We start from the raw sequence: 139182 nt of genomic DNA on the forward strand, positions 1-139182 counted from the left end.
GCCATTAAATATACCCAAATTTTTTGAGAAATGTCACAAAACAACTCATCAACTCTAATTATTTTAGACTTCAGGATAAGGATTATTTTAATTTAGATTTGAGGATGAGGATTATTGCATAAGTGAAAAGCATTAATTATTAAATTATCACATTAATTATCTCTCTGTCCTTGGAATGCCATGATTTCTAAGAGAGACCTGACAAGATTTCCTAAATTAATCCCAATATTCTGCATCCAACATTTCAGGCCAGCTGAAGGACAGTGTTTATATAAGGATCACTTCAGTCACCACTGAAATGCAGCTGCAGCTCAGCACCAGCCTATAACTGTGCAAATCAGATAAACTGGGAAGTGGAGATTTCCTTTAAAACCAAATTTTAATTAGCAGATTATTTAATTATTAAAGAGACAAGAACACATTGTCCTTATCAACTTCTGGGTGTTGACGTCTGACATTGCTCACAATAAAAACCCCTCAATAATCTGTATCTCACATGTGGTTTCAAAGGTTTTCTGAATAGGCCACTGGCTACATGTTACATATTTCTCTTTTAATTACTGTTCTACTGGGTAATGATTATCTTGCTATTTGTACTAATTAGTGCCACGCTCAGTGTTTCTCTTCTTTTGTGTTGGTGGTTTCTTGGGTCAGTGGTCCATGAGTTGGCAGCTGTGATGTCCCCCTGCCAGAATTACCCTTCACCAGCTGCAGGTGATTCAGCACAATTGCCAACTTGGGTTTATTAATTCGTTCCTCATCTTGCAGTTCTGCCAGATGTCTTCGTGGCCATCAGTTGTGCATTTCCAGTGTCCACCACCACCGGCACATCCTTCTCCCCAGGCTTTGTTAAACTTCCTCCAGGTCTGAGATCATGAGGCATGTCCAGGGCTAAACCTTAACAATAATTTGTTTCTCTAACACCTGGACATCACTTAGCTCTTGTGAGCTGCTATTTGTTCCACGGGTTAAACCTTAACAATAATTTGTTTCTCTAACACCTGGACATCACTTAGCTCCTGTGAGCTGCTATTTGTTCCACGGGTTAAACCTCCCTTCTTGCTGACGAGGCTTGGAAGCGCACACGCACCAAACATCACAGAACACATTCCGCATTTTGCAGCAGCACCAACAAAATCAAAAGAAAGCCAGTTAAAAAAAAAAACAAAAAATCAGTTAATTCAAAATGAATTCATTCACGAATGACGCAGCAGAGGTACAATAAGCCGAACAGGTGAGGTGGGCGCCGTGAGGGCGGCGCTGTGGCCCGGCCAGAGGAGCCAGGAGACCACCGAGCACCCGGCGGCGGCGGCACGGCCCCGGTAGCCAGGCCGCGCTATCGCCACGGCCCCGGTAGCCAGGCCGCGCTACCGCCACGCCCGTGTCCCGCCGGCAGCGCCGTGAGGGCGGCGGAGCTCCCGGAGCGCCCCCCCCGCCCCGGGGCGCCCCCGACCCCGCGGCCCCGCCGAGCCCCCGCCGCGCCTGCGCGGGCGCGCGCAGGCGTGCGGCGCATGCGCGCAGCGGCCCCGCGCTGGGCTGGTCGGGGCAGCTCCGGGAGCAGCGGCCGCGGCCTGGCGGGTCCGAGCCCCCCCCCCGCCGCTCTCGGGGAGCCGCCGGGCCCCCCCTCAGCCCCGCCCGCCGCGCCGCGGAGCCCCCCGGAGCCGCCGCCCCCGCGGAGCGCGGGGGAGGCTGAGAGGGAGTGACCCCCGGCCCCTCGCCCCGGGCTGGGACACTGAGGGGGGGCGCAACATGGCGGAGGCCAAGGAGGAGGGGCCCGGCCCCCGCGGCAGGGTGAGTGGGGGGCGCGGGGGGCGCGGGCGGGCGCGGGATGCGGCGGGCGAGGCGCGGCCCCGCCGGGGGTCCCGGGGGCACCGAGCCGCACGAGGTGCCCGGCCCGCAGGCCGGCAGCGCTGCCCCCTCGAGGCCCTTCGGCTTCCTCTCCCCCAGGGCAGTGTCCGAGCATCATCGCCACGAGCGTCTTGGCATCACTAAAATAATAAACTTGCAGCTAAGCAGGAGCTGTCGTCACCGTCCGTCTCCTTGTTTAAAGCACGATGTCCTTGCTGCTCCTTCTAATTTCAGTTGTCCGTGTCAGGCCAGAGTGAGGCAAGATGGCAGCAGCATCCAGTTCTTGGGTGCTCAGGCTGTAAGCATCGAATGGCTTCTGTTAGCCATGGCCATCCTAGGATTTGGCTGTAACCCTTGTGTGACTTCTGTTAGCCCCTTCCAGGACTTGGCTGTAACCCTTGTGCCAGTACCTTTAGCTGTGAACATCCCAGCTCTTGGTCCTTCGTTGTCACAGCTTGGGCCATCGTTGTCACCTCTTGGTCTGTAAGCACACTGTCCATTCTCATCTATTTGGTATCATAGAATCATTAAGGTTGGAAAACACCTCCAAGATGATCAAATCCAACTTTACTTGAAGAATTGCTTCATCTCTTAAACCAGTGGAAGGTTCTTTGTGGCCAACACTTCGTATCTTTAAGCAGTTCTGAAAATAATCTTGCCACGAGTCCAGTCCTCTTTCCTGCACACATGTAGCATTTAGTTGAAAGCTTTTTGCCAGGTATAAGGTTTAAATCATGATTCTAATTGTGTGGAAGACTTCATAGCCCACTACAAGACTGAGCTGTCCAGTTCCCTTTTCCCAAAGATGAAGAAGCTTTCCTATTCTTCAGCCTTGGGAAAGACAAGAGCAGAGGCTCAAGTTTTCCACTGATGCATGGAAGAGAAGTTTCAGTCGCTGAATTTGTACCAGGGAACTTGAAACTTGTGAAAGTAATTGTTGTTAAACATTGAAACTAATTGTTACCAAGCAGAACGTGACCTCTCAGGGTCTCACTGAGTGAGGTGTGTAGATGCCTGACTACTCTGCAGTTAGGCAGTGAGCATCATCTGTGAATTTCTTAAACCTGTGTCTTTCAAACACTTCACTTACAGGCTCCTGGAATTTTGTAGAATTGTTCACAGGTAGTAGATAAACATGCAGGTCTTTGGGGGAATCAAATATTGCCTAGCTGCAAGAAGTGTGAAGGGAAATGGCTGCATGTAGGACACTAGCTTGAGAAATCTTGAATTAAACTTCATTGCCAGTGATTGAAATATTAGTGGACATAAGGAGACACTTGTACACCATGAGGACAGTCAAGTGTTGGAGCAGGTTGCTCAGAGGTCATGCAGTCTGTCCTGGTGTCTCTGCTTTCTTTATGTTCATTGCCTTGACATGCTCCTTTTATCTGTAGAGTTACCTGCAGAAAAAGAGAAGGTTGCCTTTTTTCTTCCCAAGCTTGAGGAATAACAAATTTATCATCCAGTCAATGTCATCTTCATTGGTCTCAGGAAAAATCATTTCCCTCTCCACTGGCTCATTATTCCCTGGGTGCCAAGTCTGGAAGTCTCCATCAGTTACTGCTCCACATGTTCCTGTAGGTTATGGAAAGCTTCCCATGCTGTTGGCATTGACAGCATTCTCTGCTCCTGCTGAAGCAGAGGACTTCAGTAAAACTTAGGAAAGAACCAGGAAAGTGGTGTTGCCCTGGGCAAGGAAAGAGGAAACACAACTTGCCCATGAGGCATCGTCCCAAAGCTTGTTTTGCCACAAGATGTTCTTGAGGAACATGGGGAGAAATGAATCCTGGGCTGCTCCAAAAGCTGATGGAGCCTGTGAGGAGTGAGACTAGCAAACTGTAAATCCAGCACACAGAGATCTCCTAATAATTAATGAGGTCATGCAAGACCTGAATATCCCAGTTCTCTTCCCCATAGTGGCTCAGTTCCCATTCTACAGGAGGTCATGATTCTGGATTCTTCCAAGTCTTGTGCCTAAGGCATAACAAGCATTTCTTGTAAAAATTATTTTCCTTTGTGTGGAGAAAATAAAGAGTGATTTAATGATTTCTTCAGACAGGAGCTTAGCAGTTGGTGGTGTTTTCAGAATTGTTCTTTTCAGTTTTAGAATCTCTGCAATTATTCCAGAAGCACATACACTGAAACTAGCACGTTGCAAATCCCATGGATGAGCAGTCACCATCTTTTAACTCAATCCATGAATTAGCAACAAACTAAATAATAAAGTTTTTGCCAGTCTATGACTGACAGAAATTTATCTAATTTGATTTTTAATAGGGTTTGGTAGGTTTTTATGGCTAAATTGTTTTAAAGCAGGTTAATTTCTGCCCTAAATCAAACTGTTGTGTATGCTAAGGAAAACATTTACTAAGATTAATATTAACTTGAAAGATATCTGCTAGTATGTTTTTTTATGTAGTTTATAAAAATATTTTTTGGTAATTCAACTTTAATTTGTGTATAATATCATTGTTTTGAACAGTTAATTGTTTTGACTGGAATGTTCATTTATTTGCAACAGTTGTCTACAACCCTTTGGACTAGGCAAGACAGTTTGGGCTGTACTGAAATTTGACACTTTACTATTGGAAATTAATGTGGTGTGAACAGGTGAACACTTGGGTGTCCACATTAATAAAACAGATGTTTGCAAAAGATTTTTAATTTTGAATGACTGCAATTAAAAATTGAAAGAGATCATCTTATTTAGAAAGTTTTGTTGTTGAATTACTCCAGAATGGTACAAAGATGATGAAAATGTTTCTCTGCCAAGGCTTGTGTGCCTCTCAAAGAATATTTTAATGTCATAACCTTTGAATTCTCTTTCCAAAAATTAGCATAATGGATCCCAGGCATTAAAGTTAAGACTTTTCACATTGTGTAAAATATAGAAAGTTAAGCCAGCTCTTTGTGCCCAATTCAAGGCCTTTTGCATCTTTAGGATTGTGGAATTTAATTCTGAAATAATTGACAATGTTCTTGAAGTGGTTATCTGAACTTTTCTCTCATTAGGGGTTGGAACTGGATGATCGTTAAGGTCCCTTCCAACCCAAACCATCCTGTGATTCTATGATTGATGACTCTTGTACCCCATCATTCCTTCCAGAATGCCTTTCCTGAGCCAGTCTTACAGGAGGTTTTCTCTCACAAACTCCAAGGTTTTCTGTCAATGACTGACTCAGTTCAGATGATTTCCATCATCCATTCCATGAGTATGGTAAAGGCCTAAGAGCTCTTGGACCTCACTCATGCTGTTGCTTGTAACACTTGTTCTCTGGGATCCTCTAAACTCTCCAAAAGAAGGTTTTTGCAGCAGAGAATATTTCATTGAGGACATCTCAGCAGAACTGGGGGTGCTTGCAGTATCCATCCTCTTACCCTGTGTTCTGCCTGTAGTGTCATTCTCTTTTCCTCTGGAAGTGCTCCTCAGAAATTCCAAGGTAAATGAAAAGTGTAAGAGACTGCAATGTGCTTTACCAAACTGATATCTATCAAAAAAATATCTGTTGTATCTGTCCTTTCTGCAAATACTGATTGGAGAATGATGGTAATGTATTTAATTTTGGTTACCGTGTTTTCAACTGCTTTAGATAAATCTGTTTAATTTTAAAAGTAACTGGAAGTATTATAGAGGTTACCTCTACATGCAATAGTTTTAAAGTGTGTTGTGTCTAATGCCTTTGAATTTTTCAGTAAAAAAAGTGTGATGACCAATTGTTATCATAACCAAAGTTTAATACATCAGATTTTTGGTGACAAAGCCAAGACTTTAATTCTACATTTGGTCCTTTTCCCTTTTGATAGCTGGTCCACAGCTCCAGGGCAGGATAAATTGCTGTTGCCAGAATTCCTTAATGTCCTTCGGAAAGAGAGGAAATCTGAATCATTAGGCTAATAAACTAATATTTAGTTGTCTAAATTTAGGTGAGAAGAACTTGAAACAGAATTAGCACAACTATACAGAGTTATTCCCACAGGAGACATTTTGGAGTACTTTTTTTTTTTTTTTTTTTAATAATTTATTTGTGTACTTCTGTGAATCTTGATATTTCTTAAAAGACTTGAATGAACATGAAAAGATTTAATCTGTATTGAAATTCATCTTTATATGGTGCTGTTTGCTCAGAAAGCTTTATGAAGTACAGTTAATGCAGGCTATTAACAGGATTTTGTTGTGTTTAATCGTGGAAAAGGCAAAAAGGAAGCCAGAGTTAGGAAGGTACTTTGAAGAATGAAGTAGATATTTTGTCTCTTTAAGGACAGAAATACTGAAATAGAATTGGATGTACATCAAGGCTCTCCCATTTGTACCATCAATTGCTGTTGGCACTGAACTCTTAGGAGAAGGGAGAGGACTTGCAGTACCTGATGGAGCTGAGCCCGTCAGTTACCAGAGTGGGGCTGGGAACACAAACCAGCTTGGGCAGGAGATGGTCCTGCTGGGTTTGTCAAGCAAAAAATGCTACAGTTGTAGATTTTCCCTATTTGTTCACAAAACCACCTTGTGGGTTTCTTAATTGAGGACAGATTGTAATGAGGAGCAGAGTGCTTCAGGTTCAAACAGTTCACTCTCTTTAAAAATTAATTTACAGTGGGTTGGGTTTATTTTCTCTCCTATTAGTAATATAGCTAGTAGCCACTAATTACTAACATAGTTAATTGTATTTCTGGGAGAGACATTGAGTAGAATGATCTTCCTGAGGTTCTCGTGCTGCTGCTCCACCCTGGATTGTCACCCTTGGCAATTCTTAGTTGGATTCCATGGACTGGCTTTCCCTAAAGGACATGGTCATGCCTCTCTCTTAATGAGCTGTTCAGCTTCTGAGCTAAATGGAATTAAGGGGATTCCATGCTTTGCTTCTCACTAGCCATACTTTTGAAAGCTTTGGCCAAAAGCACACATTTGTGATCTGAACAGTGCTGGCTTGCTTGTGAAATAAGTTCCAATATGTAACTGAACTGAAACACTTGGTTTGGAGTAAGTAACTGCTGAGCATCACAGCATAAACATACATATTGTGACACAGACCCTGCTCTGATATTGGGGATTTTTACATCCTTGTAATTTCCATTCAGTTGTCCTGCCTTATGCTGTGAGAAACTGGAATTATTTTTATTTCAGCTCATTTACAGCCTTAGTGTAACCAAAACCCCAGCCTTAGTGGTTGATTGTATCTTACCAGCAGCAGAGAAGTTCAGCACAGAGCCAGGGGTGAGGTTTTGAGGGAAGAAATTCTTTGTTTAGAAACAAGTTTATCTTGTGGATTTGTTTGCTTGCTGTGTCGTTTGTGTCTATGTGTGTTTCTTAATTGAAAAGCCCAAAGCACATCAAAATCTGGTGTCTTTCCAAAGACCATTGCAATGAAATTTGTTATTAATAACAAATATTAGGGAGAAATTCATCCCTCTGAGGGTAGTGAATCGCTGGCACAGGTTTCCCAGAGGAGCTGTGGCTGCCCCATCCCTGGAAGTGTCCAGGACCAGGTTGGACACTGGGGCTTGGAGCAACCTGGGGTAGTGGAAGGTGTCCCTGCCCATGGCAGGTGGTGGAACAAGATGATCTTTAAGGTCCTTTCCAATCCAAACCAGTCTGGGATTCTGTGATTGCAAGGTGATTGCTTCCTTCTCAAATCCATGATTTTGTGTGTGAATGGGAGAAGAGCTTGGATCCTCCTATGGCTTTTGTAGGTATAGATTAAACCCACTGATATTCCAGAAAAAATAAGGCTCTCTATGACTTCTGTGTGTTTGACAAATTCATCTTGGCTCCATATATGTTGGTAACACATGCAGGTTCTGTGTGTTGGGTGGATATGGAAACTATAAGGTTTGTTTGGAATTGGCCTGTAAATATTCCAAAAGCTCAGGAATATCAGAAAAGCCTGGTGACAGAAAGGGACAATAAAATTCCATGCTGAACTGTTCCCTGTGATTTCTGTTGAACGATCCAGAATTCTTAAAATGCAGAAATGAAAGGGAGCAGCACATACCTAAATCTTCTGTCTTGCCACTTAAAAATTGAAGATGTGCAAGTGAGCTGCAAGGTAAACCTGTATTTGTTGAACAGAATTTCCCACCAGCAGCTGGGAAATGCTTGCTTTTTTACATGTTTGGCATTTGCCTTTAAAAACACCCATCGCCATCTCCACTGTATTACCCTCAGACCAGATTAAGAATATTTTCAAGTGTTCAGCCTGGCTCAGGGAAGCCTCAGAGACAGCCACCGTGCCGAGCTCACGCTGTCCCTGTCCCCAGGCAGGCAGGAAGGTGCCGGGGGTCCCTATGGCTGTGACCCCAGCAGGTTCTCTTCCTGCCACAGCCTTTCTGTTCCTGGCAGGTATCTGCAGCAGCCTGGCTCTTTGTTACCCTGTCTCTGCCCTCCCCAGGTGCTCCCAAGGTACAAATCCTTGGGGCTGGCTGTGTTTTGGTGGGAAGCAGCTCCGGCAGGACCCGCTGCGTAATCCTGTGTGTGCCGTGGAGTTTGGCAGTAGCAGAGGTGCAGCACCATTGGCTGCTTGCCTGGCATCCCTGCCTGGCATCCCTGCCTGGTATCCCTGCCTGGTATCCCTGCCTGGCATCCCTGCCTGGCATCCCTGCCTGGTTTCCCTCCCTGGTATCCCTGCCTGGTTTCCCTCCCTGGTATCCCTGTCTGGCATCCCTGCCTGGCATCCCTGCCTGGTATCCCTGCCTGGCATCCCTCCCTGGTTTCCCTCCCTGGTATCCCTGCCTGGCATCCCTGCCTGGTATCCCTGTCTGGCATCCCTGCCTGGTATCCCTACCAGGGCCGTGTCATGTGGAAAAGGTCAGGGGATGCTTCCTGAGCTCACCCCATGATTGAAATTTCAATTAATTTTAAATTTTTCTTTTTTGGTTTCCAACAGTGTCTTGTCAGTTGAATGAATTCTGGAGTGGGGGTTATGCTGTGCATAGAGGGACAAGGAAACTACAGGCAAACTGAGAATAATTTCTGACTATTTTTAATTGCAGTTCTCTTAACATCTGCTTCCTTTCCACAGTTTGCTTATGGGTGTATTAAAATCTAGGACCAAACTTTAGAAGCTTACTAGAAAGACATTCTGTGTGTGTAAAGTTACACTGTTTTGTTTATTTTTTAATGGAATTCTCTGTTTTGCATTCAAAGCAATACTGTAGCCATAGGCAGCTTCTCTCTTTATGTTGCACAAAAATAATCTATGAATTGTTTGATTTATGGATTTATGGATGCCATGGCAATGTTGAACACCGTGAAGGTATGGATCAGCTTTTTAGTTATTTCAAATTAGCACATTGTATTGAACTGTAAATATGTGTCCTTCTGTCCCCTGCTCCCAGCAAAGGCAGGTTAGTGCTGAAGATGTGACACTGCTCCCTTAGAGCAGAGTTTTATAAAAAAACAGTGACATATCTGCTGGGATTGTAATTTTTGTTATAAAAGCAATGCTGTCTTTTTTTTTTTTTTTTGAGTAGTTGATTTCTTTCAGAAATACCTCATTGTTTCATCACCATTTCTGTATTCTTGTTTCATTTCATTCATTAATTTATTTGTTTTTTACAGCCTGAGTAGGCAGAGCATCACTTTGTGTGCAATGCTAGCTAATGAGGCAGTCACTAAAAAGGTATAGCCTAAAACATTGAATTTCACTAATACCAAACTCAAACTGTTCTGTATTAAACTCTTACGGAGTTAAATGATTAAAAACACTAAAAATTATTATTCTCTGGCAAATATTTGCCAAGATGATTTAATGAAGATGGTTTAGAATATTGTATTACTGAGTTTTGTTTTACAATTGCAAGTGTGTTTTGAGGACTGAGTTGAAGAGTTGAAGCCTCAGTATTTGATCAGAAAACTCTTTTCCTGAGACTTTCCTTTGGTAGTTATCAAAGACTTAATGTGGGCTGTTGAGGTACCTTTCTCCTTAGATCTGGCAAAAGTGACCCAGAGGAAATGCCATCAGTTCCATGTTTGCCCCTCAAGTACTTTTGCTCCACTTCTCACTAAATCTTAAAAAAATCTGAACAGAAGAAATAAAAGGAATTAACAGTGATGAAAGGAGGAAGCATGAGGATTGGAAAGAGGGATTTGCCTTGCAGGAGTGTAATAGAATATCGAAATAGTAAGTTGGCTGTTGTTCACATTTCTGGGTCATACAAGGCTGTATCTAGTCAAAAGCTAATGTACATGATTTATTAAAGTGATACATTTTTGTAACTGGTGATACACAAAATTTCCTCCTGAGATGACATTAAGCAAGACTGTAGTGACACTGGGGAAGGGACTGAAAATGTGTAACTGAGAAAATACCCCACATTAATGCTGAAAAAAAAGCGCTCTAATTTCAGGGACAGTCCAGTTATAGACTTATAGAATGAGTAATTTGTTGGGTATATATATATATATTTATGTGTATGTAGATTCATATGTGTACACACACACGATCATCCCAACACTTTTCCTGGTTTTCTCCCTTTGAATTTACACTATGTGGGAGTTCTGATGCTGTTCACAGTCAGAAACTAGATGGTGGCTTTAGATAAAGCTGCTGGTATTGTCAGATGCTGGAGTTCTTGGTTTATAAATATTTCCAGGGAAAGCTTTTGACCACAGACACAGATTGTCCTCTGTACTCAAAAAACTTTTGGAAGAAGAAGATATCCAAGATGATCTCTCCTTTTCAAATCCTCACAAAATAATAAGTGAAGAAACAAAACAGGCTGGTTTTTTCCCTAGGATGACCTTGTGTTTGAGAAGTGTCTTGGGTTATTTCCAGGTAGATTGTAAATGTTTTCCAGCTTCTCCATAACGTTTATGGGAGTCCCTCATGCTCTTGCAGGTGGCCCCTTGTGCTGACTTGCCTGTTAGTGTTTCTTTGAATTAAACAGAGAGATACACACTGCAAAATGTATCCCTTGGCAATACAAGCATCCCCGGGGTTGTCAGCTGGTGGCAAAAGATTTGTTACCACCAGAAGGGGTGAAGGAATACCTAGGGTTTGGGTGTGTAAGGCAGCCAGGGTTGTGTAGGACCTGGAACACTTTCCCCCTGGTACTTTGTGTCTCAAAAGAGTTGAAGAACTACTTTGATACAAATCTACTCTGAGAAAAGGATGAGCTCATCTCAACTGAAAAATCCCTTCATCCTATCATCAAATTCTGTTGTGACATTTTTGAAGAGGACAGAGAATTCCTGACAGGAAGCAGAAAAGGATCAAAAAAGGTCAGTGTAGAGTCAAGGACCTGGGCTATTGTTTTTACCTCCAAAACCTTAATGCTCTGATATTATTATCAAATGGCAACAAGTTCCTTTCCATGTTCTTCTCTAAAAGCAGCCCACCCCTGCTGTCCCTGTCCTCAGCAGCTTTTGTGAGCACTTAATATATCCAGTATTTATGGGGATTAGTTTTACACCTGTATAAACTTAGTTGACTGTTAATGGGCTTCTAGATCAGCATTAAACTTCCCTCTTCCAGACACTCCTGAGGTCATTACAGCAGGAACAGAGCTCAGGCCTTGCAAACCTTCCTGGGAGGTGTTTCCTTACTCTTTCCCTGTAGATAATTACATGGAGAAGACTTGCATCGGCCTTGTGGAACTGTAACCTTTTCTTGTTTTGTTTTGGTTCTGTTTTACTTTTCCAGCCTCAAGTGTCTGCTCAGAGAAACTAGAAAGTTCTGGTACAGTATCCAACTGATTGATGCCATGCTGGACATGTCCTCACTATTCCATGTGTGTCCAGTTAAGCTGAAGGAGCTACCTTGTCTTTGCAGACCTGCAAGTGGTATTGGAAGGGACATTTTGCCATCAAATGACCTCTGGGACAATCTGTTGTCATCCTTTCCTAGAACTGGCTGCTACCAAACTGATAGCTCCCATCACAGTCCTGAGAAATACTGGATTTATCAACTAAACTACTTGAGTTAAATGAAATTAGGGCTCATCCTTTTGCTATCAAATCCCATTACTTTCCCTAAGATGGCTTAAGAATTGCAGTGTGAGCAGAATCTACCAGGAAAGAAGTGTAGAGCTGGCAACGCAGAGAAAGGAGAGAGGGCTTAAATGAATTACTGTTATCTCTTGGGCAGAAAAGAAGGCTGCTAATGAGTTGGACATTCTGAAGGAAACTTTAATTATCCTTCTCCAGGCAGCATTCGAGCATGCCAACAACTTCCACATCTGTCAGAGGATGTTTGATGCAGACAGATGTTTGTGCAGCACTCAGCATCTGGGTCTTCTGTGCTTACGCTCACGCTGACACTTGCTGTGTTGGGAGGTTAAACATTATATTTCCCTGTTCCTGGGAAGGGGAGAATTCCCTGTAAGAGAGGTGAAACCCTTGGGCCTGTGCAGCCCATGGCAGTGGGAGCTGCCTGTGCTCCTGGTTTTCATTTATGATGTTCAGAGGGAATGAAGGCTCATGGAGTATCAGAGCAGAATCTGTGGCCTTGACCTGGTACTGGTATCCCAGGTAGTAGAGAAAATTGACATTTCCTTTCCTTTCTCCTCTGGGAAGCAACACTATTTCTAAATTTTCCTTGTGTGCCTTTTCTATGTATTCTGAACTCATTAGGGTTAGTGTGGCTTCTCAGTGATATAAGTCTTAATTCATAAAAATTTGCTTGGGGCAAGGAAGGAAGGAGGAGGAGGAATTGTGATCCTTCTGCTTGGTTTTGATCAGATCCTTTTTAGCAAAGTACAAGGCAGCTGACCAAGAAATGACTGTGGTTTCCTTTTTTACAGTTTGAAGATAAATCTGATGCAGTATTTGATATTACAGAAAAATGTAAGTATTTCTGTTTATTCTCTAATGCCATAGTTTCACAAAGCCTTTCTTGGAAGTGTAATTGCTGCTGAACAAGACTATCTTGCCCTCATCCCAGCCCTTCCTGCTCATTCCCTCCTGCATTACCTTCTCCACAAGTGCTACAAGTGAGGTGAATGGAAATGAATGTTTTTTTCTTTCTTTGGTTAGTTTTACTCAATTCAACTTCTGCTTCAGAGTTGTGAGGGCGACTGAACCATTTCTATGTCAGCAATGTTTTCACAGTAATGTTGGCCCAAGAAGGCTGAGAATATTCAAGGAATTGCAGCATCAGCCAGATTAGGATACTCACTCTTCTCCTTTGTTACACGTGAAATTGGTCGATTTTCTGACAGTTCACTGGGATTTTTTTCCCCCTAGGTGGTGAAATTCTGGATGCAGAGATGTCTGAGGAGGCTGACCACAGCTTAACACCTGCCCTCGACAGCTTGTCTTTTGGAGTACCGAACCGAGCAGGACCTGAGAATTCACTGCAGGGTGATGATCATGATTATTTTCTGAACTCTGGGGATCTTGCAGGCATACCTGTTGTTGGGAGTGACAATGAAGATGATCAGAATTTCACTCCAAAAGACACTCTTTCTTCAGCAATTCATGATGAAGATCATCTGGAAGAGGGCAAGAGAATTCCAGATCATGAACTGGACAGTGAAAAAGAAATTCAGGTTCAGAATGCAATCCAGAAGGATCTCACTTCCCCCTTTGAGCAGGGCCCTGTATTTAAATCACTTCAAAAAGATTTTAGCGTAACACGAGATAATGGCAAAGAGACTTTTTCAGCAAAGGACAAGGATAGAGAAGGACATTTTCAAGAACGTGAGAAACGGTTGGAAAAAATCCCTAAAGATACGGATTCTAGATTGAAAAGCAGTTTTCTTGATAAAGCAGGTAACTGTTGACATCATAGACCTGGCTGCCCAGCAAAGAGGAAGAAAGAACTAGAGAGAAATCAGCAATAGGGCTAATTATTAAAAACATCACCTTGTTGAAGAGAACAGGCAGAGCTGTGTGTAGGGGAGCATTTTATGAAGAACCCTGAAATGCAATGATCTCTGTGTTAGGAGGAGGATTTGCAAAGGGCTTGGCAGTGTCAGGGAGTTCTCATCCTCCACAGCTTGTTACAGAGCCTCAACATATCCTTTGTTGTTGTGGTTTCCTAAACCAAGCTGGGTGACAATTCAAGCTTCCTTTTGGTTTTTCTCACTGTTTTTTATAGACCGTGGAGCTTCTTAAAAGAGAAGGTGATGAAATTTAGGTTAAGTTGATGGCCAGTAAAGATTTTTCAAGCAAAGCACCAATTTTTCACTAATGCCTAGGCATTTAAAGCAGTGTGGATTTGATAGTATCAGGGAAAGGCTTGCTAGAAAGGAGTTAGTGCCTGCAGGAACTAAGCCAGAACATAGCTTGAAATCTGCTTTTCCTGGAAGACTGCTCCCCTTCTTCCTCAAATACTTGTGTCTTGGACTTCATCCAGCCAACATGGAGAGAACCAAAGATGTCTAAAATCCCTTTCTCATTTGACAGTCTCTGTAATCTTGCTGCCCACACACTTATTTTTGTCTTCCCAAGCTCTGAAAGTTACAGCAGAACAGTGAATGAAGGGGTTAAGAATAACCAAGCAGGAACACATGGTTTAATCTTATTCAGCAGAGGGAGGGTGAGCCAGCACATGAGGGACTCCTGGCTGCTTGTTCACATGCACAGTTTACAGTTCTGAGGTTTAAACTTTATATATTCAGCAACAGCATCTTAAAATTGGTGCTTCCAGGTGGCACTGATGATAGAGAAGCAATAAAGGTATCTTTTAAAATAAAGAAAAATTACAGAAGTATCTCTACTTTTACCTTCAGCTAAAAATCAAGGGAAGAATGTTTCTGTAAATAAGATGTATTTCAGAAAGTTGTAAATACCTACAGTTAAAAGGTCAGTAAAATAGTCAGTAGTTGAAACCAGAATGATAAATGTTCATAATAGCATCCAGTATGTAGGCAAATCCAAAGTTTTTAATATATATATATTCTAAAAAAAACAGAAGATGCTATTTCCTGAGAAGAGAGGAAAAGCAAAATATCAAAACAGCAAAGAAAAGACTGGAAGATGTCGCTCTGAAAAGTATTTTTTGATTTAAATGTCAAAACAGGGGAGTTCAGAACCTGCTGAGGTGTGGAAAATCCTGAATGAAGAATTTGCGTCGGAAGTTTGCAACTGTTTTGCTGGAATGGGAAAATAATGATCCAATAGAATAATTTAAAAAGAATCAGTTCTCTCTAGGGATTACCACCTTACCTACAGGGAGGAGAGAGGGAGTAATTTAATAGTGGTGAGGTGCTGTCAGACACGGGTTGGGGAGCAGGATGAGACTCTGATAGTTGTAAAGGAAATGCATTGGAACCTGTATTCATTTCTATTTAATGTATATGTTTTCCTCAGTTCATAATCAAGTAGAAGAAACATTACGGACGCAGTTAGTGCCACAAACTCCAGAAACTAACTTCAGGGTAAGCTATAGATCTTTCAACCACTTTTGCAAGTGCAGCAATATGCTGGAATAATGCAAAATACTTATTTTGTATTTGAGTGTAAATTTGAGTGTTAAGGAAACTGATCTTCTGACTCTTAGACATCTTTGCTACTTAAACAGTACATATAATTTTGTAAAAATTTCCTGAGCCTCTCTTTGGATTGAGGATTCTTTTGGTAGCCACTTTCCTGTTCAGCATGGTTGGAGTGACCGGTGAGCCGAACCTACAGCTGGATGCATCCACCTGACCTGCTGCCTTTTTTCCACATGAGCCAGGGAACAGCTGTATCCACAAGAGACACTCCCAAACAACCAACTTACAGAGCTGGGTGTCTTCTGCTTTGGCCAGAGGAGTGGAAAGCATTGGGGGTGGGATGAGAGATGGGGCTGCAGGGAGGTTGAGGCAGCAGCTGCTGCCCAGCATTTCTCCCACCTTGGCAGGACCCAAATCTCTTGGTCTGCAACACAAACTCCCCTTGGCAGCAGCCCAACTCCTCATGGCAGATGCAGGAGGGTGAATTCTTTTTCATATTATTGTTTCAGGAGTCTAGCTACCTATTTTCTAGTAAGGAATCTATTGGACAAGAGCTGGGGAATTCCTTTGCACCAAATATTAGAATTAAGAAGGAGCCTTTGGATGACGAATATGCTAAAGCTATGGCCCCACAGCAGGGACTGTTAGACAAAATTAAAGATGAACCTGGTAATTCTGAGGTAAGTTTCCCATTGCATTTCTCATTTTGGTCTGACAGCTGACCGCTTAAGCTGAACAGAAATTCAGACATTTATTTGGTTTGTTGACCGAAATTTAACTTGAAGAACATAGTTTAGTAGAAGGATTTTTCCTTCTTACACTACTATGAAACCCATCTCCCCTCAACTTTTTGGTGTCTTGTTACCTTGTCTCTGAAAATGTTTTTCTTTTCAGTTAGAAACAAAGCCAAGTGCTCTAAAACTTCTGTAACTAAATCTGTGGCAACATAGACACTTTATCTAACTAGGAAATAAACTGTAAATCATAGTTTGTTAAATAACTTATACGTCATAATTAGAGATATGAATTAAAGCAGCTACTTCCTTCTTAAAAGCTGCCTTTGCAAGCACAGTAGTTTGTTCTTGTTTTAAATTAACACTTAAAGGACTTTGCAAAATATTTAAGTACTTACACATCAGTGAAGTCAATTTAAGTGTATATTTAAGTGACTTTCTCATTCAAGACTGACACTTTTTATGATGATGCAGGTAAAACTCAGTAACTCCAACCTGGAGAAGGTCTGACCTATGGATTAAGCAGTGCTGGAGCCAGGGTTGCTGAGCTCCAGCCAATCTCTGTGCCACTGCTTTGCTGTGTGACACCAGGGGAACGAGCTGTGCTGCAATTCCTGACTCCTCACTGCTCATATCCATGTTACATATCAGATTTTATATGTTAAAGGTGTGCAAGACTTCCCAAAATGATGCATCCCTTTGCACCAGCACGGGAGTGTTGGTTGGTGTTCTTGTGCAGGTGTTAGTTTTTAGCATCAGTCTTTGTCCTTCTGCTCCTCTGCTCTCCGGGCTTGTCTTCCCAGCACTTTTTCTTCTTTTCCCGTAATTCTCTCAATTTAATAAGTAAAATATTTGCAACTTCAGATTTTACTGTCCTTCTGATTTGTTCAGTCTCTGTGGGATTGTTTGGGTTTATTTTTCCTTGAACCTGTAGAATGTCAAACCACGTGTAGATTAGTTAAATCTGTCTCTTCTTTTGTCCTCCCAAGATGGCATCTGCTGTGTGGATTTGTGTGGAATGCAAGGCGAGATGTCTGTGGTTATCAAAGATCATATTAATAAGTAAAAATGAAGACTTGAAGAATTTAAATGTCAAATATCGTATGGTTCAAAAAATTCCTTCCTGGAGTAAAATCCTGTGATTATCAACTCTGCCTGATACTGGAAAAGTAGGAGAACTGAGTTAATTTTGTTTTGCTTTAGATTGGAATTACTATGGGGGGGGCTTTATGGATTTTTTTTAAATATTTCCTGAAAGATAAGAGCATTTCTTGCTGTAACCAATAGTTGGAGCTGAAGGTTTTTGGCTTTCAGCACTGTTACGCTGCTGTGAAACTGCTTGATCATGCACAGTTGATGTCAGGATTTGCCTCCATTTCTTTTCCTACTCTTGACTAATGATACAATTGCAGTTAAAGTGCTTAAAAAGAACTGTATGTCTGCAAATGATTTAATTTTTAAATAATAATAATAATAAAAATGGTGCTTAAGAATCTTATCATAGCATGCCCATACCCAGCTTCAAGCTTCTCTACCTGAGATTTGATTGTTTCAGTCTGATGGTTCACATGGTCAAGGAATACCACTGCCTGTCTCCTGGGAAACATGTTGAGAAATAGTTTGGTTGTCTAGTATAGAAACTTCCAATTTTCCCACAGGAGTGAGAGGAGTGCTCAGTTTGAGCACGTGCTCAGTGGAGGTTGTTGTGGGATTTTGGGAGCTGGCGGAAGCTGGGACAGCATCTCACTGCCACGGGGAAAGAGAGACCTTCCTTTTGCTTAGTGATTCTGAATTGGTTTCCCTGGCAGCCAGGCAGCAGCTGTGAATTTAGCTCAGTCATAACATGACATCATGCCTCACTACTCCCAAACGACTGTAAGTAGGCTAAATCTTATCATTTCTGTAGTTCCAAGAGATTATGCTATTCAGCCTATTAAGATTTACATGTGGAGTGTTCCAAGCTGCTTTCTGGCTCAGATTTCCAGGGAGAGCAGGAGCAGGAAGCGTGCTGTCAGTGTGAATAGCTGCTGGGGACTAAGCCAGTCATTTATAGCATGTCAGCTATTTCACCAGCAGCTGTCCAGGGATTTTCTCATCCCCTACCAAATGTGAGGTGATTCCCCTCGTGCTGAGACTGTGATAGTCTGGCCCTGGTGGTGCCAACCTTGGTCTGCTGCAAAGCTTCACCTTAGGCTGCTCCAAGGTCCTAACTCCTGGTTAATACAGAATGCTCCCCTACGAAGTCCCAGCTCTGTTTCATTGCTATCCTCCTTTATATGAAGATAAAACTTCTCTCCCAGAACAGGGGCAAGGGCTGCAAAAGCACTTCCAGCTGGAAAGTTTGAATGGAAAGCAGAAATTTCCTTAAGCTTTGGCTGAATTCTGAGGTGTCTTGGAGTGCAGCTGGAGAGGGGGATGCACCAGGCAGCCCCACCTGTCTAATTGTGTCCCCTCAGGTGTGGTTTGCTGTGGAGCTCTGGGCAGGAGCTGTGTGTGTGCTCACTTGTCACCCAGCCTTCGGAGCAGGCTTAGGAAACCCACTCTTCCCTGAGGTTCAATGCAGAATTGTGAAAAGAATGGAATCATGTTACCTGTTATTACATGTCTGTATTTGTTCTCCTTTTCCTTTCCCTTTGTTTTAGGAGTACGGCCAACAGCCAAAATCTCAGGAAGGGGAGCTGAAAATCAGTGCTGTATTTTCAGTCAGTGGCAATCCTCTTGGTAAGGAATAGGCAAGACAAATTTCATTTAAATCTGTAAAATGTGTCACCTTTGCAAATAGTCTTGCAGGTCACTCTGCATTTTGTTCGCTGTGTCTGATCCCAGTAGGAATGAAGAACTAGTTTGGTTTAGAAAGAATGAAATTGAGATTATAAAATAATTGTGGTTTTGAGGCATAGGAAAATTGAATGTGAAATGCATAGGAGAACTGAATGTGTTAAATAGTTATAAGATGAAGGAGGGCAGATTTAGATTAGGTCTCAGAAAACAAGTGTTCCCCTGTAAGGGTGGAGAGACCCTGGCACACTTTGCCCAGAGCAACTGTGGCTGCTTCTGGATCCCTGGAAGTGCCCAAGGCCAGGTTGGACATTGGGGCTTGGAGCAACCTGGGATAGTGGAAGGTGTCCCTGCTCATGGCAGGGAGTGGAATGGGATGATCTTTAAAGTCCTTCCCACCTAAACCGTTCTATGATTCCATGAAAGGGATGTTAAAAATGCATTGTCCATCTTCAGAGTAGTTATAAAAATCTGCTATGCAGAAAACCAGCACAGGGCATGTATTTGTGGAGAGTTCATCTGCTATTTGATTCTCCTCTAGACCCTGACAACCCAAATAAAGCCATGAGTCTTGTGCTTGCCCCTGCACACCAGTGAGTTCTTCGTAATGGATCTGTAACACTTACTCTGTGTTTTCTCTGTGTGGTTTTTTTTTAGTTCCACAGCTGTCATCAGGTTTCCAGCCTTCTGTGGCATCCTCTGGCATGAGTAAAATGCTACCCTCAGTTCCAAGCACAGCTGTTCGGGTTTCCTGTTCTGGCTGTAAAAAAATCCTGCAGAAGGGGCAAACTGCCTACCAGAGGAAAGGCTCAACCCAGCTCTTCTGCTCCACACTGTGCCTCACTGGATACACCATTCCAGCTTCTCGCCCACCAGCTTCTACCAAGAAAACCTGCTCAAGCTGCTCAAAGTAGGACAGTGCTTTCATTTGTTCTACTAATAATTGATATTCAAGCAGTTAATGAAAGGCTTCAGTTCTGTTCTTGTGCCCCTTGCTGTGTCGGAAGCCCTGCTCCTCTTATGCTTTCCTTCAAAAACTGGTGGCTGATGCTGTTCCTTGTTAATTGGTCTGTCTGCTTGCAGTTCCATTTCCTTAATTGGGTTTTATACACACATAGATTTAAAAGCCTCTGTGGTACAGAATGCGTTTTCTCTTTTTTTGATTTAAATGAGCCAAATATGAAAAACTGTATTTCAGAAGGTCCCACATCTTCCTGCCATTTCAAAATGTCATTGCACTCTCAAAATTACTAACTAGAGTACATTTTCAAAATGTATTTTATGCATTATTTTTTCTAAAGAAAAACAGATTTATGAATCCCTAAAATGAAGTAAAACATGGGTGAGTTAATGTATTCAAGGTTTTAATTAAATGGATCCAACCTCTCCTGGAGAATGTTTAGTCTCCAGAATAATGAACAGCAAGTTGACATGAAACCCACTTAATCCTTTATCTCTGTGTTTGTTTTTCTTTTTCCATAGAGAAATTCTAAACCCAAAGGATGTAATCACTGCCCAGTTTGATAACACAGACTCCAGTAAAGATTTCTGCAGCCAGTCTTGTCTGTCCACATATGAACTGAAAAGGAAACCCATTGTCACTATCCACACCAACAGCATTTCCAGCAAGTGCAGCATGTGCCAGAAGAACGCAGTGGTAATTTCCATTTTCCTCATTTGAATTTCTTTCATTCAGCACAACTTGCTGTCTCAGAGATGAACACACATATTCTTCCTGTCCTTGCTGTATATTCCTTTTCTTCCAGATCAGGCACGAGGTGAATTACCAGAACGTGGTGCACAAGCTCTGCAGCGACGCCTGTTTCTCCCAGTTCCGCTCAGCCAACAACCTGACCATGAACTGCTGTGAATATTGTGGAGGATACTGCTACAGTGGCTCTGGCCAATGTCACATCCTGCAGATAGAGGGACAGTCCAAAAAGTTCTGCAGTTCCATATGTATGACAGGTTACAAGCAGGTACATGTGATGGGACAAGGGGGAGTGGATTCCCACTGCCAGAGCGCAGGGTTAGATGGGCATTGGGAAGAAATTCTTCTCTATGAGGGTGGGCAGGCCCTGGCACAGGTTGCCCAGAGCAGCCCTGGATCCCTGGAAGTGCCCATGGCTGGGTTGGACAGGGCTTGGAACAACCTGGGGTAGTGGAAGGTGTCCCTGCCCATGGCAGGGAGTGGAACAGGGTGGGCTTTAAGGTCCCTTTCAACCCAAATCATTGTGGGATTCCATGATTCTGTATTTGGACAAAATACTAAAAATAGAATCCATCTAATTTTTTATTCGATTTTAGGTGTTTTAAGAAACACCCAATTTACTGGTTGATTATTTCAGTTGCTGTATTGGTTTAAAGTAACTGCTTTTGTCATTTCAAGAATAACAGAATCACTGAGGTTGGAAAAACCCTCCAAGTTCATCAAGTCTAACCTTTAACCAAATACCTAATGCCCACTAAACCATATCACAAAGTGTCACAGGTCAAAGTAGGTTTTGAGATATCATTCCAGGGATGATAATTTGCTGCCTAATCATTGCCCAAATGTGTTGCTCTGTTTTTTTTCTCACCACTGGACCAGCTACCAGAGAATTCCAGTGTGGGAGAAGACACAGTGGGACCCCTGCAAGCAGCAGCCTCCTGTGACTGTTTTCAGCCTTGAGATGCTCCCTAAAGAGTATTCTTTATTACATTGTAGCCTTTGAATTAAGTGGAAAGGAAAAGTAATAATTAGTTGATAATTATGATTTTAACTTTTAAACTTTTCGTATTTATTTTTTGATTATTGAAGACCTGAGCATTTAGGAGAACCTTAATTATTATAATAGCTCAGTTATGTTTGATTGATTTATTCTAATGCAATTACTTTAGTAAAAATTGCCCTCTGGTAAAAGAACTTCATTTCATGACTTGACTCTGCTGTCCCATTATCCAGGTTGCTTAGGTCAAGAAAGGCCTAATGAATTTAAAAAAAAAAATATGGTAAATGTATTTCATCCAGAAAATCACCTTCAGAATTAGTTGTCCTCTGAAACAAATCTGTAGATAAAATTAAATAAGCTGGAAACATTTTCATGCTGCTTTTATATGACACATCAAAACCTCATATGTGAGAGTTCTCTTGAAAATACAGTATGTTCAAAGCTTATAAGATTAAGTCAAGTCTATTTTTAATTGATTTTTAAACAGCATTCAGCTCAATTGCCAGGTACATTCTGATAGTTTCTGGAGATTTGTGGGTGTTTTAAAATCCCTAAAAGCTTGTATTCTGTTCTGTCCTGTGAAGAGCTGGAATAGCTAGTGATAGAAAAAAAGTGCATTTTTAAGGCTGTCATTCTGAAATAATCTGGTGCACTAATTCTCAAAGTTTTTTCTGACCTTAAAGACCTTAAAAAAACCTTAAACACAGAAAATGTGTCTATGAAAATCAGGCTTTTTCTGTGTCTTTCTTCAAAAGAGGTTTGTAGACCACACACTGAAAACTGATTATTTCTAGCAGATGGATCTCTTTCCCATTTTGCTATCAAACATCATCAGGGGACCTGCTTCTCCCTGTTCCTTGTTTGCTCATCTCTTCAGTGGGAATATTGTTTACCTACACAGCTGATGCATTAAAAACCATAAGCAAAAGTGTCAATCCCCTCAGCAAGATGTTGGAAGTTGTCTGATACAAGGTGCTGATCTGTGCTAGTACCTGTGCGAGTGTTTGCAGTCCCCAGGCAGCCTGCTGCTGGTTAAAGTGGCCTGGGAAGGTGCTCAAATTAATGAATCTGCACCATACATACCTCATAACTGTAAAACAAATAAACAAATGCTGTTTCGAGCACACCGCCACATTTCATATGTATTTTATATATTAGTGATGATTTCCAGGTTAATAAAAAATGTCAAGTTTCAAATGAATAAGCAATATCCCTGTTTCCACAGAAGTCAGCTAAAATTACACCCTGCACACTGTGTAAATCTCTGAGATCTTCAGCTGAGATGGTGGAGGGCACAAATAACTTGGGGAAGATGGAACTCTTTTGTTCTGTTAACTGTTTGTCAGCCTACAGAGTAAAAATGGTCACTTCTTCAGGTAAGCTTATCCTTTCACTTCTATAGAAATTTCATTTCCTGTGGCTCCTATCCCAACTTTATTTGTCTTGAAAGGCTGATATTCTTTTTTGGGAGGGTGGGAAGTGGCTTTTATTTTGAAGGGAAGTGCTGAGATGGGAATGAAAGGGCATTCTGTTGTAGATAAATGTAGCAGTCACAGTACAGCTATTTCAGTTTTGGTTTTAGGGAGCTCCACATGATAACTTATATTAAATCTATTTTTCTTTTTTGCTCTTGGAAGTGCAGCTGGTGGATTTCCCAGCTAGACAAACCTCCTGTGTGGACATGTGCCATACCATTGTTGGGACTCTCCTGGCCCTTGTTCCCTGGGGTGATCAGCTTTATTACCTCTGCCCAATGTTGCATGGAGCTAGGCAAACATTTTCAGCTATTTTTCATGTGGAAATAGAAAAATGCTTACTGACATCCTAGGGATACTGGGAGATTAATTAAATTTATGGCAAGCAACAGGCACAGCAGCTGCAGTGTCTGCTTCTGAATCTGTGGAAACGTCGTCTTGGGCTTCTGTCTGTGCCTTGGCTCATCATTCAGACTCTGTTTTTGTATGCACGGTGCAAAATTAGCTGCAATACAACTTGATGTTGCATAAATCACTTTTTCTTCTCTGTTTCACCCTCAGGTGTTCAAGTTCAGTGCAACAGCTGTAAAACCTCAGCAAACCCTCAGTATCACTTGGCTATGTCAGATGGGAGCATACGCAATTTTTGCAGCTACAATTGTGTAGTAGCTTTTCAGGTGTGACATCTAGGATTTCTTCTTAGCTGAATTAACAGAATGCTAAATTGATGGTGGAAATACCCAGATGCAAGATGTAACCCTGTAAAGTAAAGCCTGTCTATTTGCTTTCCCACAGAATCTCTTCAACAAGCCTGCAGGACTGAACTCCTCGGTGGTGCCCCTGTCTCAGGGCCAGGTCATTGTGAGCATCTCCTCGGGGACTGTGGTCTCAGCCACTGGCACCACCTCGACTGTGTCCCCCAGCTCCACGAGCACCCCAGCTGCAGCAGGGCTCCAGAGGTTGGCTGCCCAGTGCCAGCAGGTCACCTTTACCCGCTCTGTTGTGAAAATCAAGTGTCAGCACTGTAACAGATCATTTGCCACCAAACCAGAACTGCTTGATTATAAGGTAATAAAGATCAGGGCTTTCAAAGCTCTTTTTTCACAACAGAAACCCAAAAAAGTGTAGTTTATGTGCACTGGTCTGGTCTGTCAGTACTGCTTTGTTATTTGCAAAGACCTGCTATGAAGGGTTTTGAAGTTGATTTGGTTTAACCAATATCAAATTAATACTGATACTATCTCTGTGGTCTTAAAACCAAAAAAAAGGAACTTCAAAAAACCCCCAAACCAAACAATTGCCTGTCTAAATAAACACATCCCTGTCTCTTGGACCCAGGGATGTACCTTTTAATCCAAGGACAAAGCACATTGGTGAGGGCTTTCTGCAAGAAATTTTGCTTTATTATAAAACTAAATGGGGAGACTCATCTGCCAGTGCTCTGTTGCTGATTTCTAAGGGTATAAATACTCTTCTGCGTTTCTATTAACAATTTAAATGTATTATCTGGGATGTGACTCATTCAAACACTGAAACTAAAATATTCTGGCTGTTGTTGCAGGGTAAAATGTTCCAGTTCTGTGGGAAGACCTGCTGTGATGAGTATAAGAAGAAGAGCAATATGACAGCTTTATGTGAATACTGCAGGTTTGAGAAAATTATCAAGGAGACAGTGAGAGTCTCAGGCATAGATAAAACATTCTGTAGTGAAGGTAAGAAAGAGCAAAACCCTGTCTCAGTGAAATCAAGTCACAAGTGTTTTGCCTTAAAATTATCAGTAATACTAAAAGAAATCTATTATTTTAAATTTAGGAATCTGTTTTTTAGATTTAGGAACACAGAACCCTGTACACACTTTACATTTTAATGGTTTGTTTCAATGAATTATTACAGACATCACTTAGTACAGGAATGAGGAGTGCTTAGAGATTAACATATTGGTATTAAAGAATGTTTTTGCTGTTTTCTTTTAGTTTGTAAACTGCTCTATAAACACGATTTGTCTAAGCGCTGGGGAAACCACTGTAAAATGTGCAGTTACTGTTTACAAACTGCCCCCAAACTGGTCCGGAATCACTTTGGGGGGAAAACAGAGGAATTTTGCTCAGAGGAGTGCATGTCTAAATTCACTGTTTTGTTTTACCAGGTAAGCTATATTCTCACATCCTCCAGGTTTTTACGTCTATACCCCTTGTTAGTGTTTTCAAATATGTTCAATTTCTTCCTCACTGTTTTCCTAGATGGCAAAGTGTGATGGTTGTAAGAGGCAAGGTAAACTCAACGAGTCCATAAAATGGCAAGGGGAGATGAAGCATTTTTGCAATCTGCTCTGTATTCTGTTGTTCTGTAAACAGCAAGGTGCTCCTGAGCCTCCACTCCCAAACAACACAGGTAAAGCAGGCTGGGGATGGTGTTACCTTTTGATGTGTGGGGTAGTGAGATGGATGTTTATCTGCAAATTCACTTCTGTGAACTCTTTAAGATCTGTCTTCTCCTGGGGAGCCTGTCTGTTGCTGTTGAGTGGGCTCTGGTTTAGATCACTCTTACTTGAGATCATTTCAGACTTCTATAGGTATGAAATGCAGTTGCTTCATGTACCAAACAAATTTTAAAGAAGATTAAGCAAAAGCACTTGCTTTCAGTCACTTTCATGAAACAAAGGCCTGTTTCATTTGGGTAAAATGTACTGATATCTAGTGCAGACATGTTAAATATCTAGCCTGCCTTCATAACACCTAGAAAATAGGGTAGAATGTTAATATTCTTCTAAACAATCAAGTGGTGAAATTAGTAGACTAGTAGACTAAATTAGTAGACTAGGTTTTAAATACAGACTCCTGTATATGCACTTAAAACCAGCCACTTCTGTGCAGTCTGTAGGCATATGAAGACTTCCTATTTCTGTGTCATTAAGTGTTGATTCTTGGGAATTATCAATCTCAAGGTGTACAAGTGCTGTAGTTGTTTCCTTGTGCAGGTGGAATGGGAATGAGGGGTAGGAATGAAGCCCACAGGAATAGGAACTATGAGTTTCTGTAGGGAATGAGGCACAAAGAGCTGAAAGACCCTCAAAGACAGGAAGAGAAAGGGAAACAAAAGGCAGGGATAGCACTGATCCTAAAGAGGGGTATCATTTCCCACTGAGTGACTGCAAAAGTAGGTTACCAAAAACCAATAAAATATGAGCTGGAAGTTTTTAGTGTGCACCAGGCCATGTTCAGCTTGGTGCACATTGTTCAATTTGGTGCAATCTGCTGCTTACATTGGTGGGAGCTCTTTTCCTTTCTTGCTTGATTTGCTTGTGGAACTAGCTCCTGTTTAAACTGAAATGCTCCAACTTGACACCTACCTCCCCTTCTCACACAGCAGCCTCTTTCATCTGGAGACAGATCTGAAGGGTGGGTGTTGTTTCTGAAATGCTTTTTTTCTCAATTATCTTACTGCTTATTCTCATTTTCTTCTGTCCACTGTGTCCAGCAAACCTTTCCATGGCACCAGCCTCCTCCTCAGGCCCTCCTTCTTTAAGAAAGGACTCAACCCCTGTCATAGCAAACGTGGTGTCCCTTGCAAGCACCCCAGCTGCCCAGCCTACTGTTAACTCCAACAATGTTTTACAGGGTAAGGCAGCTGAATACGATGCCTGTACTTTTACATCTCTATTCCTGAACATTTCTATTTGCTCAGGGATTTTACTGAGAACAACGGCCACTTCTTCGTTACGCTTCACATCACTGCAGATGATTGCTTTTGTCCTTCCTTTATCTAGGTATAAATAATGACTTAAATTTATGTACATACATCAGGGAATGAGTTTTAATTGGAATTCTTTTTCTAGACCTTGGCAGAATATGGATTATGGTTCTGGATGATAAGTAGACATGTTATTGTATTGTTTTTTTCCTTCACAGGTGCAGTCCCTACTGTGACAGCAAAAACAATAGGAGATGTAAGTTTTACAAGAGACTTTTTTCAGTTTTGCCCAGGTTGTATCAATAAGAAGTATCCAAGAATTTGGCACTATCATTTTGTAACTAATTTTTGATGAAGATTTAAAATTCATCCAGCTTGCACATGCTTTTAAAAAATGGATAAAACTTAAGATACAAAAGTCTTGTGTCCACTGACAGATTGGATGTGTTAAGGCAAAAATTGTCAGATTGTAAGTCTTGAGGTGTTTTTGGTTACCAAGTAATTCATGTGTGGCTTCTGCACTTGAGGCTGCCTTTTGTGCCCAGAAGTGGAATAGGATAACAAAAGGACCAGCCTGGGAGGAGGGGACCAGCCTGTGCTGTGGGACTGACATGACCAAGCTCCTGCAGCTTCATTTTCCTTCCCCACTCCCTGTCAGTGTGGTAACAGAGCTGTGGGGAACCACTGTCACCACTTACCTGGGGATAATTCAGAGAGTTCCTATTCCTGAGCTCTTTGAGGTGTGTGGTGTAACATCTTGCAACTCTCCTGAAATACAGAGATGCTTTTATGTAGCTGTAGGTTCTGGAAGTCTGACAGCTTTGCTTTTAGCTGGAGTGTCAATTATGGATTAGAATATGAGTTTTCCCTCTTGAAATAGATCCTGTTATTTGAATGCACGACGGAAAATTGCAGTTAGCAGGACATTAGTACAAGCATGAATAGTCAGTCTGTGTGTATCAGGAAATGATACTGCTGCCGCCAGAATTGCTCTTCATTTTTTACATTTATTTGTTTTCAGTGGTTTCACATTATTGGTGTCTGTATCAGCCAGACTTTTAGTCATCAGAAGTATCTTAATATAATTCCTCTTTATATCTCTGCCATCAGTAAAATTCCAAGGTCAAAAGTTTATAGCAGTTATTTGATGACAGAAACCAAATATTCTTGCAGATTTGTTCACTGCACTGTTAACAAAATAAGCTTTATTAGCAAAATTAGCTTTAAACAACATTATTGTTGGATCAAAGTAAATTGAGATGGAGACCAGAAAGCACCAAATAAACAAGCTTATTTTGCAGTAGTTTTTAAATGATAATTTTTATCAGCAAACACAGTTTTAAATTGTTCAGCTTCCCCTAGTATAGAACAAACTGTAGTCTTATGTTATCTTTCAAACCAGTACTGACTCAACCCTCATTTGTGTTTTCCAAACAGGCAAGTACCCAGACAGATGCCCTAAAGCTCCCATCATCAAAACCACCCAGGCTTCTGAAAAACAAAGCTTTATTGTGTAAGCCAATCACCCAGACTAAGGCCACCTCGTGCAAACCTCACACACAAAACAAAGAATGCCAGACAGGTGGGTGTCTGATCTCCTACCCCTGTTGGAATTGTCTGTACTGCAGTTGAGAGAGTAATACATGATTTATGTAACAGAGAGTATTTTTGAATGTATTAGTAAACCTTAACTAGTTTTCAGATTGTTGTATGATATTTTCCAACAATTTTTGGTCTGTTCTGTTTTTGGTATAACAGAAGAAGAAGCACCTGCTCCACCCCAGATCATTGTGGTACCTGTTCCTGTACCAGTGTTTGTGCCAGTGCCCCTCCACCTCTACACCCAGTACACACCAGTTCCCCTGGGAATGCCAGTACCTGTAAGTTATGCTGCAGTTCACTACAGAAAGCAGTGGTTTACAGGCTTGTTTTGCATCCAGCACACCCAGCACTGTGTCACTGGCTGCTGTGTCTGCTCATGCAAGTGGTATTTGGAGTCCTTGATGCCATTTCCTTCCTTATTATATCATATTTGGTTAAACATTATCACACAAAGCTGCCAAAGTGTAGGGAGAGTACAGAGCTGTCCAGTCTGGAATTATTTTTAACTTCATTTTAGTAGTCCTAAAATATACATAAAGTTAAATGGGAGGGACCTCCCTAGTGTATTTGCTGTTTCCCTTCACCCCTAAGTATGTTCTGATATTTTCCACATGTTCCATAGGTACCAGTTCCCATGCTCATCCCAACTACCCCGGATAATGCTGATAAGATCATTGAAAATATTCAGGAAAACAAGGAAAAGATTTCCATTAATCCATTTGAAGCTGATCTCCTTCAGATGGCAGAAATGATTGCAGAAGATGCAGAGAGAGAAAAAACACACTCTCATGGTGGTAGGTGGTGGTTTTAAAAAGGATATGAAATGCAGTGAGGTGAAGGTCTTCTCACCACAGAAATTCCCCTGATTCTAGATGCTGATTTGACTTGTGGTGACAGGGACAGGTCCCAGAGGTAGAAACCTCCAGATAAGTACATCATGTGTTAGAAGGAAGAGTCAAAATCAGGAAGACAGAGCATCTGCCTTAAAAGAAAATTTTCCTATCAGGCTTTTTATGGAGGATTATTGAAGGGTAAGGCAGGTTAGAGTTTGTTGGAGAGTGACCAATCCATGTAATGAAAGTGAAACAAGCTGGAAAGGGATAAACAAAATATCCTACTGGTCTACAGATGACTCAAGTAACAAACAGGAAGGGATGGAAGCCTTTGGAAAAGCAAACCTATGTTAATTGTGATTTCTGTTTCCCTGCAATAGAATAACCAAAGTAGAAAGCTGCTAGGAGAACTCCAGTGGAAGAGAAGGCACAGCATGTGTGTTCATGCTATGACTAATACATAGGTTTTTGCTGTTCAAAGAATTTTGTATTGGTTGTGCAAACTGTCAGTCATGTGTAGATACAGATTTCCTTCTTTTTCTAAAGGATCTCAATCATCCGAGCACGAGCTCTTCCTGGACCCCAAGATATTTGAGAAAGGTCAGTCAGATTTCTTTATTGTACAAATGGATTTTGATCCTGCTGCATCTTTTCTTGCAAACTCCTGGTTCTGCCTTTCCTGTAGCACATGATCCTTGTGGTCCCTCTTGTTGCAGACCAGGGCAGCACGTACAGTGGAGATCTGGAATCAGAAGCAGTGTCCACTCCACACAGCTGGGAGGAGGAGTTGAATCACTACACCTTACGATCCAATGCCCTGCCAGAACCTGATCCAGAGCTCAAGCAGTTCTCCAAAGGTGATGTGGAACAGGATCTGGAGGCAGATTTCCCATCAGGTTGGTGTCATGTGGAGAAAAACTTGTTTTATAAAACCACACACAATTTTCTGCACAAACATTGTCCCAGCAGCCTGCTTATGTGTTTTCATGTAGTGACAGTGGATATTTAAAGCTGCAATAGTTGATCACATCTACAAAATATTACTATTTTTAGAATATTACTGCTGCCTTTAAAGACAGCACTCTGCAGAACCCCTGACAGGAGTAGCAGGAAGTTCTTGCTTACCTCCTTTGAATTCATCACTTCTGTATCCCTGGCTATAATCCATGTAGAGTGGCAACTAAGATCATATTTGCTGGAATAAATACACCCACTGTTTTTGTTTTTTTTAAATTCTACTGAGAATTTACTGTCTTTATACAGCAAGTGCACAGATTGCTAAATCAGTCAAATGTCAGGATTACTTGAATATACAGGTGTGACTGTCAGCTGTAAGGTGTTCCATAGGATCTCAGTGACAGTGACACTTCTACCTGGGCTGCTAAATCATGTGATTAAACTCTTCATGGTGTTGATTTGACTTCAGACTCATTTGACCCTCTCAGTAAAGGACCGGGTTTACATTCACGTTCACGGGCAAGACGGAGACACAGGGATGGCTTCCCACAGCCAAAAAGAAGGGTAAGGAAGTACTTCTGAAACACAATCCCTAACATTTTGAAGTAATCACACCCTAATCTAACCATCCATGGATGAGGAGCTGTTGAAATGCTGCTTTGTTTGGATTTCTTTGCTTGCCTGTAGGGACGGAAGAAGTCTGTAGTTGCTGTGGAGCCCCGGAATCTGATGCAGGGCTCCTACCCTGGCTGCTCTGTTTCTGGGATGACCCTAAAGTACATGTATGGGGTAAATGCCTGGAAAAACTGGGTCCAATGGAAAAATGCACAGGAGGAACAAGGGGACCTGAAGTTCTCAGGTAAATTTGTCTCTCAGTAGAAACAGAAATACTTAGTCGAAGAGCACTTGGCTTGATTCATTGTTCAAGTAAAAATTAGGTTTAAATACCACTGAGTTTTGCAATGCCCATTAGTAGAGAACAGATTTTATTTTCATCTTTCTATGAATTTGAAATTCATAGCTATTGCATTCTAAATTCATCTGTTTCCTTTAAAAAAAGTCTCTAAAGCATTAGAAATCTCCCCTTTGCCTTCCTTTGCATGCAGGAGTTCTTCATTTGTAGCACAGCTGCTTTATGCAGCTGCAGAGCTTTTCTGAGCTATTATAGAACCATGAAATTACAGATCTATCAGGCCATAATTCTAAGTTGACAACACCAGCTTGGCGCCCCATCCATTTTATCTGTAGCTGGCACATTCCCAAAGTATTTGTTGGTCAGCAGAAATGTGTGTTGTAAAAAAATTGTGTGATCCAATATCAAAATCTTAACACCTTATTTCTAAGCTTCACAGCTGGAAAGAAACATTTCAAAAGTCTGCCCATTCTGTGCTGCAACCTGCCTGAATCTAACTTGATTGCACCTTATATCTCACAGGGGTGATAGATAATGACCATTAAATACAATTTTGTTTATTTTTCCAATGATTAATTATTTTATGTTTTTTACAAAAACTCAGCAGAACTGGAATTTGGCAATGTATAACTCCCCTTTTCCCTGGTCTCAGATCTTACATCATTGCACTGGGTTTTGTGGGCAAATTTTCAGAGTCAAGCAGAGAATTTAAATTAGGAATAGAATTGAGCTCTTTGGGAATGGTGGGGAAGAGAGCAAACCATAATAAATACTTTTGCAATTTAAAGAACTAAGCATGGCAGGACTTAGATAAGAAAGACCCACAAAGGGAAAAATTCTAGTTAGGACGAGATCTGCTTTTTCATCTCTTACTTGGAATTTTTGTTGCCACTCCATGAGAACAGCTGGGGTTTATTTCCCAGAAGGGGAATATTCACATATGTTTTCTTCTTGAGGCCAAGGAAGTAAATATTACAATCATTTCAAGGAAACTGTGCCCAGAAAGAGTCCCTGCTTATTCCCAAGCAGGCATTTCTGAGGTGTGGACAGCCAAGCCTGGTAATTTCATTGCAGATCATTTGATCCATTAATTCCTGCTTGTGCTGCTTCCCTTTCCAAACCCCTGCATGTCCCACTGAACTCTTCCTTCCTTCTTCCTTTAAGAAGTGGGATATACTGCACTCAACTCATGGCCAGAAATGCTCAGGGTCTTTCTCTGACTCTGGTGAGTCTCTCACTGCCCTGAGTCCAGCTGGAGGGGTGAAACCCATTTATCAGCCCCAGGCTGCCTTAAGGTCATTGCATTGCTGTCCTAAATTTTGGGTTCAGCAGACTCACAAACATTTACACACCTGGGCTCTAAATTCCTGCAGCCTCAGTACTCATTGTAACATTTATACTGATTGCACATGCAACTGATCTGAGTTTTATTGATCAAATCATTCAGTTCTCAGCCAATAGATAGGAAGGGATTCACCATTTAGTCATACAGGGTAATTAATGTATGAGACAGAAAATGTAAGTGTTCTGCTTACATGAAATAATAAGGAATTTGGGAAGAGTTAATGTGCTCAATTTATTTTTCTAATCATTTCTTCAACCCCAGTTCATCCTGTGAAGCTCAAGGAGGACATTCTCTCATGCACATTTGCTGAGCTGAGTTTTGGCTTGTGCCAGTTTATTCAAGAGGTGCGGAGACCAAACGGAGAAAAATACGACCCTGACAGCATCTTATACTTGTGCCTTGGAATTCAGCAGGTAACTCTGGCACCTGGGGCACTGCTGAGAACATGCAGAACTTGCTCTGGTTACTTATGGGACATCCACAGTCCCACAGAGCAGCTTGGGCTTTATAGAGGAGGCAAGAATGTCTCTTTTTTGTGTTTCACTGTTTGCCTTAGTCCTATATATGACCCATTTTTGTGGACTTTCTTAAAGTCACAGTGACCAAGTTCTTTTATCCTTATGTTGGGGCCAAGTGTTTCTACCTAGACTCAAGTACTTGAATCTGGAACTTTTTTGATAATTTTTCATGTTTAGGAAAGATGGAAAAAGTGTTAGGAAAGCTTTAGAAAAGCTCCTCAGAAATCCTTGTTTTAAGATGGAGTGGTTTAGATCTAAAATAATTGCGCAGTGCTCTACCAATATATAACTTTATGTGGAATAGGTTGCCCAGGAAGGGCAGATACCTGTTGTGTTGGCAATATTTACAGGGAAAATACATTGGGAACAACTGCATCAGTAATTAGTGAATACTAAAAGTAATTGTTGAGTCCTTATTACCAGCCTTGCAACAGTAGCAGTACAAATCCTGAATAATGCTAATTTATGGTTAAAACTCAATGTTCAGTACATTTCTGTTTCCTTTAGAACAGTCTGCTTGGTCCTGTTCTGAAACAGTCATTTTGAGATAAAGATTCAAAAGCTATTTTGACATAAAACCTATTTAATTAGACATGGAATTATCTTAAAATTTTTTTCCTTCCTATGCTTGGACAAAGTGTAGAAAGAGTTAAAATTCAAAGTGCCATTGGGAATATCAGGGATTTTTGTGTCACAGTTTTGATTTATTGATACAAACTCCTGACTTTTAGAAAACTTTTTTAAACCGCTCCTTGAAAAGTTTAAGGAACTTTTCTTCCTTGGTGCTGCAAGTTGAGCAATTTCATCAGCCTGTGTCTCTTGTCAGGAGGTATTAACATGTAAAGATCTTCTCAACAGAAACATTTTCAATAACTATTCTGGATTTTATAGACAGACTCTTTCAAAAATATGAAGAGGAAGATGATTTTGCAGAAAACAGCTCTAGAGTTTGAAATATTAACCATAGTTCTTGCCTAGATCTCTCCTTTCATACTGGAGTCCCTGCAGGAAATTTGATGTTTTACTAGACATTTCACCAAAGTGCTTGGCCCTATAAGACACTGGGACATAAGAAAGGAAAATAATTTGATGTGCTCTATCTTCTCTACAATGTTATATAATCATAAACTCTTTGTCTTCCTGTTTTTTTCTCTTGTAGTACCTGTTTGAGAATGGTAGAATAGATAACATTTTCACCGAGCCCTATTCCAGGTTTATGATTGAACTTACAAAACTTTTGAAAATCTGGGAACCTACAATTCTTCCAAATGGTAGGACAGTTCTCTTGTTTTATGTAGCTGCATGACAAAGCTGTATCATAAGTTAATGTTTGCTCAGGGCCAGGAAGAGAATGGGATCTGAGGTTCTCACATTAGTCTCCCCTCTCTACAACATGGATTTTTTTTGTCTGTTTCTACCAGTTATGATTACACTTAAATGTATCTTTGCCTCTGATCAATCCTTGGAAAGAAAGGATTCCCATTCTGGCACTCAACACACTAGTTTTCTTCTTCCCTCAAATTTTAGCTCTTTTTTAAATAAAGTAACCAAAATTAATGCTGTATTTGAGATGAGGTACTGCAAAATCTGTGTACAGTTGCACTGGTATTTCCCTATTAGTGCTGGAAATACTCCTGGTGAGTTTGGGGATCACATTAGCAAGTCATTGGAATCTTGTCTCAACTCCAAATTAAGATTTCCCAAATTCTGCAGATACTTTTAATTGGTTTTCAAGCCTGATTATGTGGTTTATAGAGCTGGACACCAACCCTGTGAGCACACATCTTTAGAGTATCAGTGAAATTTGAATGATGTTGGCAACTCCACAACTGCCTTTTCATTTAGAAAAATTAACTTTTTATTTAATACAGAAATAATCCAATTACCTATAGTTTGCTGCACACAGTGATATTTTTTTACAACAAATTTCTTCTAAGCCCCCACATGTCCCTTTCCTGACTTAGGATAATCACAATGGGCTATTTATACATAAAATGGGACATTTTAAACTCATGCTTCACATTGTAGGAATTACACATTGTTGCAGTTGGCTGACTGTGGTTTAATACAGTGAAATTAGAACTTAGTGAGAACCTGCTGGTGTCTGCAGTTCGTTTTTATCCTTCTCTTTAGGTATTGGAAGATCATGCTGTTGCACAGCTTGGTTCTCCATGCTCCCTCTTATGTTTGCCCATGCACTCCTCTGGTTTTATTGGATTACACTTGATGATAGGTGTGAATTTGATTTGATATGTGGTTCATAAATAGAGGTTAGCTGAAAGAGTATTTATATGCATAAATAACTATTTTCTTTTTTCTTTGCCCATCCTTCATAGGTTATATGTTCTCAAGAATTGAAGAGGAACACTTGTGGGAATGTAAGCAGCTGGGTGCATATTCCCCCATCGTTTTGTTGAACACCCTTTTGTTCTTCAACACCAAATACTTCCAACTAAAGAATGTCAGTGAGCACCTGAAACTGTCCTTTGCCCATGTTATGAGGCGCACCCGAACTCTGAAGTATAATACTAAGATGACATATTTACGTTTTTTCCCACCCTTTCAAAAACAAGAGGTAGAATCAGGTGAGTGCTCTCTGATCTTTAGTGTTTGGGCAGTCACATTTGTGTGGTCTGAATTACAGAATCAGGGATTCTGTGATTTTGTATTTTCTGCTTTTTTTTTTTAAAAGGACTGGAGAGAAATATATTCTGCAGTAAACAGAGCTAAGCATATGCTGTTATCCTGAATACATTTGCAATATTTTTCACTGTTCTAAAGAGAAATACTGAATGAGCCAAGGCACCCAGGAAAACTTACAAAGGTGTCACAGATTTGGCTGCAAATTTGTTTAATAGTAGTTCATAACATCTTGCATAAAGCTCTGTTAATACTGCAAGAGTTAAAAGCCTTTCCTGAAGTCCTTTCCTCAGCACTTCGTAATCTTGGGTTTTGCAGGTCCAGACCTTTATGATACCTTTTTAATTCCTATATTTGTCCTGGGTCTGTGAGTAACAGACCAGCCAGCCCCAGTGGAGAACAACAGTATGGGGCTTGCACTTAGAGGCAAAGACACACAGATTTTATTCTCAGTTAATTTTGGCACTTGGGAAAGGGAAGTCTTTGATCCTTTTGTCTTCTTCAGTTTGTAGTTCCAGTGCATTACATGAATTTGTCTTTCATAAGTAAAATTATATCCTCCATATTTACTGCTAGTTCTTGTGGGTTTTCTACATGAGAAATGGGCTTTGGAGCTGGCCTGTAGGATGTGCAGTCCTTTGCCCACCCAGCAGATCACACCAGGTGACCATGTTTGGATGGTGACATGTGGCAGAACCAGTTCAAGGAGTGGGTTTGGGTGATGCAGTCACCACTGGGTGCTGGGCTGAGACACCAGGCCTTGTTTCTGAAGGTTCTGCTTTTCACTGAACGTCTGTGATACTATTTTTGTATATGCAGATAAATTATCAGTAGGCAAAAGGAAACGCAGTGAAGATGAGGAGGTTCCAACAGCAGTGGAAATGGCTGAAAACACAGATAATCCCCTCCGGTGTCCAGTCCGACTTTATGAATTTTACTTATCAAAATGGTAAGTGACAGAACTTGAGTTTTTGGTCTGTGTGTAGATGAGAACAGGCTTTTGAGCAAGGAGCCCACTCAGACCTCCTGTGCCTGTGCTGTGGTTGCTCTCCCCAGTTTCCAGTCTCTCAGTGGGAGCAGAACAGGAATTCCAACAGCAGCACTGCTGTGAGACCCCCAAACAGCTTTTTTCTTTTTGTTACTGGTGTTGAGTCCAGAACAGAGTTACAGAGAGAGGTATAGTCTTTACATAAATAAATTCTTTGATATAAATGTGAGACATTACTACAGTGCCCATGGGATTCTCATCTCCCTTAATTCCCATACACCATCCTTGTTGTGAGGAGATTATAACTAATACCTGAGGAACATCATGTTCCTTGTGAAAGAGTGTAGACAAGAGTGAATTAGGTAAAACTCCTGATAAATTTTGCCTGCTGAGATGTGAGATTAACTTGTGTTTAGGAGTTAGGAAGGAGACTATAGCAAGGACAGAGATATAAATAATTTTTCTCTACTGTTTCTATATAAACTTCAGTTAGATCCTTGAGCAGGAGGAAGATGATGTTCTTTTCAAAGGAAAAATACATGTAAAATGAAACAGCATCTCATTAGTGTCAGCTGAAACTCAAATAAATCGCCCTCAGAAATGTACCTACTGAGCTTACTACAAATATCCCATTACTGAGGCAGGGACAGGCATGCAGCTGTCCAGACTCTTTCTCCCCCTCTTCTTATCTTCCTTGTTGTCATTAGCACATTATTAGAAGCTTTTAGTTGTTCTTGGGCTGGGAAGGCATGATGCTCCCCATCATATTTCATAGCTGAGCCTCTACAGTGCTGCAGGCAGCAGGACAAATTCCCTTTGCTGTTTTGGTGTGATTATCCCAAAACCAAGCAGGAGGGATCCTCACTCTAGAGACTTAGAATCCTACCAGAGCCTGGGAGTCAGTCAGGCTTTCAAGCAGATGGGTTTAGCATTGCAGCATGGCCAGGCAAGCTGGGATTTAATTTTATTCACTCTTAAACAGCACCTTAAAATAATTTAGGTTCAAAAAGCCCGCTAAGCTCATCAAATTCAGCCCTTCCCCCAGCACAGCCAAGGGCACTACAACCCATGTCCCCAAGTGCCACATCCACATGGCTGTTAAATCCCTCCAGGGACAGGGACTCCACCCCTGCCCTGGGCAGCTGTGCCAGGGCTGGACAACCCTTTCAGTGAAGAAATTTTCACTAATATCCAGTCTAAGCCTTGAGGCCATTTCCACTTGTCCACATTATGCAGCAATTCTGGAATCCCAGAACCAGTTTCACTCAGAGATTACATGTGAAATGCATTTATCATTCTATCATTAATTGGATGACACTACAGAACTTCTGCTATGAAGAAGTTACTTTGATTTTTCTTTGTTTCTTTATAAGCAACTAATGCTGCGTGACCTAGAAACAACTTAACTGTTCCCTGCTAGGAAGAGGGAGACAGTGTTGCCATGCCAATGTAACTTTGATTTCTTTGCTGACTCTCTCTTAAACTTTTGGTAAGATTGTAAATGCAGCCCGATGTTCCTAAACCTTGTTTCCTTTGTGTTGGCAGTTCTGAAAGCGTGAAGCAGAGGAGTGATGTGTTCTACCTGCAGCCCGAACGCTCCTGTGTTCCCAACAGCCCCATATGGTATTCCACATTGCCAATAGACCCAGGAACCTTGGACATCATGTTAACAAGGATTCTTATGGTGAGGGAGGTACACGAAGAACTTGCCAAAGTCAAATCAGAGGACTCTGATATTGAGTTATCAGACTAACTGCAGTGGGGTATTTTCATTTGAATACACATCAGAAGCACCAAAATGTGAATACGTCCAAGCCTTTGGAAAATGTTTATCAAATAAGCCAAGATAACGTCACCTACAGGCAGATTTTGTACCACAGTGGATGTACAAACTGGAACTGGAAGGAAGCAAGCTGTGTAAGCTGCAAATCCCAACGTCCTGCGGCACCGATCAATGCTCAGAACAAATCCAAGTGGAACTCACCCATTGGATTGGTGCATAAATCCTTTATCTGTTTAGGATTTTTAAAAGTTGTGAGATATTTTTAAGGAAAATGGTTGTGTAAAATCTACCCTCACACTGGTGGGCATGCAGAGCTAGATTGTGGCTCAGGTGACTTCCCAGCCTGCTGGCTGGTAGCCCTTGCTACCAAGGAACACGTGGAGATCCTTGAGCTCTTCCAGAGGATACGAGAGAAAGGGGTGAGGTTTAGACAAACAGACACCTTCCGTTATAAATACACCTACACGTACACTTTTATCTTATTTTTTTTTGGAAACTGGGATCAAATGTTAGGAAGGCAGGAGCCACTGGCCATCCCAATGGACAACTCTGGCTGCTGTTCACTGGTCACACGAGGCCGGACTCCAGCTCCCGCTCCGGGCTCGCTCCAGCTCTGGCTGTGTTGGAAGAGGTGCTGTAGGTCAAACTTCCGAGTGACCTTTGGGGAATGTCCAGGAGGGGATGTCCTGGGCTCTGTGCAGAATTCCTTTCTCAGCCCAGTAACTCTGCAATCTGTCCATATAACCCAGCAAATACTGTGGTGCACGGAAAGTTTATTTCCCTTAAGGCAGCTTTCCTTTCTCCTCTTTCCCTACTCCTATGGTTTTGGTTATTTTTAAAGCAAATCTAGAGAGGGCTTTATCATTTCAAGCAGGAATACACACACACTCTTTCACTTTCCACCTTTGCAACATGGGCAGTGTTGTACAAAGGATGCAGTATTACTTCTGACAACAGAACTGTGGTAGAAAATGACCATGTGTGTTTTTATCCCACCCCACCCAAAGAGATTTAGTCATAGTGTTGGAAATTGAGAGCGATTTTTTTTTTTTTTTAAGGCTTGGCTGTTACTGAGTCTTTTGGAAGAGAAAAGTTCCCATGTGGTGTTTAGAGGACAGGACATTATCAGATACAGTCTGTATCTCTGTTTTCTCAAGCTCTAGGTGTGTGTTTCTGATGACCAGTGGTCACAAATTCATTGGAAACCCAAGCTATTTTTGAAGAGGAGAATTGTATTGTTTTTTATCTAGCTCTGGTCAGTTATCCATCTTCTGTAACAAGGGTCTGATATTTGATTTTGTCACTAAAATTTCAAGAGATGAAAATCAACAGCCTTGAATAATATTTCAGGTTTTTTGTTTTGTTTTGGTTGGTTGTTTTTTTTATTATTATTATTTTTTTAGCAGTTACAAAAGTAATTTAACAAAAATAAAATCAGAAAGTAGTCTATTGACGTTGTGTACTTGGTAGTCCTGTCCCTGCCTGTAACAGATTTCACTGATGTATTTTTTAATACAGAAAATTATGTGAAAAGTAAAACCTGCCCCTGATTCTGTCTGACCAAAGCCCATCTGTGTCTGTCATTTCTGAGCAAATGTTGTGCTTTCTCCATGGCCTGGCATTCCCAGGGGAGCTGCTTTGGCCACTCCTCAGCACAGGGATGCTTCTGCAGGCTCAATTCTTGCTCCGTGAACACCAACCTGCCCCTCCCCATTGTTACAGGGAATAGTGAAATTGCAGGCAGAGTGGATTGGATTGGGAAGGTTCAGGGAAAACAAAATCATGCTGGAAAGGTCAATTTGTAGGGGATTAATAATGTCTGAGGTGTGTCTGCTGCTCACAGGTGTGCCCAGAGCCTCGGTGGCCGTAGCACAGGGGAGGCTCCAGGAATTCCTGTGTCTCCTGGGCAGCTGCTGGGGGTTTTTCCTCCTTCCCTGACCCCCCTGGGAGTGAGCAAGGCAGCAGTGAGGACAGGCTGTGGGGAGGGCAGGATGGGGATGGTGTGAAAAATAATCCCAAAATTGAGTGTTCCTTAATAGCAGTAAACAAATATTCCCACAGAATAGCATAGGGTATTTGTACCTTATGAGAAACACTTTTCTTCCTCTGAACATCCTCAGTGTTTCTTGTTTGGGAACACTTTCATTGAGGTCAATTTTTTGCAGGCACTTAGAATGAAAGATACTCACTTTTCAGATTGTCTCAGCAAGGCAAGTGAAATCACTTTAACTTTCACTGGCTGAGAGCAGATTTGTTAAACATTGTGTAGACTCCTTTGGTGCTGTGGCTGTGACATGACAAACATTTCATTGCTGTTCCATGGTAATAATGAACACAGTAAGTAGCTTTAGTTTCTAATTCACACCTGCTTGGAGGCCCTTTGGCAATGGTCTGCTTTTCCCAGGGTCTGCCTGGAATGTTTTTGGCTCTTGAGGGATTTTTGTCAGCTTGAACTCAAGTCCACACTGATAACACAAGAAGGATTACCTTGAAGGATTGAAGTATATACAAATTATACACACAGGTTCAAAGTCCTGAACACAAACTTGTTTGTAATCAACATTTCTGACTGCTGAGCACACAATTTATTGAAATATTCTTTTAAACAAAAAAAAAAAAAAAAAAAATCATGCTGTGTCCTGTTGAATCCTATATTTAACTGGGCTGGAAAAGACCTTTGAGATCATCAAATCCATTCTGAGACCTAATACCAGTTTGTCAACCAGACCACGGCACTGAGTGCCACATCCGGTCTTTTCTTAAACTGTAGTTTCAGTGTGGGCAGAGAAGCAATAAAGATGGGTGTGAGAAAGAAAAAAGGAAAAAAGCTTCCTGCTAGCAGGGTTCCAGCAGCTCCCAGTGCAGGAGGTGCTCAGTGCAGAGCTGCTGCTCCATCCTGGCCTCAGTTCACTAAAGAAGGGAAAGCCACAGAACTAGGTGCAAAAGGAAGTTAAATTACCTTGGGAATTACTCTGCCAACTATTACTAAAAAAATCCCAGGATTTCTCTGGAATAGCTTCCAACTCCTCGGAGAATTTAAACAGCAGCAAAGTCAGGTGTCCCCAGCTGTGCTGCTGCTTCAGTGCCAGGGCTCACAGAGGTGACTCAGAGGAATGTGCAATAAAGTCACTGGGTTTTTGGTGACAATCTCAGTAACTCCCCAGTCCCCTGAGCAGCAATTTCACTGTTGCCTTAGCAACCAAAGAACCCAGAACAAATACTCGTGCACCCATTGCTTACTGTGCTCTTAACTCTGGCATGGCTGGAACTTTGCTCCCCTCAGCACAACAGGTTCCTCCCCACTCTACCTTGACCTATTGTCCTTTTTAAACTTTCCAGAGACAAAACAAAGATTTGCTGCTCTCATAAAAAGCTGCTCCCTAGCAGTACTTCCCCCTGTAGTATTTCTAACATGATATGTAAGAAATAAGTTTTGATCCCTTGAGCTCCCAAGCATTAACTGTTAGGTTGTTTTTTTTTCCTTTACCTGTGTATGAGCACCAAAAGTATGTAAAAATCAGGGACCATTGCTGAGGAGAAAGGCTAGAAAGAGTTTTGGGAGCACTGAAATGGCTGTTGTGCCTTTGAGAGCTGCAGGTCTTGTCTCGTGTTGCCAGAGCTTCTCACCTGCAATGGGTGATGTGACAGTGGAGTCCCCACTGGATCCCTTCCTTTGCCTTACAGGGAAATCCCTTTGGTCCAGCACCACAGAGCTGGGCACGTAGGTCTGACTCTGCCTTTGCATCTTCCCCAGTAGGAAATAATTGGTTTGGAAATGGTGCTTTTGCACAATATTACTGTGTTTGTTAGGAAGTTGACCCCAGCCCTTTTTTAGGTGGATTTTTTAAAATTAAGGAAAAAAAAAATCACTCAGTGTGACCACTGGCACCAACTCCTTCCAGCAGCAGGGCTGTAAGAACTTTCATTTTTATCTTCAGTTTCCCCACCACAATCACAAGGAGCATTCCAGAAGTTTTCTGTTGTGCTTTCAGAGGGAAAATGTTTGGACATGCCAGGAAGAGCAAGTGGCAGAAGAGCTATTGCAAGATGCTGGGAATTGTGCTTTGGGGAGCCAGTAATTGATGGTGCATGGCAAAACACTTATATAAATATTAAGTCCCTAAGATTCATGGTTTTATATTCCAGATATCTCACAGAAGAGGTCTTTGGTCCTCAGCCACTAGCACCAGTGCTGGCTGTGCTCCAAGGAGTGTCACACAGATGCAGAATGGTTTTTAAAGTTATAAAGGCTCAAAAGAACTTGGCCATCTTGGATTCCTCTAGCCACAGAATTGAAATGTCCACTGGACATCACATTGCCTAAGCTGATGGATTTTCAGTAGGCATTCAGCTTTTATTAAAGAAACAAGACCTGGGATACCTGACATTCACCTGCCAGGGGGAGAAGAGAATTTATGACAATGAAACAGTGAAGTTAGATAGAGCTTTACACCAAAAATCTTAAAATGAATCCAAATAACATAATTTTAATCATGGAAGATCCAAGTGGATGTGGGCAGCACAAGCCACACATCTCAGCTTTGTTGTGTTGATTCTTAGTCAGCCTTTGGATATGTCAACAGAGGGGCTTGGGCCTCTGAGTGCTGGACTTTTTATTCTCTCTTTTGCATATTTATGGCACAAACAGCCAGAACAATTTGCAAAGGTCTTTTTGACCTGCTGGGAGCCAGGCTGCAGCTTTGGAGAGAAGGGTGAGGGTGATGGCACCTGAACTTTCTCCCCAGCTAAGCCAGCATCACCGGCTCCAGCACACACTCCCTGTCACTGCTGAGGATCCATGACACCTCATGTCTTGTCCCTTCCAGTCTGTACCTTGGCTGTACCCTCTGTAAATTGGCCAGACTTTCCTACCTCGTTTGGGCATTATGAGGCAGAATTTGCAGCCCTGTGGTGAAAGGTGCTATAAAACTGCAAAGTGTTACGTCAGAAGATGTAACTAGGTCACCAGTGCAACATAACCTCTATTAAACAGACATTTTCTAATACAAGAATTTATAGAGTTCGATGTATGGTATTCATAAGTGAATTCTTGAGACCCTCAAAAAGAGTTTTTGTTTCAATCGTATCTGTACTCCGGAAAAGTGATTAAAAACCTTTAACCTTAATAAAAGAGTGCATCCCTCCTCCTTTCCTCTATGATGTTGGAATCTAAAACCAGTTTACAAACCAGTACACAGTTTAAAAGCAGAATCTCACAGATTTCATAAGGGAAGGGCTCACTAGTTGCTAAGCCAGTGTTAAAATTGCAGCTGATCACCTGCACAGCAACACTTGATGATTCCCACCTGGTGTTCCCGCTCACACTGGGTTTTGTTCCTCTGGCATGGGCTGTGACTACTCACCTGCCCCAAACTGGGTGCAGGGGAACTGGGGGCACCATCAGCAGGTCAGTCCTGGGGACTGAACGTCCCCTGTGCTCTGTCACCTCTAATGCCACCATCACCCAAGAGCTGCAGCCACACAGAAACGCCATCTCTGCTGCAAGCAAAGCACATTTATTGGCTTCAGGGAAATCGCTGCTCACAAGAATCCAAAGCTTTTAAAAGGGGAGGCAAAGCCCTGAGGGGTCTGCGGGGGTTTTCCAGCATCTGACATTGCGCAAGGCAACACCTTGGGATCAGGCACCTGCTTGGCTTCTCTTGTCTGGATTTGTCTCCTCCTCATATTTATCACCCATATCACCCAGGGGTTTTTTGGGTTTATCACCTGGATTTTTATCCTTTCTTTAGTTTGTCACTTGGAGGGTTTCTTTCACATGGACAGCAAGGCACCACTTGCTGCACCAACTGAGCTTAGGACAGAAGTCAGCCCAACTTTGACAACAAGAGAGAGGCCTGCAGCTCCTGCAAAGACAAATCAAGATGTGAACTCCCAGGATCATTGAGGCTCTGTGCTGAGGGACTGAGCACTGGGCACAGACAGCCAAGAACTCCCCCTGGGCAGGGAGAGCTCAGAGAGCCCAGGGAGGAGTTAAAGGGCTGCTTTGCCTCTAGAGCCAGCCCGTGCTCCCTGCCCTGGGGATGAAGCCCAGCTCCCCTGCCCTCCCCACTCACCGATCGACTGCAGCAAGGCCACGAGGCTGCCGGCGGCCACTCCGCCGCCGTTGGCGATGGCAGCTGCCGACATCATCTTGGCAGCCACGGAGCCAGCGGCGATGCCAGCCCCTGTGAACCCCAGAGCACCAATGCACACCGGGAGGCCAACCAGTGCCACTCCTGCAGGGAGGACAGAGCAGCGTTAGGGAGCTCCCTGTGACCCACATCTCCCCCTCGCACCAGCACCAGAACTGCCCTCCCAAAAGCACCCAGGGACCAGAGCGGGGAGTGAGGGCTGGGGGTGCAGGGATGGGGACACCCATGGGTGACAGGAGAGAAACAGTGTGCAGGGCGGCAGCAGTGGGGCAGGCAGAATTCCAGACAGTGGCCAGAGCTGCCCCTCCTCCTCCTCCCTCCTGCACCCCAATTCACCCCAGCCCTGGTACTTGCAGCCCCCAGCCCAGCCCAGTCCCCAGGACCAGGTGAGGCTGGGACCAAGCAGTGAACCCAAGCTGTTCATCCAGTGTCAGACCCTCACCTGCTCCCACTGCGGCTCCAGTGACACCTCCAATGACAATCTCAAAGATCCCTGAGAAAGAAAATGGCAGGAGGGCAGGAAGGACATGAGCATGGACAGCAAAGCTCCCCTGAGTAGTGCTGAGCGCTCTGTGCTAGGCAGAGCAGGATCCCAGAGCAAGCAGCAGCTCCTCCAGCCTCCCCCTGCCTTCATCTGCCTCTGGACCCTGAAGACCCCAGGGAAGTGGCCACTGGTGGGGTGGGTCCCACTGCCCCCCCAGGCTGGGGGAAAAGGGAGAAGGGGCAAACCCTGGAGTGCCTACCCACCCTGACCTGCCCTACCCACTGCACCCACCAAGCCCTGGAGCCCAGGTCCCTGTGCCAGGCAGGGCAGGGCAGGGCAGGGTCCCTCTGGCAGCAGCAGCTCCCCCAGCACCGCTCTCCTTCAGCCCTGGAGACACCCGGGAGGAGAGGGGAGAAGGGGCGAACCCCAGGCTCCCTGTGCCCCCCACATTGTCCCACTGCAGGTCCCGTGTCCCGACCCATCGAGCCACCCAACTTACCCATGGTGGGCTGGGCAGGAGCGAGAGCTGCGATCAGTCTGCTCTAATCCCGGTCCCTTGGGATGCAAGAACAAGATATTTTTTCGTAGTCTGCTGGTGGGGTCAGCAGGGCTTTGTTGCCCTGCACGGTCACCCCCAGCCGCCCCTCTCCCACCCAGAAGACCCCGGCCTCCTCCCCTCACAAGAAGAGCCCCCCCAGCCCCGGCTCCTGCCCGGCCAGATTTTGGTGGCTGCTTCACCTGCGCAGTGAGATGAGAAGCCCCCGTTAGTGTTCCCCCCTCAGGGAAAGGGAGCTCCAAATACCCACCGTGGGCAGCGGCACCTCACACCACCAAGCTCTGGTGAGTTTGTTGTGCTCTCAGGAACGGAGGGCGGCAGTAAAGATCGAGCTATGGGGTGTGGCCGATCAGCTGATTTCCGAGAAATTTCTGAAGCCGCTTTCTCAGTTTCGCTTTCTGGTTAACTCTTGATGTTGCTGCCTCTGCTAGCGCAGGGCTGGGGCTCTCCCATCCTCAGGGCCGCACCCTGGGGGTGTCCCCGCAGGGAGCCCTTTCCCCCCAACACCTCGGGCGGGAGCTGAGGGGAAGGACGCGCTGGGCTGGGCGCTCCCCAGGCCTGTGCCAGGGCTCCTGTGGCTCCACGGGGCTTTTCCCCAGCAGGTTTCGGACCGATGAAACTCCGCGGCTCTAAGGAGCACCCACAGCAGTCTGGAGAGCAGAGCCCGAAAAATACATACTTCTTAACATTCCATAGCACCGGCCGGCTCCATATGGGCATATGAAGAAGTATGTAGGGTTGGAAGGGAGAGACAGGCATGGCAGGGCTGGGGGCACGGGGCACAGGGCTGTCCCTCTGCTCCAGGGAGATCCTGGAAGGAGCCCGTGCCCACTGTGAGAAACTGCATTGACTTGTTTGTTCATCAAAAGTATGAAATTAGGATAAAAGGGGGGGAAGTCGGGACATGGAATTTGCAAGCTTGACTGGTAACTACAAACAAAGATTGTAAAAGATTTTGCAGGACTGGCTGGAACTGATAACCGCAGTGGAAACCCATTGTTGCTGAAAACTGATAAACCGAAGTAGAAGGAGACATACCACCCCACTTGTGAAATCCTTTGTTTTTGGGACTGATAACCACGGTGGAACGAAACTCACCACCCCCACTCATGCAAGATAAAAAGGGACTGAAGAGAAGGAAAGGTTGTCAGCTTTTGGCGGAGCCAGGCTCCCAGCTGAACCCAGCGCTGTTTTGCTTGCTATCGCTTGCTGTAATTAATAAAATTATTAATTGATCTTAAAAGGCTGAATCAAATTATTCGCCTCAACTTATAACACCCACGGTGAAACCCGAGACTGGGCAGGGGCTCTGGGGGCACCTTCTCCATGTGCTTGGAGGGCGAGGCAGTGCCGCTACCAACCCACGTGTGCCTCAGACCCAGAGGCCCTCGATGGCTGGAGAGTTCTCAGGCTGGTGTTTTGGGGGGTTTGGATGCCCTTTGAGGGTGAAGGGATGCAGCTGAGGCTCAGTGGTTTGGGCTGTGGGGGCAACTGTGAGGAGAAGAGGGCACAGCCAAGTGCCGTGTCCTGTGAGCCCACACGGGCCAGCACGGACGGAGGGCAGAGGTGGGTGCCTGTGCTTGGAGCCACTTCCACAGGGGAATCCTCCTCGGCCCCGGGTCTTGGCTTGGCAAGGGTCCCACTGCTGCTTCTGCTGTGCTGGAAACACTGCCTGCTGCAATCTCTTCCTGGAGCACAGCAAATCCCCAGGTGTGGGGCTGGTACCTGAGCCATGACACACACCAAGCACCTCAGTTGGGCATTTGAAGGCAGATTTCCACAGGGTGCTTTGCAGGTCCATGGTGAAAGGTGCTATAAACCTGGTTCCCCAAACTGGGTGCAGGGGAACTGGGGGCACCATCAGCAGGTCAGTCCTGGGGACTGAACGTCCCCTGTGCTCTGTCACCTCTAATGCCACCATCACCCAAGAGCTGCAGCCACACAGAAACGCCATCTCTGCTGCAAGCAAAGCACATTTATTGGCTTCAGGGAAATCGCTGCTCACAGGAATCCAAAGCTCTTAAAAGGGGAGGCAAAGCCCTGAGGGCTCTGTGGGGGTTTTCCATCAGCTGACATTGCGCAAGGCAACACCTTGGGATCAGGCATCTGCTTGGCTTCTCTTGTCTGGAGTTGTCTCCTCCTATTTATCATCCATATTTACCACCCAGGTTTTTGGGTTTGTTTTTTTTTTTGTTTATCACCTGGATTTTTATCCTTTTTTGGGTTTGTCACATGGATGTTTCTTCAGCTTGGACAACCAGGCACCACTTGCTGCACCAGCTGAGCTTAGGACAGAAGTCAGCCCAACTTTGGCACCAAGAGAGAGACCTGCAGCTCCTGCAAAGACAAATCAAGATGTGAACTCCCAGGATCATTGAGGCTCTCTGCTGAGGGACTGAGCACTGGGCACAGCCAGCCAAGAACTCCCCCCGGTCAGGGAGAGCCCAGAGAGCCCAGGGAGGAGTTAAAGGGCTGCTTTGCCTCTAGAGCCAGCCCGTGCTCCCTGCCCTGGGGATGAAGCCCAGCTCCCCTGCCCTCCCCACTCACCGATCGACTGCAGCACGGCCACGGCGCTGCCGGCGGCCACTCCGCCGCCGTTGGCGATGGCAGCTGCCGACATCATCTTGGCAGCCACGGAGCCAGCGGCGATGCCAGCCCCTGTGAACCCCAGAGCACCAATGCACACCGGGAGGCCAACCAGTGCCACTCCTGCAGGGAGGACAGAGCAGCGTTAGGGAGCTCCCTGTGACCCACATCTCCCCCTCACACCAGCACCAGAACCGCCCTCCCAAAAGCACCCAGGGACCAGAGCGGGGAGTGAGGGCTGGGGGTGCAGGGATGGGGACACCCATGGGTGACAGGAGAGGAACAATGTGCAGGGCGGCAGCAGTGGGGCAGGCAGAATTCCAGACAGTGGCCAGAGCTGCCCCTCCTCCTCCTCCCTCCTGCACCCCAATTCACGCCAGCCCTGGTACTTGCAGCCCCCAGCCCAGCCCAGTCCCCAGGACCAGGTGAGGCTGGGACCAAGCAGTGAACCCAAGCCGTTCATCCAGTGTCAGACCCTCACCTGCTCCCACTGTGGCTCCAATGACAGCTCCAATGGCATTCCTATTATTCCCTGAGGAAAAAAATGGCAGGAGGGCAGGAAGGACATGAGCATGGACAGCAAAGCTCCCCTGAGTAGTGCTGAGCGCTCTGTGCTAGGCAGAGCAGGATCCCAGAGCAAGCAGCAGCTCCTCCAGCCTCCCCCTGCCTTCATCTGCCTCTGGACCCTGAAGACCCCAGGGAAGTGGCCACTGGTGGGGCGGGTCCCACTGCCCCCCCAGGCTGGGGGAAAAAGGGAGAAGGGGCAAACCCTGGAGTGCCTACCCACCCTGACCTGCCCTACCCACTGCACCCAACAACCCAGAACAGCACGGGACACATGGCACGTGTCAGTCCAGTCCATCACCTTCCACCAGCACAAGATGAATCAAGCAGAGCTCATAACAACATAACAAACTCGCCCACTGACTTGCCAGCCCCTTCCTGAGCAGGGGCACAAGGAGCAGGGCTGGTGACACTGCCCACAGGAATCCCTTCCTGGAGCACAGCAAATCCCAGGGAACTTCGCAGGCCCCGACTGCACAGCCCCCACCACTACAGCCCCACCTGCAATGCACTTCTGCTTTTGGGGCACCCATTGCTCCAGCACATCCCCAGCCCTCCAGAGGGTGGCCAGTGGGTTTCCCAGTGCCTACCAGGCTGTCTGGCAGAGATCTTGGGATCAGGCATCTGCTTGCCTTCTCTTGGGAAGTCACAAAGAATCACAGAATGAACTAGGTTGGAAAAGACCTTTGACATGAAGTCTAACCTATGACCCAACACTCCCTCATCAACTAAACCATGGCACTGAGTGCCACGTTCAGTGTCTTTTTAAACATGTCCAGGGATGGTGACCCCATCACCTCCATGGGCAGACAATTCCAGTGCCCAATCAGTCTTTCAGTGAAGAATTTTTTCCTGATGTCTGACCCACACTTCCCCTGCACTTTACCTGGATTATCTCCATCCTTGGGATCATCTTCAGGATTATCCCCATCATTGAGTTCGTCACCATGATTTGTCCCATGCCTGGATTCCTCATCTGAATTTGTCTCCTTCTTGGGCTCATCACCAGGAGCTGTCTCCTCCCTAGATTTCTCATATATAATTATCGCCGCCTTGGGTTTCTCCTCTGGAGCTGGCTTCCTCTTGGGCATCTTGGCAGAGTCTCCTGGAGCGCGTGACAGCAGGATAGATGTCAGCCCAATTTTGGCATCAAGAGAGAAACCTGCAGCGCCAGGCCAGTGCTGTCCCTCCCTCACAGCAGCACCCTGAGTCTCTCAGGCCCCAGCACTCGCAGCCCCCAGCCTGGCAGTGAACCCAACTGCCAGACCTTTACCTGCTCAGGCCACTGCTCCAGTGGCAGCTCCTTTGTGTCTCACAGCTAAGAGGGAAAAAGGCAGGAGGGAAAGAGGGAGAAGAGGAAGAGAAAGAGGAAAACGAAGAGGACAGGGGAGATGGAAGAGGGAATGGAGCAGCACTGCCCATGCTGCCCACCTGCCCGCAGCATTGCTCACCTGCCCGCACTGCCCGGAGCACTGGATTGGTCTCGCGGTGCCCGATGGACTGGAACGGTCCCGATGCTCGCCCTGGGGCTGCCCTGTCCCAGTCATGCCCAGGAAGGAGGCAGGGGGCTGAGTGTGAGTCTATATTTGGGGGGTCCGATACAGCAAGGAGGGCACGGGACAGAGGTGGGGGTCCCAGCTGCGGTACCAGGGGGGTTCCAGAGTGTGGGTTCATGGCAGACAACTGTGAGGGTCTGTGGGTGCGACAGCCTGGTCAGAGAGCAAGAAAAGGAGGTTAGCTTTCCACAGTGGACTTGTGAGATGTTTTAGGGAGTTGTAGAAAAACAATAATAACATGTTATTATAAACAACCTGCAGGTGGTGTTTTCCTACTCTGTTTTTCTGTTCTTCTCAAGGATTGTTTGTGAGAAAGGGGTTTTTGTTAATTAGTCAGTTAGGAAGAATGTATCAGAACGGTCTATAAAAGAGAAGAGTCTTTCCATATTAAAGCTGCTGTTGTGCAAACCAGCCTACTCAGAGTCTGTGCCACTTTCTTACTGGAGAGCAACAGGGGTCCCGGTGTGTACCGGGGGTCACGGCATGGCAGCCAAACCTGGGCCATGTGTGACTGTTGTAGCTTAACTCCAGCCGGCCCCAAGCACCTCATCACCCCCACCCCTCCACCCCCACTGGGACAAGGGAGAGAGTGAAAGGGTAAAATAAACCTGCAGCCACCCCACAGCTCCTTGTGTTTGGAGCCATGGCCAACCCACGTGTGCCTCAGACACACAGCCCCTCAGTGGCTGGAGGATGCTCAGACTGGTGTTTTGGGGAGTGGCTGCCCTTTGTAAGTGATGGGATGCTCCAGGATACAGCTGAGGCTCAGAGGTTTTGGCTGTGCGGGCACCCAGAAGGCTGCATCCCAGTAAGGGTGTCCCCAGACTGTGCCAGAGGGTTGGCCTGCAGTGAGCTCTGCTCCCTGAGCACATCCAACCTCTTTCTGCTCTCCATTCCCACCTCTGACCAGTGCTGCCAGTGGACACAGGGGCTGTTGCCACAGAGCAGTCACCTCCCTGCACAGCCCCCGATGCCCTCAGCCCTAATTCCTACCCAGCAGGTCCTGGCTCTTCTCCCACAGTGGTTTTGATCCCTTTCCCACAGTTTGGCACTTTCAGACCAGTGATGGGTTCAAGGGCTGCTTTGGCTTCAGAGTAAGCCCAGGGTACAACCCCGTGTTCCCACCCAGCACAGCCCAGCCCAGCTGCCCTCCCACTCACCAATTCTGAGTCTGAAACCAAAATACTTGAAATTCATAGAGAAGTTGATGGTCTCACCTCTTGCCAATGCTGCAGGGAGGACAGAGCAGCATTAGGGAGCTCCCTGTGACCCACATCTCCCCCTCCCACCAGCACCAGAACTGCCCTCCCAAAAGCACCCAGGGACCAGAGCAGGGAGTGAGGGTTGGGGTGCAGGGATGGGGACACCCATGGGTGACAGGAGAGGAACAGTGTGCAGAGCTGCAGCAGTGGGGCAGGCAGAATTCCAGGCAGCAGCCAGAGCTGCCCCTTTCTTCTCAGCAGCACAACCAGCAAAGCTGAGCACTGTTCGTGCCAGACTCTCACCTACAAGTGCAGGTCTAATGAGGATTCCAACGAGGAATGCAGCGGCAAGTAGAAGAAAGTCTAAGAAGGAAAATGGCAGATGAGCAGGAGTTGGGCACTAAAGCTCCTCCAGGCTGGAGCCCGGGTCCCTGTGCCAGGCAGGGCAGGGCAGGGCAGGGCCCCTCTGGCAGCAGCAGCTCCCCCAGCACCGCCCTCCTTCAGCCCTGGAGACACCCGGGAGGAGAGGGGAGAAGGGGCGAACCCCAGGCTCCCTGTGCTCCCCACATTGTCCCACTGCAGGTCCCGTGTCCCAGACCCCTCGAGCCACCCAACTTACCCATGGTGGGCTGGGCAGGAGCAGGGGCTGCACTGGGTCCTCTGTGAGCCTGGGCCTTCGAGAAGCAAGAACAAGACGTATTTCCGTGAGCTGGGTGGGGCTGGCCGGGCTTTGGTGCCCTGTACAATCGTGCTCATCCACGCCCATCCCACCCAGGAGCCCCCAGTTCCCCACACAAGCACAGAACCCGCAGACACTGCCCAGGCTCCTGCCCAGCCCAGGGCATGGTGGTTGCTCCAGTGATACAGCGAGATGAGCAGCCCCCATTATTGCCCCCCAGAGAAAAGATGCTGTCCCCAAACACCCACTGTGGGACCACAGCACCAACCTGTCCTGTGTGTACTGTGCTCTGAGGGTCAAAGTGCCACAGGAAAGATCCCAACAGGTAATGTCACGACAGGTAATTTCCGAGAAATTGCTCAATCACCGAGTTTCAGTTTCATTCTCATCAACTCTTGGTGTTGCTGTCTCTGCTGGAGCAGGGCTGGGGTTCCCCCTTCTCCAGGACATGGGACCTTGGGGTTGTCCCTGCAGGGAGCCTGTGCCACGATGCAGACCAAGCACCACCACACACACCCACATCATCAATGCACTTTTATTAACGCTTTCTAAATTATTTATTGCTCAAGGCCATCCAAAACATTTGAAGGGGCAGCTGCAGTTCTATGGGGGTTTTCTTGTTCCAGCAGTTGGAAGATGCAAATCAGGCTTCTTGGAAGGAAGGAAATCTGCTTCTGTTCATTTGCCATGGTATTCAGGAGTTCTAATTCTGGTCAGCAAGGCATCAGCTGCTGCTCGGAGGCTTGGGCATTTCTTTCCCCCCTATAAAGACAGGACTGTCATGGCCCAGAAGCATTGAGGCTACCTGCTGATGGACAATCATGAGGCAGGGGCGGCCAAAACTGTCTCTCCAGTAAGGGTCTCCTCATTCTGTGCCAGAGAGTTGGCCTGTAGTGAGCTCTGCTCCCTGAGCACATCCAGCCTCTTTCTGCTCTCCATTCCCACCTCTGACCAGTGCTGCCAGTGGACACAGGGGCTGTTGCCACAGAGCAGTCACCTCCCTGCACAGCTCCTGATGCCCTCAGCCCTGACTCCTACCCCAGCAGGTCCTGGCTCTTCCCCCATATTGGGATTGATCCCTTTGCCAGATTTCAGCTGGGTTCAGACCAGTGATGGGTTCAAGGGCTGCTTTGGCTTCAGAGTAAGCCCAGGGTACAACCCCGTGTTCCCACCCAGCACAGCCCAGCTGCCCTCCCCACTCACCAATGTGAAAATTTGCTTCCTTGGTATGCACAGTCACCTGCACAGACTTCTTTGCCAATGCTTCAGGGAGGACAGAGCAGCGTTAGGGAGCTCCCTGTGACCCACATCTCCCCCTCCCACCAGCACCAGAACCGCCCTCCAAAAGCACCCAGGGAGCAGAGCGGGGAGCGAGGGTTGGGGTGCAGGGATGGGGACACCCATGGGTGACAGGAGAGGAACAGTGTGCAGGGCTGCAGCAGTGGGGCAGGCAGAATTCCAGGCAGTGGTCGGAGCTGCCCCTTTCTTCTCAGCAGCACCAACAGAAGCGAAGCTGGGCACTGCTCATCTCAGGCCAACATCTCACCTATAAGCAGAAGTCCCATGGCGAATCCCAGAAGGAATGCAGTGGCCCATGAATCAGAGACTAAGGAGGAAAATGGCAGATGAGCAGGAGTTGGGCACTAAAGCTCCTCCAGGCTGGAGACCAGGTCCCTGTGCCGGGCAGGGCAGGGCAGGGCAGGGTCCCTCTGGCAGCAGCAGCTCTCCCAGCACCGCCCTCCTTCAGCTCTTCAGACTCCCGGGAGGAGAGGGCAGAAGGGGCGAACCCCAGGCTCCCTGTTCCCCCACATCTGTCCCACTGCAGGATTCCTGTCCCCCGCCCCACAAGCCACCCAACTTACCCATGGTCATGGGAGCAAGAGCTGTGATGAGTTGGCTCTAATCCTGGCCCCTTGGGAAGCAAGAACAAGATGTTTTTCCATGGGCAGCTGGTGGGGTCAGCGGGGCTTTGTTGCCACCTTGCATCATCACGCCAAACCAGCCCGCTCCCACCCAGGTGACCCTGGCCACGCCATAAAAGCAGAGACCCCTCAATCCCCACCCAAGCTCCTGCCCGGCCCACAGCTACATCTGCTCTGCTGGTGTGTAAACAAAGGAGGCACAGACTCAGACCTGCAGGGATACTGTGATATTTTATGGGAGAAAGAAGCTGGTTTTATACCCTTCTTCAAGGTCCATTATTTCCTTGTATGTATTTTTTCACTAAGTGACCTATCATACGTTGCCACATCAGCAACATTCTTAACACTTTCTTAACGTCCTGCTGTGGGGTGATCTCGTGCTGTTCAGGTGTCTGGAAGATTCCGGCAGGCTCCTCTCCTTAGGGCGTTCACCAAGTGGCATTTCTTCCCAAGGTCAGCAGAGACAAGCTTCTCCATGCTGCCATGGCATTCTGCGGGCACATCCCGCAGCCTGTAAGTCAATTCTGTCTTATCTCCCTCTCTCCATTAGTGCAGTGAGGTGAGCAGCCCCCTGTTATTGCCCCCCCTGCACAAAGATGCTGTCCCCAAACATCCACCGTGGGGCCACAGCACCCGACAGCACCAACCTGTCCTGTGTGTACTGTGCTCTGAGGGTCAAAGTGCCGCAGGAAAGATCCCAACAGGTAATGTCACGACAGGTAATTTCTGAGAAATTGCTCAATCACCGAGTTTCAGTTTCATTCTCATCAAGTCTTGGTGTTGCTGTCTCTGCTGGAGCAGGGCTGGGGCTCCCCCTTCTCCAGGACATGGGACCTTGGGGCTGTCCCTGCAGGAAGCCTGTGGCTTCCCACTGTGGGGAACTGTGAGGAATCCTTTTAGAAATAGATGGTCTGGAACAAAATTAAGTCAACCGAGACAGCATTGTACCTGAGAACAGTTTATTGATAACAAAAAAACAAACTAAAAAATAAGTTACCCTACTATAAAGTGCTAGAAAAGACAGAAAAGCAGGAAGGAAAATGGAAAAGGAGTGGGGGGAGAGAGAAAGAGAGGAAGCCAGAGAGTAACAGCGCCGTGGATGCTCACAGCACGCAGGATGTGCAGCGGTGACGGGCGGCCGGACGCGCGGGGAGGGTCCGGAGTGGGGCTGCAGCAGGAGGAGCAGGAGCCGGGCACGGGAGCAGCCGGGATTGGGCGGCACTGTGAACGGGCCGGAGGAGGGCAGGGACAGAAGGAAGTGTGTCACCCTGATTCTTAAGGTTTTCTAATGCCTTCTGAGTTTACAATCTGGTAGAGAACTTTCTCACGCGAGTTTCTGTAAACAGCGTATTGTTTTGTGCTCTTTCATAGAGGCAGAGAAATTTGATGGACTGGGAGTTTGTCCAGTGTCGTTGGACAGGTGGCACGTTCACCCTCCAATCCGTTCACCCTCCAATCCACTGTCAGCTTTGGAAAAGTATAAATTCTGGAGTCAGAAAATAAACTTCCCTTTTTTACCTTTGCAATAGCAGTGGCTCGCGTCGTGCTTTCACGTGTCGCACAGTGCCACGGTGGCTCAGGCAGGGATACAGGGAGACGGGACGGCAGGATGAGTGAGAACCCTCCAGGAAAGAAGAGGCAAAAGGCAGGCTGGAGCCAGGGCAAAAAGGACAAAAAAGCAGCCTAGGGCCAGGGCAAAGAAGCACAGAAGTTCAGCAGGCTGCAGCCAAAGCAAAAATGCAAGACTGATTGGTCCTCAAACTCAAAAAGCCCCAGATTCACCAAGCCACAAAGAAAAAGCAGAAGAAAGCCACTCATTCAGCAACAGCAGGTCTCCAAAGCCCCAGAGCTTGTGGTGCAAGCCACGCTCCCCCCAGGATGCTCTGCCAGCACCCCAGGAGCTCCCCCATGGCTGGTCCCCAGGGATCTGGCCCTGAGGATCCCAGACACGGCTCCCAGGAGCCAAAACAAGTCCCCAGCCCAGCAGGAGCACTGGGGCACAGCGTGTCTGGCAGGACCAGCTCCCCTGTCCCAGCCCAAATCAGAGTGGGTGTCCTGAGCCCGAGGCTGCAGAGATGCACCCACTTCAGCCCTGGGGCTCTGCCGGCCCCGCAGTGCAGTGCCATGCTGCCCTGAGGATTTGCTGGAGCAGTGCCGGGGTGCCAGGGACTGCCAGGACTGCCAGGCTCAGTGGCAGCCAGCCCCTTGCTGTGCAGGGGGACAGGGAGCAAGGCTGCAAACACTGGCTGCTACAATCCCTTCCTGGAGCACGCCAAATCACCAGGGGTGGGGCAGGTACCTGAGCCACGATGCACACCAAGGACCACCACACACACCAATATCATCAATGCACTTTTATTCAGGCTTTCTGAAGTATTTATTGCTCAAGACGGTACAAGTCTGTTAAAGGGATAGCTGCTGGTCAGTGGGGGCTTCCCAGTTAATGCTGTGGGAAGACATGAAGCAGGCTACTTGGAAGGAAGGAAATCCATTTCTGCTCATTTGCCATGTTATTCAGGAGTTGTTCCTCTGATCCTCAAGGCAACAGCAGCAGCCTGGGGGCAGGCCGAGTTTCTCCTCCCTATAAAGACAGGATTATTATGGCCCAGAAGCATCGAGGCTGCCTGCTAATAGACAAGCTCAAGGCAGGGACAGCCAAAAATGTCTCTCCAGTAAGGGTCTCCTCATTCTGCACCAGAGAGTTGGCACCAGAGAGTGAGCTCTGCTCCCTGAGCACATCCAACCTCTTTCTGCTCTCCATTCCCACCTCTGACCAGTGCTGCCAGTGGACACAGGGGCTGTTGCCACAGAGCAGTCACCTCCCTGCACAGCCCCTGATGCCCTCAGCCCTGACTCCTACCCAGCAGGTCCTGGCTCTTCCCCCACATTGGGATTGATCCCTTTGCCAGATTTCAGCTGGGTTCAGACCAGTGATGGGTTCAAGGGCTGCTTTGGCTTCAGAGTAAGCCCAGGGTACAACCCCGTGTTCCCACCCAGCACAGCCCCGCTGCCCTCCCCACTCACCACGATAAACACGTGCAGGAGCAACAAATGCCACATTGGCATTCACAGAGACATCCATGTTCTGACTCATTGCTATGGCTGCAGGGAGGACAGAGCAGCGTTAGGGAGCTCCCTGTGACCCACATCTCCCCCTCCCACCAGCACCAGAACTGCCCTCCCAAAAGCACCCAGGGACCAGAGCGGGGAGTGAGGGTGGGGTGCAGGGATGGGGACACCCATGGGTGACAGGAGAGGAACAATGTGCAGGGCTGCAGCAGTGGGGCAGGTGCTTACCTACAATTGCAATGCCTATGACGAAGAGTGCAAAGCATGTCACAGGAACTGGAAGAAAGAAAATAACAAATGTTCAGGAGTTGGGCACTAAAGCTCCTCCAGGCTGGAGCCCGGGTCCCTGTGCCAGGCAGGGCAGGGCAGGGCAGGGTCCCTCTGGCAGCAGCAGCTCTCCCAGCACCGCCCTCCTTCAGCCCTGGAGACACCCGGGAGGAGAGGGGAGAAGGGGCGAACCCCAGGCTCCCTGTGCCCCCCACATTGTCCCACTGCAGGTCCCGTGTCCCGATCCCTCGAGCCACCCAACTTACCCATGGTGGGCTGGGCAGGATCGAGAGCTGCGATCAGTCTGCTCTAATCCCGGTCCCTTGGGATGCAAGAACAAGATTTTTTTCGTAGTCTGCTGTTGGGGTCAGCAGGGCTTTGTTGCCCTGCACGGTCACCCCCAGCTGCCCCTCTCCCGCCCAGGAGACCCCGGCCTCCTCCCCTCACAAGAAGAGCCCCCCCAGCCCCGGCTCCTGCCCGGCCAGATTTTGGTGGCTGCTTCACCTGCACAATGAGATGAGAAGCCCCCGTTAGCGTTCCCCCCTCAGGGAAAGGGAGCTGTCCCCAAATACCCACCGTGGGCAGCGTCACCTCACACCACCAGAGTCTATTGTGCTCTGACAGGAAAAGTTGGAGGCTGAAACGTCCGGTCAAACAGGGCCTGGTCAGCTGAATTTCCAAGAAATTTCTGGAAGTGTTCACTCAGTTTCGCTTTCTGGTTAACTCTTGATGTTGCTGCCTCTGCTAGCGCAGGGCTGGGGCTCTCCCATCCTCAGGGCCGCACCCTGGGGGTGTCCCCGCAGGGAGCCCTTTCCCCCCAACACCTCGGGCGGGAGCTGAGGGGAAGGACGCGCTGGGCTGGGCGCTCCTCAGGCCTGTGCCAGGGCTCCTGTGGCTCCACGGGGCTTTTCCCCAGCAGGTTTGGGACCGATGAAACTCCGCGGCTCTAAGGAGCACCCACAGCAGTCTGGAGGGCAGAGCTGAAGCGCCCTGCCTGCCTCCTCCACAGCGGGCAGCCTCCAAAGGCAGCCCAATCCCCTCTCTGCATCCCCCATTGCTGCTGCTGCTGCTGCACTGGGTCAGGATGCACCAACTCATTCCCCTGCCACCCTGCACCCTGCAGAACCCCCAAAGCCCACATGTCCCTGTCCGTTCGTCAGAGCAGTGGCTGAAGGTTGGTGCAGCTGGGCCAGCAGTGGGGGGCAGCCACCTCCCACACCCCCCTGCCCCTGCCCACCTCATTTGCAGTGACTCTCTGCATCCCCCGTTGGTCCTGCTCCCTGCAGCCACTCCTCAGCCCGAGCCCGCTCAGGGTCAGCGGGTGCCGTAGCTCATGCGCCGCTGCAGCTGGTTGAAGGGGACCAAATCCAGTTGCAAGTTGATCTGGTTCCTTTTTACCAGCCCCAGAAACACATCGTCTCTCCGGAGGCGCCGTCTGGACTCTGCTGGTGATGGGGGTTCTCGGCGTGGGGGTCCCAGCCCAAAAATACATACTTCTTAACATTCCATAGCACCGGCCGGCTCCATATGGGCATATGAAGAAGTATGTAGGGTTGGGAGGGAGAGGTGTGTGCCACGGGGCTGGGGGCATAGGGCACGGGGCTGTCCCTCTGCTGGATGTGTCCTCCAGCTCCAGGGAGATCCTGGAAGGAGCCCGTGGCTGTGGTGAAACCCAGGCAGGGGCTCTGGGGGTGCACCTCCTGCCCACCCCCAGTGCCACCGGCCTCTCTCCAGTGCAGCTCAGGCAGAGGCACTGTCCATATGGCCCCTGTGCCTGCAGGCACCCCACAGCTCCTCGTGTTTGGGGCCATGGCCAACCCACGTGTGCCTCAGACCCAGAGGCCCTTGGTGGCTGGAGAGTTCTCAGGCTGGTGTTTTGGGGGGTTTGGATGCCCTTTGAGGGTGAGGGGATGCAGCTGAGGCTCAGTGGTTTGGGCTGTGGGGGCAACTGTGGAGCTGCACATCCGGGCAGATGATGGCAAAGCCAAGGGCCGTGTCCTGTGAGCCCACATGGGCCAGCACGGACGGAGGGCAGAGGTGGGTGCCTGTGCTTGGAGCCACTTCCACAGGGGAATCTCCTTCAGCCCTGGCTCTTGGCTTGGCAGGGGTTCCCCTGCTGCTGCTGCTGCTGCTGTTGCTGCTGCACTGGGTCAGGATGCAACAACTCTGTCCCCTGCATCCCCCACGACCCCCAAACTCCACATCCCCATACCTGTCCATGTGCCAGAGCAGTGGTTCAGGCTGGTGCCCATGAAGCCAGTGTAGGGGGGCACTCACTTCCCACACCCCCATGCCCCTGTCCATCTCATCTGCAGGGCCAGGAGAAGGGCACAGGACTCCAGGCACTTCCACACCCTCCCCACCCAGCAGCTCTGGACTGGGAAGGCTGGAGTTGCCTTTGCCCATGGGAGGAGGGATTCAGCTGAGAGCTCAGAGGCTTGAAAGTCTGAGGGGGCTTTGGGGGACTCCCCACCCCCAGCACAGCTTGGCCATGGCAGGGTGACAGAGGGGACACACCTCGACTCCAGTGACTTTCACAGCCCAAAATCTGCAGCTGCAAAGGGACAATGGCAGGTGCAGGGAGTGTTCCTGAGTTCCCAGGGCTGCCTCCTCTCAGGACAGGGGAGCGAGGGGTGCATGGGGGTCCAGCTGTGGGACACCAAAACCCAGTGAGGGATTGGTCGGACACGGCGTGGCCGTGACTCAGCACTGGAAGCCGCGGCCACACGTGCCACGGCTTCCTGTAAGGAGCCCCTGGCTGCAAGTACAGCCTCACATCGCTGGCCCCGCTCACAGCACCCACAGGAGCAAAGTCACTGTTCAGTGCCACCCCCTAGACACCAGCCATTGCCGTGGGCCACCACCACTGTGGCTGTCACCACAGCCACGCTCCCCCCAGGATGCTCTGCCAGCACCCCAGGAGCTCCCCCATGGCTGGTCCCCAGGGATCCGGCCCTGAGGATCCCAGACACGGCTCCCAGGAGCCAAAACAAGTCCCCAGCCCAGCAGGAGCACTGGGGCACAGCGTGTCTGGCAGGACCAGCTCCCCTGTCCCAGCCCAAATCAGAGTGGGTGTCCTGAGCCCGAGGCTGCAGAGATGCACCCACTTCAGCCCTGGGGCTCTGCCGGCCCCGCAGTGCAGTGCCATGCTGCCCTGAGGATTTACTGGAGCAGTGCCGGGGTGCCAGGGACTGCCAGGACTGCCAGGCTTCAGTGGAAGCCAAAAGCTGCACCCACCATGAAACCACAAAGCCAGGGCTCTCACATCGCAGCCGAGTTCATCTCCAGTCACCTCGGCTGACCTTGGGCAGTCTCTCAGTGCTGGATATTGGAGCCACCCCAGCCCGAGTGGCCCACGCAGCCCCAGCCCGTGGCACGGTTCCCACAGCCCTCGGCCGGGCTCTCCCAGTGACCTTGGAGGGCTGCACCCAGCTGCACAGGATGCTCGCTGCATCCAGGGCACCTCGTGTCCCCCAGCTCCAGCCCGGGCCCCTCCTGCCTGTTCCCACCACCCCTCCTTGCCCCTGCCCTGTTCAACCCCACTGTCCTCTCTTGCCCAGACGTTCCCTGTCATCACCACCAACCTCTCTGCAGCCCTGGGCGCGCCCCCCACCACCGAAGGCATCCCTGAGCCCTCCCCAGCCCCAGCGCTGCATTCTGCAGCTGTAGACCCCGAGCTGAAACCCACCGGGGAGCTGTGGTGTGGAGGAGCCCCTCTTGCACGAATTCTCCATGTCCGCAGACCGGCTGTGAGTCCCCGGCCGGGGCAGCCCCCCGCGTTCTCTACCAGGAGCAGCTCCTGCCCGGGCAGGGTGGATTTTGGGCACCAGACGGCTTTGCAGGGGGGCTGCCGGGGCCGGCCGTAGTGGCACCCACGCGCCCGCAGGCACCCAACAACCCCAGCTTGGCTATAAAAGGAAGAGTCTTTTTTTTTTTTTTTTTTTTTTTTTTTCCCCCGGCTCCGCCAGCGCCGCGTCCCTGGCCGAGCTCTGCAGCCGCTGCCCCGCAGGGCCCTCTCCAAGTTTTCCCATCCAGCGCTGCCCCCCCAGGCGGCTTCCCCCGGCTCATCCACCCCCGGCAAACCCACTGCAGCAGCTGCTGAGTGATTTATAAAACACCAAGAGGCCCAGCAAGCAGGAGGGAGGTGGGTGCAAGGGGAGCGCTGGCACAGGGGCCTGGGGGAGCGCCCCGGCTCCCGTCCTGCCGCCCGTGTCGGGGCGGTGGGCGCATGCCTCTGGTGCACCCGGCCGTGGTGGTCACACTTCCCTCCGTGCGAGCTCCAAATGCGAAGCCGAGGTGCCCAGAAGTTGGGTTTCCCACCCTGTCCCACAGGCACCTTGCGTGGCGGAGGGCGCCTCGGCTCCCTGGGGAGGGGGTGACCGTCCCCGGTGCAGGGGGACACCCGCAGGCAGGAGGGTCGGCTGCTGCCCGCAGAGCCCGAGCATTCACCACCCAGGACCCCCCTGCAGCCGGGACTTGCCGGGGGGGCCCATTGTCCCTCCAGCCACACAGAGACTCGCTGCCACCCCCCGCTCCTCCGCCCCCACCCGGGCTGGCCCCGGGCAGGGGGGGCTGCGGTGTCCCCCTCCCCAGGGTGTCCCCTCCCCGCCCACTCCCAGCCGCTGCCGGCGCCCCGCAGCAGGAGCATCCCCGGCCCCGGCGGGCTCAGCATCAGCGGGGCTCGCTGAAGGTTAAACCTTGGCGGCGGGGAAAGCCCCGCTGCCCCCGCAGACCCCGCAGCTCCCGCCCGCAAGGCCACTCACGGTCCTGGAGGTGACACCGGCCGCGGCAGGCTGGGCTGGCGGCAGCGAGCTGCGGTGGCACCCGGGAAGCACGCTGCTTCCCTGCTCGCCTTGACTTTGCCACAGGACTCCTCCGGCTCGTCCGCAGGAGCTTGCAGCATCCTCCAGTTCAGCGGGAGAAGTTCCTCGCCAGGGAGGGAGGGAGGGAGGAGGGAGGGATTTAAGGCAGACCCTGGCTGGGATGCAACATCTACGGGTGCAGTTGAAGACCCCTCGCTCGCTGGGCACCCCAAAGCTCCCTCCTCGCTCGCCCCATCCTGGTCTCCGTGTCCCGGCACATGTGCCCAATTCTGGGGATGCTGCGTGGGTGATCTCTGCTGAGAAACCCTGTCCCTGCCGGACAGAGACCGCCAGGGCTGCCTCCAGCACGCAGACAGCCGGCCAGCCCTGCCACCTACCCCCGGTGCCCGGCGGGGCTCCCAAAGCCACATCGCGGGGGAGCCGGCACACACCGCTGGGCCCAGCAGCAGCCCAGGGCAGCTCGAGGGCAAAACGGAGCTCGTGGAGTGCACAGAAGGGTAAAACCTGTCACCACCTCAGCCACGGGAGATTCCCATGGCCAGGGAACCCTGTGGGGATGGGGATCCCTGGGTTGCCGCAGGTCACCCGCTCGGGCCGGTTGTTCCAGCATCCCCAGCTGCCAAGCCCGGGGGCACAGGGCTGCTCTGCCCACCCGGGGCCCCGCCTGTCCTACCTGCGGAGAGCTGGCAGGGCAAGGGGGACCCCCTGCCCGGGGCAGGATGCTGGGAGACACCTTAGCGGAGTTCCCAAAGGGAAAAGCCAGGACCAGCAGCGTGGCATCCCTCCCGCGGCGGTCCCGGCGGCTCCCTGCCTGCCACGACACCCTCCCCACCCCGGGTGCGCTCTGTTTGCCTGCTATTTTTGGCAGCCTCCTAAGAGCTCCTCTCAGGCTATTAATAATGAGAGTGAGAAATTCGTTTGGCCTCTCCTATATAAGGAAAGGTAGAGGCTTAGAGGCAGCTAAATATACTGGCGCGTGCGGGAGCGAGCGGGGAGCCTTTGGCACCGCGTGTGGAAAAGAGATTGTTTGAACAATGGAAAGACGGACTCACTCGGCGCACGGGGCCCCGCCTGCACCGACGGGCGGACGGAGGGATGGACGGAGGGATGGACGGAGGGATGGACGGAGGGTGACGGTGCCCGCGGGCCGCCAGCGCAGCAGCCGCATCACCCCGATGCCCCTCGGGGCTCTGCCTCAGCAGGAGGAGCAGCGGGAGAGGGAGGCAGGACAGGGATGCTCTGCAACTCCTGCTCCGAGCCTGCCACCCTCGCCCCAAAATGCCTGTAACAACCCCCGGTGGGCCAGCGGCGACCCGGGGAGTGACGCTGGGGCTGTGGCCGGTCAGGAGGGACGTGAGGGGCGCTGGTGGCGGGCAGCAGGGGGACTGTGGTGGGGCGACCAGCTCCCACTGGGACACGGCCGGGACAGGGTCGGTCCTCCAGCTGAGCCCCCTGCAAACCCCGGCCTCTCTCAGGGCCGTGACCAGCGCTCCTGCCCGGCTCTGGAACAGCCGCGGGGGCATCTCCCGCAGCCGGGGGCGCCAGCATGTGTCCCCATTTGCCAGGGAGCCACCAGCACCCCTGCAGTGTGCCCACATCCTCGGCACAGGGATAATTTACGGAGCACACCATTACTGTGACTGCGTCCCCCTCGTGGCTACGGGGGACCCGGGCGAGGTGCGGAGCTCCTGGCAGGGAGAGCCTGGCTGGAAGAAGGAAAAGCAGCAGCAATCCAGGGAATCCTAATGACAGAAAGGCGCTGGGGAGCAGCGCCAAATCCACACGGTCGGAGCAAGGACAGCACATGCAGCAGGATGAGTACAAAGAGAGGAAAAAACGGGCTCCTCTGGCTCCGGAAAGAGCCTTTTGGGTTTTTTAACTCTTCGTAGCCCCGGGTGCTGCTTAGGGAGGCGCAAGTGGTGTAGCTAGGACTGCAACCCCGACCTCCCCGGCTCCTTCACGGTCTGACAGGCGCCTGGCCTTGGCCTTGGTGCCTGCGGCCAAATCCCTGCACCAGAGGGACCGAGGGGCTTCCCCGGGCTGCCGAGCCACCAAAACACCGGGACAGCCGTGGGGGGCAGTCCTCGAGCTGCTGCCCTGGCCACCTCACAGCTGCCTCAGTTTCCTGAGCTGTGAAATTCCAGCAATAAAATCCATTTCACAGGCTGCGAGCCTGGGGCTGCTCTGAGGCCCTGATCCCCGCCTGGGGATGTGACACAGACCAAAAACTGCTGGAGGCAGGAGCAGCTCTTTGCCCTCAGGGCAGTGAGAAAACCCATTCTCCTCTTCTGGCGCTGCCCCAGGGCTGCTGCAAGTTCTCCCCTCACACCAAGGCAGCCCGCAGCTGGGGAGCTCAGCAGATCCGGATTCCTCTGTCCTTAATTGACATTGAGGGAAGTGAACCCAGAGCTCCAGCCCATCCCATGGACCACGTGAACTGTGCATGGACAGAAGGGCAATTCTGAAGGTGAATCTCCTCCCCTCTCCAAAAAATCTGTGTCCGAGTGCCATCGGGTCCCTCCTGGCTGCCATGGTGCTAAAGTGTGTTCCCTACACAGCCAGCCCCAGCAAGAGTTGGGTGGCCACTCTCCTTCAAGGAGTCCACTAATTAATAAATGTTCCTCTGTTGCATGAGGAGGTGCTGCTATCCAGGTGTGGGGCAGCTGCTGTTTTGCTTTCCTGTGAAATGAAGTATTTGGTGACTTTGTCCCACACCTGAAACTGGAGAAAGAACCAAAACACCTTCCCATTTGCAAGAAACATCTTCCCATTTGCAAGAAGCATTAAAAAAAAAAAAAAAAAAAAAATTCTTAAGTCTTGACCCAAGTAACCCTGGAATCACCAAACATCATTAACCAAAGTGCAGACAGGTTGGGCACCCCCAGTTACACAGGAGGATGTGGAAAAGATTTAAGAGCAAACTACTTCAAAACTGGAATTTGCCTCAAACATCTTCACCAGTATTTGAATATGTTAAAGGAAACAAAACTGAGTGAAGGTGCTGGTTCATCTGACAGATGTCTCAGCCTTTAACTTCCACACGTGGACAACTTGTAGCCAGTGTCTAATTGTGAAATCATAAAGCATAGCAATGCAGAAACCTTCCTGAGCAAGGTCACGCTCACGGCGCTCGGGTAACAAACCAGCAGCAAAATCAGTGACGCTGGGGGAGGAGGAGAGCAGGGAAGGGATTCCAAAACCCCAAGGAGGCTCTGTGCACACACCTGCGGAGGGCTGTGCTCCTGGAGCACTACAGCTGACAGCTCATCCTGCTCCTACCTTGGGCCAGAAGTTCCCACCTTCAGCCTGGGGGGTCTCCTGGCCTCTGTCAGCCCCACACACCCTTTGTGCCCCCAAAGCTGGGGTGCAGAGCCAGTCCCTATTCCCAAAGGCTTGGTGGCTCTGAGGGTTATCACGTGGAGGGGGAAGAGGCTGCACAGCCAGGGAATACTAATGGGAGCCAGGAATCTGATGTGAGCTTGTGCCATGCTGTCACAAAGCTGCACTCGGACACAGCAAGTGACTACGAGCCCCTGGACACAGAGGGAAGGCCAAAGCCCTCCCCAAAGCCCAAACTTGGGTTGGGGTGCAGCCCCCCAGTACAGCAGCCCCACCTGAAGGGCTGTGACCCCACAGTGAAACACAGGGGTGAAGGAAACAACCACAGCTGGACAAGGGTGTTGGAGGTACAGCTGCACAGAGTGTAATTCCCTCTCCTGTAACAAGCAGCCAGGCTCACTGGAAAGCCCACCCTGGCTCTGCTGAGGAGGGCACTGACCCCTGCAGCAATGCCTCACCTGCTGCTGGGGGACCTGCCTGGGATGGCCAGGAGTGAGGGGCTCAAAAAGCACAAGCCCCAAGGACCAGAACCCAGCAGAGCCCAAGAGCTCCCATCTCCCAGCACAAAGTGCTCCCAGGTGCAGCCTCAGGACCACACCCAGTCAATCCCTGCAGCTCCAAACCCTCCTGTTCCCAGTTTGTTCACTTACATCCACCTGAAGGGACACACAGAGGGTGGTGTCACCCAAGAGTTGTGTGGGGCCATGGACAGCCAGTGCTGGGCTGTGCCCTCTGAGGAGCACCCCAGGGTCAGCCCTCCCCGTCTGTGGTCCTGGGTGGGTCTGGAGGGAAGGAGCCCTGGGGAGAGTGGGTGCAGGAAGGAGAAGCCTGAGCCAAGCCCCAGCTGTGTGCCAAAGCCCAGGCAGAGGTGGCCTGTGCTGTGACACCAGCAAATGCCACAGCCTCAGCACTAGGAGAGCTGCAGGCTCCAGTGCTGGGCCTGAGGAACAGCTGATTGCCCAAAAAATAAACTCAGCAGCAGCCACGACTACATTCAGTGAGGGAACATCCCCTCACATTCAATAGTGTTTAATCTTCATCTAGCTCAACACAAATCAGTAGTGCAGCAATATAAATACAACTGAGGAACTTAAAGCCTTTTGGCTTTCATAGCTCAATAAGAAAAAAAAAAAAAAAAAAAGACAATGAAACCAGTTTCCAGTTTTTAAATTAAACACAAAGAAAGGCAATGAACTGCCCATCCATCCCCAGAGAAGCAGTGGCATCCTTCATGCCAGCACGAGGCCGAGTTCTGCCCGAGGACAGGGTGCAACTCACGACAGCAGCACAGTGAGATAAGGGAGTGGGACTGGGAAAGGACCCCCCTGCCTGCCCCTGGGCACAGTGACACGCTGTGCCACGTGCTGCTGGCACTGCCCACCGCCCTTGGGTACCCAGAGATCCCTTTTCCACCACGAAAGGACACCACGTGTGCTCTTGACACTGCGATAGGAGCACACAGGGCTCTGCAGCCACAACAGCACAAGGCCAGTGAGCTGCCAGCCTGAGGGAGCAGCCAGCTAGGGACTGCAGAGACCAATCCCCATCATCTGGGATGTGCAAATTTTAAGGGGAAAAAAAATCCAAACCAAAAAAACCACAGTACTTAGTGTTCCATAACTGAGATATGATTAATGTCCAGCCTCATGGACGGCCTGGTGACCAACAGAAGGTGCTGGGGCCACAGAACATGTCACAGGTTTGGAACGAAGCCAGACGTTGGACACAGGTACCAAAGGTGGGTGTGTGTCCCCCCAGCTCTGGTACCAAGCAGGACTTTGCTGCAGGAGGGGGTTTCCCAGCCTGGGCAGTAACCACAGGTCAGCTTTTCACACATGAACAGTCACCAAGTCCTCAGCACTGCCCATGAGAATGGCCTGGCAGCAATTTGGAACAGCCACAAACCCCTCTCCTACCTGCAAACTGCCAGAGTGTTTAACATTCCCCCTCCTCTACACTCCAACAGCAGCCAAGTGCATGTGAAAGGACAAGTCTACATCAAAATAGTGCTTAAACCATTAGGGAAGGTGGGAGTTAAAGGAGAAGAAAGTTGTTGGACAGCACAAGTAGCCTGTGGTAGGCTATGGGAGCCTGAAGGGAGCTCAGAGCACAGCTCAAGGACTTGATCTTCCTTCTCCAAGGAGCTCCAAGGCAAGGGAGCTGGAAGTCCACAGTGCTCCCTCCACTGCAGTCTGAGGTGGCTTAGGAGGGAGCTGCACATTCACAGTTGCTCCAAGTGGTTCTGTCCTGCCCTCTCCAGATGCCAGCTCCATCCTTTCCTGACTCTTCTCCTGGGGTTCACAGTTGCCTTCTCCTCCCTTTGATTTCCCTTGAAGTTCAAATTCAAGTACAACCAGTTTTAACTGAATGAAAAGAAACCCACAAAACCAAGGTTATTTTCTGTGAAAGGAGTTAGCAGCGCTGTCCTAGTCAAAGTGACCTCCAAAGGCCCTGGTAGGACAGGGAGGGGATTGGCCTTCCCTGCTGACTCCAGCCAAGGCTGCCCAAGGGGAGCTATAGGATTTCCTCCCTCTGGCTCTTGGGTTTGAGGCTCAGCTGTCCGTTGCGCAGGGAGCCGTTCTGGCTGCGGAGCAGTTTCCCTTTTTCCCTGTCAGGCCACGTGAAGATGGCTTCATCACTGTCCAGCTCAGACTCCGAGTGCATCAGGCTCGTGTTGAGGACTTGGGCTTTCTGTCTGCCACCTTGAAGGAGAAACATTCCCAGGTTAGAAATGCTTCTAACACCAGTGAACCACCTCACCTTGCTCCATCCCCTCTAAGTCTCCTTTTCTGATCACGTCTAAGAGGCAGCAGAATCTGACTTTCCCCTGTGTGTCTCTTATTCTCTCTGATGCTGAAGCCAAAGTGATCCTGTCTCAGACACTCTGGCATGTCAGAGGTCACAACAACACTCCAAGACAGCACGAAGCACAACAAGCAGACAGGAAGGCAATGATATGGCCAGAAGGGGCTGTGACTACACATGGGAGCTCTGCCTCCCTGACCTTGCTCGGGGCATTGCCTAAAAATTGCTTGGAGGGTTCATAACTGGAGTAAGAGAATATGCAGGTGTGTGAGGGAAAATCTCTGCCATCTCACTACCCTACTCTCCTCTCTGCTACTCCTGTCTGCAAGGGAAGAGAGATAAATTAGCAGGATGAACTTAGATTAATGTACAAGGACAGGAGACATTTACTTATACTGTCAGCAGAGGAAATATTTAAATTTAGCTTTTCCTTAATGGAGAAATGCAACATTTCCTCTGTTAGAAGAAAGCTCCCTGGACATATCTAGCAGGGAAAAAAACTTCAGTCAGCAGCCAGCCTCAGAAGCAGCAAGATGAGTTTAGTTACCAGAGAGCAAATGGTGAGGCACATTTAGCACATTTATTGCACAGTGGGCTCTGAGGTGACAGATGGTCAGATTAAAGCAGAGTTGGGTGCTGAGGGAGGGAAACACACCCGGGTTTCCTGTAAGGGTATCTGTGTTTGAGCAGTTGGGACAGCCTGGTCCTGGGAGGAACAGCTGATCAGTCTGTCACTGCAATGCCCTCCATGCTGCTCTTGGGCACTGCTCACTTTACTGGAACATCATTAAATGGGATAATACCAAGATCAGTGGTCATTTTCTACTAGCAAACAAGGACCAGGGACTCTTTTCCATGCATAGTTAACACACTCCCTTCTCTAAACAAAACCAGGAAACACTCTGATGTGAAACACACTCAGCAGCTGCAGAGCTCCTTGGCATTCAGCAGGGCTGTACTTGGCACATCCTTCCCAACACTTCCTTCTTTTCCTGGTCAGTCAGCAGGTGGCTATGGCTTAGTTCATGTACCAGATAAAAACACTCCAGCCTCAAATAACTCCCTGATCTTAGCAAAGCACTGACAAGCACTCTCAGGACAGCAATGGGGGCAGGAAAATGCTGGCTAAGAACACTGAAGACAAATCCTGCCTTTCTGGAATGGGCCAACAGACCTGTAGCCACATGGAACACTGAGGAATTCATGGATCTCCCTCTGAAATGCACCTTCTTCCTGTAAAACTAGAGGATGAGCTAAAACGTGGAATTTTCAAAGCCTGATGCACACAGGAGTAAGAATAAATAAGCTGATGAACCAGTTGTTTGTGGTGGGTGAGTAGCAGAGCAGAAATAAACCTCAATCTCTCCAGTACACAAGTACTTTGAGGTTGTTCTCAGATGTTGATCTATTTAGTGTAATGTTTAGTGCCACTGAATTCCTGCTTTGCTGTAGAGAATGACCAAAGAATTGCATATAATCGCATATTGGCAAGAAAGGAACGCCCAGAACCCAGGGGAAAACTTCAGAGCAGAAGAAATTACAGTCAAGACCCAATTTTGGGCTTCTTGAGTCAGAGTGTTCTGCACAGCTTAATGCATCCACTTCCTGCTTCTGAAGTACCAAGTGGAGACATCAGGACCAGGCCAGTTTCAGCCCCAATTTCCAAACCTAAAAGTTAGATGACTTTACTAAATATCTCCTATACAGACCTGAGACCCCACTGTCAGTCCCTACATCACGTTTGTTTCACTGTGATTTTAAATCCACTGAGGAAGAGTCCTCAGTCAGCACTCTGGAAGTGCTGAGCTCTTCCCTCTCATGTTTTACCTGCTTTGGGATTTGGTTTTAACTCCAGACTTTCTTGATCCGTTGCATCCAAAATCTTGTATTTGCTTTTTCTTTTGGATTTTCCTTTCCGTCTAAAGGGGAGAAAAGGGAATTAAGAAACAGTCCATTTCCAAAAGAGCCAGAAGAAAAACAACTCTGATCTTCAAAGCCAAAGCACTTGCTATTTAGGATTATATTCATATTATAAAGCGAAACATTAAAATGTTGCTCAGTTGCACATTTATAGGTTAATCCAAATTTTGCTTCTTAACATAACCCAGAGTTCTGGAACTTCAACATTTAACTTGAAACACTTAAGTGAGAAAACCCAACATCCCAAGGCTCAGCAGATGACCTGCTGGGACAATCGGTTTGAATCTTTAACCTCCTACTGCAGACACTTGGCTGTGAAACCTGGATGCAGCAGGGGTTTGGTCTCAGTCCCACCTCTTGCAGCAGCAGATCACCATCCACGACAAGATTCCCAAGGCAACCACGATGACAAAAGAAGCAATGATCACATACAGCACACTCCACTCTGCAAGCAAAGCCAGAGACAAACATGTTTTGGTACCTTGTACAATTGATAGTGTACATTTTAGGGGATTGTTTTTGGGAACAAAAAGTCAAGGCCTGCCTCTTTGCAGAATTAGAGGCTGGCATTCCCCACTGGTAGGACCACCAGATTCCCTTGGGAAGCTCAAGATCCAGTGTGTGGATTTGCTGGGCAGTTCACTGTGTGCTGGTTTATAAAATTTGCTTTCCTGTGGCAGGAAAGCCTCTGTACAGACATGACAGAAGACATCTGTGATTTTTACACCCAGAGTGGACTCAACTCTTAGTGAGTGTCCACTGGGAGGGTCTGAAGGGGATTCACTCCCCTGTCAAACATCATCTGCCCAGAAGGTGAGACAAAGAGCGCCCCGGTGTCAGCATCTCATCAGAGCAACTGGGAGACAGCAGGTGCCTGGCAGTGTGCCCACCCTGGGTTTCAAACACGGGTTTCTCTGCCAAGGTGCCCACCCGGGGGCAGGGGGGTCACGTACCACAGTTGCTTTCGCCGTCCCCCATCTGCACCCTGAGGAAATTCTCCATCCAGAACGGGTCACACACACAGCGCTTGGTGAAGGAGTCACAGCGCCCGTGCTCAGAGCAGTTCAGCTGACAGGCTGGGGGCCAAAACCAGCAAGGTGAACTAAATGACTCACAGGTGAGGCAAAAATGGGACTAAACAGTTCAATACAGCCAACCCCTCCTGCAGGCTCTGACCTGAATGTGGCCCCTCTGTAGCTCATTCATAGCTCAGCCGTAGTCAGAAGAGGTGAGAAGTGCAAACGTAAGCACCTGGGCCTCATGCCAAACTGAACATCCCACTTCACCAGCAGCATACATTTTGCCTAATAAATCCTCATTTTGATATATAAGTTATGGAATTTATGTATTTTTCAAGTAAATGTTTTTAAACAAAGCTTTGATTTTCCAATTCGAACCCCGCCTGTGAGACAGACAAGAAACAAACAGATCCTTTGGAGGCACCAAACAGAACTGAAAAATGGCTTCTGAAGGCCACAAAATGGTAAGATCAGGAAGTAATGAAAATAATTACTTTACACAATTATAGTTTCAAATCTCTAACTGATCAGCAAGTGATCCTCACAGGATGGATCTCATAAAAGTAAAGCAGTGCTAATGTAAAGATGTAAAATAATGATAGAAAGGGAACATTTCTTGCAGACTGATGTTTGTGCTGCACAGGAAACAAGTGGGTTCGCAGCTACCAAGATGTGCAGTTTATTGTTTTCAGGATGACACTGATTTCAGTGGGTATAGTCCATTAATACTGTATTTTAGTTTCATAAGTATCAATCTGCTTTTGGTTTTGTCAATTCTTATCTTCACAGCAAGTAATTGTTTATAGGAAGTTGAATAGTGAATAGATAAAATTAATTGGTAAATAAGTGATTAGTGAATAGTCTAATAGACTTAATTTTCTGTTTCCCATTTATTAACATGAAGGCTCCTGCAGTGAGTGTAAGTGCGTGGGCACATGGGTGGTTTTAGCACCCTTTATTCTGCCAGGCAGCTGAAAAGAAGGTAAAAGATGTTCAGTCTGTCCCAAGAGACTCTCACTTACTGACTGTGTTAATCTCCAGTGCCCGGAAGATGAGGAAATCTGACTGTTGTTTCCTCAATTCGTTCTTCAGCGTCCAGGCCACGTCTCGTCCTTTGAATATCTGGTGGGGAGGCTGGTTCTGCACAAAGAACACCATCTTCGTGCTGCAAGAAAGGCAAGAATTATTATCTGCTGCTTCTCCAAATATCAGGTGGAGAGCCACACTCTCCAGTCTGTCATTAGAGGGACTTACTCAGAATCCCAAATTTATTTGAAGACCAGACTTCTGGCTCTGTTTGAAAGCAGTAATGGCAGACCTGGTCCTACAGTAGAAAATCCTTTAGGATATCTGATCCATTCATATTTTCCAAGCTAGGGCACTGTTTTTGAATTTGCACATCAAGCAGATCTTTGCATGTTCATGCTAAGCATCAAATCCCCAAACTTTAAGGTCTTGCTGTTTTCACACTCTCCTTCCTTCCTCCCTGTGGGATCCTGAGACTTTACTACACCTGGAACTCGGGGGCCTATTTACATGCTCAGCACAGAACTCCAACAGCAGACAGTGCAAGTTTACAGTCTTCTGCAGAGTTGAGTTTGAATGCACCAAGTGCTACAGCCCAAAAACAACCCAGGTGTGAAGGATTCTGTATTCTGCAGCTTTTACTGCATTAACTTTATGATAGAAGAACTTGTTCTTCATGGCTTGCTCACCTTGCGGAGTCCTGTGGATCCTTTAGACTCACAAAAGGATGCATAAATGTTTGGGATTTATTATCATTAGTGAGCTTATGAATCAATGGCATATCAGAGTATGATAAAGAGAACAAACCACCAGTCAGAGGAAAAAGCTCTTTTTTAAACAGCACAAGTTACTTTGACTTTGGAAGCAAAAATGGGATCTTAAAGCCATCTGTCAGGAAACAATCTCTGCTCCTTTATAACACTTCCCACTCTTTTGTCTGCTTGAACACATAAACAGATGAAGCATTAATGACAAGAATCCCTTACTTGCCATACTCAGGGGCGACTGGCTTGCTCATGGCAGAGACAGAGAGCTACTGTTACAACAGAAAGTGGAAAGTGCTGGCTACTCGGTTCTCAGCTCTCTAGGTTTGCATGGACAATGAATTCTGATTTTCCTGCTACAGCAGGCCAAGTGGACACGAAGGAATTGATACATCACAGCACTCAGCTAAGTGTAAAGTAACAGCAGATTTATTGCTGACTTGCTGCAGGACTATAAGCACATCCCTTAAATCTTCTTCAATGCTTTAGGTACTTTGAAACTACTCTCCTTTTAATAAAAATTAAGTGCAATATTGCACTTATTTAAACAGATTTCCACTCACGGATTGTTGCCACTCTCCAGGCAGGCAACACCACCCTGACTTGCAGCCCTGCTCAGCAGCCAACTTCCATGTGTTCAGGAGAAATACAGTTTTCTGTAAGCCAATCAGTAATCAAAATTAAGCTTTTCTATCTCTTCAAACAGAAATTACATTGGCTTCCAACATTTTTTCATACACAGAGTTGAAGCAGTTGTGTAGGCAATAAAGCTACTGCAGAATTAGTGGAAGATGTCCCTGCCTGTGGCTGTGTGGTCGACCTGGATGATCCTTAAGGTCCCCTCCTACCCAAACCAGTCTGTGATTGTATGAACTACCAATTTGGCATGAAGTGAGGAGGATTGTTACACACTCTGGTGTGTCATAAGTTTTACAGCAAACTCCTGCACCAAGCCCTGTTACTTCTCCAGTTACAAATCACAGCTGCAGAACATCCCTTCGCACAGTCTCCACAATTTTCAAAAAACAAATCAGGTTTGTCCTTATTTTACAGGTTTGATGTGAAAATACATTAGCAGCAGCAGTTTTCAAGGGCAATGCACCATCTCCAGAGGGGAAGGATACACAAGACCTGCTTGGCAACTCTGATCCTAGCAGGAATATCGACGTTAAGCAACAACTCCACATGTTCCAATGATCCAATCTGTTTTCCAAGAGGCTTTGATTTTCCAAACCCTGAAGCAATTCCTTGCTGTGAACCCTCCCAGATGAATCCCACCTTTGCTCAGTGTATGGCTGGATCTTTTGCACGGTTATGTCTGAGTCGAGGACCCCCAGCAGCACCCCGATCTGCCGGATGAACATCCCCTTCTGCCGCTCCGTCAGCTGGCTCACATTCACATCCAGAATTATCTCCACCAGGTTATTTTTCCTAGGATCTAGAGAGAATGTAGATAGTACAGATCTTTAGAATTTCTATCTAGCAGCCTGGGCACAAGGCAGGTTTTTAGTTATCTTTCCAGGATGTTTCTGATTTGAACACAGAACTACAGAGCGGCACTGTGAGAAAGGACACAGATAAGGCTTTCACAGGTAATAGAAGCAGTGAGAGTCAGCCCTCAAAAACCACAGGAAAGCACAACCACATCCCCCAAAACTTTTGACACTTACAGTTCTAAACTGGACTGGATGATACATTTTAATCCCAGTATACTGTACTCAGAGGGCTGCAGGCTAATGTGGTACACCACAAAACCCAGACTCACCAGGTTTGACCTCCACCGTGGTCCTTTCCACATCACTCTCTCCTTTGGCATCTGTTACTCTGAGGTGAAATGTGTAGGTCCCTTCTACCAGATTGGACAGGAGGAGGACTGGATGATGGTCTGAATTATTTAAGACTTCCTGGAAGGCAAAACAATGCAAGTAAGAGGAAACAAAGGATCAAAGTATGATCAAAGCCATGAATCACCATATTTCAGGATATGACAGGGTGACAGCCTAACAAGGAGCTTTGTATTTTTTCAGGAGTTGTCAACACTACCTTGCACTGATTTTTGTGATCCTTTATAAAAGAAAGCTCACCCCAGCTGCAGGACTCCCCTCGTCCCGGGTCCACAAGTAGCTGACAATCCCTTTATCATCAGAGGACTTCGATCCATCCAACTCTGCTGTGTTTGTGGGCAAGGTGATGACAACGTTGCCAGCAATCTTTGCAATGGGCGGCTTGTTTATCTCTAAATAAACAGAGAGAAAGCACTTGGAGAAAGATCTTGTAATGCCCAATCAAAATTTACTGCATTAGATCTCCAGCGTACTCCAAAAATCCCTGTCCAGCCGTAGGGAAAAGAAGGGAAATACTGCAGGATTAAGCTGAAAATACCATTCCTCCAGAAAAGGGCAAATCTCAAGGCCACTTCAGTGCTCTCCACATTGTCTCCCTTCATTCCTTACTTTTATTGTGTCTCTGACCACAGGTTTTGCTGAACTGTTTAGAGATAACCTGTGACTGAGCAGCTCTGCTCGTGGCTGGACGTACCTTCCTTGACTATGACGTTGACAGAGCTTTGGCTCTGCAGGTTCCTCTCATCTTTCACTGTCAGAGTGAACTCATATGTCCCAACCTGGAGGCCTGTGACAGTGGCAATGCTGCTGTTGGCATTCTCCAGCTTCACACCATCTGGACCCCTAACCAAGACACAAGGGGCTTCGTTAGTTTTTGACCTTTTTCAGGGGTTTTGATAAGTTTCAACTTTGCACAGAGCACTGGAGGCAATCTTGCTCCAAACAGGAGCCTGGAAATAACAGACCATTATAAAAATCAAAATTATGTTCTCCAGTTACAGCAAGATAATCTAAAGAATAAGTGCAGGATCCAGAACAAAAAGCATAATTTCTGGCAGTTTAATGTTTTGTTTAATTTTAAACCAGAGGGACACTGATAACAGCACTTAGGTGGTGTTTACAAACAGTGATATTTTCAGCAGATTGGCTTGTGAACTGCACAATGAGCCAATTTTGTATTAAAAAAAAAAGTGCAAAGCAATAACAGTCCTTCATTTCTAGGGCTTTGCACACACTTTGCATTAGCAAACAGAAAAAACTACTGCAAATTGCTTACAGGCTTTTTCCTGAATTCCCTAAAGCATTTCAGGAAATTTAGAGTTGGAAGAGAACTCTGCCTCCTTTAAACAAACTGCAAAAGCACTGAGTTAGGAGGCCCTGCTGTTGTTTGATTACAAGAGTCAGCCTCTCCATGAGACCAAGCCCAAACTGCACTGCTGTGAATGGAAACACAGCTGAGCCACACCACGCTCAGAGTGGGAGCCAGGCCTAGAGATGAAGGCAAAGCTATTTCTCATGCTCAAAGAAAACTCCACTTCTTTCCAATCAAACATAAATCCATGTCTTATTCAGGTCACTGGTAATGCTTGTCAGGCCCCATGACTGAACACAAGGGAGGTGTGGGGGTGTTTTAAATGAAAAATTTGGATACACAAGTACATGGAAGGTGATACACACCGTGTTTTTTCCCAAAGAAAGAAGACTATCTTCTGGTCATCTGAGCTCTTGCTGCCATCTAGAGTGGTGCTGTCCACAGGAAGAGTCAATTCTTTATCTGGACCAGCATCTGCCTTTGGGGGCTTGTTGTTCTCTGGAAAATAATGCAGGATTTCTCAAACAGACGCCATAAAAGTGAAGCTTAAAACATCACCATTAAGATTTTCTGCATGATCCCCAGTACATCTCTTGCCCACTACCTTGTACTCAGATAAAGTGAGATTGAAAGCAGCGAAGAAATCCAATAAGCATTTCATTCACACATCTGCAATAAAATGAGACTGAAAACTAGGAGTTCTGATTTTTGCTCTCATTCTCTCAGTACTGCTCCACTTTTCCTGCCCCTGTCCCAGGACCCAGAATTGTGAGCAGACACAGCTATTTGGGAATACAATCCTGCCTTTACTGTAGGAAAATATCAATTAGGTTACATTGTGTAAAATAAGAGAAGGGCCCACAAAGCAATATTGCTACAAGCTTTCTTTTGCTCGTTTATCAGCAATCCACCAGCCCAGAATGTTCCTAAATCAGAGTAGCTTTTCTGAAAGTCACCATAAAATCTAGAGGTTGCTGACAGTTTGCTGCTCACCTCTAACCCCTGGGAGGGAAGCAGCAACAGCAGGTAAAGGCAGCTTACCTGGCTGGACTATCACAGTGACCTCTGCAGTGGACTGGTGCCCAGCAGAATCAGTCACTATGAGCTGGTAGGTGTAATCACCTTCCTGCATTGCAGAGAGCTGCAAGACTGGTGTCCTCACACCCTGTGAGAAAAGATATTCATGGATTAAAAACAATCCTCATGCAGATGATGATGGACCAGAAGACTCTGATTCTAAAGGAACTATTACCAGAACATTCTAGGGGGTTATTACCAATGCCTGCTGTGGGAGCAGGAGTCTGTGCCACTTCAGCATGCAAAGCTCTTGCAGCTAAATTTATGCACACTACAAGGACACTGTTGTGGGACATAACAAGAGTAATGCCATACAAGCAAACCTTCAGGGATTTAGTAGTTCCCAATTCTAGTAAAATCTCTGGGGAGCCCTGTGCAAATCTCACACATTGTGAACCTGATTCATGGACCTTCTTATTCTATAAATTTGAGAGTAATAATCTTTAAAAGAAAAATGATGACACAGAAACAAGTTCCAACATTTACTGTTTAGCACTGAAGAGAGTCTGGCCAGTATCAGCAAAATTTAGACTCCAAGATTCACCTCAAAAGTTCCTACCTCCCTCAATCCCCCTTCTTCAGCAGAATTTAAAACTGCATTGAACAAGAAAGGAACAGGATGCTAGTGGTGAGGCTGGTGCCACTAAAGCAATACCAACTTCACGTGGATTTAACTTTAAGCACATACTTAATCATCACACATCTGCTGTGTAGGATTCTAAAAGACATTTTCTAACAGTCCACTAAAACTGGTTTGATTATAGATAAAAACCCAGCTAGTGAGCAATCCAGGTGGAACACTGGAGACCTGCACTGACCTGCATCTCCATCACCTTCCCTTTGCTGTTGGGGCTGAGCAGCCACTCGTAGCTGACGATGCTGTGGTCATCCGTGCTCTGGTTGCCATAGAGCGTGATGGAGTTCTGGGGCAGGGTGATCACCTGGTTTGGGCCAGCATTGGCCACTGGAGGATAATCCACTGCCTTCTTCACAGTCAGGTTGGCAGTGGTGGAGTTGCTGGCACCATCTGAGTCCACAACTGTTAGACTGAAGAGGGAAGAAAGAAGTGAAAGCACTGAAAAGTGATGCTGACCAGAGCCTTTTCTGAATAGAAATTTCCATAAATGTCCAATTATCAGCCTCAAAGTGATGCAAAGAATTCAACAGTTACATCCATCTCTCACTTGAAATCTAACAATCAGTGCATTACTAACCCACAAGTGGCCTGGACACAGCACATCTCCTCAGGTAGGCTGGTGCCATAAAACACAACTGCTTTTTGCTAAATCTAGACCTGAACATGGATCTGATTAGTTCATGCCAACTGCTTAACAAGAAAGCAGTGTTCAGTAAGAGGTACTCCAGTTTATTCTACTTTAAATAGATTTGCTGATGCAGTGATGGACATCATACCAAAATACAGGCCAAAGGAAAAACACAGGACAAATACAAAAACAAAATCAGTTACCACCTATTTCCCAGGTTGTGCATCAAACCATTAGGACTCATTCACTTATCTGAGACAAACACATTGCATTTAAAAAATGGATTTGAAGACTGCATTTCTTCCTAAGCCTTTACCCAGAGAGTTTAGATTTGACATTTCAAGAGACATTTTGCAGCACTGACAGACCAGCCATCATCTTAACCAGGGCTACAAGTGAAGAATAAGAAGTAGCTGGACAGCTTATCTCTCCTCAAGTGCAAAGCTACAAAATTACTTGAAAGTGTAGGAGTGGAGAGAGGGAACATCACAAAATGGAGTTCTCTCCATGTTTTGTGTGTGTGGGTTTTTTTTTTGTTTTGTTTTGTTTTTTTAACCAGACTAACACTTCAGGAATCTCATACATTTCACTCTTAAGGGATGAGAACTGCTGGATTTTCCCAGGTGTGACCTACCTGAAGGTGTAATTCCCAGGTACCAGGTTGGTCAGTTTCAGTATGGGAGTATCACTGGAAACCTTCTCTTCCCGCAGGGGACCCTTCAGCTCTTCCCAGTGGTAGCTGATAATTTTATCATCATCAGTGCTTTCTGTTTCAGTAATTGAGGAAAACACACACACACACACACGAGGAGTTGGAAAATGCTGCTTCACAGATTCCAAGAGTCTCTACTTCTGTCCTGGGCTCAGTGGGCAAAGGTATTTTTGGTTGAAGCCCAGAGTCTCTGTTATGCTCAGACACCCAAACTGTAACAAATCAATCCTAGTTGAGGCCAAGACAACCTGAATTTGTATAAAAAAACTCCTGAAAAGCTCTAGTGTGAGCCAGGATCACTAAAGGTGGTGTGTCAGAAACTTACATGTTTGAAGTTTAGCCAAGAGCCCAGTAATTTTGACTGACAGTAATTATTTTTTGATTCTAAGCAGCAACCTCCGGAGCTTTTCCTTTTTTAGGAGATTGGCTCAGGCCAGTGCCTTTCAAAAGGAACATGGAGAGGTGCTGTTGGTGTATGTTCTGTTCTCCTGGCCAGAGAGGCTAATTCTTTTCACTGAATTGTGTTTGACAGTGTCACTGTTTCTCTTAAACTTTATGCAAAAGGCCAGCCCAGGACCAAACACAAAGCAGCCCTGCTGGATGCTGCACTTAAAGCTGCAGGTACTCACTGCTGCCGTCGATAAGAGTGGAAATGGTTGGCAGGGAGATTTCCTGGAACAGTGGGGCCACGATGGCAACAGGAGGCTGATTCACCCGGGGTTCTGCAACAACAACCCAGCTGTTACCATGACACTACAAGCAGAAAGCCCTGGTCAAGGAACTGCAAAACTATCAGCAACAGTGATTTGTGCTTCCAGCACGTTCTAGAGCAGCCTGGGGAATCAATGCTACCAAAAGGGGCTTCACACAGTGTGGAGGTGAACAGGCAGCACACCAGTGCTCTGGGAAGGCTGCATTGCATCAGTTTATCCCTACTGGGTCAAGCACCTACAGCTTCTTGCCACAGTGTGGCTGCTGCTCTGAAAAGTGAAGGATTTTGGTGCATGCTGCCAGCTGCAAAGTCACTGCTTATAAGGAAATGATCAGCCACAGCACCCAGAAGACCAGTCATACACTCTTGCTAATTTAGGGAGTGCAAGAGCCCTTCTTTGCCTACGGAGTTTGTACAAGAAGTCTTGCTGAAGACTGCAAAATGAAGGGGCTTTATTGACACCTTTGGTTGTCTCTTTACCCAGGGCACCTAAAAGGTGAGGCAGTCAGCACAAGATCCTGTATCTCCACCAGCTCATCTGCAAACCATGTCTTACAATAAGGGATGAGATTTGACTTAACCTGCCTGTGGTTAGGAATGATATTCCTTATGGACAGGGAAGAAAGGAACCTCCAAAGGAGCTTCAAAGCTTTGGGTTCTCTTCAGTTTTTGCTCCTACTGCTATAAGCTTTTTGTCAGACTGCAGCTAGTTTTTATGGACTAGGTGAGGTGAGGTGTTTGCTGAGCACTTCCCTATCAGGATTAGAGCTCTTTTATCAAGTGACTGGCTTGATACAGTACAGCAAAAATAGCTGTGTGTTACCAATAGCTTCCCATCTTAGGAAATTATTTAATACATACACACATATATGTGTGTGTGTGTGTGTGTGTGTGTATATATATATATACACACACACTGCAAATTCACAGTACAATGAATTACCACCACACCAAACCAAATAATCTAACCCCATGGTACAGCTGCCTTGGCATGTTAGAGACAGGTGAAGTCAAGGAAAATCCAATCCCAGCACTCACTTGGATTAACTGTTACATTCACATATCCTTCTCCATGAGCATTTTCCCCATCCACAATGACTTTGAACTCATACAGGCCAACAGTGAGCTGGAAACAAACACAAAGGATTATTTACCTACAGGTTGGTGGCACCTTATCAGGACCTATTGGAAGGTCAAGTTCCTGTCCTTTGGCACAGGAGCACCCAGGCAATTGTGCTTCAGCCTCTGCATACATAGCAAAAAATGGTTTCCAGGCCAAAATGATATTACATATATTTTAGTTTACAATGGCTATGCAGAAACCAAAGATTGTATTTCTCTCTGCCACAGGATTGTCAGTCAAGCTTTATTTTCCAGCAACAAAAGGCGACCAGAAGAGAAACAATAGAGATTAGTTCAGGTTGTCTGGCCACAGGAATCTGAACTAGCAGATTGCATTTGAGGTGAAAAAGGCTGCATGTAAGAAGAAAATCTCTTCTTGTGTGCTTTTATAAATGCAAGTGTTTCTTCTTTTCCTTCTAGGTGAGATGAGCCAGGCAGTCACCTCTTCACCATCCACTGTTGAGCCAAAATGAGAGGGTGAGGCACCAAGTGCTGGATAACAATCTTGATACCCAAAAGGCTGAAGCCCTGACAGAGACCTGCACACTCCTTTCCAAAGGTTTGTCTCTGCATGATATCCTTACTAAAGCCTGTAGATCTTTTTCTGAGTGCAGTAGAATCCAGGCTGCTCAAAGGAATGTCTCAAGTACAGAACTATATATTCACAGTATTTAGAGTAATTTCCTTGTTAAGAATCCTGACATGCAGGAACTGGCAACTTTTTCCCTGTTAAGAGCTCATCTAAGAGCAGCAGCCAGGGACATGCCACGAGGCATTGCAGGGCTCTCCTTAATGGAAGCAGCAAGACCCTCTTCCACTGGGCAGTACAAGGCTCAGACCTAAGCAGACTACCACACTGTTCCAGGAATATTCCCACCCTTTGTTATTGTTAAATTGTGCCATTTGTGTGCCTTGTCACACCGCTTGTACCCCCTGAAATAAATTTCTTCCTTCCCTCGTGCCAGATGAATCTCCTTTTCCTAAAAGCCTCAGAAGAGGGCTCCCAGTCAAATGTTGGCTGCCAGCCCATCATGCAATTTCCTATTCATCCTGAAATCCCATACAAGTCTTTCCTGGCTGCTGGGGTCCTCATCTTCTCCACTTGGCATCTAACACAACAGGATATTAAGTAGCCGAAGTTTTACCTTAGACAACTTCAGGGCTTGGGAGTGCTTCCCTGCCATTTCTCCACTGTAGTCTTTTGGATGAGTAATCAACTCCCACTCATAGGAATATGTGGTTCCTTAAAAAAAAGAGAAAAGGTCCAGATGTTTGTTTTCAAAGCCTGTCTTTCTGCCATGCTAAAGAACTGCAAAGGTATTAAACATTTACAAGGCACATTCTGCTGCGCTGTGGAGAAATGAGACAGCTTGGGCTGCGGCTTTTTGGGAATATACCCAAGAAAAGAGACAATCTGTGCTTCTAAACTCATTTACTCTGGAATCAAAGCCCATCTTTCAGCCTCCAAGGCAATAAAGAGCTTTGGAACAATCACAGCTCCAGGATAATAAGAGAGAAAAGCCTTATCACATCCTTAGATCCTGCAGACACAGGAATGCCAATTTTTGAACAGGAATGAATCAATCCCTGCTGTCACACAACATGGAACACACCTACCTCTACAACTCCCACTGCCACAGTGGACAGAGTTAAGGTAAGAACTTTAAAAATACTTAAAAATACCTTCTAACAATTTGCATGATTAAATGAGGAGTATATAGAATGTGTTCCTCAGTAGGCAAATACCCCAATTCAGATTTCAATCACTTGCTAATACAGCTCAGTTCCTATCAGCAAATATCAAGAACAGATGCTAAAAATCCAATACTTCCTCGCACAGCACCGTGAGAATGAGCCATCTCTTCTGCCATCTCTTCCCACAATCTCCCAAGTCCACTGGCTTTGTAGCACTTTCCATTTTTTTGTGTCTCACTATTTTCTCTGAGAGGCAGCACGAGGTAATAGCTGATTATAAAAACATTTCCACAGGAAAGTGCTCTCTGACAAAAGACATTTTCAAGATTTCCCTTATTACGTGCCACACATAATTGACTGTTTGCCTTTTCACATCCCAAGCCCTTAGCAGAATTCCCAGGGAAGCCTTACCAGCTGGTGGTTCAGGAAGCACAAATGCATTCAGCTGAACTTCATTCTTTGGCAGGGTCACTTCAACACTGTCTCCAGCAGAAACCACCAGCTCCTTCATAGCTGAAAGGGACAAACACAGAATTGGAGAGGAACACGAAAAAAAAAATCCACCTTGATTTCAGTTTATGGGATAAACCCCAGCTACAAATGATGATGTATTTTGTAAACATCCTGTTCCTTAAGAGACCTCCCATTTCAGGTTTCGCTCTCCTTGTCAATGCAAAAGCACTAATGGGGGTTTACAATTTTTAGACAAGCCCAAAATTACTCAGTCACCTCTCTCTTTGCAGTTACTGTGCTGAAACGTGGCCCTTGGGCCCTGCACAGGGGAGTCTCCTCACCCAGGTCCAGCAGGATGGGAAGGGTTTTACTTGACAGCTTTTTGGCAGAGAACTCAGCTGCAGGCTCATGGCACAGCAAGACAAACACTGCTACTCCCAAACTGCAATTCCAGACCTTCACAAATATATAAAGAATCCACAGAATTTCTTTTTTGAAAAACCGCTTGAGGGCTAAGAGAATTTTTTTAAACTTGCACAGCTGCCACACTGGGTATGGAAGCTCAAGATACAAACCTGGTCCTTTTATTTGTATTTTCTTTTCCACCCCTGCTCAAGAATTTTCTTGCCATTCCATTTCAAATAAACTGACAGGTTGCTTTGAAAGACTACAGGGTAACCTTGAAAACTATGGCCAGGGACATATTTTTTCCTGCTTTTTATTAGCACTAAGATAACCAGAAAGTTCAACACATTTCTTAAAAACACCTCTTGGCCTCCTCATCTCTCTCCTCCCCTTCCATTTGCTTTATATTTGTCTTTTTATTATTGGTCTGGGAATTATGCATAGGAAATACTCTTTCTTTAGTTTGACCCTGTCAAAGACAGTGTTTCAGAGGTATGCACAAAAAATCCAAGTTAAAAAATGAGGAAAAAAGGACCTTAGACATTCAGCTATTTTCCCACCTTTATTATCTATTATTTATCTATCTTCCAACTGTAATAGCTAGTGGAATTAACCCCCTTTTTTTTTTCCCTCTCAAATACTCCACCAGTCTTTCACCTTCAAAGAGTTCCAAGGCAAAAAGCAATGAGATCTCATTAGGAAATAACAAAAACAAAACCCAGACAAACAGATAAAAAATCTTGGAAAATCCAGTCTTCACATCATCTTTGCATTGGTTAGCAGAACCAGGAGGCCCTGGCTATATAAGTCTTCCCAGACAAACCAATGAAGATGTTTAAAACATATTTTCCAGTTTTAGCTGGGGTAAGCCCTTAAAAAAAAAAACAAAACCAGAAAACAAAAACCAAACCATTAACTTGTCAGTACAAGCAGCCAATGAGCTTCCTGCCAAAACCATCTTTGGATGCAGTGCTTCCCTTACACTTTCCATTTGTTCCCTTGTAAGGGAAAGGAACCCTAAATTCAAAAGAAATTCAGCTGTGAATGCTTGAGCACACGGGATTAAGTGAATTCTGAGGCAGCACATGAGCAGTACACGCCATTCCCTGTGCGTAGCCATCCCTACAGGGAGAGCTGACAGGCTGGCTGAGGGAACAGAGCTGCCAAAGGGCATTTTGGCCTTTATGCATTTTCAACAGTCTCTTTTAGGAAATACCAGTGTGAACAGAAACATCATCATGCTGCAAAGCAAAGCATTGGGCTAACAGCCAAGTACACTGTTCTTCACAGCTGAACTGTGCAGTGACACTTCAGGGACAGAAAATAATCAGTGACACCCTTTTTTGAGCACACATTAAGATTTCTCCTCAATTTGATGGATAGCAGCATGCCAAGGCTACTGGAAAAACACGTCCCAGGACTCTACCCTGCATCACATCTCAGCCTTCACTCTGGGAATTAAGATATTCCTATTAATTCCCAGCTGTCCTCACATGCAGATTTACGATGCTCAAGTCCCATTCCAGACCTCAAGAGTTACTGAGATCTGACAGCAAGTGTGCTGACACAGATGTCTCAGTATTTTCTCCAAGGTACCATAATTATCTCCTATTTTTCCACACTGCTGTGGTTTGAAAAAGCCTGAGCAGGTGACATTTGCTGGAGCTCTGCAAGTCCTCACCTGGGGTGGTGGCAGCAGTGCTTGGGGCTGCAGCAGTGCTGCTCTGGGCTGTAGGAACAGTGCTATTCGTGGGGACTCCACTGGGCACAGAAGTTGCTGCCTGTGTCTTTGCTGTGCTTTTCACTGGCATGGGGCTGGCTGTGGGAAACTGAGGATTGGCATCATCAGGCTGCCCAGGCTTCTCAGTCTTCCCTGGAGCTGTCAAGTCTGGTGGCACAGGGCTGGAGAACGTAGTCAGCACTGATGATTCTGGTGCAGATGTTCCTGTGTGGATCTGTAAAGGAAGAAGTTGTCTGAGTTTGACCTGAACACTGAATGGAAGTTTTAAGCTGCCTTTCTCCTCCTCCACAGTTAGAGAGGCTGCAAAAATCCCTGATTTGCTTTTCCAGAAGTAGGGATTTTACAACTTCCCCTCCTCTCTTCTGAAGTGTTTCTCCAAGTTCTTCCTCCAGAGTAGACAGGCCATTCCTACCCCAGCTGAACACCAGTAAACACCAGATTTAGCTACAGCATTTAAGTACCAAGGCTGTGGATGTGGCAAGTATAAGAAAAGATCCAGGTTCAAAACTGCAGTGAGTGGAATTAAAAGAACAGAAAGGTGGGATAGGATAGCCCCTAAAGACAGGGACCACAAACTGGGGTTTATTTACTCTGACTGTGATTTCCTTTTCCTGAAGCCATGCAATTGGCCAACATGAAGCAGGAGGATTGCAGTGGCATTTTTATGTAATAACTGGATTGTTACAGCAAGAGGAAATTTATTTTGGAATCACTCTTCAAAGCAAGGTGAGCTGACACACACAGCTCCCTGTGTGCCTGCCCCAGGAGATGCTGCTGGGGCAGGGAGAGGAGCTGGAGAGCACAAAGTTTGCTTACATCCACACAGGATGAGCCTCTTGATTGAAAATAATCAGAGTGGCAGGAACAATTTCCTTTATTTTATCAGAAAATTCCTTTTACCTAGCCCCATTCCAGTTCCTAGCCTGCCAGGCCATACTCCTGACAATTTCTCCTTCACAGTGAAGTCCCTGTGTGTAGCACATTCTTTTTTTTTTTTTTTAGCTAACTCTATTTTGAGAACATCTGCTAAATATTTAAAATGGAGCAATTTAGCATCTTTGACTCAGAAAGTGCTTTGGAGCTGGATTTCCCACCACTACTCCCCATTAGAAGAGTGATTAAAAGCTCATATTGAAGGAAATATACTCAAGCTTTCAGACCATGCTGTTGGCATTCAGTCCAGGAAACAGGAACTGGGAAAACACTCCAGACCATGGTGGGCAACATCCTCATCAGTAAATGGGCAAGACTTTAGAAAACACTAAATGTTGGTTGTAAAAATAAAGCTGTGCTGCCCACACTGAACAACCAAGACAGGAGCAGCAGTGAAGGCACTGAGGGCTTCTCTGAAAGGTTTTGTTTCAGCCTTAGGCAAATGATTTCCTCTCACCATAGCTCACTTTGCTCACAGAATGTAAAACAATTGTTTGATTAACATCTGAGCTTTATGTACCAAAGAATCAAACACAGACATAAGCTGTCTTCCTTTATTTGGTTACTTGCTAATGGCTTACTAAAACAAAAGTATGGATTCTTTGGAATCCATGCAGGAAAAATCTGGCATGCTTCTCTTCCTCAGTGGCCTCAGGACAGCTGGATGTCCCAAGCTGTATCATCTTCCACCCACTGACAACTGCAAAGGGTACTGACTCCCTTTCCTCAAGATAAAGTTTGAAATGCTGGCAGGAGGAAGAGGGGAACAGCCAGGCAGGAACTCAAGTGAGACAGACTCTTTAGGAAAGGCACAGGAGCAGAATGTTCCCATGACTTCCTACCACTATGGGAAGCCACTTTTTACTTCTTAAGAATCAACTCAGAAGGGTCACAAGAACAAGAATCACAAATAATACACTGGAGAGCCACATTCACCTGCTGTCCATAGCAGAATCTCCACTTTGCTTGGCAGTATTTCCAGTGAGTTGAATGCTTTCTTGACTCACTTTTAATTCCCAAAAAAACCCCACTTTACAGTTAAGAGAGATCCTATTCCTTCCAAAAATCTTCAGGATGAATTGACAGCCAAATGTCTGTGGAGAGCTCGAATTAGATAAGCTTTGCCTGGGGCAACACAACAGCCAAAAATGCCTCTAATGCTTGCAAGCTGAGACATTTCTTATCTTTGCTCCATAACTCTGAATTCTTTAAAGCAAAGAACAGATTATTTCATTCTTGGGGATAAGTGACAAGGAGACTAGAAGTTTGCCAGCTGTCCTATCTTATTAGCTTAGAAAATAGAGAGGAGTGACACATTGGCCTGAGTCAACACAGGAGCCTCAGACAATTTTGATTCCACCCCTAAATGCCTTTGGCCTGAGACAAGTAACTCAGTGTCCTTGTCTGGGAGTCCCACGTCTGTTAGAGGGACTAGAGAAGCCCTGTACATCAGAATCCACACTGAGACAAAGTTACTTGAGAGAAAAATACCCCTGTTCTGGAATTCTCTTTTCTTTTTTAATTTAAATAGGCCTGATCTGAATTAACAGAATGGGCTCTTTTCAGCTTAGATGGTGTCCTTGCTGTCTGCAGCACCTGCATATCTGTGAAGACTCTTTAAGACACTAAAATGTAGGTAATGTCACAAACCATGACAGAGTTTGTGCTGGTGGTAAAGAGAGACATTTCCTTGTTCCTTTTGGATGCAAAGCTTGCAGGAAGTGTGACAGCAGGAGCCAAAGAGTGGGCTTGATGTGAGGGCAGGAATGAGTTCTCTGGCTCTGTTGCAACACTCCTGCTCCAGCCTTTTCCAGCCTGCCTGCAGAGCTGCTGCAGTGCTGCAGCAGCCCTGCTCATCAGCAATGCTGCACTCAAATGCTTCTCCTCACTGGCTGTATCTTAAAATTGACATGGAATTTTATAACAAGACAAAAAAAAACTGGTGCCTGAAAAATGTCACTCACTTTAATGAAAAAGTACCAATCTCCCTTAGTTAAGGGCTGATGAGCAGGATGTACTGTGGTTTATTCTGGTTCCATAGCATGGATACAGCAAAACCAGAAATTAATGCTCACTGCACATTAGCAAATGCCATTGCAGATGGCTGTGGAGCCATCAAAACTGCAAGAGGAAAATTGAAACCCACAGAGGCAATGTTTTCCCAAAACTATAATTTTCCTTCTCTCTGAGCCTGCAAGACCAAAGAAAAAGATTTGCTTTCCATACATTCAATGCTCAGCAGCAGCAGAGAAGAAAAAGCACTTTGATTTCAAATGTCCTTTCCTACTTCAGGTGTTTGATGCTCTCAGGTGTGAACAGCCAGTACCATCCCTATCTTCCAATCCTTCCTAAAGAACAGCACTAAACACCCAGCCATGTGCTCCATGGACTGGGCCACATGTAGCCCAGGAGAAGTTCTACTGATTTCATCATGGGTGTAACTTTATTTTGGTCCATAACTAACCCAGCCTGGAATACCTGCCTCCTGGAAGGTCTGCCCATGTCCAAGAACACAGCCCCCAGTGTTGTATCCTTGGCTCACATTAAACTGCCCTTGGATTTGAAGTGCAAGGACAGCTGCAGAGCTGGCTTTGCATTTTGCAGGTAAAGTTGGATGGTTCAATAATCCTGGAATTAGCCCAGGTGGATATTTTAATTCTTCCTTCTCCTCAAAAATGCAAATGTCAGGAATTCCATCATGTCACTACATTTTAGTAAAACATTTTTATTTTTATGAACTTGCATTTCATTAGGAGACATGGACTTTCTTATTATCAAAAATCATCAAGGAGAGTAAAAACCTTTCCCCAGCACACATCCAACAGTGCACATTAATGACAATGGAAGCATTTCCTAAAGATGGGAAATCTTGCATGTTCAGCATTCAGAAGCTGATTAATCAGTGTAATTTAATATTTGCAACCAGTTTACTAGACACAGATTGGATAGCAGGATAACCTGGAAAGCAAAACTGCAAAAAGAACAAGCAGGGGGATGTAAAATCTGTTCCCCAAGTGCAAGAGAAGACATTTCAGAGTGCTGCAAAAACATCTCCTCACACGTGTGACAGCTGAGAGAATGGGGTCACCATGCTCAGCTCAAGTACTAGGAGGAAGAAAGAACAGGAGGAGTGGAAATGCTGCAGCATTGCAGGGGAGAGAGAAATCTGAGCTCAAGTCAGCCTCAAATGCTGGGGGGGTCTAGAAAATCAAACATTTGTCAAGTTTTAGTGCCTGGTTTCACATGTGACCCAGGGAGCTCCCGGCAGTGTCCCTTGGCTGCTCGCCACATCCTGCTCCAGGGTGGTGGCTCCAGCAGTCACAGCCCTACCTGCACCCAGGATTTGAAAACTTCAGTTATTTCCAGAACCAGAGGCACCAGTTTTTGTACAAAGCCAAATCCCTGAAACATGGCAAAAGCTATTTCAGGAGCAGTTTAACAAAGTAGAATTATATTTCACCATCAGGACTGCACAAGCATTTTTGAGATAAGGCTGAAAAAATCATTTGCAGATGTAAAAATACAAACATCACTTAACAATTCAAATGTGCCAAATTCTCTGTAACATTATGATGTACTGGCTTAACATTGTATGTATTTGGGGAAGAGACTAAACTGATTTCATTCACCCAGTGCCAAGGTAAGCTTTGGAGGATTTGAGAAACTGGAGCACTCTTCAAAAAAGAGAACGTTTGGAATTAAGATGCCAACTCAAGCAAGCAGATTGACATCAAAGTATGCTTTGAGCTCTCTGCATGACTCCATAAAATAATGTATTTAATTGCCTTGATTCAGCATTTAAATGAAAGCAGCTTTTTTTATTGTGTGGATCTGAACAGATACTTTCACAGGTAACAGTTTTCAGTTCCCAGAAAATTCCCATTGACATGTCACCTTTCCTTCTCATCTGGCAAGCACACTGTGTGATTATACAGAGGATAAGCATTATCATAGACTCCATCCTGCCTCACCTTCCCACTTCAACACTTTTATCCAAATTAAGAAAAGGGGGGGGGGGAAAAAGCTACCCCAAAACCCAAACAAAACCCCAAACTGCTGGTGATGCCTTGTTGATAGGAGGCTGAAAGCTGGTAACCTGCAAAGGTATCCCATCACTGGACAGTTCCAAGTCAAAAAATCAATGTAAAGGGAGACTGAGGAGAGGGACAGCTGTTCCAGAAAGCCCCACCCCAGTTCCAGCAACCACTTACCTGGGGCAAATCACCATCAGCATCCTGTGACCTGTTCACATTATTGCTCTTAGGAGAGAGTGGGCTTCTGGGGTTCAGATTCTGTCCATTTTTCAGCAAGTCTTGCTTTTGGTTTTCCTTCTCAGAAGCAGCTCTGTCTGCCACCAAGTGCCTCAGGACCTGATCCTTCAAGCGTTCTGTTTTGCTTCCGCTGCTTCTGGAGTTCTCTGGCAAATCCCTTCTCAGGAGCTGCACCCTGTTACCTGCCAACTTCCACTTCTGGAATGATCTCCGCAGTCTTTTCTTCCTCTGGACAGGGATGTCCCAGGCCAACCACTTGTGACTCCAAGTCTTCATGTCACCTTCCATATGGAAGTTTAACAAGTGCTCTGTGCTTTTTGGTTTCTTTAGAAACACCAAAACAGAATCTGAAAAGCCAGTCTTGTTGGCCTGACAAGTGCCAGGCATGGTGCAGTTCACCTGGATGCACATATTTTCCAAGAACCAAAAAGCATCACAGGTGGGGTGCTGGCAGCAAGTGGTCTGACAGGAGCTCAGAGTATGGAACCCTTCCAGAAGCTGCAAATGGTGACCTGCCCACGATCTCAAACGGCCGCCGAGCAGGATCCTCCCCAGCTCGCATTTAGATCCGTTCCAGTTTGCATCTGGGAAAGAGGAGGGAAGACAGACAATTCTCAGTCCTCCAAAGCAGTGGATAATAGATATCATCACTATTGTTAAGATGAATTTGGGCACAGGAAAAATGCAGGAGAGAAACACAGGAAAGTAAATATGACTTCTCAGAATCTCTACCTGGCCTCACTATCCAGTACTTACACAAGATTTTAAGAAACAATCTGCTCCTCCTACCTAAGCCACAACCACCCTTCCCAACAGGGATGGAGAAGCAGAAGTGAAGACAAAAATGGTCCTGTTTCAGAGGAGCCCATAATGCCCACACTGAGCAGCTGGACCCAGAAATCCCAAGCACAGTTCTTTACTCTAAGCAGTCACGGCCTTGTCTCTCTGCCCATGGTAGTCCACTTAGAAGGAAAACACTGCAACCAGTGGCACTAGCTTGGTGAACAGTACAGAGGCATTTTTAACTCTTCCTTGCTGGTATTTGACATCAGTTGCTTATTCTGACTGAATCTGCTCCACTTGGGAAGTTGTTAACAGTTTCTAGAAAAGAGTTCTGCAAGGCAAAGCCTTGCCACCCACCCTGCCATAGTGTTTTTCATTAAAAACCCTCAAACATTTGACATAATTTCAATTAAGACTCAAGTCACTTAAGGTCTCAGCTTCACAGTAAAGCAGCAACTGCTTTGCATATAGATTCCTTTTTTCTTAGCATGAAAATTTTGAGTGCTTGCAGGGATCAATGGATTAAAGGCTTCCAAAATTCAGAGCTCTGCAGATTAAGGACTCCCTAAAAATAGCCTAATGACCTATGGGACTGTTACACTGTGCTGTGTTCAGCATCCAAGTGATAATAGGTCATTGGAAGATTACTTTACAAACAGTGTTGCTGGACTGGGAGTTGTGCAGCTGGACAATATGCTCCAGATCTGGCTCCCTCCCTGTCAAGAATGAAGTTCCCGAACACAAAACAAACTGGAAACATTTTTCTCCATTAAAATAAAGTCTGAATTTAAATTACAATATCCATATTGAGAATAAACTCGAATTTAGTGACCAAGTCATAGGGGACAGAGCTCCCTGTGGGTGTCTGAACCCACCTCTGTGTAGAAGTGGGAGAAGCTTCTCACTTGAGCAATGAAACATGTAAAAGAAACTCTGCAAGTGTTCAACAGCAAGAAAAGTTGACATCAGCACCTTTAAAAATCTCAGCACCCTCATCACATCTCATCAATACACAACACTTCCTTGGACAGAGAGCAGACAGGGAATCTGTGTGCGCAGGGCAACAACCAACCTCATCACACCTGAAATGCCCGGACTGCCAGTCCTTGGCACTTCACAGTCACAGGAAGGGACAAGGTCCTGGCACCAACCTGATGAGGCTGGAATTAGAACAGAATATGGAACGTGTGTACACACCAAACACATGTACATTCACACACAACTCTCTCCAGGCCTGGAAAAACAATAACAAATCGAAGAATTACACCATTCCTGTGAATTTCAACAGGATCTCATCCACTCAGATTTACGTTTTGCCTGTAAAATTCCCTTTCTGTTAAAGGTGAATCACTGTTGCTAATATATCCTGTGCATGAGGGAAATGTGCTGCTTCCCACATTCCTAAAATCCTTCCTCCTCCTCCTCCACCACTGCTCATCCATCTCTCCTCATGTGTCAGGCCTGGCTCACACATACCACTCAAATTAAGGCTTGATATGGAAGCAGTGAAATTCGGCAGCAGTCTCTAATACCAGGCTTAGATCTGGAGCACACAAAGATGGGGCACATTTAAAAATGTTCCCAGGGAAGATATCCCTTGTGACAAATCACTACATAACACAGGTATTGTATTTATTAACCTCAAATGCAAAGCCTGGATCCCCAGAAACATGTCAGAGCCATGACATAGCCTGGATGACACAACACGGCCATGCTGAGAGCATCCTTCTTCTCTTTTAACACACTGCTAAAACAATATTTGAATAATATTTTGGCTACATTTCATTTCTAGAACTCTGTTAATGGCCACTTGGGACATATTTATTTGCAATTAGCAAGTATGTTCTTCTGAATTGCTGTACATGGACAGCTTAAAACTCAGATAACTCTCAGCAATGACAGAAGTGAGACGGCAACTCCCAGCATGCCAGATGTGAATTCTCCACAGAGACATAGTGATTTTCACTTTGCATTTTCAAATTCCATGGCCTTTGGTGGGCACCAAACATTCAGACAACTCTACGTGCCCTGGGAGAAAACAGAATCTACACTTGCATTCATCTGTGGAAAGCAGGAACATTCCTGAGGATGAGTTCCCTCCTAAACTCAGCACCACACAAGTCACAAGACACCTGCTCAGTGGGTGTGCTTAGTCACTTTTCCATACTCTTTTTGTCACATCAGAGGAGAAAACCGCTCTTCCCAGGAACTCAGGAGTTCCTGTCCCAGGGATACAGCTCACAGCTTTGCTGAGCAGCAGGGAATGGAACACACAGGAACAGCTTCTATTAATAACTTCAGGTTTACAGCCTTGCCCAGGCAGTTAATCCTGCCTGATAGCAGATTAATGATTAAAGACTTGACTCTATGGACTTTTAAAACCTGCCACACAGTCACTCAGTCAGTTATGTCAACACAGTCCCCCTTGCGTAACTCCACATGACCACACTCATTTCTAGGCAGCCATAACTCCTCCTCAGCTTCACAAACTCTGCTGCCTGAGGGACACAAACAAGCCCAAAATAACAAAAACTCTGCAATGGAAAAAATGTCCACATCAGGGTAACTATGCCCATATAATTATATTTATTTCTGCACATGTGTAAAAGCCTTAATTTAATGGACTCTTCACTCATTTAACTGTTGGACTTGATGATCTCAGACCTGTACTGTTCCAATTTTAACAATTCTATGAGTCCTGGCTTTAACTCTTCCAAGCAGAGCAGCCCTTAAACAAACCAACACTGTCTAGAACACCCTCTAAGAGTCTCATAGGAGCTCTAACTCTAAACTTCCAAGAAATTACTAAAGCCAGGAAATGCAGGCAGGAAGATCAGCTGACAGGGAAACACTCATCATTCAACCACAGAACCCTTGGCTAGGACCAGGAGTACAAACATGTTTTTCTAGGGTCTAAATTAGCTGATTAAGATCACACAGCTCATTAGCTTAATCAAATCTGTCATTGGGAACTGTCCAGGAAGGTCCAGTAACACAACAGGGATGCTGCAGCTGCCTGGAGAACATATCCACATAACTGGGAAACAAAGCAAATCAACCCCCTTCCCAAACCAAACATCACACAATCCATTCGAGGAAAACTTCCATCCAAGCCACTAACTTGGTTATTTACTTGAGCAAGAGGTTGGTTGCTCAAGTTTGAACAGGAAATAAAAAAAACAAACATAACCATTGCCTGTAAGTAAATAAAGACTTCTGACACACTGCTCTTGGGAAGAGCATTAAACATCTTAAGGCTAAAAAACATTCCTGCCTTTCCAAGTTGTTTTCCTTAAAAAAAATTATTTTCCAGATTATCACTTGTCCTTTTTGTTAAAAATTAAGGTCAGAAAAAGCTCTCTCTGAGATACAAGCGACACTTTTGAGAGCTCATTTAGTAACTACTAAGGGTGGTGCTTTGTTTGATTTGAAAAAAACAACTGCTGTGGTTTCTCAGTTTAAAAAAACAATTAAAAAGGAAACCAATAAAAAACCAACCCTACAATGCCTAGCAGTAAATCACTTCACTTTTCTCTCAGAGTATTTTAAACAAGTAAGAGGATAAAGACCATAAAAATCCATACACACAGTCCCAGAGAGAACAGAAGAGTCACCTGCAGAGGAGCACGAGGCACACAGGCAAGTGCACAGGTAGAACAGCTGCAGAATTCCCAGCTCCCTCACAGCTTTTCCCAGGCAGTATCGGGACAGGAACCGGGTGCTGATGCTGGGTTTGGCTTCCAACCTCTTCTCCATGGCCTTTTTGGGCAGCAGCAGGGTTCTAGAAACACAGAACAGCCCGTGGCAATTGAAATGTTCCTGCATAGATCCGGCAAGAGCGCAAAGTGAACAGAGCATTTGTGGAGGAAAAGGAATGTCTTATCAGCTGTGATTAGTCCAGCTGTTGCTAAGGAACTATCAATGACTGATACCATATGAAGTCTGTAGTGGCACAGCTCCCAGTGCTGAGTGCAGAGGGCCTTTACCTTGTGGTTTTCTCCTCCAGGCCCCATTTTTCATCTGATATCATAGTAGACATCCACTGGTTTCCACACAGGCATATGGGAAATTCCAGTTTCAAATATGCCTGAGGATTGGACACCCAGCAGCAGCACGAGGATAACACAGGCACTGACAAGCCCTGCACATCTGCCTGGCGATGGCATCACAGGCACGTCCGTGCTGGCTGGTGCCAGCCAGAAACAGGGAAACGAGAGCACAGCAAGGCTGGGAAACTGGGAGCTAACACCCTGGTTTGCGTCTGGTTTCGCCCCACAGGGCAGGGATCACCAAACTTCTCTGCCTTTCTCAGACCAAAGGCTATTTAACAGCCCATATGCTAACTGAATGCAAATTATCCCTAGGTGATGCAATAGGAGAACATTAATTATTTCACAGGTAATAAACAGTATCTGTTTTAAGGGAGAAGTGAAAGCACCATTAGGCACTAAACGGCATTAAATAGGTCAGTTCTGAAGAATCCAAAGGGGATGCTGTGACAGGGGATGCTGTCTCAGGGAACGCTCTCACAGGGAATGCCATAGGGAATGCCATAGGGAATGCTGTCACAGCCACATCCACCAGCACTCCTCAAGCACTCAGAGCTTGTCGCACCTCGAGGAATTACACCCAACCGTCCGCAGCAGAGCAGGAACAGACACGGCAGGCAAACTTCAAGGGGGAGGATGTAAACACGCGCCCGCTCAGCCAACAGGTCCTTGAGGGAACTTTCCGCCGCCGCGGCGCCCGGTGCCCGCACCTGCCCGGCACGGAGCCCCCGGGGCCGGGCCCGGGCCCCGCGGAGGCGGCAGCGCCCCGTGCCGTACGTACCAAGGGAGCATGGCGAGGCTCGGCGGCTCCTCAGCGGCTCCTCGGCGAGCTCAGGCGGGCACCGGGCGCCGGGCACGGCCGCGGCTCCAGCGCGGCGGGCCCGGGGGCACCGCGGCCTCCTGCCCCGCGGCCATGGCGGCGCACGCTCACCCGGAAGCTGAACCGCCGCCCCCCGGCAGCAGGGCTGGGTCCGGCCGTGCGGGCGGTGCCAGGGCCGCGGAGCCGCGGGTGCCCGCCGCTCGCTCCCCCGCCGCTCCCGGTCGCAGCGGGCGGGGCGGGCGCGGAGGCCGCGCAGCCACAGGTGATTTGCCCACAGTTCCGCGCGGAGGCGGTGGCTTCGGGCACCGCCCAACAAGGCGGCACGCGGTTGGCCGGCGGCGCGGAGGCGGCGCGCGGATTGGCTGGAGGGGCAGGCGGGGCAGGCGGCGCGCGGCCGCAGGAGGGGCCGTGAGGGAAGGGACCGGAGCCGTGAGGGAAGCGGCCGAGGGAAGGCTGCCCGTGTTCCCCTCCAGTGCTTCAGCCGCGCTTCCCGGCCATGGCCTCGGACTCCGGGGACGGGCACGCCACGCTGAAGCGGTGCCTCGCTGTGCTCAGAGATGCGAAGAACGACAGCGAGCAGTTCGCAGCGCTGCTCCTGGTAAGGAACCGCGGGATCGCCTCAGGAGAGGGCAAAGGGGAGGCCAAACACCCTGCTGGACACGGGAGTGCCCGGGGAACGCGGGGAGGTGGGAATTGGGAGCTCAGAACAAGCTGCTTCAGAGCTTTGGGTTTCCCTTCAGCAAAGCAAGGGAGCCTGGCCTTAACCTGGGTGTGCGGAGGGTCGGGCAGTGCTGCCACACTCTTGGAACACCGTGGTAAACCTCTGGATTAGCACTTGGACCAAGTGCCAGCTCAGTGCGTACTCCCCTGCACCAAATAAAGTTGTTTTGGTTTCTGATTTGCAGCAGTTCCATCCTGCACATGTACCAAATCCTTTTGCTGTGCTCACCCTCACTCCTGTTTTGCCTCGTAGGTGACCAAAGCAGTCAGAGCAGGAGAGGTGGACGCCAAAACCCGCCGCCAGATCTTTGATGCGATCGGATTCACATTCCCGACCCGCCTGCTGATCTCCCAGCAGCCCCCAGCCGGCTGCCCCCCGCACACCTTCCGTGCCCTCGGCCTCACCCTGCTGGCCTGTTTCTGCACCGACCCACAGCTGGCTGGCCACTCCCAGATCCTGAACAAAATCCCGACCTTCAATGACGTCCTGTTGTCCCCCTGCGACCCGGACAGCACATCCATGGTTGATGATGTGTACCAGTGCCTCAGCGCTGTCCTGGCCACGGCCAGGGGCCCCAGAGAGTTGGTGACCAAAGGGACAGTGTCTGCCCTGTGCCAGGCCTACCTGAATGGTGGTCACGGCTCTGAGCGTGCCCTCACACTGCTTATGGGGCTGTTGGCCATAGCAGAGGCCAAGTGCTGGCAGAGAGATGCTCCACAGCTCCTGGCTGTGCTCAGCAAGCTCTCCAGTGACTTCCTCAAGGCTGAAGACATGACTAAATTTGAGCTGTGTGAGGTTCTGCCTCACTTCATCCCTCTGTCACCTCCTCTCACAGAGAACTCACAGGGCTCCGAGTGCCTCTGCAGACTTTACAAAGGGCTGGCTGACGTTTTGGGCAGCAAACTCAGCCAGTCGCAGCGGGACCCCGCTCTGAAGCTCGCAGCCAGCCTCGTGCAGGCCTGTGGGGCTGAGTGGATCCCAGCAGGGAGTGCTGGCAGCAAGTTCCTGGCCCTGCTGGTGAACTTGGCTTGTGTGGAGGTCCGCCTGACCCTGGAGGAGCCAGATCCCATGGAGGGGGAGGGGAAGAAGGAAGTGGTGACAGCCTGCTATGTCCTTATGGAGATGGGGATCCAGGAGTGCCTGAGGGAAGAGAACCCTCTGCTAGAAAATGTGCAGAAAATGCAGCTCATGAGGATTATGGAGGAGGCATTTGGAGCTGTAATATTCTACTTGGGACAGGTAATGCAGGGCTTTTAACAAAGAGCAGATTGTGGGAGTGTCTCTGTGTGGAGCAAACCCACCCTCTTGACCCACTGTGATTTCCACGCCTGTGGTATTTGATGTACAGTGACAATAATGTGTCACTTTGCTTTCTTCATGCAGGTTAAACAGGAGGAGCTGCAAGATCCTTTCATCTTTGCCTCTGTTCGAGTCCTAGGAGCCTGGATGGCAGAAGAGACATCCTCCCTCAAGCAGGAAATCTGTGAGCTCTTGCCTTTCCTTGTTGATTATGCCAGGAAGCTTTTCAAGGAGGGCAGCCCAGCTGTGAGTCTTCCCCAGGCAGAGCTGGTCAGGACAGAGGGCTCTGCCTTACCCCAGGATGCTCTGAGGTGAGCATTTTAAGCACACGTTTGTTGCAAACCTGCTCAGATATTTTTCTTTTTTCATTCTCCCTGCAATGCCACTTCCATGGGGCTTTCTCCCCCGAGATGGATGTAAATGCAGGGATTAGACCCATTCTACCTCATGCTCCCAGTTTCTTTCCCCTTCCAGATTTCTGCTACCTGGCTTTTGCCATTTGACAGCAGAGGACAGGCCCCGGGACATCCTCATCGCCGAAGGGGCACCAGCACTGCTGTGTGAGTACTTCCTGCAGCAGTGGGAGGTTCTGACCTCTGAGTCCACAGCCCCAGCACCCCTGACAAGCCCTGAAATGAGTCTCCAGACTATGTGTGGGATTTTCCTTAACCTGGTGGTGACTGCTCCAGACCTGGTCAGGTAACAGAGCTGTGGGAGCTGGCTCTGGGGTTGGCAGTGGGAAGAAAGGGTGCCTTGTGCATCAAGCTTGAGTATCTATTAATGTGCTGTGCTGAAAAGGGATGTTCCTTTTTCATCCCCAATTTCATTATAGTTTTGGTGTTGTGTTTAACCTTGACATTCTCCGGTGCTTCTGGCTCTGCTCAGGAAATGTGTCAAAAAGGGTTTATTTTCTCTCTAGGCGTGACAAAACCTTTCCCTCCTTGATGGATGTGTTGCTGAAGTCTCTTCCACTTCTGCTGCCCCAGAAGCATCACCTGGTTCTGGCAGCAAACGTTGCTACTCTGGGCCTGATGATGGCCAGGATCCTTGCAGGGTCAGCAGGTAAAGGAAGTTCCCATTGGCAAAGCCCACGTTGTGCTGCATGGGCAGAGACCAGGAGCTGGGAAGTCGGGCTGGAGAATGCAAATAGAAGGGAAACTGGTCCAGTTGTCATTGGAAGAGTGATAAACCAAAAATGTTCAGGAACAAGGAATACGTGAAACATTCAGCAGGCTGATGTGCTGGGATGAAGAGATTTCTAGGGCAGGAAGATACTCTGCTCCACACAGCCCCACCACAGGCCCTTTCTCTGGGTGAGCAAACTCTGCATTATTGACAGAACCCAGGCCTAGTTCAGGGCTCCGTGTGGTGGAAAGATCCCTTCCAACCCGAGCTTCCAAAGAAAGGCTCAGCAGTCTCTGTTGTTTGGTCTCCAGGCAGTTTATTGCAAGTTATCTAAAAGATTTTCTTCTTGGGCTGCTGTGGTTTGCTCAGCAGCTCAGGCAGAGGCACACACACACCCTGACATCCTCTCTGACCCCGACTGCTTCTTCTCTCCTGCCCAGGGCTGCTGCTCTCTTTTATATGGTACATTACGTGTTACATGGTTACAGTTTTTCCCCAATGCCTATTACCTATATTAAATGGTGCTTTTCTATCTTTTATATGGTACATTACGTGTTACATGTTTACAGTTTTTCCCCAATGCCTATTACCTATATTAAATGGTGCTTTTCTACTCTAAACCAACCTGTGAGTGCCAACATCACCAAGAACATGAAGGTAAGGAAGAAGAAAGAGGGAGGACAGGGCAGGCCTAAATCCCTCCATCATAAAACCTCTGACCCCAAGGTACAAAACAGAAACCCCCCTCTACAGGTGTTAAAACCCCCCTGTACAACACTAAAAAATTCTTCCCTCTACTTTGTGACTGCTTCTACTATAACATCTAAACTTTTGTAACTTCTTGTTCTTCCTGAAAGGTTGGTAAATCAAACTCAAAATCACAGCTGTTTCTAGCTGCATGCCAGGGTCTCAAATGCATCTGACCTGGGCCTGGAACCTCCAAAAATATCTGAGGGACATTTTGAGTTCCAACACATTATAACATTCATTTCCTTTTCTTCCAGCCCTTCAAGGAACACGTTCTGCCAAGGAGTTTTTTGGAGCTGCCATTCGCTTCCTCTCGCAGGCCCACACGGCCCAGGCAGACCCCAGCAGCGATGGCCTGGCCGTGGCCGTGTCTCCCGCCTACGAGAGCGCCTGGGCTGACGTGGGTGAGCTCTGGTTCCTGGGAATGCAGGCCTTGGCCGCCTGCGTCCCGCTCTTCCCCTGGCTGCCGCACGCCGCTCTCCAGGCGCGCTGCCCGCAGGCACTCGCACAGCTGCTGTCCCACGTCGCTCCGGCCTCCGTGGATGCGGAGCTCGTCACTGCTTTCCAGGCCGTGCTGGTGGAGCTGGCCAGAGCCAGCGAGCAGTGCAGGGATGTGATCCTGGCCCACCACGGCACGGAGTGGGCTAATCTCTATGGAATGGCAGCTCTGGAACAGTGTCTGGCTGAGCAGGGAGGAGCCAGCAGCACTCTAGGTGGGGAATGACGGCAGACACTTGCACAAGGTCTGTTCAGCACTTCTGACCTGCTCTTTGCTGCCAGGTGGGCACAGAAAAAAACCCATTTAAATGAGCAAACTTTACAAAACTGGAGTGATGCAGCAGCACCCAGCACGATCAGCACTGTCCACATCACTGCTGCTGCCTAAGGACATTCCATGCCCTTGCTCGACCTGTTGTGTGGATTTCTCTGTAAAAACAGCCTGTTTTGTTTTGTTATTAAAGACATTTTGTCAGTTTGTTTTTCAAACTTCTCAGTGCTGGGATTTCTTTCTGCCCAGGGCCCTGACAGGATGCTTGCTCCTCCTGTTAATATGGTCACAGTTTTGTCACAGTAAGCCCTGCAGGTTTTCACCTTATTTTCTGAGTCCTGCACATATTAGTAACTATCCTAAAAAGGGCAGGAATGGGAAAAGCTTTATTTTTTGATGATAGCACTGGGGATAACTCCTTGTGACTTGAAGATGCTGGATGATCCCCCAGTTCATATCCTCCACTGGTCCCATCATCCCAAGTTCACACCTAGAAAACCTTCCCAGCACCACTTGCTGTGCCTGTTTTGCCCCACAAGACACCTGCAGAAAGTACATACATGGGATTTTCTATTTGCTCCCTCTTGCTGCTAGGATGGGATGTACAGGGAGAGATTTCTACTCTTGCAAGGTGAAGGATTCAGTCTGCCTCTGCTCCTTTTAGGGTGTGAAAGCCAAAATGAGTTAATTCCCACTTGCTGATTCCCCACAGACCAAAAGACATCTTACTTTATAGAAGAGAAAGGCCACATGCACAGTGGAGTAAACCTATTGTAGCACCGGCCTTGCAGTTCTCGAGTACCACGTTATCCCGAGGGTATTTCCCAGAAGGAGCAGCTGCACAAGGAGCCTGCTGAGGCTCATCCGAGCGGCGCTCCCTGCTCCTGCTTTTCCACCAGGTGTCAGCCGAGGAGTTCTCTGGGAGCTGCTGCCTCGCCGGGGCCGGCTCTGCTGCCAACCCGAGGCGTTGATCAGAACTCCTTGGAGGGGGCTGTGGAATCGTCTGATCAAGGGAAAAATCAAGCACGAAGCTGCCTCAAGAGGAGGGCTGGCTCTGGGTGCATTCACTGTGTTTTTGGCTCACTGCTTTATTAGAGCGAGTGTCTTACACAACTGGAGAGGAGGCTGCTGCTCAGGGAAAGTATCTTTAGATCTTTTCAGCTCAGCCCTGAGCAGCCAGTGCAAGTTGGAACAAAGGCAGGTGTTGGCAGCAGAGCAGTGCAAGCCAAACCAGCAAATGAGCCTCCTGGCCTTGGAAAAGAGCAAAACTTCGTGGAGCTGGGATGGGAGAGTCTCCTCAGCCTGGCAGGAACTCATCCCTGCACTGCAGGGACACACCAGCAGGAAAAGCTAGGAATACAATGCAGTGTCAGAAAAAACACCCAAACCCTCAAAGCCTTTACTTCAAGTGTTCCCAGTCCTGTACACATTCTTGCCTCTGGGCAGGGGTGTGGGCTTCCTATTAATGACAGCCACTAATTACTGCTAATGAGAGATATGACCTGTATCACCAGGAGGATGTTCTGCTATCCTCAGTGCAGTGCTGGGCTTGATGTGGGCAGCTGATCTGGTTTGGCCGTGGCTCATTCCCGTGGGCAGTGGTTGGAGCTCCAACACCTGAGCAGAGATCCAGCCTGGGCCCCCAGGTCCAACACTAGCCCAGTCCTAACCCAGAGGCCTTTGGTTGCTGGTCTTTAATTCCCTGAGAGGCTACCTGGCAGCAAACCAAGAGCCAAGGAAGTCCTCCAGTTTTATCCTTCCTCATCTTAGGGAGTGGGGTTTGGCCACCAGCAGGTGCCTGGAGAGGAGCAGCTGCACCTCATTCTCACACTCTTCAGTGCAAAGTCCCCTCAGGTGTGAGCAGGACTATCTGTGCCCTGCCAGACCCTCCCAGAGACCCTGATGTTTCCTTGCAGGAAACAAAACCCGCTCCTCATGAGCCTGTCACAGCTCCTGAGCTGACAGTGGAAGGGGTGAGACACCCACGTTTCTCTGGGACGTTACCAGGCTGATGCCAGTGGAGATGGCAGAGCTCCTTGAGCAGTATCACTGCCCTCTTGTCCCAGGGCACTTTCCAAACATTCTTGGATAGAGCACCCCCAAAAAGACTGTTTTGCCTCCCCAAGACTGAGTGCTAACAACAACGAGCACTGCACGTTCAGGAGGGGAGGGCACTGGAGCTGTTGGGAGCCTCCTGCCACGTGGGCATCTCCGCTGGCTCCATGCGTGCCAGTCCACAGGCCCCAGCACGCCTGGCTGGCTCAGCCCACACGAGGGAGATGGTGCCCTGGCAGCCTGGCCAAGGCTTCAAAGGCTGCAGGGTGTCCTCAGCCACCCCGAGCTTTGCAAGCCCAACCACAGGTTCTGCCCCTGGCAGTTGGCATCCATGGGCACTGATGATCTGGTGCCAGAGAGGTGGATGTGGCATCATCCAACATCCCCTCTGTGCCAGTGTTTGAGATCCCAGCACAGAGTGGGATTGCAGCCAGCAACACCCAAAGCAAACTGTGCTTTATCTCCCAGTGCACTTCCAACACCAGGACAAGCTCTCCAGGAGCAAGATGATTGTCCACTATGCTCCAACAAAATGGACAAGGCCCCAGAGGAGCAGTTCCACATTCTATTTCTCTTTGACAGCTTAAATGTCATAATGCAGTTGCAAACCTGACCTTGGTATATGTTATCTTACAGTATTTATTCATCTCACCCCAAAAGCACTGGCAATAAAATTAAATATTTCATAAGGTTGTTATTTGGCTGCTGTGCTGCCAGAAGCCAGTGCAGCCCCCTCCCTCCTGCCATGAGATGTAGCAGGGGTGGTGAGAGTGGAGGCCTGAGGAACAAGGGGGCTGCCACACCCCCTGCCCACCCCTCAGCAGGGACCCTGATCTCCCCAAAGCCTTGCCTGGCTCTCCAGACCCATAGCAAGGAGGTTCCTTCTGAGAAGGGATGTGAGAATTAACAGGGACAGCCTGTATTTCCCTGAGGTGTTGATGGGAGCTGAGCTTCTGGAGAAGAACTGGTTCATCTTTGGCTAGGGAGGAGCTCTGCTCACATACTTTAGTCTCAGTGCTCTCATCACCCTGGTACACCAGTACCTTTGTTGCTGACCCCCAGGAGCAGAAGTTGCTGCCTCAAGCCCCTGGCACTCTCATGGCAGTTCTGGGGATCTCCTGGGAAGGAGCTCTGGGACCTTTGTTACAAAACCAGATTTTCAGAGATTTCTGGCTTGGGCCCATGTGCAAGAAGTGGTCCCTAGGGTGGAGACCTTGCCCAGACTCAGTGAATGCTCCCTGTAGCTGAGGAATGAGGGAGCAGCTCTGGTGTTCATGTCCTCAGCAGGACCATTCCACTGTTAGGAAACACAAAGGATGTTTGGCAGAGCAAAACACGAGCACAGCTGGACTTGTGGTCCTTAAACAGGGATGCTAAAGAGCAGGTAGCAGGGAGCTGTGTTTGAGCCTCCTGTGCTCAGGTGACCCCAGCAATTGTCCTGGCCAGGTTGAACCAGTAACAAAACCAGGCAGCTGCTGGGAAAGTGTGTTGGCAACCCCCTGTGTGACAGTCCTGGGCCCTGGCTGGACCTCAGGACAGCAAAAAGTGAATAATTGTTCATCAGCAGCACTGGTGGCTTAATGAGTGCCTCCTGTCCATGAGAGGCCATGGGGTTTGGTTTGTCCTTATCATCAGACAGCTGCTGGACAGAGGGTCTGGGGCAGTGAAGGACTCAGGTGCATCTTGGACGTCTTACAAGGACAATTCTGCTTCTTGTAGGGCCCTGAGGGTGCCTCTGAGCAGGACCCCAGGGCTGGGGATGTGCTGATTGTGCTCCCAGAGAAGGTGAGAGAAGGTGCCAGGGCAGGGTAGTTCCTGGGGGTTCCCTAAAGCCCAGAGCCTGTTGCAAAGTCTCTTTTCTCCTTCCTGAGCACTGCTGGGCTGTGCTGGGGAGGTGACAGCCCCCCACAGCCCTACAGCCCCACAGCTTCAGGCTGGCCTGGCCCACTGCCCCAGCCTGATGTGCTCCCACGACCCCAGTTCGCTCAGCATGTTCCATGAGGGGCAGCGGGACAGCTCTGCCTTTTGTTTTTCCTTCCCTTTGTCTGTCAGCGTTGCAGGTTTCCTCTGCTCTGTCTCATTTTTGGGTGGAAACACAGCTTCCCTCCAAGCTGCTGCAAGGGACCATCCTCCTGTTTGCCTGCTGTCCTGTGCAGGCCGACTCACAGCCCTTCCTGCCTGGATTTTGCAGTTTCACCTCTTTCAGATGAATAAAGACTCTACATTATACGCACTAGATGAGCGAGGGACATTAAGAATGAACTGGAACATAACTGCAAAATACAGCATGTCCAATCCAATTTTTCCTAGCAAATGAAATGGATCTGGTGGAAAATAAATACAGAACTTCCAGGAGCAGCGTCCTTGAAGAGCATTTGAGGGGGATGAAGAGATTTGAATGGATCAACCCTCTATACCTCTTCATATCCCTCCTCCCACCCTTAAATGCCATCTTTAACAGAAATAAATTAGAATAAACGATCAGCCCATGCCTCCTAAAGACAGGTGGCAGGGTAATATTAAAAGAAATGAATAAAAATTCATTTAATGAGCATTGTTAATTAAACCTGGAAATCAAAGAGGTCTGAGTTGTGGGAATTCAGAGGAAAAATGAAAATGAAGGGAGCTGTAGCTCCGGGCAGGAAGAGTGGAATTAAATTAACTGCAGTATGGGGCTGTGTTTGTTGATGTCGATCACACAGCGCGGCGTGTTACAGCTGGGGGTGAAGGGTTTGTGCTCTGCTCCACGCAAAACACGCGCTGCCAGTGGAGCATCCCGCCCAGCGATGGGCGGCCGGCACCCTGCGGGTGGCACGGTGAGACCGCGGGGACCCGCGGTGACACGCCACCCCACAGCCCGGCCGCGGCGCGCGTGGGCCGCGGGGAGCTGTGACCGTGGGGTCCGGGAGCCGCGGGTGTGTGCTGGCGTGTGAGCGGCCGAGTGTGTGCGTGTGCCCGTGGGGATGGGCATGGCCCCTCCGCCGGGGGACCTGCGTGGCCGTGATATCGGGGGGAGGGGGGATGTCACTGGGGTCACTCGGTGCCGCTGGCGGAGCCTTCCCGCCTGCCCGGCTCGCCCCGCTGCTGTCCGGTGCCCGGTGCCCGGTGCCCGGTGCCGCGCTCACGGACCCTGATGTCGCCCGGTGTTGCGGACCCGCCTCGTCCTGCCCGGAGGGAGGGCTCAAACAGAGAGTGAGGGAGGGCCGGGGAGGCGGAGGGAGGGACAGAGAGGCGGAGAGAGGGATGGAGGAGGGCGGAGAAGCAGGCATGCTGCCCGTCGGTGCTCCCCGTTTTCCCGTGGCTCGGTTGCACCCGGCGCCCGTCCTCCTGTCCATCTCTTCGGGCAGGGAGCCGAGCCCGGAGCACCCCCAGACACTTCTCGCTGTCCCCAGTCCGGGATGCAGCTCCCCGCTCCCCGTCGGGGAGGAGGGTGAAGCGCCCCGGGAGAAGCCCCGAGCTCTGCCGGCAGGACCGGCCCCGGGCCCTGCTCCTGCCGCGCTCTCGGGAGGTCGCAGCTGCCGCCGGGGCCCTCGCAGCTCCCGGAGGGGCCCCGCACCCGGCTCGGGCTAATAAAGTCAAACCGTAGAGCATCCCCGCGGCCCCACAGCCCGCCCGCACTCTTGGGCTCTCCCGACCCTCGGGGCTCGCTCCCCGGTGCGGCCCGGGGCGCTCCGCGGCAGGACTCTCAGGCGGCGCGGCCCGGGGCAGGGGACCCGGGGTGGCACCGGGGGGAGGGTGTGCTGTACCGGACAGGGCAGCGCAGGTAGCACCAGCCCCGCTCCCAGGGGGCGGCGGGTGCCCCTCGCCCCCCGCCCCGGCCGCCTCCCGCCGCCGTCCCGCCGCGCCCGTTGTCGGGAGCCGTCGGGGCCCCGCGGGAGCGGGAGGCGCGTCCCCGTCCCCGCGCTCTGACGCGCGCTCCCGGGGCGGCGGGCGCGCCCCCGCCGCTATAACTGGCGTGCATGGAGTCGGGGCCGGCGCAGAGGAGCGGGCGGGCGATGGGAGACGCCGCTCCGGCGGGATAGAGGGGCGGAGACGGGGGCACCCCCGGGGCCCGGCCCGCCCGGGGCTTGCCGCGGGCCCGCACCGATGCTTGTGCACAGCTACCCGGGCATGGTGAGTGCGGGACGAGCACGGGTGGGACGGGACGGGATGGGACGGGACGGGGGGTCGGGGTATGGGGCCTGGGGTCCGTGCCCGCCTCACCGCCGCTGTTTTCGCCGCCGCAGGACCGCGCTGAGGGGCTGCCCGGGGCGCCGGCCGGGGCCCGCCTGCCGCAGCTGCCCTCGCTCAACCAGGCGCCCTACGGCTCGGCGCCGCCGCTCTGCCACACGCCCGCCGCCGACTTCCAGCCGCCCTACTTCCCCCCGCCGTACCCGCAGCCGCCGCTGCCCTACCCACAGGGCCAGGAGCCCGCTTACCCTCACCTGGCGGACCCGTACGCGGCGCTCAGCCCGCTGCACCAGCACCAGCAGCCGGCCTGGCCCCCGCAGCGCGGCCGGCAGGACGAGCCGGGGCTGCTCTCGCAGACCCACCGCGCCCTGGGGCTCGACCCTCGCCGCGAGTACCCCGCCGTGCCCCGCCTGCTCCACGGGCTGCCCGACGGCGGCCACGGCCTCGCCGACGGCCCGCTGGGCCTCCACGGCCTCGGCCACCACGGCCTCGAGGACATCCAGGTACGGGGGGACGGCGGGAGCACCGGGAGGGTGCCCGGGGTGGGTTGGTTGCGCGGGGACGGGGCCAGATCCCTCTGCCCGTGCGACCGGGGACTCCAGGCCGGGACGAGTCGGGCCCCTCGGCGTCCGTACCCCCGGGCAAGCAGAAACATCGGGCCGGGGATTTCCATGCTGGGGCTCGTTCGTGCCCTCAGAATTCCTTCTGGCCGGGGGCAGCGGGGGGATCGGGCCGCGGCCGCGCCGTCCCCGCGTCGCGAGCAGCCGGTGCCCGGAGCCGGCTGACGGCTCTTCCCTCGGTGCTTTCAGGCCGTGGACGACGGCGGGATGAACCTGCTCGATCAGTCCGTGATCAAGAAAGGTAAGAAAAGCGCGGCGGCTCAGCGGAAAGCGGCACCGGACCAGGCCCCGTTCCTGCCCTCGGGGCTCCCCAGCGTCGGGTCCCCCCGCGTCCGCCCTCCCGCGGGGCTGTCCCCCGCCCGTCGGGAAGGGCTCGCTGCTGTCCCCGGAGAGACTAAAACGAAAGCGGCGGGTCCCGGCGGGCCAGCGCGCCCACCCGCCCCCGGCCCGCTGCTCTCCCTCGGGCGGTACCGCGGCCGCCGCTCCTTCCCGGTACCGAAGGGCCCGGACGGGCGGACCCTGCTGTCGGGGAGCCCCGGGGCCCACCCCGCCGGCGGCCGCGTACGGTTTGCGTGGAAAGCCCGGGGATGCCCCGGCGGCGCTCGGCGGCAGCTCCCGGTGCTCCCGGTCCCTCCGCCCCCCGATCGGAGCCCCTTGCCCGGCGGTGGGGAAGGCAGCATGGGCCGCGAACCGCTCCACATCGCCCCGGACCGCGGCGGATCGGGCCCGTTCGGCGGGACTGGTACCGAGGTGGGGGACGCGTTTAACGGAGACGAGAAGCGGCGCGGCTTTGGGGCCGGTGCTGCCCGTCCTTGCAGCCCCATCTCGGCAAAACCCGGGTCTGCGGAGACCCAGCTCTGCCGCTCCAGAACCACGGCTCCGCTCCGGGACCGGAGGGGAGGAGCAGCCTTCCCCTCCGGGGCTGGGAACGGGGCTGCGGGCAGAGGTCCCGCTCGACCCCCGGGGTCTCCCGCGTCCGGTTCTTCCCCGCACGCTGACCAGTCCCCCACATCCCAAGGAACCTGAGGGTAGAACAGCTCAGCTCCCTAAAATATATCTGTACGAAATCTTCCGCCGGGGCGTTGCGAGAGTGAGGAGAGGGGCCCGGAACGTCCAGCGCGGTGCTCGGGGCGATCTCTACTCTGGAATATTCCAGCACTGCTCTTGGCTCCTTCCCGCGATTTTTTACAGAAATATGTGGATGGGAAGTTCGCCTTTAACCGCCGACCCCCGTGCGAAGGGAACCTCAGCCCCCGGCACGGCTCGGTAACGTGGGCCGGTGGGTGCTACGGCCCCGCGGTCCCGGTGCTGGTCCGGGCCGTAGCCGATCCCCGGTACCTGCACGAAAAGCCTCCCGATCGTGCGGTTCTTCCCCAGCTGCCATCGGTGCCATCCTGGTGCGCCGCAGCCCCTTTCCCTAGAAAAAGCTGCTCTAGGAACACGCGGCTGCCAGCGGGACATTAATGACCCGCATTAATTGAGCTTTAATCAGAGCGCTGGAGAGGCGTTTCATTAAATATTCGGGAGTGAGGAATGGTTGCAAGAAGCTGAGGGGTGCATAAACCGGCACCGACCGCGGCGTGGGCCGGGCAGGAGCACCCCGGAACGCTCGGGAAACACTCCACAGTGGGAATATTTGTCTGGAAGTTCAGTTGGAGTTATAGTGGTTCATTGGGGTTTTCCCCCTCCTTTTTCCAAAAGCGCCATTACTAGAATTTTTTGTCTCCTCTCGGGAGGATTTGTCGTTGTTTAGTGCCTGGTTTTTTGCTCTTGGAGATTCTCTAGTCCTCTAGTATTGGAAAGAAAAAAAAAAAAAAAAAGAAAGGAAAAATAAAATTAAAATATCGCCGGCTGAAGGCAGGAACGGTGCGAAAAGCTCAACCGCAGCCCCTGTGCTCAAGGACACTCGTTCTTCCATGCCCGTTCATGTTTGGGTATTTTTAAATTTTTAAAATATTAATATATTTTTACCGTCCCTCTTTTTGCCTTCTTTTTTATTATTTTAATTTTCTTCTATTATTATTCCTGTGTTTGGTGAGCGAAGCTCCGAATTTGCTGGAGAAATCGATAAATCCAGAGCCAAGAGCGTGTTTGTGGGGATACTTGGGCAGCCACACCGGGAGCGGCGGGACGGCACCGGGGGCTCCGTCCCGGCACCGCTCCGTCACCCCACCCCGCTGTCGGGGATCGGGCCAACGGGGACCGGAGCCGATGGCCACGCTCCCCTTTCCCTGCCCCTGGAAGCTCCCAAACCGGCGAGTTCAGCTCTAAAGAAATCAGAGGAATTATGGAAGCCGCAGCCGGGAATCCCTCTGCCCTGCACACGGCCCGGGGAATAAATTCCTTTACATTCGGCTTTATTTAATTTTTTCGAATGTATAAAATGTGGTCGTTCTCACTCTGCTGGCTCTGTCAACTTTGAGCTGTGTTCTGGAGCTCCAGCGGGGCCAGAGCCGAGCCCGGGACCCTGCGGGTGAATGACACCCCAGGAAAAATAAAATCAAATTAAAGCCATCTGAGGCAGCTCCCGGCGGGTCCCGGGCAGAAGGTGCCGGAGGGAGCGGCTGGGCAGCAGGGCTCGAGGATCCCCTCTCTGAAGGGAGCGAGGGTAAACCTTAAAAGTGCAATTTTGTCCTAAATCGCACCGAGATCCTAAATACCGATTAATCCCGGAATTCCTGACGGAATGGCCGTCGGACAGAAACCTGATAGAAATCTTTGCGTGTGGAAACAGATTTATCTCGCCTAATTAGTTACCGAGATACTGTTGTCCTGCTTCAACAAAATATTAATTACCTGCCCCAATTCCCCAGATCTCCCTTTTAACTCCCGTCCTTGGAGTCGCATTTAGTCCCCGGGCAGCAAGAGCCCGGAACGGGAGGGGAGAGCCCGCGGCCCCGCGCTGTCCCCGCAGCCGCTCCCCTCCGGTATCCCGGGGTTTCGGGGCCACCCCGCGGCAGGGGGGTCACTGCCGATGTCCCCCGGCACGGACGGGCCCCGGCGCGGGGGAGATGCTGCCCGGAGCCTCGGAGCGCTATGTGGGAGCATCCCTGACTGCGTGTTTGTTTTCCCTCCTTTTCCTTCTTAAATAAACTTCCAGCCGTTAATATAATTCCAGGGGTTTTGCGGGAATCTCGGGGACGCGGTGTATTGCCACTCTCCCCTCTCCCAGCGTTTTCCCCAGCCCGCAGCGCTCCGGCCCTTTGGCTGCAGGTAACCCCGAATGAAACAAGGAAGGAAAAGCGGGGATTCGCCCCGGGACCCCCGTCCCGCAGTGCCGGCGGTGGCTGCGCCGTGCCCGCATCGCGCCGGGGGAGCCGGGTCCCGGCGGCGGGTGCAGCCCGGGGAGGCAGATCCCGGCTGGAAACGCGTTCAAATCCCCGTTTCCACCGCTGCCCTCGGGACTGGCTCTGGTTCGTTGTCGCCGTGGTGATCCCCAGGGCTGGAGGCGCCGGGTGATGAGGGGTACAGAGAAATCCCCGGTGAGGGGGTTCAGTTTGGTTGTGGCGTGCGGTGTGCGAGCTGGGGTTTCACTTGGAGCAGGGAGAGATGTGATGGCTCTGAAAAACGGAGGATGAGTTTTTCCCCCGTGCTGTCATGACAAATGTGGTGGTAGATTTAGTCTGGGAATTAAATGGATAAAACCTTGGATAGGGCAGCAGAGCATTTATGAATATCTTGTACCCCCATTTGTTCATTCTCTCCTTTTTTTCAGAAGTATTTCAGAAATAGTTTTCTTTGCCTTCTTTTGTTGTTGTTCTGTTTGTGGTTTGGTTTATTATTATAATTATAATTATTAATTTTACTTTCCCTTCCAAGCATTTATATAAGACCAGGAAGATATTAGACTGGGAAACATTAAAATTAGCTCTGAAAAAGTTTAGTTGGGGCTATTGCAGCTCAGGAATTTTCTTCTCTGCTCACCTGCTGCCCTGATATTTAGCTGCCCAGGTCACCTACCGAGGTCTGGCTGTGAGACCCCCCTAGACATAAAACTGGGGACTCAGCAAGTCCCGAGCTCCTCGTGCAGGGTGCGACCTTCTGGTTATGAAATCAAGCTTTGGGTCGTTGTGCTCAGTAGCAAAAAATCCCGCAGCTTGGTTGTAAAATAAGGAGGGGTTTTATTGCTTTCACATCCTTTTGGGATCAGCAGAAAGCTTCTGGGAGAGCCTTTTTATTACAAAGGAAAATACAAATCTCTTTCCCTGGCACCTGGGGACACGCTGGGATGTGGGAGCAGCCCGGGGTCCTGCTGGCGGTGGGCAGGAGGGAGCTGGGGCCCTGTGGCAGCGGGAGCAGGGTGAGCCATAGGGGTGCACCCGCTCGCGGGCACAAGTTTTGGCTGTGGCATTTTACAACCTGGAGTAGAGACAGAGCAGGGTGTGACCAGCGTGGGCTCGCATTGGCACCCAGGCGCTCGCCAGGCTCCGTGCTGGGGCAGTGGGACCTGGTGCTGCCACTGTCCCTCATTTTTGTGGATCTGGTGCTGCACTGTCCCTCGTTTTTGTGGATCTGGTCCTGCCGCTGTCCCTCGTGTTTGTGGAGCTGGCTGCTCCCTCGTGTTTGTGACTTGTTCCACTTTCCACCCGAGGCTTTCGAGCCGCTCCGAGGAGCAGTGCTAGCGTTTCTGCTCAGGAATGTGGACCTGTTTGGCTGGATACTGGACAGACAGATGGAAAGCTGTGCTTCAGAGCCCACAGTCAGGAATATTGCAAGAAGTAGCTGTCACTACTAAGGAATGCGGCAGAGGAGGGAGATTAAGACCGAGATCCTTACATCCACTCACCACCGAAGGGGAGCTCCAAGTTTTGAAGCTTCTCAGCTTCTTCTCAAGCTGGTGGGACTGGGGCACTGGCATGAGGGCAGCAGTGCCATTTCTCCTTTGTTTTGATGCAAGGAGTAATTGAGCTGTAAGAAACGGAAGAAGCCAGATGTGGCAGGGCAAAAAAAAAAAAAAAAAATCCTGAAAGAATGGTAGATTAGATAAACATCATTTCCTGTGACGAGCAAGGTAATAAATGAGGTCATCCTGTAAAACACCTGGGGCTGTGAAGACACAGCTTTTATAGGACTGTCCAGGGCCGTGGGTGGAGGTACTTGGCTTCCAGTCAGCTGCAGGGTGCTGGGCTTGCTGGGGAGCCCTCCCAGCTCTCTGCAGCTTCATCTGCGGCGCTAGCTTGCCTGAGTAGGAAAAGGGGCTCACCCGGGACAAGCCGGGTCTTGACTGGAAGTTTTGCTGCCTTAGTGCTGCTCACGAATGCTTTAAAGTTTCGACAAGCCCTCGCACACACCGGGAGATCGAGCAGCGTGCCTCAAAACCCAGTCACACCTCCCGAGCCCGGCGCTTCTGCCTCGCGCGCACACGGCAGGAACACCTACTAATCAAACAGAGAAACTTAAAAGAAAGTTTTTACTCTGAACTGCATCCAGATCACCATTCCTCCATTAAAATTATATTTTTAATGTCCTATAATTGCACCGGGATAAGCCCAGGTGTGTGTTCATGTGAGATAACACACGCGGGTACTGGTGAAGGCGCTGGGCTTTGTCTCAACCTCCCCAGTGCCTCCCAGGCATGTGTTATCTCCAAGTTTCATGTACCTTGTCATGACTTACTGTTTAATTAGATGTTTTCAAATGAATTTTTTTCTTTGTTTGAAATAAAGAGCAACTGTTAAAGGGTAGGTTCAGGAAAGCTGGCTTGGGTTGTATTTTGGCATGTGGCTTGAGCACCTCTGCTCTGGGGGGAGAACCTCAGGTGAGGCTTCCCCATGGACAGCCTCACCTGAGCGGCACAGACATGTTGGGCTTGCTCTGGAGCACCTTTCCCTTCATTTTGGAGACTGTTAGGTATTTTTGCAGTTTGGTGGCCACTGTCACATCACTACCTTGGCTCCCACAGGTGCTACTTCATCCACAGGTGAACCGGCAGCAGGACAGCCTTGGCCAGGTGACACCTGTGATGTTTGTCCCTGCAAAGGAAATGGTGCCAAGATCTTAATTTGTGTGACAGCACAGGTACCTGCCTCACTGGGATCCATCAGGACACACAGACACAGGCAAGACCCACAGGGACCCATCAGTGTCACTCCAGCCCAGGGTCACACTAAACCTGCAGCACAGCAAAGGCAAACACAGACTATTCCTCCCAGTTTATTAATATTCTAAGATATATGATCTCAGAAAAAAAATGTTTGCAATCTCACTTAATTATTTGAAGAGCCTAAATGAGGTTCTCTGAAGTCCTAGACTAGCACTCTAACCACTAAACCATCCCACCCTTTCCTGTGTGATCCAGGGAATTACTCACTCTTTCTTTCCTTCCATTTGTTTGTTTATTTTAATTCTTAATGGAGGAACTAATTAGCAAATCTGGATGTGATGCTTGGAGCTGCTGCATGCTCAGCTCTCGTCTCCCTGGCCTGTCCCCAGCCCAGCTCTGCTGTGCCTGGGTATTGCCTTCCCTTTGGTGAGAAGCGTTGTGGTTTTGGGGGAAAGGGCAGAGAAGCACATGGGAGTGAGAGGGAATTGCTAGAAAAGAGCCCAGGGTACCCATTTCAATTAAACAACCCCAAAACCCAGCACAGCAGGAGCATGGGGCTTGAAGCAGGACAAGGGGAGCTGGGAGCAGGTTCACCTTCGTGGCTTTAAAATCCATCACAGTGTCTGCCGTGCGTGCTTGGGATTCCAGCCGGGCTGAGTCTCCCCACCCTCTATCTCAGGCATTTATCTGGCATCAGTCACCAGAGTGCTGAGGCGCCAGGGAGCGAGGGATTGGGTCAGGTCCTGTTCCCTCCGGACTGGTCAGACAGGTCCCAGGGAGCAAGTGGTGTCCCCAGGGCTCCCTGGGAGCCCCAAAGTGGCCACATGCACGGGAGAAAGCAGAGCCACCATCCCGGGCCTGGAGAGGTGCGAGCTGAGGATCTGACCCAGGCTGCTTAGGGAGGTTTCCAGCACAAGATCCCAGTTAGCAAGAGATGGGGTGACCATTGAAAAACCATCATCAGAGGGTTTGTCTCACCAATACACTGGTGTCAGCAACCCAGGGCATCTGAGCAAGGAAAAGGAAAAGCCTTTTTTGCTGTGGCAGTGGCTGAGCAGTGCCTGTCCCCAGAGCGATCCCTGGACGAGCCGGCAGCTCCGGAGGAGCCGCTGGACCGAGACATTCACGTTGCTGTGGTCAGACCCAGACTGAAACCCGCCAGCTCGGCGGGCTGGCAGCGAGCTCAGTATGAAGAGAAGAATTTTTTTCTATTATTATTCATGTCTAATCTTTGCTGCATGGTCTTTTGCCCTTCGACAACCTGAACAGAATTAACAAATGGACAGGAACATCGTAGTGGCTTCAGCGGGCTGGCAGCGAGCTCAGTATGAAGAGAAGAATTTTTTTTCTATTATTATTCATGTCTAATATTTGCTGGATAGTCTTTTGCCCTTTAACAACCTAAACAGATTTAACAAATGGACAGGAACATTGCAGTGGCTTCCACAGGATCGGCCACCGCTCACCGCAGTGTCACAGCTTTGTCCTCCCCTTTTCGCTTATGGAGATCCCAGCCACACAAATTCAGGTGCACCTATAGGGAATACAGGGAAAATCTCCCCTGCATGTCATTGTGAAATGGATGAAATTGTTTAAACACATAAAGATCTCATAGACTGGCTGCCAAGGTGTTTGTGCTGCTAAAGGAGTAAACTTGGGGTGGTTGATGCTGCAGTGTGTGGGGCCAGGAGCACTCGCTGCAGCACAGCCAGGGGTGACACTGGATGGGAAACTTCCCTTGCTGTCAGCATGGAGCAGCATGGGTTTCCAATTCCTCTGCCTCTCCAGCCTCCCTTCTCTAAACCTGCTTGGTTTGTGCTGTGAAACATGAATTCTATACGGGCAGAATTTGAACTGAATTTTAAATCATTCTTCAGTAATTGAACTGAAAGTGAAACAGTTAATTTTCTAATGTAGATATGGAAGGACATAGCTGCAGATTCAGAAAAAATAATTTAGAATCAAGGGGGAGGGAAATAATGTGAATTACCAGACTAAACTGACTTCTCCAATGAAGTTGGTGCATCGGGCAGCTTCCAACGAACAGTGCAGGAAATATCTCCGAACACTTTGTCACTCAAAAGCAGAACCCAAATAATTTTCATTCATTCCCTTTAAAGGTTCAGACACCTGAATTTTATGGTTTAGGGGGACATTTTAATCACTGTTGTTTGGTGACTTCCAGTGAAGAGTTTCTGCAAGTTACTGCTCAGGCTGTGACATCAGGGCTCCCCAGACAGCAGAATCCACTCCATGAAATGAAGCATGGAAAGGAAACATGTGGGAACTCACCACAAATTCATTGTGAACAGTTTCCAAAAAACGGACAAACTATTCTGAACAGCAGCATATTTGAGGTCGAGTCATTCCTAAACGGTGAAGCAGAAAATGCATTAGCTGAAATTATCAATTGCAAAGCACTTTCTAGTCCTCTCCCCAAATCCTGCAGGAGCGCAGGAGGCTGAGTAAATTTTAATATTCTATCAGCTGGCCATTCCTATCAAAGCATGATGTACTCAGCAGGGACCATTCTTAACCAGGTCATTATACCCATGGATTTGGGGGAGTCTGAACCTTCCTGCCCTGTCAATCCATCCCAAAGCTTCCCAGGAGACACCTGCAGTGATGCATGGTTGGGACTTCACTGGGTCAAACAGAATGAAAAATGGAATTAATATCACATGGCAACTTCACATTTCTTTCCTAACCTGATGAATGGATTTGCATGAGAAACAAAATGTTAAATACGGGAGTTTTGCATAGGCATGGGGCCTCTCCTGATTAGCTTTCTCATGGGAATAGATTGAAGTCCCCTGCTCTCCTCTGAGGGTCCGAGATTCATTTCCCTATCGAAGCTCAGCATCTCGAAAACCCACAGATAAAACCAAGATTCTTTCCATCCTTCCATTTGAAAAGGCCGATGATGGTGGTTCCTAGAGAGGCTCTTTGACAGGGGGACTTGGTTCAGGTTGTGCATTCGAGATAAAGAGAATACCTGTATAATCCCCTCTGGGAAGAGAGGATAATTACAGACTGCGCGTTTGAAATACAGCTGATGGCTCTGACCTCCTTCCCTGGACCATCAATAAATACCTCTCTGCTGAAACACCAGGAAATTGGTGCAGCTGAACTCTGCAGCACCTCCTCCCTGAAAAAGGGCTTTTAAAGGGATGGAAGGAGCAGCTGCCCCTGGCTCACACCCACATCCAGATATGTTTAAATATATGTATCTCCATCTTATAATTTACATCAGAAACATTCAAACGAAGCTTAGATGAGCTCACTGACAGCTCTTCCGGACGACAAGAGCAACCCCTCACCTCTGTGCAGCCCTTCCAGCAGGGGCTGCGCACAAACATCCATCCATCCCCCCGAGCTCCGCCGGCCCGAGCGGCTCCGAGAGCGGGACCCCCGGCCCGGAGCAAACCGGGGGGCTTGGGGCTGTCACCGCTGCACCTGCAGAGCCGTGGCACCAAAACCTCGGCACCTGCGGCAGGTTTGGAGGGTGCGGGTGGCCCTTGCGGCTCTGCCCCGCAGCGATGCCCGAGGCAGCCGAGCCGAGCGGGGCGCGGCCCTGGGGAGGGACGGGGGGCTGAGGGGCTTTGGTGGGGGGCTGGAGACAGCGCTGGTGTGCCTGAAGATGAGCGATTGCTTTGTCCCAGGTTGTCTCCTAAGGCGATTCACTGCCACCTCTTTAAAATGCGATCTCAACGGTAGCGCACTCCCACTTTTAAAGGGATGTCGCAATAAAAGCTCCGATATCCAGGGATTCCGCCTTACCGAGGAAGAGAATTTACCTGCAGTGTGTCTGGGGAGAGAAGAAAACAGACTTGTAAGACGGGCAGCGATTTGCATGTTCCCTCTGGACCTGTTTTTCCCCTTACAGCACCCCGAGCTCCAGCTGAAAATGGAACAGAATAAATAACACCACGATAAGCAACTCAATTCCCAAGTACCACAAATTTTCCTGCTTGCAGATAATTTTGCAAGCAAGCAGCACATTTCTCCTATGGAAACGAGTCTGTACTTCGTATTTTTCTCTTTTTGTAGGCAAAGTTTCTTTTCCCTTAAACACAAAAGTCGATGGATTTCTGCCAGCCCTGAGCACGGACACCGGCTCCCGCAGCTCCCGGCAATCACGGCATCGAAGAGTGAGCCGGGCTGCAGCTGCACCTTTTTCACCGAATATTTACATTTCAAAGTGCCCATTTCCAGGAATCACAATGGTAATTTCACCCACAAACTTCGGTGAACAAATATGAGGAAGGAGAAGGAATGCAGGAGCTAAGGGATGGAGCATTCTCAGCCCGGACCGTGCGAGAGGATGAGGAAGCGGAGGCGCAGGGCTGCGGATCGGTTCGTGCTGGATTTCACCGGGAAAAAGCAATAAATTCTCCAGGGTTTTCTAAGTGAAAGCCTTTGAAGAATGGGTTTGTTTTGCTCCTTCTTTTTACCTTAAACTTAAAAGCCAAAGGATCTACCTCTGCAAGCCAGAACAGAAGTGGCAGTAATTTTGTGCTTTCTTTTGGGACACTTTGAAGACATGAGGCTCCTTATTCCATTCGCTGGATTCACAGCTGAGTAATCCATTCAGTCGTGTTTATACCTTTCTCCCGGCTGTCCCCTAAAAAACCCTCAGGGAGACAAGGCTGTGGCATCCCATCCCATGGGCTGGAGGTATGGGACTCCTTTTGTTCATGGAATTGCTTTTCCATTGCCTGTCTGCTCCAAGGGGCATCATCCCATCCATCCTGTGCTCAGGGGCTGGAGCAACTATTTCTGGTGCATTCAACACCCAAGGACATCTACCCTGGAGAAATCTCCCACCAGAGATTACTTGGAAAGTTTTAATTTGGTATCATAACATCCCTCCCAGGTAGACATTATTATATTATTATCTGCAATTTGTTGCGGGAGACAGTCAAGCCCAAACTGGGATAGTGACTTATCCTGTGTCATAACACAATTTCATTCTGGCTGTGCCAGACACGAGGAGATAACCCCAGGCAGGCAGAGTGTTCTCCAGCCCAGGAAAGTCAAGGGATGAAACCCTTAGTGGTTTTGGACACCAGGACTTGTTTGAAATCACTCTCTGCATCAGGGTTTTTTGAGCCACAGCAAATGCACTTGTGGGGGTTCATCATCTGACAGTTACACCAAGACAAGCCAGAGCTGACTCAGCACAAAAGGCTCCTCTGATGGGAGATCACAAACCTCATGGTTCACAGGGAAGATGGAGAAATGTGTACTTGCTCCAAGCACAAGGGCAAGCAACTCACGTGGGAGTTTGGGTCTCTCCAGTGCTGCTCACACACACCTGGAATACGATGGATTGCAAGTGGCACCTGCCCTGTGAGGTTCAAGGCTGCAGTGAGAGGCTGAGTCTGATGGAAACACTTCCTGTGAGGTGTACAGAAAAAATGAGGATTGTTTCCCTTCCCACACTCAGCAAGATTCTGCTGTGAGCCTGTTACTGCCATGCTGCCCTTCTCCAAAGCACCCCAGCACCAGGAGCCAAGATGATGTGGTGACAAACAGCTTGATTTCACAGCTTCCTACAGAAAATCCAGAGCTATGAAAACAGGCTGTACATAATCAGCCTGCAGAACAGCACTTCCCAACACTTGGGCAGCAGCTGAAGCCTGGATTGCTTGGAAAGGCATTCCCATAGATTGGAATTGCACGCACACAGGTCATACCCATGTACCTGAGCTGTGGTAAATGATTAAACTTACACTGTGCCTCAATTTTCCCCAGCTGCACTAAGGAACTGGATTGAGTCAGGAGTGAGTTAATGGCTTTGGTGGCTGGTGCTCTACCAGCACTGGGCTGAGGATCAGCAATGTGTGAGGCCCTTTGAGGTCTGCCAGCATAATCTTATTCCAAAATCTGTTTTCCCTTTCAGATCTGACCCCTCTGACCTGTGCCAGTGCTTACCTGTGTCCAGCCCACCTGCAGCATCCCCAGGGCAGGTCAAAATGCTTCACAGGGGTTATATTTTTTGAAGTCTGCAGCCAAGCTCACCTGAATTTGCCGATTTAGAAGTAGCAAGATTAATCTAAATATACAACACTTCCATGGGAAAAACCCTCTCAGAAATGCCAGACACCTTAAGAAAAGAGCAAAAAAAAAATCTTTAGGAGGACAGGGTAAAGAAATTAAGCATCAGTAAGTAATAATTTATAAACAATAAGAACAGATAAGAAAGAGGACCTTGCACTCCCCAAGAGTGCTCTGAGCAGTTGTTAAAGGTCTGAGGTCTCCTTTTTCCCCTTTCTTTGGCTGAATCAACCCAAACTGTCATTTATAGTTTCCTGGGCTGAGCTGGGGTGACCCTGGGGTACCCCATCCCACTCACCAGGCAGGGCTGGAGGTGTGGTTGTTTGGGTACCAGTATCCAACCTTTCTCATCAGCCTTTGCAGCGCGTTGGCGTGTCACTGTGTGCACGAGCACCTCTGGGATGTGTTTCTGGGTTTCTGTGGTCAGGAGTGGGACCCGAGCTTGCCCAAGCTCCTGCCGGGAGAACGAGGGAGGGAGAGGAGGGTCACTGTGGGGAAGGTGATGTCCTGCCAAAAACGGGTGTCTCCTATGGCTGATCCCAGGACCTCAGGAGGGATGACGAGTGCAGTGACACGATGTGACATCCTGCATGGGTGTCTCTCAGGTCCTTTTTGTGCCTGGCTGCTCCCTCACTCAGGCAGTCCCCGGGGGCTGTTCAGAGCCTCAAACCTCACCGTGCAGACCCTGCCTCTGCTCCGAAGGGTCGCGGCTCTGCCGTAGCCGGGACGAGCCCGCGGCAGGAGGCTGCGGGAGCAGCAGGAGCGCTCCCGGCCGGGCTCCGGGGGTCGGCGCCGGGCGTGGGGCTCTCGCACCGCTCTCACGCTTCCTTCTTGTCTGCAGGCTGGCTCAGGTGCTCCGATCACCTGCTGCTTGCGGGAACAGGAAAGCAGCAACTGAAGATCGAGGGGGACTTTTGGTTTACTCAGATGGCAAGAGACAATTTTGGTTCCCCAAAAGCCAAGGAAACAAAGCTGTCAGGCTTTAATGGTAGCTTGTCTCCCTCCTGCAGCATGTTTATGGGCAAACAAGCTGCAGATCAGACCAGGCAAGCAGCAGCAGGTGAGGCTCAATAACAATAATTCGTGATTAATGGCGAATGTGGCTTTGTTTATTCTTGTTGTATTGAGGCAACGCTGTCTAATGGATGAAGCACTGCTGCAGGACTCCGGGGCCCTCTCAGCTCCCAGCGCTGCCGCCTCCTCCGTCCCTCCCTCACATCCCGTGTGCCCCGTGAGGGCACGAGCTCTGCGTGACACAGCCACCCTGTCCCACACCTGCACGTGCCCAGAGTGACGGGGCTGTGGCCTTGGCTGAGGCTTCGAGGCAGAAGAGCAATGCCAAAATCCACGCTCAGTGCTGGTGCCTGCCTGGTTTGCTTGTGGCACAGAGCTGGGCTGACCCAGCTGTGCTGGGCTTTACCCTTCACAGCAGCCAGCTCCAGGGCACAGCTTTCCAGGGCTTTGTTTCTGACCGTAGCATCATTCCTAAAACCTCCAGTACGTGTTTCCCAAGTGTTGTGTCTCCATGTTGCCCATCAACATCATCCATGCCTCCCTGTCGCTGCCTGTGGGGCGACTGGCAAGCACAGACCCTTCTCCAGCCCCGTTCTCCACAGGCTCTGTGTTAAGCCACGCTGGTACCAGCTGGGTTTGCCTCCTCCCCTGACACCGTGCCCCATGGGTGTGTGGTGAGGCAGGAGCCCTGTCCCTCTCCCTGCATGGCTCTGCTGTCCCTCGGGTGTGCGCAGGTCCCCGGCCACGCATGCGGCTTGAGCGCAGCCACGGCATGATCGCAGGCATGCACAGGTGGATCCAAATGTCATCCAGGTTGCAGAGTGGGTCAGTTCCACACAGCTCTTCCCACCATACCACAAGCAGCACCTGCTCCCCAGGGTGGGTTTGGTTTGGGGGTGACCCTTTCTGCAGCAGAACCCCATCGCTGGGACCCTGCAGGGCCCCACAGCTCAGCAGCACCACACGAGTATTTGCAAACACGCTCTGAGTTTTGATTTTAAGGGATCCCCTAGAGACTAACCTAACCTGTTCTGGGACTGCAGAAGAAAGCTTTGAAGTTGCTCCTTCCTGGAAATACTTCTGGTTTCCTACGTCTCTCAGGGGGACGTTCCTGTGTTTGTGCTGCCCTGAACCAGCCTCAGTCATGGCAAACACTGACTGCAGCTGCCAGCTCCAGCAGGGCACTGGTGCATCTCGCCCTTTGCTTCCTGACTTTGTGCAAGTTTTGTGCTGGGAGGAAACTCCATCTCCTTCAGCTCCTTTCCATTTATCCCTTAGTCTTAAAACATGAGTCATTTTTATGTAGCATGTGCTGATTTTTATTGCCATGCTAGCAAGTCGTGGAGCTGGATTTACAATATGCCGATTGTAAGCGCCCCCTCACAGGTCCAGAACATGCACCCTCCCTGGTTAATCCTGGGGCTTCTGTTTCATTTTGGGCACATGTATTTCCTTTATAAACCATGGCAGTCACTGCTGTGTTACTTGCAGGAGCCATCTGACTGTGAAACAGTCATTCCTGAGGAAGCACAAAGAATGCCAGGGCAGAAATGATCTTTGGATTCTTTCAAAACCTGCTTTTTTCCCCCTGAGTTAAATTTATTATTAATTTCAGAGCACAAAAGCCAAAGAGATTTGGCACAAGTTTCATCCACAGTTTTAACTTATGAACCTTTATTGCATGAATGTTTCTTATGGAATGACAAATGGGAAAACCAAGCCCCTTTGCCCCAGTGTGGTGCTGTAGACCCAATGAGATGCTGCAGTTACCAGTGCCTGCCTAACCTTGTATTAATTGACTTTTGCCCATTAAGCAAAGGGAAGGTTGTGTGGACTAATTGGGTTTGATCTTCTCAAGCTTCCTTTAAGCCAAGGATGATGATAGTTTAGGGCTGTGGCTATTTGTGGGGTTAATCCCAGAGCTGAAGGCAAAGAAACTTTTTCCCCTGGTTCCCGTGGGCACATAATGGAAGCACAGCTCTCGGCCAGCCCAGCAGCTCCCGGGTTTGGAGCAGGGAGTGGAGGTGTTGGCTCAGGTGGTTGATCCTGCCTGGTGGATGCAGTGGGTGCTAGCACAGAGCTGGGCTGCAGCTGCAGTCCCTGGAGAGGATTGGCATCCTGGCCAGCGGGACAAGCCACGTTTTGCCTGGCCACCCACCTCCACGGAGCACCCAGAGGGGACAGGGAGGGCAGCTGGTCACAGGAGCAGCCAGCAACACTGTGGACAATCCTCAGTCTTCCAGGAGACCAGCCCAAACCTTGGCTTTAATTACAGCTGGGCTGGGAGGTGTGGGAACGCAGGCGAGGGCAGCGTCCAGGCTTCTTCCTTTCCTTTAACCTTTATTTAGTTTAGTTTCATCACCCCACCTCGCCTCTCTCATTGAGGAAAATAAGGAACTAATGAGACATCCCAGCAGCCGTGCTGCTGTCTGGGAGGGGCTGGAGAGCTGCCTGGAGAGTCTGGGTCCCTCAGCCTCTTCTCTCCCTCTTGCTTGTCTCCAGTGCCCATCCCCTCGAAGGCCAACGGCACCACCATCTCCACCCTGTCCATGAACAAGGACGGCCTGATCGGAGGGGTCACGAATCCCAACGAGGTTTTCTGCTCCGTGCCCGGCCGCCTCTCTCTCCTCAGCTCCACCTCCAAGTACAAGGTGACGGTCGGGGAGGTGCAGAGGAGGCTCTCACCCCCCGAGTGTCTCAACGCCTCTCTCCTCGGCGGGGTCCTCCGCAGGTAAGCTGCTCCAAAAGCCCCAGGATCTATCTTCAGCACCAGCTCAGATAAAGAGATGAGAAATTCTGGTGTGTGGTACATTAAGGAATAGTATTTTTATTGCTTATTCTTCTTTCCTTTCAAATCTCAAAGTTTAAACTAGGATTATGGTTATTTTCACATGAATTACGTGGAAATTTATTTTCCCTCTTTGTTTTCTCTTTTTAGAGCCAAATCAAAAAATGGGGGTCGGTGTTTAAGGGAAAGATTAGAGAAAATTGGACTAAATCTACCTGCAGGAAGGCGCAAAGCTGCCAACGTCACCCTGCTCACATCCCTCGTGGAAGGTAAGGGTCTCTCCTTGCTCCTATGGAGGGTGGAATGCCAAAACTTCCATCCCCTTAATTTCCAGCTTTCCACAAACCTAACTCTTAAAATATAGAGTGGTCACCACTGAATGAGCATGGCAATATCCCCGTGTAAGTCTCCACACTGATTCAAGAATGTGACCTTTTAAATGAGCAGACTCTTGGGAAGGCAGAGGGCAGAATGCAAATGAAACCAAGACAGCAAATGTCCCAGAAAATGTCCAAGCATGGTTGGCCTGACTGCGGCAGGAGGTTGGAACTGCATGATCTTAAAGATCTCTTCCAACCCAAACCATTCTAGAACTCTATGCTTCCATGTCTGATTTCCAGAACTCAGCCATTTCTTTTGGATCAGATGTGGCCCATGGAAAAAGCCTCCTCATGGATGCCAAGCAGGACTGTGAGCATCCTTCTGGCTGGAGCTCAGGGTATCCCTCATGTCTTTGAACTGGTTTTAACAGTTGGGTCACAGAGACCAAACACAAAGAAAAATGAATAAAGCTGCCAAGAATTTCCCAGCTGCTCTGCAGCCCCGTGTGCCCACCTAAGGCACAGCTCAGGTGCTTCCAACCACACCACCCTTGGGCAGCATCCCAAGCTCAGGTCCATGTCACATCACCTATAAAGAAGGAAATGCCCCATATCCAAGTCCTTTCCTCCTCCAGGAAATGAGTGAGACACCAAGGAGATGTCAAACTGCTCCAAGGTTTTGCAGGTGGAGCTCAGGTGTGGAGCAGCCACCCTCAGAGCTATGGAAAAGGTGCTGCCCTGGCAGGCAGGGCCCTGCCCAGACATGTGAGGTGCCCCTGCCTAACTCAGTTTCTTCCTCCCCTCCTACTTCTCTCCACCATGGAAATGATGATGTTGCCTCTGCATCCTGGGAGAAAAGCACACGGGGATGCAAACAAATGGAATGACAGCTCTGCCTCCCTCTGAGCTCAGGAATCCATTGTGTCCCTGCCCAGCGCGGTGCAGGCAGCTGCCTTGGGATCCTGAATAGAAAATCATCTCCATTGTCGGCAGCAAATTAAATGACCCGCTTCATTAGGCGGAGGTTGTTACCCAGGGCAGTTGGTTCCTGCTGAATGAAAGGCTGATTTCCATGAAAAGAAAAGAAAGAAAAGAATGAAGGAAAGAAAGAAAGGAAGGAAGAAATGTACAGTTTGATTTCAAGTGGCTGCTGATGGTTTGGTTCCTGCCTTCCAGCTCATAGTAAATAGGAGTGGTGCCATCTGTGTTTGGTGGATATAATTTCCTCCTTCTTGTAAGCATGATGGAACCAGGGGATGTTTTACTCAGAGGAAGGTGGTGCTGGATTGTCACCACTCAGCAAACACAAACTGGTTTGTGCTCCTCTGCCCCAAACACTCTCTTTCCTGAATATTTGCTGTCTTGGCTTAATTTGTTTTCTCCCCTCTGCCTTCCTGAGATCCAATTATTTAAAAGAGCCAATGGATGGAGTCTTGAGTGCTAATGAAATTATTTTTTCTTACACTGACCCACAGCCATTCATACAGATGGGGAGGATATTCCTGGAGCACCCAGGGAGCACCAGGTAGAAACAGCTCCCTTGGGAGTCCTCAACAGGTACACCAAGCACTTGACCTCTCTTGGGCAAGTGCTCCATGAGAGCACCTTCAGCCTTGACCCAGGGGAGCAGCAGGGCTGTATTTCCACTCCAGAAACATCCCTAAGCTCTTGGGAAGAGGTTTGCCCACAGCCAGGATCTTGGTGCCCCTCTGCTCACCATGGCCCTCTGTGCACCCTCCTGCAGCCTCTCCTCCTCAAGATCTGGCTCAATGTGTCTTTAACACTAAAGCCAAAGTGCCCTGTCCTACCCTGCACCTCTCTAATCCAGCATTCAAATTGCCTTTAAAAACATTAAAATGTGCAGCCACTCACACACTCACGGAAGAAATAAATCCTGGCTCCAGCCCTGGCTCTGACATGAGGTCACTCAACTCTTTTTTATTATCCCAGTACCAGTTTTTCAGCAGTTGTTCCTTTCTGACAGTTCACACAAACAACTGCAATTCTGATTTTTTAGGTTTACCTTATTTGCTCTCTCTCAGGAGGAGGAGATGAAGTGGAAAGTACTGTTGTTATGTGGGAAGCAGAGACACTTCCCTGTAACAGACTGAGCTCCAGGAGCCGGGCAGGCTGGGATGGGATCTGGGTTAATGCTATTAGGATGGATGGCCTAATACGTGTGAGCAGCAGGGGGGCAAGGCAAATTAGCTCTGCCTGCCCAACCGGGATTTCGGGTGTTGGGCATGATCAATTGCCATCAGCTCTGATTATTTCCACGGGGACGCCTGGAGATGGATCAATTCCATCAATGGGTGGGCATTTCCACGGGGTGATGGATACGCTGCCTGCACGTCCAGCCCGAGGGCCCCCGGGCACTGTGGGGGATGTAACCCCTTTCCTCCTGCCCCTTCCTCCTGCCCTGCCTTGTCCAGCAGTCACGGGGCTGAGGTCACTCTGAAACATTCCCGTTTCCCTTTCAATCTCTTCTCAATTTGGAGAGGCCAAGCAGGAAATTTTGGAAGAAGTAGGGAAAGATGCAGCAGGGGATGTTCCCAAGTAAGAAATGCCTCTGCTATTCTTCCTTTAGCAGCAGGTGCCCAGAGTCACACCTCACCCTGCTCTACGGCCAGCACTGTCTTGATGTTCTTGTAAAATGTAGTAAAGGAAGGACCCAGATGCTGTGCAGAGCTGGCACTGGCTTATTCAGCCTACACATACTGATTGCCTTACAGCTGAGAAGAAGAAACTCAGTGGCGTTTCTGCAGCAAGAGATGAAGGTGGGGAGCGCTCTTGGGTGGCCACTGAGACAGGGAAGGGCGCCAGTCCCACCAGGGCTGAGCTCCAACAGCGAGACAGCTGAAGCTCTTCAGAAGTTCCCAGTTCCCAGTTCCCTGTCCCACTGGTGTTGGCACAGTGCTGATGTCCCTCTGTCCTGCCCGCAGGTGAAGCCATTCACCTGGCTCGGGATTTCGGCTACGTCTGTGAAACCGAGTTCCCGGCCAAGGCGGCGGCAGAGTACCTGTGCCGGCAGCACTCCGACCCCACGGAGCTCCACACCAGGAAAAACATGCTGCTGGCTACCAAGTGAGTACAGAGGGCAACGAGCCACTGGTGCATTCGGTATCTGCAGCTGGGAAGGCGGCGTTAGCCCCCAAACTTTGCTCTTCTGTGGGGAAGAGATGGGCTCACGCTGCAGGAAGGTGTCCAGCAGGGGGGACAGCCTGCAGGGATTGAAGGGTTTGCTCCTGCATGGGAGAGGGTAACCCAGCCTGGGGGAGCGTTTTGGTACTGCCTCATGTGCCCTTTCAAAGCTGGAGCAGCTGCAGTGGCTCCAGTTCTGCACTCAGGGGCTTTCCCCAGGCTGGAGCCAAAAATCTCCCAGTGGGGCTGTTGAGGCAGGGAGCAGGAAAAGAACCCTGAAATAAACCCAGAGAAGTTGTGGATGCCCCACAATGGAAAGTATTTTATTCTAGGTTGGAGGAAGTTCTGAGCAACCTGGTGCCCACACCAGAGGGGTTGGAATTGGATGATTTTTAGATCCCTTCCAACCCAAACCGTTCTATGATTCTATGACTGTATCCTGCAGCTCTCCACGTGCATTATAGTGACCAAACCTCTCTCTTTCAGGCAAATTTGCAAGGAGTTTGCAGACCTGATAGCCCAGGATCGCTCTCCGCTGGGGAACAGCCGGCCCTCGCTCATCCTGGAGCCCGGAGTCCAGAGCTGTTTGACTCATTTCAGCCTGATAACCCACGGCTTCGGGGGCCCGGCCATCTGCGCCGCCCTCACCGCCTTCCAGAACTACCTGGTGGAGTCCCTCAAGGGGCTGGATAAAATATTCATGAACAGCACGGGGAACGGGCACACGGCCGGGGACTCCAAAGCGTCAGACAAAGAGGTGAAGCATCGGAAATAACAGCGTTGCCTCCCCCGGTGGGAGCTTCCCCGGGCACCAGCGGTGGCTCCAGGGGAAAAGGTGACCCAGAGCACTGTTTTCTGAACTGCTGAGCTTGAACGCGTGGGGAAACCCGTAAAGCAAACAAAGAAAAGACAGGAAAAAAGAAGACTTAAAGAATTTAAGAAGGAAACAGTGCTAATGAACGTAGTGACATTGAGAGAAGCCAGGCTGATGGCTTTGGGGTTTTGCCTTTTTTTTTTTTTTTTGTTACGTGGATGCAGGAAGCCAAGTCATGTGCAATTTGATTTTATTTTGCTTTTTTAAAAATCCCATAGTGAAATCCTGACGTGCTCCAGGAATTTGTTCCAACTGAAAAACTGAGAGGAAAGAGTAGAAGGCTCATCAGTGTGAGACCCAGAGCAGGAGCAGTGAGGGCAGGGGGATGGAGCCCTGGCTCTACCTGGATTTATCTGCTGGTTTTGAGGCAAACACCCAGGAAACCTTCCCATTTCCCCACCCACAGCCCAGCCCCGACACCAGGCCAAGGAAAAGTGCTGGCAGAACTGCTGTGGATTTAAAGCAGGTCCAGGCTTTGTTTACAGCTTCAAACTGAGACTCACTGTGGATTTTCCTGTGGGCTGAGGAGCCCCAAGCCACGGCACGAGGGAGGAACAACCACACAGCCAACGGGTCCCAGGGCAGGATCGAGGGGAGTCCCCCTGACTGCTGCCCTCCTGGCTGGGGATAAGGCAGGTGAAGTTAAACCCAGGACTAAATAAAACTCCACAACCCACAGATAACAGCACACAACTTTCTAAAATTAGTAATAATAATAAATAAAGCACAAGGAGCAGAACTTGAACCAGGCCAAACGGAACTCTTCTAAATCTGTATATATTTATTTATGTGTAATTAAAATCTGAAAGTTTTAAAATGTCCAGTGCAAGTTATTTATATCAAATTGAGTTGGGTTTTTGTTTTGCCTTTTTTTTTGTTTGTTTGATTGTTTGTTTTGGGTTGGGATTTTTTTCTTTTGAAAGATGAAAACCTTTGGATTTTCTGTCATTAGAAATGGGAATGAAGTTTTGGATCCACCAAATTGTAGCATGGACAAGCTAGGCTGTGATGGTGATGACTCTAGAAGTTCTGCAAGATTTTGTACTTGCTGTTGTTTCTCTTAATGCTGCAATAGATGTACAACACCCACACTACAATGTCATTCTCATTCTCTTAATAAACCTCTTTTTATTTGAAGAAAGCACCTCCATCGTCTTTGTGAGAAGGATCCTTCACCTCTACGATTGTATCTTAAAAGGGATTGTATAGTTTATTATATGGAAATTATATAAAATTGCATAGATTTAAGAAAGAATTCTCCAGTTTCATGGCTGGGGGTTGAGTGCTTGGGGGTGACAGGAGCTGGTGTTCCTGCCTGCTGTCCCCAGCCCTCGTGCTGATCCAGCTGGCGCCAGTGGAGATGAATGAGTTTGCTGATGTTTCAGAAGTACTCAGGGTAGTCAAATCTAAACCTGTCTGTGAGGAGCTGGAGAAGGACCTCATGGTATTAGTGATAAAACAGAAGATAAACAGCCCCACTGATCCCCAAGCAATGAAGCTCCAAATTAGTTGTGTTCGTGGTGTCACCACGAGCAGGACTCCGCACCAGCACCTCGTGCTTCCAGAGTTTAGAAATAAACACAATGGGAATGGTCAGGAAAAGGATTAACAAAGCAAAAACCAGATTATGTATGCTAGCCCTGTATTGCTCTGTCCTGAATGGCACTTACAGATCTGGTAAAATCCAGCAAGTAAATCCATGGGGAACTCAGGTGGGAGCAATTCCCACACCAGGCAGGGCCAAGGGCTGGAGGCGCAGGAGGAAGAACATGAGCAGGATGTGACAGAGATGTGGAAAATTGTGGGATAAAAGAACACAAACAGGGAAATATGACACCAAACCAAGAGGCAGGACACCCATGACATGGTCAGGAAGCAGGCTTAAGTAAATCTTACATGCCTCAGGTAAGAAGCTGTGACTTTTCATGGGAACAGGTGTTCAAATGGCTTTTGACACAACAGAAGAGGGTGATTTCAGGGAGCCTCCTTGCTGCCTTCCCTACATATCATTGCTCCTCACAGAGGAGCAGCTGGAGGGACCGAGCTATGGCAGCACTCCCTGCACTGGACCCTTCTCAGAGTTGCACCCCACAGGTTTCTCTGGAGCTGCAGAACAGGCTGGTGGTAATAGAGGGAAAACCCCAAACAGCCCCAAAAGAGACCACAGGAGGTTTGAGACAAACCTCCATTTCAGGAAAGTGTGAAAGGAAACACTTAATGTCCTAATATAATCTGTGGGGATGGCTCAGTGTCAGAAACTTGCATCTAAATATTCCCTTCAAAGCTTAGGGAGGCATTTAAATTGGGAATTGGATTGGAAATGTCCCTTGGTATGAGGTTTGTGAAAGCAAAGACTAAATGACGGGCTCTGCAGGTCTGGTTTTGCTCTGGACCTTCCCAAAGGAAGAGCCAAGAAACAAGGAGGAGTCAGGGAGCAGAATGGAAATACTACAGACACATCAGAGGCTTGTTTACACTTCAAAGCCAGTTTGGATAATGCAGGGCGTGAACCAAAAGCACAAAAACTATTCCTATTTAAAATTATTCCAAAGTAGGAGCGCCCTGTTCTGCATCAGCATAATCCACATTTTAAATGGATTATGATAAAGGAGAGTAAGGTGCTTTTGTGCTACAATACAGGTTTCCCTACATGGGGCTATTTAGGATAACTATCCTGAAATAATTCCATTTGCAGACATCCTCTGGTGCACGGTATCAGAGCAGAGCAAGCGACGCTCCGACACAGGATGAAAGTGTGTGTGTGTGTGTGCACACTGTAATATCCAGGCATGAAATATCATTTCCTAATTTAATCACATTATGCAAACCTGGCTTGGCTGGGGCACTTTGAATATCAAGGAATTCTTAGACACAGCACGGATGAGCAATGCAGACAGAGAATCAGGATCTGCCTCCAGTAATTACACACCACATCCATGGGGTGGAAAATACTTCCCTCCTCATTTTCCTTTTTGGGTACCTGCAAGTCTTTGGAATGTTTTATGAAGAACAGTCTGGTGCCTGAAAGGCCAGGACACCTCCAATGACCTGTGAGTGGGAGGAAGTTACATGATTTGGATTCACTTGTTGATTCCACCACAGATGCTCAAGATGAGTAATGGACACATCATATAGGAGCAATTTTCCAAAAGCATCAAGACTTCCCAAAATTTTGGACCCCCTCATTCCTGCAGGCACAGAGACACTTCATAAGAGTCATGCAAGGCCAATTTTTGTCTGTACTGAAGTCCCCTCCCAGCTCACTGTCAAACAAGGCCACCCCCTGACAACTCCTCTCCCTTTCCATCCTAAGAGAAAAAAACATTTTACACAACTCCAGGCTCAACCCCAGTATAAATTCCCACACTGATTACAAATCTCATCGTGGGAAAATACACAGGATTGTGTCAAAGAGTAAAAATAGATCCAGGCTCAGGGTTTCTACGCTTGTTACAGAACATGCTGGAATTTCAATTCTAAAGGGGAATGAAACAAAAAAAAAATCTTTTTTGAATTAATTTTGAATGAAGGACAAATCCAGGGAAACCACATACCAATCCTTGACAAGTGGAAAAGAAAAAGAGAGAAACTCTTCAATCCCTAAGAGTCAGCTGTCCCAAGGGCAAACCAAGGGGAACATGGAGCTGTGACTGTGCTGCATCATTAACACCAGGGAGCAGAGGCTGTGTTGGAATTCCACACAGCTTTGGACAGACTAAATAATTACCTTTAAACAGGCACCTTAAAAGCAACAGGGTAATAACAGCTCTCGATGTGAAACAACCCAATAACCAGAGTTTGCTGACCTGTAGTTAATGCATTCCTTCCTATAGGAGAGTCCATTAAATTCCCAATTTTACATGCAGAATCCAAGGAGCCACATGGCCTGTGAGCAAGGGAAGCTTTTCCTGGCAGTGCAACTGCATCAAAACACCAACACTGGAAATGTTTTCAAGTCAAGCAGTAAAATAAATGTTATTTGTGAGGATGACATGATGCTCTGAGATTACTGGTGTAGACCTTGCTCTCCCTGTCCAGGTCCAGGATGTGGAACCTTCATTATCCAAACAGAGCTGGCACAGAAAGTCTGACCCAGCCATCAGCCAGAATGTGGCCATGCTGAGGCACAAGTTATCACTTTGGTCTTCCCACCTCAGCTCCTTTATATGGAAAAGAATTCCCACTGTGGCCACCTGAGCATTTCCATAGGATACCATAAATAGCAGTAATAATTCCAGACATAGAACATCCACTCATGACTGTGGTGCTAAAGCATCCCAGAACTTTTGCAAGGCAGGAAAAATTATGGCAGTGAAGTTCTGGATGGTTCATTTGTATGTTTTTATACTCACACCTTCAGATATTTCTGATTTGATTATTTTCAGCAGAGAAAAGGATAAAATCCCTGAGATCCAGAAGGATTTCTCATCAGGATGGCTTTGGTTTAGTAGCAAAGGTTATAGTCAAAGAAAATGTTAAATGGAGATAACTCAGCTTTTTTGGGGGTGTGAAATGAGTTCAGAGAAAGATCAATTTATTTCTCCAAGCCAAGAAGTTCTGAAGCATTTCAAGATGTGTCTGGATGCTTCAGCTTCTCACCTGATAATGGCTCTGCTGTGCAGAAGCGCCTTAAACCCTTCTTGAGCTTTTCCACTGTTTAGAGCCTTAAATTCACTAAAAAATCCCCAAGAGGCAGCATTTTCTTGGTGTAACTGAGTGACTTACAGCCAACAAAAAACAACTGGTCCATCATCTTCCTCTGGCCCAAAATTCCACGTGTTCTGTGATTCTATTTATTAGCTCACAGAACAGAGATGTTTCAGCTAATTCTGCAATGGCATCTTGGATTTCTTTATCCTTAACACGTGCTATAAGTAAATCACATTCTCCCATTGGACACTTGAAGTCTTCCCATCAAACTTTTCCTTTGTCACAGACCTGATCAAAGTGGATCCATGGATTCTTTTACTGGATGAGATTCAGAACATCAGTGGCTGAAATACCAAGTGCCTTTATTCAGGAGTTATGAGAGTTTCACCTGGTGTTGAAGACCTCATCACCAGCCACATGGAATTCTGACCAGATTCCTGAGCAGATTGGATCTTCCAAGGAAGTTGCTTTTCCAGAGATATTTTTTCCTCAGAATGCAGCAAATACTTTCAAAAAAAGGAGCATTTCCTATGAAAACATTTTATCTAATCCAAATATCTGTCTCTGTTTTAGGAGGGTTACGTTAATCTTCCCACAGTACCTTGTTGTGCCATCAAACATCAAATCCTCATTGTATCAGACCCTGTGCTGAAACGTCTTTACCTGCAAATTTCTATTTCAAGTTTACAAAGGGAACAGTTACCTGCACCTCACTGAAAACAGATGTGACATGAAGAGCTGAAGGGATGTGGGGAGTTTAGGAAATCGTTGGGATTCAAACACAGATAAATCAACTCAAGCACCATAATTCCAAAAATTCCCAAAATTAATTTCAAATAGATAACCTGTATGTTTATAATTTCATTTCCAATTATAAAAAACTCTCTCCTTTAAGAATCTCTGTTCTACTTCACTACCTGCAAAAGCTTTCCAGCAGGGAGGAATATAGGATGCAGACACTGCTGAGGAGGAGGAGGAGGCTGGTGGAAAGGCCAGTTTGCTCAGTTTGGACCATGAAAACAACTTTTCTTACACCCTCTTGGTAATGTGCTGCTGTTTTGCCTCCTAAATGGACCCTGGCACCACAGGGAATTATTTAAGCCCAGGCCTCCCACTCCTGACCCATTTTCATTTCATTTCCTCTCCCAGCCCTGTCATATGGCAGCAGCACATTATATATTATATATTACAGATTATGGCTTTTGGAGTTTCCTGCTAATTTGGTCATCACAGGGATCCTCCAGGAGCACACAGTAATCACCATGAGAGATGAGACCAGTCCTGTGGCACAGACAGCCCTGACTCAGCCTCGTTCAGGTTCTCTTTGTGAGGAAGATGGGGTTTGGCACAAAACTTCTCCAAAAAAAACTCCTCCAAAATTCTCCAGAGCCAAAACAGGCACAGAGCATCCACAGCCCAGCCCTGCCTTGTCAGGGCACTGGGAAAATGGGAAAGTTTCAGACAAACTGAAATATTCAGCTCTCCTCAGGAAAGTGAGGAAGAACCAAGAGATGGGAAAACCCTAAGGATCATCTTTCAGAACATTTGGTATATAGACCATTTAGAGAAAACAAAGGTCTTACCTGGTAAAGCAGAAAACTTAGATAGAATGCTAAAGAACTTAAGGAACATTTTTGTTTTAAAGTATTCCTAAAAAAAGTTGTCAATGCCTTTGAACCTGCTGAGCCAAGGAGTAATTCACCAAATCCTGTGAGGAAAAATAGCTCTGTTCAGCTCAGCTTGGGGCAAAAATGTTTTCTATTAATTCCATGTGTTAATAAGCTTTTTCACAGCTTTTGAACATAAAGAACCTTTTGCTTTAGGACTCTGTAAATTTTGGAGCCAACATGGAAACCAAAACCAAAACTGTAACTGTGTGGCTTCACAGCTCCTAAACACATCAGGAGGGGTCAACCTCAAATCCCTTCCTGGCTTATGTGAACATGGAGCTCACACAAGCAGCCTTCCCCTGGCTCATCACAGCACAGGCCATCAATCCTGAGGCAAAAACCAACACAAAAACCCTTGGAATATCAGATGTGCCCAAGTAAAGCCCCCAGAGTGATGCTCTGGGCAGGTTTCTCCTGTGTATTGAGTGAACACTGTAAGACAAATTAAATTAAAACCATGTTTTAATTATTTTCTTTTTGAAGGTGCTTACTAAGAACTAGGTGAATTTAACGATGATTACAAAAAAAAAAAAAAAAAAAGACAAACAGGTTTGAACTGTATCATTTTAAATCAGAGAAAATAAGGGATAAGTAAAGCCTATAAATCCTTTCATATCCCAAACTCAGTAACAAAAGTTTCACATACAAGGAACTGCTGTCCAAAAAAAGGAAAACCACCAAATGAGCTGACAGCTTTGGAAATGTTTTCCTAATTCCCGTGTCAGAGCCTGGCTATGTACTTGAAAGTTTCTGATTCCTATATAATCCAACTGGGCACATTTTAATGACACAGACAAGTGCATTTTCTGCTCCAGCCAGGCCCATAATGCCACCCTTGAGCCACAGCCTTGGCACACTGCAGGCTTGGTGGGAGGGATCAAATGAATGGTTTGTGATATCCCACATTCCAAACCAGCCATTGCAGATCTTTCCTGATTTGTTTTCTTCAGCAAATTGTGTTGTGGGATCACAGAAAGTCCTTTGAAAACAGTACCATGTGGTGGAAGAGCTTTTCCTCCCTGCTGATAAAATCCTGTGAGCATCCTCACTGTGAGCACACAGCTGTGAATGTCCAGAGCAGGACTGCAAGGGAGAATTATAATATCCTAAAAACCTTGAAGATTTACCTTCACATCCCTGCTTGTCAGTGCTTGGATTAACTACGACAGGATGGATTTCAGCTGCTCTTTTTGGGGTTTTGGCAAATCACTGGCTATCTTCCTTTGTGAAAATATGGATAATTGCCAGTTGTGGCACAACTGCCTAACATTTGTGAAAAATAAAATAAAATAAGCATCTTCCAAAGGAAGAAAGAACCCTGTGCATCCCACCTGCCACTGCTGAAGAAGGCTCTGTTCTCTCCATGAGCTCTGTGCCCACCAGCTGATCTGCAAGGCAGGAAGAGGACAAACCAGTTTGGGAGAAGGCAGCAGCGTGCGAGATCACTGCCCTCTGCTGAATCCAGAGCTGGGGAGACACAGGTGCTCCCTACAAACCAAAAACTTTGGGAGCAGGGAATGGCATCAGCTGCATTCCCAGAGCAACATTTGGTAAGAGGAGATCAATCACCACTGAGGCCCATGGGTGTTTTGGTGGTACAGTAGCAGGTTATTGTCAATAATCCCCAAAATACTGACACAAAAAAAAAGATGGAGTTTCCTTTGGCTGATGTAAATTAACTTGAGGAGATCCACAATTTTCATGTTTGTGCATAAACACAAGAAATATTTAACAACCTCTACTAAGCAAAAGGTAATTTAACCAAATCAAAACACACCCAACCAAGAAATCACTTCAGAGGATTCAGTGATTAGGTTGGCCCCACCTTGTAGTGCTTAGAGTTGATTTATAGATCAAAATTTATTCCACACTTGCTGGCATTCATATTTTGGTTTTCTTTCTAAAGATTTGATCAGCAGAATTTAGTTTTTCATAAATCTTATTAACTTTACTGAATTACACAGGGAAAAATACCATCCTGGCTGCTCAGAAACAGATCCTTTTAGACACCCTCTCCCCATGCCCCAACAGCAAAGGGTTTTCTCTGCCTTCCACAGCTGTCTCGAGTTAAACTACATGAATCAGCTTATTGGATAACAACCTAATTGCACATTAGCACAGAAACAAAACACTTAAACTGTCACTTTACATTTTCAAGACAACTAACTTATTTTTTAACATAGTCCTCAGCCAGTCAGAGATCTAAACCAACATAGTCATGAAAAATCGACAAGTTGAATATTTTAATTCCACCATTTACTTTTTTTTAATCTATTAAAACAACTAATGTCTGTTTAGCTTGATCAGTGAAAATTTCCTGCACTAAATTACTGTTGATGGCTGATAAAAACACACGGAAAGCCTATGTAAGGTTAAACCCTCAAAGAATTAAAAATAGCTTGAAGGATAAACTTTTTACAATTAGGATAAATTAATTTTTCCTTAAATATATAAATATAGTCCTTCACAGGTAGCAGAGGGGTTTTATTCTTTAAATGCCAAGTTATTTAATACAAAATATTCTATCCCTGCTTCAGATGGAAAATGGATTCAACCAAATCCTATGAGCATAATTTCTAGTGTCAGCCCTGGCATGGGCTAATGCCTCTTGGAGGAGCCTACTGTCAAAACTAGAGACAAGAGCAAAGGAAAACACATCCTTGGGAGAGCTCAGCCTGATCTCTCCCCTCTGCTCCCACATCTTGACTCTGGGAAGTGACAGCTCCATTTGGTGACAAGGTTTCTGCCAGTGACTGATCATCATGAACAGAAGTCAAACTCAAGGACTGCTGAGGATATGCTGTAGGATTGATCACACACACTTTATTTATATTTTTGTTAGTGTTATTATTGTTGTTATTATTATTATTAGGCAGTCTCATGAATTTTGCTTAGGACACTCAGGTTTGCACTGAAACCCAGTCCCAGCTTGAGGTTCTTCACCTGCCCAGGGCTAGAGCATCTCTTGGTTTAACAGAACAGGGCCATGGATTTCTTGAAGAAATCCTGGGGAAAGGAAGGTGAATCAGCCTGGGGGACTTCCCCTCACCAGCAGCTCCCCACAAAAGTGAATACAGCAGGATGGGAGACAGTTTCACCTTCCAGGCATTTCAGTTTTTGACTGATGTCCCTGCTTGGCTGTCACTTCACTCAAGATGACTTGAGTTGTGGAGTCACTTTTAGGCAGCAGAACTGCCTTGGCACCACTACAGATTTGTGTGAGACCAATTCCACAAGGCAGCTGAGCTCTGATGGCTCCTCTGGGCCAATACTTCTGGTCACAGGGAGGTCTATTCCAAAACACTGATTTTCTTCCATGGAAAGGTGTAATTAACACCAAGAAAAAGCCCTGTGAGTGCTGCACCTATGCTCACATTCCTCTTCCAGCAAAGCACTCAATGTAGCCTAAGGCACAGAGAATCTGTAAACTGATCTTGGAGCCAACTCCAAGCTCTGGAGAGATGAGCTGGTGATGGTCTTTTCCCCAGGAAAAGACTATCCTTAAACAGGAAACCTAACACGAGAAAAAGGGCCTTGTTAACTCTTTGGGCCCTGAGGCTTTGAGAGTAAAACATATGGTCAGAATTACCAGGCAAGGCAAGGCAGAGAAGTTTACCATGGCCACAGTGCCCCAGGAACAAGGCACCTTGACTACTACATTCATTTCTCATAATATGAACCACAAAAATTAGTACAAAGCAGTATTTCCTTGCAGTGCTCAAATATTTCAGATTTATTATGAAAGAGGTCTGTCATGACAAATACAAATGGAGAGGTGAATTCTTTCGAAAAGGGATTCCTGGATTGTAGGCAAAATATGGTTTTCAGAGGCTTTAGGGCTAAACTTGAAGCAGGTAAGAAGTTTTCTATTCTTTCATTTAACTTAAATATTGGTTTTTCAAACAGATTCCATGTAATACTGTCAAAAATGAAAACTGGCTTCTGAATTTGAGTGTCAGCACATTTTAAAAAGTAAGTTACATAGCAAAAGTATCACACTTTTCCTTAAGAAGTATGAATTCTTGGAAAGTCCTCAAAAATCCTTTGTTAGAGGCTATAGTCCAATCTCATTGTGGGCCAGTTCTTTTGTTCCTGGTTTGGAATCAAGGGCTGTATTTATTAATTCCTCGAGGTTGCTGCTCCATTGGCTTCAGATGCAACCCCTTGGATCTTCCTTTCCATGGGGGATTCAGATCCTGGGCCCTGCCCCTGGGCAAAACATATGTTCCACTCCAACCTGGATCCAACCAGAGAATAATTGTTTTATGTTTATTAATCACCTGCATGCAAATAGGTGCCAATAAAAACTCCAGGCAGATTCTCTGCCAGGCTCACATGATCCAAGAGCTCCACACCCCAGTTTGGTGTCTGAACAATGAATCCCTCCAATGAAGAGGCATTGCTGCTTTGATATGCAGTGACAAAAATATCACATCAGCTCAGCCCCTCTGCAGTGATGAGTTTGAAATGAGACAAGAAACCTGCAAAAACATTCAACATCAGTGGTAAAATAAATTAGAGATGCTGCATTAAGCTAAACAAGTACATTAATGCAACACGAAGGGGTGAGATTTCAGTGGCAGAACGACAACGCTGCGACTCTGCTCGTGTTAAATGTGACCTGCCAAGAGGAAATCATCAGGCTGGGGACTGCTGAGTGTGAAAGTTTAAAAGGTTTTCAAGAGATAAAGTGAGTTTTAGCAAATTGTTTCAGAGTTCTGTGCCATTTGCCTTAAATAAAAGCCATTGCAGCCATTACAGCAAAACCAGCTGTAATTAAACTCATTTGGGGAAGAACTGAAATACAAAGCCTGATGGGACTTCAGGGAAGAATTAGATTTAAGTAAGAGGCAGGGTGAGTTAAGGTACTGGAGCTGTAAATTTCTTCTGTGTCATTAAGCAAGTCTCAGTCTCATCTAGTTCTCATCCATTCCAGAAGACAGGAATACTTTAAGACTGACAACTTTTTTTGGGAAGGATCGAACCTTCTCAAACACACC

General features: G+C 48.1%; 6 protein-coding genes across 21 annotated transcripts; 3 read left to right on the forward strand and 3 right to left on the reverse strand.

The window, feature by feature from the left end:
• Positions 1–1622: 1622 nt before the first annotated feature.
• LOC110484310 (zinc finger MYM-type protein 4) lies at positions 1623–46624 on the forward strand. Of its 8 annotated transcripts, XM_021554864.3 has the most exons (30): positions 1623–1791; positions 12586–12628; positions 13028–13555; positions 15098–15165; positions 15732–15902; positions 18599–18677; positions 19392–19644; positions 20217–20391; positions 20501–20713; positions 22671–22821; positions 23482–23597; positions 23716–23988; positions 24482–24632; positions 24894–25066; positions 25161–25311; positions 26398–26538; positions 26829–26866; positions 28048–28192; positions 28369–28490; positions 28835–29006; positions 29592–29645; positions 29762–29941; positions 30472–30566; positions 30690–30861; positions 32522–32673; positions 33938–34049; positions 35115–35363; positions 36238–36367; positions 37952–46109; positions 46334–46624. In XM_021554864.3, exons 1-29 carry the CDS (start codon positions 1750–1752, stop codon positions 38157–38159), a joined length of 4557 nt encoding a protein of 1518 aa, XP_021410539.2. In that variant the 5' UTR covers positions 1623–1749; the 3' UTR covers positions 38160–46109; positions 46334–46624. The 8 variants fall into 8 exon arrangements, with proteins under 8 accessions (XP_021410539.2, XP_085415913.1, XP_021410543.2 ...); XM_085559787.1 differs by lacking the exon at positions 46334–46624 and having other exon boundaries at positions 22674–22821; positions 37952–39759; XM_021554870.3 differs by lacking the exon at positions 46334–46624 and having other exon boundaries at positions 1628–1791; positions 13028–13144; positions 37952–39759.
• LOC110484266 (interferon alpha-inducible protein 27-like protein 2A) lies at positions 43685–57554 on the reverse strand. Of its 3 annotated transcripts, none has more exons than XM_077788455.2 (5): positions 45632–45715; positions 45325–45380; positions 44784–44834; positions 44264–44425; positions 43685–44053 (listed from the first exon to the last, which is right to left on the reverse strand). In XM_077788455.2, exons 2-5 carry the CDS (start codon positions 45326–45328, stop codon positions 43962–43964), a joined length of 309 nt encoding a protein of 102 aa, XP_077644581.1. In that variant the 5' UTR covers positions 45329–45380; positions 45632–45715; the 3' UTR covers positions 43685–43961. The 3 variants fall into 3 exon arrangements, with proteins under 3 accessions (XP_077644581.1, XP_077644582.1, XP_077644584.1); XM_077788456.2 differs by lacking the exon at positions 45632–45715 and adding an exon at positions 45564–45593; XM_077788458.2 differs by lacking the exons at positions 45325–45380; positions 45632–45715 and adding an exon at positions 57493–57554.
• Positions 47337–55431, reverse strand: LOC144247533 (uncharacterized). 5 transcript variants are annotated; one of them, XM_085559790.1, is made up of 13 exons: positions 54538–55431; positions 53831–53880; positions 53515–53574; positions 53172–53231; positions 52237–52730; positions 51909–51963; positions 51593–51652; positions 51248–51316; positions 49983–50240; positions 49418–49636; positions 48449–48499; positions 47929–48090; positions 47337–47718 (listed from the first exon to the last, which is right to left on the reverse strand). In XM_085559790.1, exons 6-13 carry the CDS (start codon positions 51910–51912, stop codon positions 47591–47593), a joined length of 951 nt encoding a protein of 316 aa, XP_085415916.1. In that variant the 5' UTR covers positions 51913–51963; positions 52237–52730; positions 53172–53231; positions 53515–53574; positions 53831–53880; positions 54538–55431; the 3' UTR covers positions 47337–47590. The 5 variants fall into 5 exon arrangements, with proteins under 5 accessions (XP_085415916.1, XP_085415918.1, XP_085415919.1 ...); XM_085559792.1 differs by lacking the exon at positions 54538–55431 and adding an exon at positions 54102–54194; XM_085559793.1 differs by lacking the exon at positions 54538–55431 and adding an exon at positions 54031–54099.
• Positions 57555–66377: 8823 nt separating the features above from the next.
• Positions 66378–96229, reverse strand: KIAA0319L (KIAA0319 like). Of its 2 annotated transcripts, XM_021554757.3 has the most exons (21): positions 96078–96229; positions 94862–95028; positions 90405–91048; positions 85201–85474; positions 83073–83174; positions 82112–82209; positions 80883–80970; positions 79762–79854; positions 79055–79187; positions 77974–78202; positions 77120–77243; positions 76444–76576; positions 75461–75609; positions 75007–75158; positions 74688–74826; positions 74201–74360; positions 72155–72297; positions 71067–71189; positions 70468–70558; positions 70021–70112; positions 66378–68090 (listed from the first exon to the last, which is right to left on the reverse strand). In XM_021554757.3, exons 2-21 carry the CDS (start codon positions 95001–95003, stop codon positions 67903–67905), a joined length of 3297 nt encoding a protein of 1098 aa, XP_021410432.3. In that variant the 5' UTR covers positions 95004–95028; positions 96078–96229; the 3' UTR covers positions 66378–67902. The 2 variants fall into 2 exon arrangements, with proteins under 2 accessions (XP_021410432.3, XP_085415921.1); XM_085559795.1 differs by lacking the exons at positions 66378–68090; positions 70021–70112; positions 70468–70558; positions 71067–71189 and adding an exon at positions 71338–71515.
• A 292-nt stretch (positions 96230–96521) lies between these two features.
• Positions 96522–100998, forward strand: NCDN (neurochondrin). Its single transcript, XM_021554773.4, has 6 exons — positions 96522–96714; positions 97090–98076; positions 98221–98447; positions 98611–98835; positions 99056–99198; positions 100266–100998. Exons 1-6 carry the CDS (start codon positions 96613–96615, stop codon positions 100730–100732), a joined length of 2151 nt encoding a protein of 716 aa, XP_021410448.3. The 5' UTR covers positions 96522–96612; the 3' UTR covers positions 100733–100998.
• A 5832-nt stretch (positions 100999–106830) lies between these two features.
• Positions 106831–129005, forward strand: TFAP2E (transcription factor AP-2 epsilon). Of its 2 annotated transcripts, XM_085559796.1 has the most exons (8): positions 106831–106945; positions 107059–107505; positions 107812–107863; positions 120567–120785; positions 123242–123470; positions 123678–123796; positions 126790–126931; positions 127475–129005. In XM_085559796.1, exons 1-8 carry the CDS (start codon positions 106919–106921, stop codon positions 127761–127763), a joined length of 1524 nt encoding a protein of 507 aa, XP_085415922.1. In that variant the 5' UTR covers positions 106831–106918; the 3' UTR covers positions 127764–129005. The 2 variants fall into 2 exon arrangements, with proteins under 2 accessions (XP_085415922.1, XP_021410471.1); XM_021554796.3 differs by lacking the exon at positions 120567–120785 and having other exon boundaries at positions 127475–128997.
• The last annotated feature ends 10177 nt before the right edge of the window (positions 129006–139182 follow it).

This window comes from Lonchura striata, chromosome 23 (assembly GCF_050655825.1).
Source record: "Lonchura striata isolate lonStrDom1 chromosome 23, ASM5065582v1, whole genome shotgun sequence".
Lineage (NCBI taxonomy): Eukaryota > Metazoa > Chordata > Aves > Passeriformes > Estrildidae > Lonchura > Lonchura striata.

Bases quoted from the DNA above. Each gene is read 5' to 3' on its own strand.
- LOC110484310 (XM_021554864.3), top strand. From the start codon at position 1,750: ATGGCGGAGGCCAAGGAGGAGGGGCCCGGCCCCCGCGGCAGG. The intron at 28,491-28,834 runs GTAAGTTATGCT...CATGTTCCATAG, and splicing joins CCCTGGGAATGCCAGTACCT to GTACCAGTTCCCATGCTCAT. The intron at 35,364-36,237 runs GTGAGTGCTCTC...TTGTATATGCAG, and splicing joins AAAACAAGAGGTAGAATCAG to ATAAATTATCAGTAGGCAAA.
- LOC144247533 (XM_085559791.1), bottom strand. The intron at 50,241-51,247 runs GTGAGTGGGAGG...CTCTCTGACCAG, and splicing joins TGGTTTCAGACTCAGAATTG to GCTGTCGCACCCACAGACCC. The intron at 47,719-47,928 runs GTGAGTGGGGAG...TTGTCTTTGCAG, and splicing joins GGCCGTGCTGCAGTCGATCG to GAGCTGCAGGTCTCTCTCTT.
- LOC110484266 (XM_077788458.2), bottom strand. The intron at 44,426-44,783 runs GTGAGGGTCTGA...TCCTCCCTGCAG, and splicing joins TGGAGCCGCAGTGGGAGCAG to GAGTGGCACTGGTTGGCCTC. The intron at 44,054-44,263 runs GTGAGTGGGGAG...TTGTCTTTGCAG, and splicing joins GGCCTTGCTGCAGTCGATCG to GAGCTGCAGGCCTCTCTCTT.
- KIAA0319L (XM_021554757.3), bottom strand. From the start codon at position 95,003: ATGGAGAAGAGGTTGGAAGCCAAACCCAGCATCAGCACCCGGTTCCTG. The intron at 91,049-94,861 runs GTGACTCTTCTG...CCTCTTTCCCAG, and splicing joins TGCCTCGTGCTCCTCTGCAG to ATGCAAACTGGAACGGATCT. The intron at 75,159-75,460 runs GTACGTCCAGCC...CTGTTTATTTAG, and splicing joins CAACGTCATAGTCAAGGAAG to AGATAAACAAGCCGCCCATT.
- NCDN (XM_021554773.4), top strand. From the start codon at position 96,613: ATGGCCTCGGACTCCGGGGACGGGCACGCCACGCTGAAGCGGTGCCTC. The intron at 96,715-97,089 runs GTAAGGAACCGC...TTTGCCTCGTAG, and splicing joins AGTTCGCAGCGCTGCTCCTG to GTGACCAAAGCAGTCAGAGC. The intron at 98,077-98,220 runs GTAATGCAGGGC...TTCTTCATGCAG, and splicing joins TAATATTCTACTTGGGACAG to GTTAAACAGGAGGAGCTGCA.
- TFAP2E (XM_085559796.1), top strand. From the start codon at position 106,919: ATGCTTGTGCACAGCTACCCGGGCATG. The intron at 107,506-107,811 runs GTACGGGGGGAC...CGGTGCTTTCAG, and splicing joins ACGGCCTCGAGGACATCCAG to GCCGTGGACGACGGCGGGAT. The intron at 126,932-127,474 runs GTGAGTACAGAG...TCTCTCTTTCAG, and splicing joins AACATGCTGCTGGCTACCAA to GCAAATTTGCAAGGAGTTTG.